We start from the raw sequence: 137,538 nt of genomic DNA, 5'->3' as shown, positions 1-137,538 counted from the left end.
TGCAAAATCTATAATTTTAATTGCTTTCAAAGTTCCTCTGTGAATGCATCAGGTTTTGGTAAAAAAAAATAATTTAACTCATTCTTTGCCCCCTCCCCTAGCTCTTTTACTTTTTGTCATTGATCTCAAGGACCAGGTTTTCAATGAGGTTATATAAATTTTTACATGGGACAATGTCATGACAGTGAGTAAGAAGGAATTGCAAATTCACTTCCTTATTATATTTAATTTTCTAATTTCATGATTTTTTCCTACTTATAACACCAATATCAAATTCTGTGGGATTCTTGCTCTTCCTCCTTGGCCCCCTTCTATGGAAGTTGTTCCTGTCATCTACGGCTCTCTGCGTGTACACTCTCTCCCTCGGTCTACCCTCTCTCACTCTCACCCTGTCTCTATCCCACACTCTCGCTCTGTACCTATCATGAACTCTCTCACTCTCTCCCTCTCTGAATCTCTGTCTCTCACTATCTCTGTATCTCTCTCCCTCTCGTACTCTCTCTCTCACTCTGTTTCTCTCTCTCATTCTCTCACCACAATCTAAATTTAGCATTGTAACTCGAATACTACTTTAAAATAACTAACAGAATGATTAGTATTTATCAATTAGAATAACTGGTAGGAACATCAGGATCTCTTTAGCGATGACAGAGTTCCAATATGTCACATCACAACCTTTTTATCATAGATATCCTTGTTTTATAGATAATGACTTCACAAATTATATTGTCTTGAGCTGGACTATTGCCTTTATTTCCTATTACATTTAATTCTGAAGCTAAAGAGTAGCAAGGATTTTCACGTGGCTCCTTTACTATTTAATTTACTAAATTTGTTAAATATTTCAAACCTGCAGACCAAAACTCACGTTTGGTTTGATTACTAATTATTGTTCTAGAGGAGAACTATTCCTGCTTCTTGATCGGCAACCAACTAAGGTTCTCAAGGAAGATGCCGTGAGGTATATCATCCTACCATTGACAGATCTAGAATTTCTCTTTGATGTTAGAAAAAAATAGTCTAATATTTTATCAGAAGAAAAATAATATAAACTTCATTAAAAGGATATGAGAGAAATTGAAAACAATAAAAATTAAAAGGATAAAAAGATAACATTAGTACTAATTTATTTTCTCTTTCATCTTTTATAATTTTATAATTATCTTATGGTGTAGACATCTATTTTTTTTATGGGGAGAAAAAAATAGTTTAGTATTTTCAAGTATATAATTTTTGCATGTTCAAATTCTTAAAGTTATCTACTCAATAGTAATAAATGTGCAGTGGCTTTAAATAGTTTAGAAAACTTAATGACCTTTGGTTCAAATCCTATTTTGTGTTGTTTTTCTCTATTTTTATATTCACATGTTAACAAACAACAAAAAGTAGCTTAAACCACAAAAAAAGTAATGTACTGGGCTATGTGAGAAAGCAATAAACAAACATTGGGCAGCGTGTGAGAACAGTAGACAGGTGTAGGACTATGTGAAAGTAGATATAATAGACAGACCAAAGTATATTGGAAAGTGAGAGAGTACAACTGGGAAATTGAGTGTATCCGACTAGACCGAGTTTCCCATAGGTCTGTGTGAATGACCACTGGGTAGTGTAACGCGCTGTTCGTCGTTATGTCCATCATCGAGACCGCTACTGCACCGTCGTGGGTCTTCGCTGTTTGGCTGCTTCGCCGTGACCCACTCTCCACTTTCTTTCTCCGCCACGTGGGTTCTTTCCACCATGACCCACTCACCAACTTCTTTCTCCAACACTTGGGTTCTCTCCGCTGTCGGAGATCCCATGAAGCTACCCTCTTCACCACTCTCATCATCCTGGTTGGTCTCACTCCCCCTCGAATGACTTGCCACCCGTTCTACAATGTTTGCCCCTATAGTCTCCTCTGCTTCACTTTTCTGCCAATCCGTTGTTGTCTGCTGGATAATACTATTACCCATTGGTTTTTGTGAATGACCACTGGGTAGTATAGCGCGTTGTTCGTCGTGCTGTCCATCATCAAGACTGCTACTGCACCGCCGTGGGTAGTCGTTGTTTCGCTGCTCCGCTGTGACCCACTCTCCACTTTCTTTCTCCACCGCGTGGATTCTTTCTGCCATGACCCACTCACCAACTGATTTAACTGTTTGTGGATTTATGATTTAACTATTGAATTTGTTGTTTGTTTTGGGTTAGGGGTTTTAAGGTTTTCATGTTTTGTTGAGGTGCAGGGGAATTGATGATGTGGTGGTGAGAATGATGTATGGGGAGTAGAACTACCAGGAGGATTGTTGTTGTTGAAGATGACAAGGGAGCTGAAAGAGGAATGCCGAGCTTCAATTCTGAGTTACCCAATTCCAATTCATGGTAAATTTTGTCTTTGCAATAGTTCCTTGATAGGGTTTGCATATGTGGAGAAATCTTGTTCATTTGTTCAATCATTTTCTTTACTTTCTGCTGAATTTTCGTTGTGAATTCTTTGTTTTACTTATTAGTTGCTCACTCGTGTGGTACATAAGATGTTTGTTGTGGTTTTACATTGAGATGTTTTTATTAGCCCTTTAATGATGTTGGATGATACTTAGAATATTTATAACATTTTGATATTTGTGGTTGCTTGGTTTTCTTTATTTATGAATAAGGAATAAAATACTAAAAGGGTGATACTTAGAATATTTATAACATTGTCGTATTTATGAACAGGGTTGAGGATGTTACAAGAGTTTGGGATCCTTGCTGACCAGTGACTAGGGTTGAGGATTTTACCAAGAGTCGAAGACCGTTGCTGCTAGAATGTATGCAGTTTTTCTTTGTAAATGAATTTGAGCTAGTTGTAAGATTGTCACAATAGTTTTCTTGGCTATAGGAATTTGTTGGTTTTGAGCCAATTGATGACCAATCATAATCTTCCAGGCTGAGAGGTAGTTGATTTGTTGTCTCTTTTGATGTGTAGGTCAAGGTAAAGAGAAACGTTGTTAATTAGTATCCTTTTAAGGTAAAAAAAAGGAAGATTTTACGTATAAGCGGAGCTTCACAAAGGTATGTAGCATTTATGATTTAACTGTTTGTTGGGTTGACTTGGTTTTCTTCAGTTTTGTAGAAGGTACTAAGATGTAGGCATTCTGGTAATACTGATTTCATATGGCTTATACTCATTTCAAGCTTTCTGGTAATACTCATTTCATAACGGCACTTAAACCCCACTAGCAGCGATAGTAGCGTCTCTAACAATTTCGTAAGATTCCTCAAGCTTTTCTTCTGGTCTGCTAGGGTTTTCAAGCGTTAAAGAGAAGAAGGGATTGTAGCCTCAATTTCACTGTCTTTCTACAGACAACACTTATCTTTATCTTTCTACAGGCATTATTTCGCAAATTCCAACATTGGGAATGTGCGAAAATGAGTTTCAAAGGTGGTGTTTGTATTTCACGACGATCCAACAATTAACGAGTCTGAGATCGTAATTTTACTAAGACAAGTTTAGGTGTATTTAGAAAAAAGAGAGGGTTTTAGGAGAAAAAGAAGGAAAAATGAATTTGAAGGGAAGATAGAGCATAGAGACGTATCGTAAATGTAAAAATCGACCTAGTATGTTTTTATTTATAGTTATGATACTCTTAGTCTATTATTTACTCTATTTTTCTTTATTTTATTATTTTATAAAAAGAAACTCTATTTTACTCTTTCATTAAATAAATAAATAATTAAAAAATCTCTTTATTTTTTTAAATATTATTTTACTCATTTATTTTCTAAAACTATGAAACCCTTATTTTAATTAACAAAAACTATTTTCTCATTTATTTAATTTCTAAAAAAACTCTATTAACTTTTATTTATTTGAGAAAAAATGGGGTGTTACAAGATAGAAATAGTGCAAGACCCCAAAGATTAATAAAAATAAAATCAAAAAGATTTTTCATAGACAATGAGAGAACTAGAGGAAGGGAGTCTGTGAGACTTCCTAATACAAGTGATTACAAAATCTGAAGAATATTTATTAATATTGGGAAGATTAGAGAGTCTCAACACAGTTTTCATGGTATCAACACTAGGGTGACCAAGCCTAGAATGCCAAATAGAAAAAGAAACAGAATTACAAGATGTTGTATTAACAACAGATCAACAACAATAGTATTATTTGAAGAAACAACTAGAAACTCAGTACTAAAAGTAGTTGTATTTACAACAAAAGTTTTTACAACAATATTGTTTGAAAGGGATGAATGAAAACTTTTTGAGGAAGGCTTAGACTGAGGCATGGAAGCAAAGAGCTGAGAGAATTGATAGAGACCATCACTTCCCATAAATCTTTCCAGCAGAACCAACTTAGTATCATGTGATTTAACAAAACAAACAGATGAGTGGAACTCAAAATAAACGTTATTGTCTTTACAAAATTGACGGATACTAATAAGATTTTTCATAATGGAGGGAGCAAACAAAAGATTACTCAGAATAAGGGAAAATTGAGGGTTAATAGGAGAGGAAAAGGTGAATAAACCTAAGGAATTGATAAGGCCATGACTATTTCCAATAGATATTTGATCAGGTCCTTCAAAAGGTGTTAGTTGCTGAATGTGACATATTGGTCACATGGTGAGAAGCATCAAAATCAAGATACCAACTCTGAGAAGGTGTGGCAGCAAAACTAGTCAGAAAAATCTGAGAGTTGGTTGGTTATTTTGGAGCTTGAATAGCCTCTGGTGGAGGTTGAATGTAAGCATACCGGGGTTGAGCAGCATAATGAACAGGTTGAGCATAATGAGAGGATGGAACCACGTACTAAACAGATTGTGCATACTGAATCTGCTGTGAGGGAAGAGCAAAAGAAGTCCATGGAACAGTGGACATGGGTGGAGGAAGAGTTGGCACATGGTTCTCATCAAGACGATGATAACAAAACCATGCACCATGTCCAGTCTTGTAACATATTGGGCACTGAACATCGGAGAAACAATCGTTGCCACCACCACTGCGTCTTGAATTGCAACCACCACGGCTATGACGGCCAAAGTTCCAACCACCACGACCACCGAAAATCCATTTCCAGTATAATCGTTGGTGGAATTGTAACTAGAAGTCTGAGAAGTCAAATTGACCTGTACCTCAGAATTAGGATTCATTGTTTGGGCAAAATTAGGAGTAGAGGAATTCTCCAGAGACGAACTGCCAGAGGTACCTTTAGTAAGATTAATGGAACCTAGGGGGGCCACTTGTGAGACCTTTCAATGCGCAATTCATGCTATAGCAAAATAGTTCCGACTTCATCAATTGAGAGACGATCAAATCTTGTACTAATCACCAAGACAGATGAGTCATACTCATTTGGAAGACCGTCAAGAATCAGATTTAGATGAAGAAGACATTGATTCACCAATTAAAGTGAGTTCATTAACATGATTCTGAACATAAAGAAGATAATCAATGATGGAGCGATTACCAAGGGAAAGACATTGGAGTTCGTTGCGAAGCTGGCGAACACGAGGTCGAGTAAGAGATTGAAAATGCGATTGAAGACAATCCCATAACTGCCACGACGATTTGCAACCAATAACACATGGAAGCATATCACCAGAAATGGTCGATTGAAGCCAAGCAATAAGGAGATGGTCTTTTCTTCCCAAACGCGATACGCTTCAGTAGTTGTATCATAATCGTGATCTTCAACAGAGGCATATTTCTGCGGAATCAATGGACTAAATAGAAAGTGATGAAGATGATAACTCTTGATCACAGGCTCAACTTGTTGAAGCCATAGAAGTTAATTTGTCGCATGTAAATTTTGAGAAATCGAATTCGAAAACTGCTTCCAAGAAGTCACCGACGAGGAAGATGACAGAGGGGAGGGAGGGAGAGAAGAAGCGGAAGACATGAATGAAGGCTAGGTTTCGACCTAAACTCTAAATACCATAATGGAGTTGAGAGAAAAGAAGAGAGAAGAGAAAACTGAGATTGAGAAATCTTGTATTATTCAACCCAACTGAAAAGTTGTTACAAGATAGTTTATATAGACAGTTATGCTAATTGTCAAATAACTCTGACAAACTTGAGTTAGGTAACATACAATAGAAAGAGAACTCACCAGTAACTATGGTGAGGATCCATAATACAAAAGAAAGAGTAAAAAACACAAGGAGTAAAGTATACTTTTATAGCCAAAAAATTATCACTGGAGACAGTGGGTCCACTGGGCAGCATTGTTATTGAGGTAACTCTGTCAGGCTCTAAATACCATCTTAAAGAGAAAGAGAAGAAGCATATTGAGACTGAAGCCATGTGTTTGTATACTGCACGGAAATGAGTTTAGGCTTATTGCACTTATTACAAATAAATGGAGAATATTTGATTTCCTCTAGACCAGTGATCATGTGCCTATAAACTGTATTTATTACAATGAATGCAGATTATCAATACCGATTCTCAACAGCATTCAACAAACCTGTCTCTTCAAGAATATCATGTGCATATTTCCTCTGTGAAATTACAAGGCCATCCTTGGAATGGACTACCTACAAACCCAATAAATATCAAAGTTTACCTAGGTCTTTAATTGAAAACTAATGAAAGAGATGTATCAATTGAAGTATGCCATGCTGATCACTATCAATTATAACAATAGTCTATTTGTCCACACAATAAGGAAAATGCATCCTTGGGTTGAATGGCGATGAAAGACTAAGTGGTTTGCTTCACTGCGAATCATACTAAACTGCTGCACTATACTCCCTCTTGGTTCTTATTATAAGGCATAATTTAGAAGGAAATGATATCTTTTTTTATAAGATATTTTAAAATTCCTATGAAACATTTAATTTTTTTTCATTAATTATTCTTATTAAATATTTTAAGTATTTGTATTTTTTATTGATAGTGGGTGCATAATACTCTTGAACTTTATGTTTTCACATCACCCATAACAATAACAAGTTAATGAAATTGGTACATTAGTATTTTTTAAATAAAAAAAATTATATAAAATCATCTGAATTAATACTTCTATTTGTAATAAGCACTAGAGGGAGCAGTATGAAATTTGTTAAACCAAGTTCGAGAAAACTGTTTAAGACCATAAATAGGTATGTGAAGCCGACAAACCACGATTTCACTGTAACTCATACCAAACTGCATAGAGAGAGGAAAGGAGAGAACAAAGATCGAATACCGTAGAATTGATATTGAATCCTAAGATAATGTAAAGTATTCCTGCATATAGTATTGATATTAGGAGATATTCCAACAAAAACATATTGATTGAAAATGAAATAAACTGAACACCACCTTATTTACTCTTTTATCTGCTTGTATTTTCATGCAGGAAAGGTATGTCGCCCATTTTAGGAAACTGCACCTGCTATAAATGCCAGAGTCATACTAAAGCATACATCAATCACCTATTTAATGTTCATGAAATGCTGGCACGGATTCTGCTAGAGATGTATGAATTTATTCACTTCAAATTATAGTAGCAACAATACTATTACAAATAATTAATACTCATTAATAAAACATTTAAGCATTAATTTGCACTGAATTTTGCAGCCATAATACACACCACTATTTGGCGTTCTTTCTTGTAATAAGAGAAGCAATAAAGGATGGAAGGTTTGAGAAATTTCGACAGACGTTCATCCAGAGCAGGCGTGCCCATCACGAAGGGGAAGCTGTTTGTGCTTGTGGTCATATAAGTTTAGGTGTATACATTGGGTTTTACCTAAGATTTCTATGAAACATGAACTACGTATTGTACAAAAAGGCGTCAATTTTAGTAGTGTAAACTGATTCGTTTGGCTGTCAATAGATACAATTTATTTGATTGCAGAGTGTGCTCTTGACTATTACTCTTGTAACTAAAGATGCTAACATTACTCATCATACGGAGAAAAAGTGTCATGGTTGTTGGGGTCGTTGAAAAATTATTAAGTATGGAAGGTTGAGTAAATATTTTCGATTGTAAATGATGTGAAGCATGAGGTAGTATGAAGATGCTCGAGAATAAATTTTTGATTCATTAGAAGTGGTCTTATCGAGTTCTCAATGTGTGAAATCGAGAATATGTATTCGAGTAAATAGAGGATGTTTGCTGATAAGCATCCAAAGATAATCTCTAGCAACAAAGAGATGTCGGCTGATAGATATCCGGTGCAACTTTGAGTAGTACAGAATATGTTTTTGATTCTTGAAAGGATGTAGTAATGGAGATTCAAGAACAAAGTTGAACAAGAATTATCGACTAAATTGAGAAGGCTGTAGCGGAGTTACAACTCTGATGAATTTGAACATCAAAGGAAATGTGTCAAGATCTTGATTAGGCAGTTTCTTCATAGAAGACACGTGCTTCTAGGAAATTTACTTTTCCGTTATTTTGCGTTCTTATAAATAGGCGAATACTTGTGATTTTTACTTGGTTTTTGAACATCATGCAATTTTCTGACCCAATCTTTTCTTTTTATGTTTTATTAGTTTAGATTTACTTTCCTGCATTTATCTCTCTATCTCTCCTTGAATTTAAAATCTATAACAATATATAAAACGATCTTTTCTTGGTATCCACCTTTACTTGCCTGATTTTGTCCCTAAATTAATAAATTACTAGCTAATAACTCAACAATAAAATGTGGAGAGTAGTGCTGATATGATGAGTGAAAATTTTTTTTCACGTTTCAAAAAATCTTTCATTTAATTTTAAATTTAGCAATTGCAAATAATGAGTAATTGCACACTATTAAAGATGTGGGGTAGCCGCACAATCACTCTTTGAATACAGTATTTGTAATCTCACACTCAATTATTTGTATTGTTTCATCTGATTTAACATTAATTTGTCTATCTTTTCATCTCGCTTACTCAATCCTTTTCTTCACTTCATTTTTTTTTTCATTCTATTTTCATAACATGCTGCAGTCATTCTCACTATTTCTTTTTTTTTTTTTTTTCAATTCATATAAAGGCTTTTCATACTGAATTCTGGAATGAAGATCCTATGTAAGTATTATTGTATCCATGTCAACATCTCCGTAATTTTGCTTTTCCTTTTTTTCTATAGTTTTATTGCATGTCATCAATTAAGGTGCTTAACATTATTAAACTTTATATAAAAAAAACCCTAAGGTAATCGCATGAAGTTTATACCTTGACTTTTATATTCTCCTTTGTGTGTACATGGTGGTATTTAAGTATGAAATATGCAAACATAAAGCTTATACTATGACTTTTGTTCTACTATATTAAATATTACAGATCCATGTTCATCCTTGTCAATTGAACTAAAGTTTTAAGATTTTTTATCTGCATTGCGATTCACAAAATTAAATATGATCTTTAGATTTATTGTTTATTCACGCTATTAGGCTTTTTATATCTTATTGTCCGCTAATTTTTTGTTTTGTTTATATGAACTATCAGCTTTTCCAACTCAAAAACTATCAATCAAGGCAAAAGAAGTTTCTTGGGATTCAAACACCATGAAATCATACCTGCAATTCAAAAAAAAATATGTTTATTCTTTCAGAAGACTATGAATGTTGAACATTTAGGCAGAAAAGTATGCACATGAATGTCCTTTCTAAAATTTTATTTTTTTTACCTCTAGTATAATTAATTTCATATGGGTTTTAACTCCTTACTTCTTGGTGATAGATTAATGCAAGAGGAAGCTTGAGACAGAAAGCTTGCTACAATCAAAGAATGTTAATTGGACTTTCATAAGGCTAATCAACCATTATATTTAACAAGAGTATAACATAAATTAAAAGTGATTTACATATTTCTATTTTGAAACCATTGCGTTTGGCTGACAAATTTCCGAATTGTGACTATATAATGATGCTTGATTCTCTTGAATTATAATGTTTGATTTCAATCTCCATCTTTTGAGCCCTTAATAAAATGAACTATAATGTTAAAAAAGTAGTATTTTATTACACACATTCTAATATGGTTATTAATAACCGTCTTAAAAGATGACATTTTTGTAATTAAGTTATAAGATTACAAAATTTAAAATAAAATATTTATTTATTTAACTTTTAATTTGCAATTTTAATTTATATTATACTTTTTCTCTATTGTGTTACACTCATTCACCTTATATTTAACAAGACAATATAATAATGGCAGAAATCAGATTTCATTTTATGTTATACTTTTTCTATTGTTTTTCTAAATTTTATTGTATTAATTTCTCTTCATCTATTTAATTTTATATTTCTTTATTCAATTTATGAGATTGTTATTGCAAATTGTTTGATTGGATAAAGAAGTTTTTTCCCATCGTTTTTCAAGATCAATCACGTAAACTATTGTTTAATAATTTCCATTTTTAATTTTAAAATTTCAATCTAACATGATACTTTCTTCTCGGCTTTTCTAAATAAACCTCTATTATTTAAAAAATTTCATTGTTTTTCTTTTAATTTTAAAATTCTAAACTACCCCCATTATTCTCGTTATTTATTTAAAACACATAAGCGGTTTTATTTGGTTTCTTTCTTCCTTTGAATAATGTTATTTTTCTTTCCATGCGGCCTACAAATTAATGTAAACTACTATATTTCAAGGATCAATCACACTATCACTTTTTAAGGATAAACAACGTAAACCATGATATTTAAAAATATTCCTTTTTCCTAATTTGAAATTCCAAGATACCCCACTCTCTTCTTGACAAACTACTATTTCTTTAATTTTAAATTTTCAAACTACCTTTCTACTCTCTAATTAGCATTTTTAAATAGAGCATAACGTTTTTGTAAAAGTATAACGTTTTTCTTAGTTTTTTTAGGTGTAGTCATCTATGTCATTGAAATGCACATGTACATTTTGTCTTCGCCGAGATATATGCTTCCTCAAAATGGTGCTTGACTGAAATCAGTCACATTGTTAAGTGCAAGAAAAGGTACATGTACGTGTTTTACAACACATCACACGAACCAAAGGAAAGAATGTATTGTTCAAACTTATTTTATGGTTACATGACAAATTTCACTTATTTCCATCCATGAGCTATAACTCATTCTCATTCAAGTATGTGAGATAGCATTAAAACAAGACATTTTAATTATCATCAACCTTCTCTACACAACAGGCAAACCGTTGGAGTTAAACATGGTTAGACAGTGTTGCACATTATTCTAACCTTCTCCCTTTTAATTGGAATACACTATACTTATTGAGGCAAAAAATAGGATGCTCATTGCAACCAAAAAATAAATAATTGGATACTCTGTCATGACAATGTTTTATGTTCATGTTTTAGTGTACACATCTAACAGATATACTCATATACAAGTGTATATATGTACAAAGTGCAAAACAAAATTCCCAATACACCTTCTTTATACGATCCATTCACCATTATTGCAACAATCATGATTAGTTTCTCATTTATTTATTGATTATAATATTTTTTTATGTGAAACCATGCATATATTATTTTGTTGTTAGTGTTGCATTTTCTAAAATTCTCAATCTCGTCAATGGTTTTTTTTTTTTTTTTTTTGCATGCTTTCTTTATGGAATGCTCAATTACCACAACAACCACGTCTTGAAAAGGATGAATACAGATAATAAAATAACTCAAAGTAAAATTACATCAGTTTCACTCCATGCAAAAATTCTAACATGTCCTTCATTTTTTTCTTGAAATTTATTCTAACCAATATGAAATTACAATAAATTTAGTTAACTCAACAATCATGATTTGGAAAGGTTGGAAAATTCTAATATTTCCTTCTTTGTTCGGTTTCTTTTCATCTGTTTAATCATATATTATTTATTCATTTAGAATGTAGAAGAGATTTTTTTTCTTCTTCTTCTTCGAAATTTATGCAAACCAATATGAAATTACAAACAATTTAGTTGTCTCAATAACCATGTTATGGAAAGAATGAACACACGTTATAAGAATGGATTCAAGAGAAGATTAGCAAAGAAAATTGACTCAGTTTTTGCTTTATTTTGGTATTTTGATATTTCCTTCACTTATAATCATTATTTTTATAACTTTTGCTTTATTGTTTTATTCCTCTTCATTTATTTATTTTTAACATTTATTTAGCACCTCTCAATTTCATTTTTTTTTACATAAAATAAAAAAGCTCTCAATTTTTTTAATAATAAAATTCCAAACCAAATAAAACCACTGCACACTATTCTCTTCTATTTATTTTTTATTAAATCACTATTTTTCAAAAAATAAATACTAACAATTTTTTGAATTTTAAAAGTTCAAAATACCTCACTTTTCTCTTTAGTTTTTTAAATGTTCAATATTTTTAATTTTAAAACCTAACAATTAACAATTTTTTAAAATAATTGTTATGAGATTGATATTTGCTAATTTCTTGATCAGATACAGTAATTTTTTCTCCTTTTTAAAGATCAACAACGTAAACTAACAAAAAAACATAATCTAATTTTATTTAAAAAAAACTTTTTTAATTTAAAATTTCAAGCCACTATTCTCATCTTAGCTTTTTTAAAGAAACTGCTTGTTTTCCAAAACTGTCAAATTTTTTAAAATTTTAAAATTAAAACTACAATTTTCTATTGGCTTTTTTTTATACTTCCAATATTTTTTTAATTTAAAAAAACGAACAATTAATTATAAACCAATTTTTTTAAAAAACTGTTATACGATTAGTATTTGTTCATGACTTGATGGGATAAAGTAGATATTAACAACGTAAACCAAAAAAATTTATTTACAAACAACAATATCTTTTTAAATTTAAGATTTCATACTATTACATTATTTTCTTAGGTTTTTTTAAATAAATAAATATTACTTAAATATTATCATTTCTTTTTCACGTATTTCCTTTAATTTTATTTTTATTCTGAAATTTTTGAAATGTACTTTTTTAAAGAAATATAAAAATTATTTTTTCAACAATAAAACAAATATATGATAATGTCTCTATTTTTCTCTTTAATTTATACATTTAATATAATAGAAATGTGAACGCACAAGTGCAACAATAATTGTTTTTCTGCTATGTTTATAATTCATTTTTGCATTTTGAACATATTCGATTTTATTTATAAATGCTTTTGATGCAAATCAAGACGAATTATACTTTTGATGTTTGTCATACAGTTAATAATATTTAAAGTAACTGGAAATATTTTTTATCCTAGGATAATGTTTTTTTTTTGTGTGTGTGTGGAACAGGGGGGATTTAAGTCCCAAACAACACAACTAAAAACTGTGAAGAAACACGGTTGAAGATACATCCGTTCAAACAACCTTTGGTAAGAAAGCCGGAACAAAATCAAAAATCGAAAAACGACCATCTAAAGATCAGTCAAAGCCAAGTTTGTTCGCGACTTGATTGCCCTCTCGTAGCATGTGAGACCAGACAAAGATGCCTCCTTTGAGATCAAATTCCTTGATGTTCTTGATCAACGTGAAACAAAGATGAGTATTGGGATCAATGACACTATTGAAATCAAATCAAATTCCTTGATGTTCTTGATCAACGTGAAACAAAGATGAGGATTGGGATCAATGACACTATTGAAATCAAAATAGACCTAGAGTGTTCGCGGGTTAGTTTTGATCAAATAAAATTTAATTTAATCAAATTTGATTGATTTTGTTTAATTTAGTTTTCACAATTTTTTTTGAAATCCAATTCATTCGCGCATGGTTTGGTTCATTATGACCAACAAGTTAGCTATCTAAATTTGATCTTCTTTTAGAAATATTATTTTATATCATAATTCATCCACATATCTAATACAATTAACGCAATAATATCAAATGTTTGAAAACAGTAAAATTGATTCATTTAATATCATCAATATAATGTTCTAAAATAGGCTAATACAAATTAAAATAAAATATTCTTAAACAAAATTTACTATAATAGTTTGAATCATAATCATTTCTTACAAACTAATTTCTTAAAATAAGTTTTAAGATAATCAGATTTACTAAGATAAATGAACAAAATACGATCCATTAATATTATAAACGTGACTGAAAAAATAAATATGAAAAAAAAGTTGAAACAAATAACAATGTACCTAAAAGTAATACATACCTTAAGAAATTCCCACACTTGCATTGATACAGGTTGATTTTTTATTACCATAAATTGAGAAAACAATAGTCGGTTCAATAATAGCTATAACAAAAATTGAAAAAAATATTTCCTTTAAATTGTCGACTATCAAAAAAATAAAAAAAAGATTACGAGATTTATATTAACTACATTCAGCATAAGTTCAAGACACATAAGGGCTCTAACCATATTCTTACTCGTGATCAACCCGTATATACCTATAGAAAATAAATAGGCACTCAAAACAAGTACATGCTCGAATATCATTGACCAACTCCTTATCAATTTTTATTCATTTCAATATGAACAAGAAGAATCCAATGGATTTGATTGACTAATATTATAAGTTTACAACAAAATAATATATTCGCAATAAAAAAAAGATTTTATACAAAAATATTTATGGAGTCTAAATATTAATAGTATTTAAAGTTTTGATCGAATCTATAAATCTAAACCCGTGACTCATCTCATACATGAGTAATTTTGATTGATTTAATTATTTTGACTCAAATATATAAATGACTCAACTCAAACTATTCGAATCGATTTAAATCAATTCAAGTGTTAAGAGCTATTTTATTATATCTATGATAAAAAAAAATACATAAATGACTCAACTCAAACTATTCAAATCAATCTGAATCAATTCAAGTTTGTGGGTGACCCGTACCATAAACACTCATAATCTGACCCAACTATGAACTCCTTGTAACCACAACTCCAACCAAGTAACAAGCCAAGATAAATTACCCAAAGTTCAGCTGCCAAAACATGTTTGTTTCAAAGAGTTCTGTTTTATGAGCAACAGAGGGATAACGGGAAAAAATGATTCACCCTTGACTTGACTACTTGGGTATTGTAGCTGTTGGAGAGATCCAAAGAGTGGGAGAGAGAGAGTAGGGAGATAGAAGGGCAAAGTAGAAGTAAACGATGAAGGGCAATAATGGGATTTCCAAAATTATAAAAGATGGAGGTGCAGGTTGAAATTTGTGTGGTGTAAGAACTAAAAGCCTTGACAGTGAGGCATTCAAAGTTGAAACCATCTAATCAGCAACTAAGTTAGCTTTCCTATACACATGATTCCGCTTTTTTGACAACTAATGACAAATAAAATATAGATGCATAACATCACCCCTGAATCCTGATTAACCAAAGGAATTTTGAAATGTAATGATATTGATTCATTCAAATACAGAAGAAAGGATTCTCTAATGATTCAAATGCAATCTTGGAATCACTTTCCACTGTTAACTTCGGAATGCCACTGTGCCAAGCCATTTGGAGCGCCGTAGCTACTCCCCAAAACTTAGACATAATCACACTTGCAGATTTTTCATAAACAAACCCAAGTACCCACCTACCATGCATATCTCTGAAAACACCAGCACATGCCGCTTGTTTCCCTTGCTGCCTAACAGATCCGTCAGTATTAGTTTTTACCCAATTGATTTGTGGAACGTGCCGTTTGATAACATACTCTTCTTGTGACCTTTTTTCATTTAAAGTACTTTGATTTGTCATCTTTTCTATAATCAATAATACTATACCAATATCTCCCCGTAAACAAACAGTTTTGAGGTGCAAATGTTTAAAAATTTCCCATCATGCTTTCTCCCGCACCATATAGCATCCAAAGACACTATCTTTTATGAATGACTGAAAATAATACTTCCATGAAAGATCAAGATCAAGTATAATTCAGATGACAAATATCAATCTAAATAACCAATTCCCTCCTAGCCCTGGGGCTTCTTATTAGAACATAAATTCATTTAAGGAAACAGAGAGTTGGAAATAAACGTGAATCACGGGACATACACTAGTTGTATAATGAAAAATAATTGCATAATTGTCTATTGTAATGGGAAATAGAAAATGGGGAAGAAAAAACCCGGAGAACACATAATCTCCAATGTCTATAAATTAGTACTCACAATGTTGAGCAAAAACAAGATTTACTGGGGTTGTCCATTTCATTGTGAACTAAATAACGCTTTGCTAATTATGCCTGTGGCTTCAATATATCGATCTACGCACCTAGAGATGCAACTGCTTTCACTCCCACCGAGGCTTGAACCTGGTTTTGTAACACACTTCTCAAAACACTTTCTTCCCACTGTCTGCAAAATAAAGGTGAGCGGAATTGTAGCAGATGAGACACTGAACAAAATCAGTACTCAATAATTATCCACATTTTTCAAGAATTTACAAGTAGCTGGAGCAAATCAATTGCACCTCGAGACTTTTTCAAATATTAGAACGCACCAGTTATTCACTGCTTGTAATAAAAAAAACGATTCATGTACTGTACAAGAAACATATCAATGACTAAGTTCCATTACATATGACGAGGAAACCATCATCAATCTCATATTGACATACATAAGTTAATCTTCACAATCTACATTAGCAATAGCAACTAGCAAGAGGTAAACTATTACTATTTCATAAAAATAAAAATAAAAAGAAGTTGAGGTAAGTATACCCCATCTTCTGTGCATTTTAAGACAATTTGCTCGTTAGATATTTTCTAGTTGGTATTCCTCTTTGTTCATGAACCAAACTGAGCTGATAAAACCTATAATTAGGTTGTTTGTTCACGTTTAAAGTGATCCCATTACTCACGTTCTAATAGGAACAGGCATCAATACTAAAAAATTGAGAAAGAAATATTCCTTAAAGGGAAAACACTCCTTAACAAACAGAAGAATAAAAGAAAATAATAAACGATTAGGGAGATTGTGCCCTTCAAGGCCTAAATTTCTTATGCCTCTCCTCTACTCCCATGCGAGAAAATTCTCCCCTCTGCCACATCCCATTACTGTTTTCTCCTTCCACCCACCGATGTTTTCTCCTTTCTCCTAGTGCGATTCCTATTCCTCCGTATACTCGAATGACTTTCATCGAAAAAATGAATAGTGCCATTAGCTTATGAGTCAGATTCTTTCTTCCTAGTTCTAGCCCAGGCTGGCTTTCGTTAAAAGGGGAAAGTAGATACCTCAAGAAATTGTTGAGCATACTCAATGGCAAGTTGGTTCTTCAACTGGTTTTTGAGATCCTGAGCAGATAATTGGCTCGACGACCCTCTCGATTGATTTGAGAACGAATCCATTGCTTCCCCGACTGTGTAGTGTAGCTTAGAAACTCTATGTTTGCCGCCTAATAGAAGCAGCCTGGCAATTGTTAAATAACCCCAAAAACCCTAATTCAGCATTTCTTTATGGCGCTGGACTTGTAGTCCAGCCCATTCCCACATTACAACTTACAGGCTCCATTCATTCTACTTCTCCGAGTTAGAATTATTAAAATTTTGATCGAAATAAAAGGTTTAAATATAATTTTAATTTTTCTATTTTATAAAATTTATTAATTTTATATTTTAAAATATAAATATTTAATCTTTTATTTTTTAAAATAAAAATTCATAATTTTAATCTAATTTTAAATTTTTTTACATTTATTTTTTTATTTCATACATTTTAATTAATTATATTATTTCTTGATGATATCTTAAACGAATATGTTAGATTTATGATTCAATTAAACAAAAAAAAACATAGAAAAAATTAAGATTAGATTAAAATTATAGATTTTCTAAAATAGGAAACCTAAGATTGAACAAAAGTTATAACCACTAATGCATGACTTCCTTAGGCTTGTCCTTGTACCTAACATGGTACCAACATCATAGTCATATGTGGTAAGTCAAAAAATATTTGTGTCTTAAAATACGAATCAAGAATCCTAATTATTTTGATTGGATGCAAATAAATACAAATAATAAAAGTTGTGTCTAATGTGTTATTAGATCATGAAATTATTTTTGCGTCTAATGTTTTTAGATGATATCTCATATACATGATTTGGCATAATATTAAGTGCTGCATTTAAGATTCAACCTATAAGCATGGACTTTCCATGAAGGGACATGCATTTAATGCAAGCATTAAATGCCCCAATGACCGTAATTTACTCGACAAAGAAGTAGAGTGAAGACAATGGATATATACTTAAAGATAAAGGTTATAAATAGAAGAAGCTTTGAAGAAACAAGACACGAATCAACTTGAAAAATATTCTTTCATTCTTTCTTGTACAGTTTTTCTATAAATCTTTGTATAGATAAAGGCTCTCAAAACACCTTGTGAACATTAAGAGAAAACACTAAAGTGTTGAGTGTAAAATTCGTCTATAAGACAATCATTTCTTAGTCATTGTGCAAACTTACAACAAATCTTATTGATTTGTTTAGAGCCAACAATACGACAAAGAATATTGGATAGAAGTCAAGTTTGAGATAGAGTTTATCTTTGTAAAAGCCAAAAGTACTTTTAATTTTTGATAAGTTTGTGGAACTTGATAGATTGTTAAGAAGTAAACGTAGTCTTAATTGTTGAAACGAATTAATATAAATTCTTGAATGTTCTTGATTTATTATTTTCCTTAGTGTTTAACAGACAAAGAGTTTGAATTTGTTTTTAGATATGTGTTTCTCATTGTTTGATTAAGTTTTTCACTATATTTGTTGTATGTTTTTATCAAAATTCATATCAAATGATAAATGTGTATCTATTTTAAAGAAAAGCTTACATTTCTAAAAACACAATTGAATCATCTTTATGTTATTTGCCACTATAATAGGTTTAAAAATTAAACATTTATCATGAATCAAGCAAAAATTTAATCTTATTTACCTTCTCGGTGAATAAAAAAATACACAACATGATTTAACTCATCATAAGTTTCGTAAAAAAAAATCACCACAAGTTGGTGAATTAGGTGATTGGATCTTGATTTAACTTAACTAATTAAAAAAATAGTCTAAAATATATTTCTAGTCCTCAAAAATATGAAAATGTTTAGCTTTCGTCTTGCGAAAATTTTTGTTTTTTGTCCTCATATTTTATAAATGTCATTTTTTGGCTTGGAGCCAGGTTTAGTTATATACGATCCTAAGTGACATTATTTTTTATTTTAAAATTTAAAATATGAATTATGGGGATTAAAAGCCGCTACAAATTGTATAAAAAAATAAAAAATACAATTATATAGTTTGTGGCATTTTTAATTGCCACAAATTGTAAATAAATATAAAAAAAAACAAGCCACCACCCTAAACCATCACCATGGCACTTGTACCACCATTACCACCACACCTAAACCAAACAACCACCACCTCCAACTAGAAAGCCCATTATCTCTAAGTAGCCAAGCCAAATCCTAACTCTAAAATAAGAAATCCTCACCCTTGAATTTGAAATACCTAGCCCCCAAATCAGAAATCTCTAATTTTCCAACTTTATAGTCTCTTATTCTCCTCCTGTGGGTACAATCCTAACTTGCATTGGGATGATTCAAAAATGAAATGAATTTCAAAGGCACCAGCAATTAGCGATCAATTTGTGTGGCGGGATCCTTCATGGTGTGGTCGTGCGTGTTGAAACTGAGGCACGAGAAGAAGGGCACAAAGAAAGCCTAGGCGTGGAGAGCGTTAGTGTCGCGAAGGTTGGTGCTAAAATAGTCTTCAAGGACCCTCTCGATGAGGGAATATCGATGTCGATGATGGGGGGAGTAAGCGGGGCAGTGATTACAGTAAGGTGTGGTGGAAGCGCATGAAGAGGAAGGCGGCGATGACAATGACGATGTAGGTGGCTTCGACAACGAGGGACAAGAATGAGTTTAGGGTTTGGAGGAATAAGGGTCGTTTTGGGAGGAGGCTCTGATGCAGGTGATTGAGCACTTGTAGTTTAGTATTTTATATTCTTGTTAGCTCAATTGACATATCTTTGAATCTTATTTTCTCACTTTAAATTAGTTTTGATCTTAAGGAAATGATTGAGCTTAATTGATAATTGTGACTTATTTTTGGATTTTTGTGCTTACTTGACTTATTTTCCTTTTGCAGAGCCTATAGGATATTACAAAACTCCAAATGGAGCATGTGAGTAGTCCTTGGAAAGCTAAGAAAAATATCTTCAATTTTGTTACAAATAAGCTTGGGCCATCTCTGTCATTTTGAGAGTCAAATTCGGCTTGAAAGTCAAAACCTCTACACTTAAATAATTGGGCTGCGAGTTTGGGTTTTGTTTTGTGTAATTAGTTTAATTAGGTAGATTAGTGTTGAACGACACAAGTAGTAAACTTAAAATGGAAGACCCAGTGTCGAATCCATATGGACTTTGTTTGTAATTAGGTAGATGAATATTTAATTAAAAAAAAGATTTGGAAAAATTGATTTTAAAAGATTGTGAGAAAAATAATAAATTAAATTGGCAGAGAATTAAATTAAACAAGGAAATAAATTAAACATCAATTTAAATTAATTAATTAAAAACAGAAAAGATAAGAAAATCCAATATTATAAAAGTTAAATTCAGAATATGAGAATGTTAAGAACTTAGCCTATAGGAGCTACTCTTGATATAATATTAATGATATTTCTCCAATTATGTTTATTCCAATTTTACACTTCAATCTACTCATATACTCTAACTAATATCTCTCAAGTGAAAGACTCTAACTTATCTATCTTCTCTCCCAAATCTCTTTGCAAGGATAAAATAGTTAAATTGCATTAAGAATAAAAATGTATAACAAGCTAAATAAAATCAGCCTATCTGTAGTGATGAAGTTATTTAGATATTCTTTCCCAGTTTTATTAGAAAATAATGTTTCTCAATGCTACCCCTAAAACTTACCATGCAAATGGGCGATCAAGCCATAAACAATAAAATGAAGCACAAGAAAGGATAATCCAAGAGTAATATTCATAATAAATAGGAAGAAAAATTACATAAAGAGCAGTTGACTGCTAAGTTTCCAACAAAAGGGGGTTTAGTCTCTCATTGTCATAGGAGACTTTACAATTGCAAGAGGGGAATATTTAGCAAATGAGGAATTGAGAAAGAGAATGGAGGGAAGGAATGGCTTCTAATGCTTGTTTCTTTTTCTTCTAGCATTTGCCTTCTATAAGGAATTGTATTCTCTTGAATTTTCTATGTGTTTTTTTCTTCTTTTCTCTCCTTCTTTTATACGTGCAGATCAGCTTATTTTTCATGCCACCTTCGCGCTGAGCGCGCTTTGTGATTATGGCGGTAATCCTCGCGGTTAGTGTGTGATTCGTGCTATGCACGCCTCTTTCCTGAATTAATTTTTTTTCCTGAATTAACCTTCACTTTCCTAAATTATCTTCCTGACGCTAAGCGTGCCTTGCCTGCTGAGCTTGTGCATCGCGCTGAGCGCCTGGGATGTGCTAAGTCCGCCTCTTCAGATTTCTAATTTGCTCTTTTGGGACTTTACTCAATAAGCATAATAAATTCATTAGCTTTTAATATTTTCTGCACAAAAACTTAAATGATGTTACCAATTATTTGCACAAAAAGAAAGAAATAGGAAAGAAAAGTTACCAATTATTTGCACAAAAAGAAAGAAATAGGAAAGAAAAGTTACCAATTCTTATATAATTTAATCCCAAAATATACTTATAAATAACAATTATGAATTAGATGAACCTAATCAAGTCTCAACCCTTCCTTTTGAGTAGTCACTATATATTAGTGGAAGTTAGTTAGTTAGTTACTTTATTTTATAAAAAACAGATTCAACCACTTGTTGTGCAAATTTTAGGATCAAACTCTTGTCTCTCTTTTTCTCTCAAGTGTTCTTCATTCTTCTTTCTCTTTTCACTTCTATTCCTTTCTCTTGCACAAAATTCATGGCTTTTCCATTGGTGATGATCATTGAAGGCTAAACACTTAATCAATTCAAAGATCCACTCCAAGCAAGGTTGACTTTGAGTTCAGGTGTGATATTTCTAATCTTTGTGAATGTTCATCTTTTTCTTCAATCCTATTTTTGATTTTCATGATTATGATTATGCTTAAGATTGAAAATGGATTAGGTTATGGACTCATTTCCTAATTTTGAAATTTAATCACAGATTGTTTGGATGATTTTCCAACCTAATTTGCAATCTCAAACAATTTAGGGAGATTCGATCGAATTATCTCTAATGCATTTGACTAAACTTTCATACTTTGAACATCATTCGTAGTAATTGTGATAATTCGATTTACATTGGTTTGATGAATTGGATTAATACTATTAAACTTGATTCGTATTCTTCTTTTTCTTCTTCTTCTTCTTTCTTCGCCATAATGAGCCAATTAAATATTAACATGTGTCAATATTTAATTGGCTCATGGGTCAGTATTAACACGTGTCAATATTTAATTGGCTCATAGGTCAGCTTACCAACACAATGAGTGCACATGTAGGCTTGGAGTTGACCGAGCCTGCCTCCCCCATACCTTCGCATAGCGAAGAGCCTTCTGGCCATGGGGTATGAAGTTTTTTTTTTTTTTTTTATAAAATATGAAGACAAAAAACAGACAAAAAATTTCAGTGACGAAAACTGAACATTTTCATATTTTCGGGGACGAAAATCATATTTTCACCTAAAAATTAAATGGGCTGCAGCTATCATCCGCAACGGGTTCGCTATAGGAGAGGGGAATCTGTGAATTTGGTTTGATAAGTGGAGACCGAATGGACCTCTCGACCAGCTTCTTGACTATGGCTAATTAGTCATAACTCTCTTTCCACTAACGTTTTACGTTATTATAGACATCTGTCTATTGATTCTTCTTGTAATAGGTGCGGAGCTGCTCAGGAAACAATCTTTCACACCTTAAGAGATTGTATCAAGGCTAGAATCATCTAGAACACTATTCAATTCTCTTTACAGGATGATGATCTCAATCAATTCCATATGTGGTCGCACTTCTTAGCGCACTGTTGCTTCTATATTATGGCTTCATAAAGACCAATGCTACTTTGATTATCACCATCAACTGTATTGGATGTGTTATAGAAGTTTCATACCTATCAATGTGCATTATATATGCTCCCAGGAAACAGAAGGTGAAACCAACACGATGATCTTTCCTTCTCAACTCTTTTCCATTTTGCTCTAGAAAACGATATTTAAAGTAACTGCACAAATTTGTTCGATTTGAAACTAGCTTTATAGCTGTTAAGAGAGTTGTAAACTGTAACTTGGTAAGCTTATTACCTTATAAATGTTTGATGGATATTTCAGATATCCACTTTGGTAATGATACTCATTGCCGACATTGGAGGTTTGGCCTTAACCATGTTAATCATCATCACCTTTGCTGTGAAGGCCATCAACCGTGTTCATGCTGTTGGATGGATTTGCGCCATTTCTAGCATCGCAGTGTTCGCTGCTCCCTTAAGCAAAATGGTACATTGTATATTCAATTATTCACATAACATAGATCTTGCATAGATTGAAATGCAATCTGAAAATATGTAAAATCTGTACATTAATTGCAGAGGAGGGTCATAAAAACCAGTAGTGTAGAGTTCATGCCATTTTCACTGTCCTTGTTTCTTACCCTCTGCCCCATCATGTGGTTTTTCTATGGGTTCTTCGACAAGGATGACTTCATTATGGCGAGGAATAACATTTCTATATATATTTCTCATTCTACTAATTTACTCTTGAAAGCAAACTGATTAGTCTTTTGTTTTGTGGCATTATCAGATTCCAAATGTGCTAGGATTTCTGTTTGGCATCTCTCAAATGATCTTATACATGATATACAAGAATGCTAAGAAGAATGGAGAAACCAATTGTACAGAGCCAGCAAGAAAGGGAGGGCACAGTGAACTCCAAACAGCACAGCTGCAATGGCAACAAATTCGATTTCCCATCAGTGGTGGAAATGAAAGAGAATCAACTCAATCAAGTTTGATGTTATGTTGATAAGTATCTAAGTTCTAGCGTTTGATGGAGGACTATATATAGGCTTAGGATGAATGCTGAATAACTAATGTCTCCTGTCTAATTATACTATTCTAACAACAACTGTTGCCACTTGGCATGCATTGACTTTGTAGTAACTAATGTCTCCTGTCTAATCAACTAATGATATGGTTCTGATTAAAATCCCAAAGTTCTTGATGTTTAAAGCAACACTAAAGGCTCAATTGACAATAGTTGTTTGGTGGTATATGGTTTTTTTTTTTCAGTTTTCTTTATCGTTGAAATGTTACTTTGTTAGTTTTTGTTAATAAAGAGATTCGAACCCACGATCTTTTCCTTCTTCCTTCACCACCCTCCCAACCTGATAACCCTCTATATGACTTGATTTAGTACAATACTTTTAACTATATAACATTTTTTTCAGCTATGATTTAATGGCCTGGATTGTGTGGGTGTTAATTAAGATTTTCGTTAAATTAGTTATTATGGTTGACATAAACAACATATTAGCCGTTTTATTAATCATAATCAAAACAGACTAGTGAAGAGGAATATAAATTTGATAATAATGGCAAAAAAGATTCTTAAAGTATATGTAATATATTCTTGATGGGTCAGGTCTATTCATTGTAAATCAATGAGGGCATAACAGTCCTAATGTAGATTCCCGACAGATTTGGTTCATGAAATTATGAAAGTAAGTTATTGGTTACAAACTTCCAGTTTCCACCTTTGACCCGATGTTGAGTATTCCAAGACTCTTATATTATAAAGTAGGATTATACATTGATGAACCACAATAATTGTTCATACGAAAAGAAAATACAAAATAACTGCTAGATAACTTTTTCTCTCTTATGGGAGCTTAATGAATTTCTAACAACACAAACCCTTTAAGATCTAATTAAGTATCAATACCAAGCAACAATGGAGACAATAGCAATAATAGAGGCTTTAATGCACTTGGATGAAACTTTCTTGCAAAAAGGAAGCACATGTTGCTGATATTGCCTACATAAACACATGTTGATCCAAACCGCATGTGGTTCAAAAACGCTTCTGTAATATCATTCGGCCCAAATGTTCGAGGATGAGGGCCACCCCTTGACCAATCCACCCACGTGATGCTACTATTGGAGCTTAATTGAGGGTACATCATATGCACAAAAGTTGGTATAAAATGCTCTTCTGCAAAGCATGGTGAAGTGCAATAGTGTTGAACTATAGGGTAGTATTTGGTGTCAGATACAATGTGAATGGCAAGCTCACGATGCACCTCAAACCATTGAGACCCTTTTCTCCAATCGGTTATGTTAATTATAGGCCACATTTTTGGGCAGTATCTTCCTCTGGCATTGTATCCTGGGTCATCATTAGAGTCTAAGAAGCTCATGGTTGAGTTCATGAGATAGTCATATATGGTTCTGAAGCCAAATAACGGAATGCAGGATTCTGAAAGCAGAACAAAACGTTGATTGGATAAGTCCATCAGTGCATTTGCTAGAAGACGTTTTCCGGCATCCATCAATGATGGTGCACCCCAGACCACTAGCTGCCGTTGACAGGAAACATTGATTCATTCATAATCATTTAATTTCATCCATTGACAATGTTTATGCATAAGCACAATGTCCACAAGCACAAACTATCAAATCTCATGATGCATTGAAGTAATAATAAAGTCTGCTTGTGCTAAAGTTATTTTAATATTAGCTCAAGGTTTTAATCAATAGTTAATTCCAATCTAAAAAAGTTTAACCTATCATCCCACAATTAAAAATCATAATTTTTTAAAATATTTACATTTACAAGTCAACTAACTTAGTGGAACTCTCCCCCATCTTTTGTTAGTCACGAGCTCGTTGGGTATAGGCAAAGACTTCCCTTTTCAGCTTCTCGCCTTGGGTATGGTCTGGTCCTTCCAAGTGTTTTGTATTCCTTTCTTTTTTCAAATCTATATATTTTTAGATGGATCTGTTTGTAGTTGCAGAGATTGAGGTGAAAACATAGTTAGGATGTCAATCACTTTTTCCCTTAGAGTCATTTCTTTTGCTTAAAAAAACTTTTTTTTTATATGAAAGGAAAACATGTAAAATTTTATACTATCTGTGCACAACTTTACTTAATTGCGACTATAGGCACTTTATTCATGTTGCATGAATTACACCGTGCTTATGATGGGTTTGAAGAGAAATGAATATAAGCAATGGCAAGCTAACCTCGCTAGGAATATTTCTTCCATAGAATACTGAATCTTCAGGCATGGTTTCACTGAAACAAGGATGTTGGTGCAGGTAAATGGAGTAAAATCCATCATGGCCTTTGAAGAATTTCTCCCACAAGGGTGCCAGGGGTAGTGGACCTCTTGCCAAGAACATGAAGGCCACTTTTGGAACGGTTTGCTCGGTAAAATCTTGAGTACCTGAAATCATGGATGATGCTTTGAGGAACAACTCTTGGTAGGTCATGTTGTGCATGAGAGATGTTTTTAATTCAATACTAGGAGAGTTGAACATTGTGTTCTGCGATGAAGAAAATGATTTCAATGATGGTGGTGCAGTCACAGATAATAGTCTTGATGATGATAATGGTGATGGAAGAATTGTTGTGATTGGGGTAATCACAGGATACAGAAAGGCCTGTAAACTGAAAGATAGGTTAAGGCATAAGACTGCAGCAATTCCTAGTGATACACCAAATATAAAGAAGACCAAGTTATACCCTTTGTTTATGTTCCTATACAAGGGACCAAAGAATGACAGAGAAACTTTCTGAGATGGTTTATGCCCCATATGCCAATACAAAATGACAGAGCAAGCGATGAACAAGAAGCTTCTTCTTTCTATTTTTCTTATGTCACTTGTGAACGTACTCTTTGAACTTGGTCTACGTACGTAGCTACTACAACTTTCATTCTCAGATACATTGTAATTTTATACTCCCTCTGTCTTAGTTTTGAATGAAATTAACAATATAAATGTGGCTGTTAATATAAATTTTGCAACTACCTCTTTCCTGGCCACCCATTGACTCCTGAATATGTCTATGAACCCTTAGCGCATTACTTGCTATCACACAATTTTCCAGAGGTGGTATTTGATACGTTTTAGGCCGCTCCATCTCCAAATTTTCCTGAAAATTTCCTTGTCTGTGGTGTTTCTAGCATTAGATAGACTGAGGTCAGCCCACTCCACTGACTCCTAAGGAGGCTTCAAATTCGGAATATTTTACATTAATTTATCCACATCCCATGTACCTGTTGCATCAACCAGTAAGCAAACTGGAATTTTCTTCCCAGTATTGGTTAAGCTTACAGCAACCAAGAACTCGATTGTCTTCCCAGAATTTAAATCTTCTACATTTGCATGTGAAACACTTTTTTTATGGATTTACTACTGAAAATCATATAATTTCGTTGATCTCATTTCTTATTTATTTATGTTATTGCAAGGATAATTGTAAAAAAACTTGCGATTCAACTAACCGCTGCACCCTCCCATCCACTTTTTCTCAGATCACATAATTTTTATGCTCAATCCATTGATAATTTGATGTAGATGCACCGCTTCACGCATATTCTGCTGCTGCAGTGTATTTGCCTCCCCCCTTCCATTACCCCCATGCGATCTCAGCGATTTTGATTGTTAGGATGATTCTCGCTGTGAGATTTTCGGTTCATGCAGAGGGTTTATACTCTTATGCTACCTCAAAAGCGATGAATTCATTACATGGAATCCCTCACTAGGTGTCCATAAACGATTACCGGACCATATCTTTGGGTATGACTCATTGACATAATTATTTGCTAATTTTTATTGGATTATCGTGTGAATATTCTTATGAAACCGAAATCGTGAATTTCTCCTTCAAAGCTTATTTGTGGGACATGGACTATGTTGATGTTTCATATAAGGATTTCGGTTATAAATTCAGATCTGAGGCTCTTCATTGGTTGGTTTTATCTGAGGATAAGAAAGTTTCTGTTATTATTGTCTTTGATCTTATACAAAGGAGTTTAGCAGAGATTTTCCTGTCAGATCATTTGACTTTTGGTAAATATGAAGATTATTGTTTAAGAGTGATGGGAGGATGTCTCGGTGTGTCTTGCTTGGTTATTGGATTTGGTTTGGTTTACTTTGAATTAGACCTTTCAAATTTCAAGGGAAATTATATGGGTAGAGACAATTATATGGGTAGAGACCGTGTGTTGTGGTGGGAAAGTGTTTGAGGTACATATCCCTTCTTCAAATTCTTATATATAGCTGGATTGAACTTGAATAATGTCATGACATGCAGGGGAATAAATGTGTACTATGTTGGCTGTCTTCAAAATGTGTGGAATGAATAGTATAGCAACCTTTACAGTGATGTTTGTTTTTGTATATGTTTTGACTGCATGACTGATATATATATATATATATATATATATATATATATATATATATATATATATATATATATATATATATATATATATATATACACATACACACACATATAAGAACCAGTTGAGAGGGAGGTACGAAAATTGATCGCTGTCACTTAAGAGTCCAAAGATAAGAAGGTAAGGTATCTATTAGCAATAAATCAGTTCTAAAATGGCCTATTGAAAGATTTAGAAAAATTATAAGAACCCGTTGAGTAGTTTAATAAGTAACAAAATCAATAAATTGGATGTATAAGATAAAAATAACGACCACATCTAGAGTAAAAAAGTAGAGTATCAAGTGTCCTAAGGAACAAAAATTGTAAGAACAGCATTAGAATTAAGATCACAAGCATTTGTGAAGTATTTTATGTTGCAGGACTAAGTGCACGTTCTATTTCTTCCAACGATCGACCTTTTGTTTCCACAACGTTACGAGCTATGTACACAACAGTGAGAAGACAGACAATTGAGAAGCCCAAGTACACTATGCTGATACCAAACTTGTTAACTACACTCAAGAAATAGAGCCCGATGACAAAGTTGGAGATCTGGTAAGATTAAACAAAGATGAAAAATTAGTGTAACAATAAAAGTTATGCACATCATAAATCATCCCAACAGGTCCAAGAAACTTCATTGCAATATATTCACAAGATAAAGGCAATAATTACAAGTTATATTAGATTCCACAGTGAAGTCACTTACCCAATGTGTGCCTAATGACAAAGAAATTGCTTTTGCTCTGATTCTTGATGCAAATATCTCTGGTAGAAGAAGGGCAGGCACAGGACCAGCACCAAGAGAGAATGATAGGACATAGCTGTTTAAAATTCGTAGACCAGAGTCAAATCAAAAGAGAAATGGAAAACAAATAACACATGGTAACCTTTCAGTGTATGAAAATACTTTTACTGACAAAATTAAATATGACTTACAGGACAGTCCCAAGGACTGCAAGGGTGCCAGAGTATGGAGCAAGGACCTTCCAAGTGAAAGACACGAAAAGAAGCAACATAGAAGCAGCCTGGGAAAGATTGAAAAATACAGGGAGTTAAGAAAATAAGCAGGTTATATTAATATTAGACAAAAAAAATAAGTTAAGCTGTTGAGATGAAAATTTGTTATTAAACCAAGCAGAAAGCAAAATAGAAAGAGATATTGTATAATCCAGAAAGGCTGAGTTTTGAATTAAAGAATTATAACTAGGAATAGGTATAACTATTATCTCTTAATGCACCTCTAACCAGCTTTGGATTCCCTTCATCTCCCCTCAAAGGTATTAGAACCAACAAAAATAAGATTACAAGCTAACAAGAACTGCTATTTACAAAAAATGATCACACAGAAATACAACTTAAAGCTACAATTACAAAAGTATGACGGCAAGCCTATCATTGACACACATGCATGAAAGCTCAAATGTTTTGCTTTCAGCCTTAGAAATATGTGAATTGAAAGTAATTATTACCATCCCACTAAAGCTTGTGATAAGGAGACGTTTCCTTCCTTTTTTGTCCATCAAGGACGAAGCAACAATTGTGCCTGCAACAAAATCAAACATCAGTCAGAAACAATATCATGTTTGCGAGAATTGCATGATATCAAAATTTTAGGATGAAAATTACCAACCAAAAACATTTGATGCACCAACCAGTGCACTTGCTGCAACATCAGAAGCAATTCCAGCACTGCGGAAAACAGAAGTTGAATAATAGACCACTGCATTTATTCCTGCCAATTGCTGGAGCAAGAAAAGTGTTGCCCCTACACTGACCACTGCAACAAGGAATATTTCATTAAGTGCTACACCAATTCACTAAGCATGAATCAACTCTGGAACAAACTAAAAAGTTGGTAGTTTAGCAGCTAAACAACATAAACTGTGATGAAATGATTAAGATATATCTCATCTCTTCATAACATACATCAAGGGAAAAGGGAAAGAAAAAAACAATGCATTAACAAATTGAAAAAGTAAAAGAAAGACCCAGGCTTTAAGGTTGAAACAACAAAATTGACTTCCAAAGTTCCATGAATATTCACAATGATTGGGGCACTACTGTACGTAAGCACTCTCAAATAAGAAAATAAATAACATAATTATGACCAAACCTTCAAAAGCTGCAGGTCAGCACCAATAGTAACAAACATACAATATTAACTGATGAAGGTATAATTAATAGCTGTTCTTCACAACAGAAATTCTGTTATAGTACACTAGAAACCTTAGCACTTGTTAATCAAACATAGAACTAAACTACATTAAAGTTTGGAATACCTTTCCTATACCGACTACTAAACAGATCAAACCATCCTGCTTCAGGTTCAGAAGAACCTTCACTTGCTGCTGTCAAGTCATGCATAACCAAAGCCACTCTTTCTTTTCCATATAGTGTTTTAACAGCCTTTTCAGCTTCAGATATTTTTCCTTGCTATACAATAATAAATGTAATTTTATCAGAAAATATACATGAAAATTATAACAATTGCACTAAACTCTTAATGATATACTATACAAGAAACTAGACATCATACACATATATGTCTACTAAGTAGTATTAAGATTATACATGACTACCATAACTCTGCAATTTAACCCAATTAAAAGCTTTAAGGATGCCAATAGTGTCTTTAGAGATTTTAAACATAGCATAAGCTCTTTTCTTTGAAAAAGTTAAACTTAATAGTTTATTTGCAAAATTGTTACCATAAGAGACTATAATCCAATGAATAGGTTAGCGAAAATAATATTTAACAGAGTTATTGATGTGTCTAAAAGTATTAATCTTTTATAAGAAAGGACACCTAGAGTAGTAATTCACACAGCTTTTTTTGCAAAAGTCAGTTCCCTTGTTATGTATTGTTCCATAATAAAAGACAGCACAGCATTGCAGTAATAATTCACGCTATTTGCTTTGCAAAAGTTGGTGTCCTTGTCATGTATATATATTGTTGCATAATAAAAGACAGCACAGTATTGAAGGACAACCTGAAAGAGCCACCGAGGACTTTCTGGAGAGATAGTCATTCCAAGTGCTAACAGAACAGATGGAACTACAGTAATTCCAAACATTGTCCGCCACCTGATAAAAATAAATGAGGGAGAAGTTGATGCAAGTTAATCAACATACAGTCACAAGGACAATTACAGGAAACCAACTATGTATTCACAACGCAAAACAAATTTCAAGGTTTTTACCACCTCTAGTACAAGTACAACAAATTAACAACTAACCAACCAACAAATATTCCAGGTCCTCCAAGTAAAAAAACAAAACCATGCAGATTCCATCAAAATTCTCTTGGAATACTAGTAACAGAAGGAACTACTTTGCAAAATTATCTTCTAGGATAAAGTTTTCTTATGCCATTTAATTTATTTCTCATTTATGAAAGACATGTATCTCCACTTTCTTTCTCATGGAGTGCTAACAACAGAAGGAGTTTTTTCACTTCTAATATTTTCACACTGAATAGTGTCATTTCCATCACAAATATATAAGCTCTCGAGAAGATATCCTCATAAGAAATAACAGCTGACAACTAACAAGATGGTAAAATGAAAGAACTCAATAGTCAATACCATATAGGATTTCCCACCAGAGGCAAACCAGCCAGTAGTGCTGCAAGAATTCCAATACATATAAAAAGTTGATTAACGGATCCAAGTGCACCCCGAATTTCGGTTGGAGAAATCTGTCCATTAGAAGGAATCACCATGCAATCCATATAAAATATGTAAACATAATCACAAAGGTTAAAATAGTTTATAAAGGATCACCTCAGATATGTAAAGTGGTACAACTGCAGATGTTATGCCAATTCCTATGCCAGCTAGCAAGCGACCGATGATCATTGTCTGAACACTCTGAGCAGTAGCACTGTAAAAGTAATATAATTTAACCCATCAAATTCAAAAATACCTAAAAGATCAAACCTTCTACCCAAGGGAGATTGACTGACCAAAGAAATCCTCCAATTGCTAAAGGGATTGCATCCAACTGAAAAGTCCTAGTCCGGCCAAATTTGTCAGCCAATGCTCCACCGGTAAATGAACCAACAGTAGCACCAGCAAGCAGTGCACTGACAATCCATCCTGTTCATGGATTAGTTCTAATGAGAATTACGAGAAAACAATTGATGGACCATATTCAAGTCAAATTAGAATTTTGAGATACAAATATTTCACAGACAAAAAGACTCTTCACAAACAGCCAAAGTAATAAATAGATTCAATTAAACTTCATGCCATAAAACTGAAGTTTTTTTCCTGGTAAATATAAGAGTAAAATTAACAAGTACAAATCATGTTTGAATATATGCTGAAAATATGAGTTGTACAAAAAAAAATAAAGAGCTAAAGAACAAGAAAGAATTTTTGCATTAGCATCTACAATTTCTTTTTTCTGATAAAATCAATCAAACAATGCAAACTAATTTACAACGACAAATAACAAAAGTAAAAAGATGTACCTTGTATAACAGTGTTTTGGGTGATTCCAAGATCCTTGGCAAGGTACTCAAGAGAACCATTTACCACCCTATACCAAAAAGGGTATTGTCAGAGTTTCCTACCTAAGAATAATAATGGATGAAAATCAGTACTACAAGAAAAATTCAAAACAGGACTCCAGTATGTTTCTTGCCACCAATAACTTAAGACAGTATACAGAATACGATATCTTGCATTATAAGTCCATTGATCTGTATACCAAGTGAAGATGAAATCATACCCAAGATGATAACCAAATAACATGGCTCCAAGGCAAGCAACACCAACATAGGGCAGAACAGTTCCAGAAGGTTTGCCCGAAATATTAGAGGGGACAAGATCCTCAACATCTTCATCTGCAACGCAATTTTACACAGTAACATTTGAGGGGCATAAACACATTCACATTATGATCATTAACGGACAAAATAGAATGCATTTTTTTAAAGGATAATACGATAATTTTAGGTGTTTCTGGTGTTATTCTTTGATTAGAATCAGAATTTCACATCAACTAACAAAGGTTCGTATTAAAGGTCAATGCAGGTTACCGAGGTGAAACTCCAATTCTGAAAGGAAAACAACAACAACAACAACAACAACAAAAGCACCTATGCATCTAAGTTTTGTCCTACAATAAACTCTTAACTGAGGAAATTCCAAAACATTTGGATGAAACTTCATGTTGGTATATGAGCAAACAATTATTAAATAAGCAAAGCAGTCATGGAAAATAGGCCAAACAGGCATCCATCAAACAACAAATCGACCACAACGAAAAACATGTATTTTTAATTGTAAGCATTAAAAAGGCATCATCAACAACAGAAGAGAAACAAACCAGAAGACTGAACCCTGAGTGATCTAGGCTTAGCAGAGGAGCCAAAAATGCCACCAAAACTCTTTCCTCTAATAGTCAACTCAGTTTCCATATTGAAGGAACCAGGCCACAAACCGCACCAGCTGCCTCTGCTTCTACTACTACTCATGATGTTCATGCACACTCTTCTTACTCTCTCTTTTGAATTCACCAACACTTGCAATCACAAACACCCTCTCCCTCTGCTTCTGAATCTGAACCCACCAAGCGGCTCCGTTGAACATTATCTGATTGAAAACTCCAAATCCAGAAAAAGTCAAAACTCGTACAACAGTACGAACCAAACCAAACCAAACCAGGACACGAATCTAGGACACTCCAAATCCAATTGCCGTTGCGTCAGGAAATTATCTAACGATTAACGAAAATAAGATACTCCAGTGGTTGGAAATAATTATCTGTCCAAATATATTATTTATCACTCTTAGTATCTTGTAATATTTAAATATTCCTTTCCAGAAATGTATAATTATAACAAAAATATTTATAAAAAATTCAAGAGTGTACAATTATAATAAATAATTAGAGAAAAAAAATATTTTTAGATATTTTTTATCTTATGGAGTACTTACATATTTTTTAAATGTATTTTAAGCGATAAAAACTACTATAACACATAGTATATTTTTAATATATCATTCTAAAAAATATCTTATTCCCAAAATTCGTTGACTTTTCTTACAAGTGGGGTTTGTGTTACTTTTCTAGTTTTCTATGCTACGTTTTCTTGACCGGGTGAAAGAATTTTATTTTCTTTTCATTTGACATTTTTTAATTTAAAGGAAAGTTTAAATATATTTTATTCTTTCTAAATAAATAAATAAACTGAGCTTAATTTTCTATGTAAAAAAATTTATATGATCAATTGATTAAAATTTATTATGGGTATTTTTTTAAATGATAATTACAGTTACCATATATGTCAATTTCTAATTAGAAAATAATATAAAATAAACAAATCACTAATGTAATCCTTAAAATTATAATTAAAAGTCAAATTATTTTCTAAAAGTAATAAAATGGTCTCCATAATTATACATTACCAATTCATTTAATCCCTAAAGCTGTGATAATTGGTCAAATTAATCTCTGAAATTAAAATTAAAAAACTAAGTAATCCTTAAAATCAAATTCTCAATAAATTTAGTCATTACATTATTAGTTGGTGTGATCTAATAACTTAAAAAGACTCAATTAACAAGTTAAGTGTATGACAACTATACACATATAATTATCACGTCACATATATGAAAACGATCAAAATCTTTTTATGTCTTTATTTTTTATCTGCATGTTAGTTTTGCATTAATCTTTTGACTTAATCATTAATGTTATTAATGTTTTTATTTGTAGGAATCAGACACATATACTAAAAAATTATAATAACTCACTCTGTACAACCATTCGAGTAAGGGGAAGTTGAATTTTTTTTCTATCAAAACACTTATCTTGTTTTCAATATCTATATAAATTCTTACACATATAATTTTAAACCTTTTTTCTAATAGATATTTTCCTTCAAACGCGATTTCATTGAGGTATTTTTAAGTCATAAATATGTGATCACCTTTCCCAGGGAGGTTTTGTCACATGAGGGATAACCCACTTTCGCAAGACTAACTTCCATTAATATTTTAAATGCTAATTTTTTAGATTAACAAAAATTAAAATACCATAGTAATAATAATAATTAAAAAAAACTGAAACATTTATTATATTTACAATGACTTGTTCATTTCGAAAAGATGAATTATCTCATGATATAATATTTTTTATATTAAATTTAGATCAATGTTAATCATAATTGTATACATAGAGTATATATCATAATTGTATATATCATCTATACTTTTTAATCTATTCATTAGTTTTCGAAAAATATATAAACGGGAGAATGCATACAAATGAAATTCCTGTTTGTTTGGAACGAGTAAATATGGTGGGACGTATTACAGAGAAACGGAGGAGAGCATGTGATATCTTTTGTCCCTTCGTTTGGAGCGTTGCATTATAAAAATACTGAGAGAATGTGGGACCTATTAAGATTTATCATCCCTTCAAAACCAAACAGAATAGAGAAAGGAAAAAATGTGTTAAATGAATATTTACAGAGACTTAGTAAGGATCCTTCTCCAGTACTCTGGTAAACCATACAACTACTTGATAAAAGAAAAATTGTTCCCAAGCAACCAAATTTTTTTGTTATAAGCACCATATTATCTCCATAACATGGAAAACAAATTATAGTAGTAAAACAATACAAGAAGAGCAGTATCTAGATTCCTGAGATACTTTCATAGAATGGCATAAATACAAGAAAAATAAATCTAATGCATATCATTATCCAAGCAATCAGCAAGTACTGAATCATACTATCCTGCTTGCTATTGCTCAATGAGAAGCATCACTTGTATGTTTTTCAAAAGCACACAATTTGAAGATGTAAAATAGATCCACATAGAGCAGGGAGGGGGAATAACTGACAATCAAAGAAGGATTAAGGATTAAGGATTAAGATTGATAAAAAAAAAACTCATAAGATTCACAGAACATATGGAGTGCAATTTCTTTTTCTTTTTTGCACATCAAAATATATAGGTAACATCGCTTGTAGTTTTGTAATCTAAATCCAGTAGTCCTTCTTTCTTGTTCACGTATACAAAAAAGCTAGTAATCCGATACTACAATAGTTAACATATGGAGCCCCCAATGCCCCATTGATCATAGACATTTAATTACCAGTAACTGTAGCATCTAATTGAAAAGATAAACTTTAATAGGAGAGCCAATTATAATCAATGTTTCCATAGCACAGCAAATCACAAAATACATTCACCATGTAAGAACCACCATTTGCTAAATCCCAGCACAATCTTCTTAAACACCAAAAAAAAATATCAGAAAAGCAAAGGATACAATGGAATGAAGCTACAATACATTCTACACTAGTAACAAAGTTGTATCCTGCAATGAAAGGAAAAAGGGGATATTCCACGATAACAAACGAGGGAAATCGACAAACAAAAAAGATATATCAAAATACTCTGATAATGTTCTGCCACAACACCCTAAGTATAGCAAAAGCATGCAGTCAGCATATTATAGTGGTTTAGGAATTTAACACACATCACCTAAGTGAAAAATTGAAGAGCCAAAACCTTTCTTTTCTTTTATTCAATTTACAGTGGAAAATGGAAGATCTTACTGGAAAATGGAAGACTTTAAAAGACGCAATACAAACTAAAACTGAAACTACATGATTGAGGAAAAAAATATTGTAAGATATATATATGAACCAACAAGCCCAAAACTGTTCCAACATCCAATATCAAAGGACTTTTTTTGTTATTCTTACTAAATATTTAAGTTTTGTTGATCTTTACAGGCTCCTGAACTCTTTCAGTCTTTTCCAGTAACTGACGTGCTATTTTTATCTTGCCACACTTCTGAAACACCTGTTGAAAAATGTCTCTAGCATAGGCTGATAAAGGAATACCCTTTCCAAGCATTGATTGTGCTTTCTCATAAGCAGCATCTAGTTCATCTCCTTTACACAGATTCTGCAACTTCTGGTTCTCCAATTTTCTTTCCAATTTAACACATTGATCCAACTGATCATGTTCTCTCAAAAGGCTCTATAAATTGTAATTGTGAAAATGTGGAATCCATCCCAAACCCAACATTTCCACTAGCAATTCATAAGCAACTTTCCAGTTCCTAACCTCACCGTGAGCATGGATCAGAGCAGTGTAGGTTAAACCATCAGTAAGTCATCTGTTCTTGTTCACGATTTCAAAGACCCTACTAGCATCCTTCAATTTTCCCAATTTACACAGCATCGATATAACAGAATTATACTCAACCATCTTTGGCTATAAGCCACAGGTCAACATCCTCCCAAACAAATCACAAGCCTCCTCCACTCGGCCACATTCCCACAATGCCGTTATAACAACAGAGTATCCCTCTTGAACACAAGTCAGTTTCCTTTCCTCAACAATCCTCAACACTCGATCAGCTTCTTCCTTATTACCCAAACAAGAAAACTCAGACATAAGTTTGACAACAACAAAAGCACTAGGCAACAAGCCAGAATTACAAACTACCCAAAACACTTGAATTGCAGGCTGAATTGCACCACTATTTCCTCCAATGTTAGGAACTAATATAGTACACGGTCTCCGCGTATTCCTCACTCTCACCTTCCCAACAGACCCTTCTTTTGCACTCATCAAACACAGCTCCCCAATGAGCATGTTAACCGCAGAATGAGTATGAAGCACTCCAATCTCGTTCATTCGGCCAAAATCTCAAGAGATGACTCTAATCTACCAAGCTTACACAAACCAACAATCATGTTACTTCAGGAAAAGGTATCAGGAGCACAATCTTGTGAAAAATTGAAAGTGCAAGCTCAATCATCTCCACTGATGATTCCCTCTTGCAAAGCACATTGAGCATGTTATTACACACAAGGTTATCAGGTTTACACCTAAAGACAGTTTCCATTTCCTCAAATAGTGAGAGTGATTCCTTAATTCTCCCTTGTCTCCCCAAAAACCTGATACAAATGGACAATGCCTTGGACGAAACTCGACCCTTGTGAAACGGCAAGGTATTGAACAAGCACTTGATGTTGTCGAAGAGCTTCCTCCTACCAAAGAAATCAGCCATGTACTCAACGACGGAATCATCAAAGCGAAAACCCACTTGTTTGGTTTTTTTTTCTGGTAAATAGTTGTTTTTTGTCCTGAATGTCTAATTAGGTGACAAATGCATTCATATTGGATAAAAATACAAAATTTAATTCCTAAAGGAATAAAAATTACAACAAATATATTTGGTCGTTGGCCCGTCACCTTTAATAGATAGTCTACATGACACAAATAGACGAATTTGTCACTCAAATAATTGTCAAGATAATCATCTCTAATTGTAAGCATAAAGATATATTTGTCATATAATATTTTTTCTTACTTTTTTCTTTTTACTCTCCTGACAAATGCGTCACTGAAAAATAAAAATACAAAAATATAAAATTTAGTCTCTGAAAGTGTAAATAGTGTGACAAATATATATGAACGTTAATATTAGATTGTGACTAATTATTATAATTTGAAAAAATTTATAATAATTACGATAAAATGATCAAATTAGTAATTTAATATTTTTTTAACTTAACTCATCTCAAATAATAAACAAAAGTCCATGTACATTTAAAATTTTGATTTCGTTATTAACTAAAATTCAGATCATAGAATTAAGGTTAGACAGGTGAAAGTAAAAGAAATAAGAAAATATAATAAATAATTACTTTTTTATTTGTTTTATTAACTTTAAATTAATGATAAAAACTCATAAATTAAATTGAGTCTAAAATAAAAAAGAATATTTGTTTTATAAACTGGTAAATAATTTTTTTACACTCCCATGCTTAATGAAAGGTTCAAGTAAAAAAAATATTCATTGTAAAGCATTATAGTTAAATTAGATATATGAATAATTTTTAGGGAAAATTGAAATTGTAATGACATTTTTAATTTGTAAAAAATACTCACCTCCTTTAGAATGATTTTTTTAAGATTATGATTTTTTAAATGATCAGTTAATAAAAAATAATTATGTATGATTTAAAAAATTAATTTAAAAATCAACAAACTTTTATTATAATTTATAGTTTGATGTCATTGCATATACTAATAGACATTCATATTTTATTATGAAAAATTTATAAAAAAAATTAAATAAATAGTGTTTGATTAAACAAAAATAATAATTTTCTTATCATTTTACAGTTAAAAAAATTAGTGTTGATAACTTAAAAATTATATAACGGAAACAAACAGTTACCTATGTGATATAGTTCTCCCAAATTTTTTTCGCAATCATTATAAATTTTTTCAAATTATAATAATTAGTCACAATCTACTATTAACGTCTGGATATATTTATCACACTTTTTTATATTTTCGGGGACTAAATTTTATATTTTCATCTTTCACGAGTGCATTTGTCAGCGGAATAGGAAGACGAAAAGTCAAAAAATATTATATGACAAATATGCCCATATGCTGGCAATTAGAGATGGTCACTTTGACAATCATTTCAGCGACAAATTCGTTTCTCTGTGCCACGTAGACTGGTTTATTAACAATGATGGACGGAAGTTAGCCGGATATATTTGTCACCTTTTACACTTTCGAGGATTAAATTTTTCATTTTCATCTTTCAAGGACGCATTTGTAAACGAATTACACATTTAGGGATAAAAGTGGTTATTTATCCTTTTTTTCTCACTAAACTCATCCTTGAGTTTTGAAAATTACTAAGTATCGAAAAACAGTTTGCCAAAAGAGCTTGAAATTCTGAGTCTCCTTTTTGTTTTTGTCGTACTCCATCAACAACTTGCTTACAATTTATCTCCAATGCAAAAGTTTGAATTCCCACTTGAATACACCATTGATGTGTCTGTTGAACTTTCAAGTTGTTAATTCATTGGCAAGTGCACCAAATTATCTCAAGTAGTAAAGTAAACAGAAGTTCAAGTGTCGAATCTACGGGGACTTTATTTGTACTTAGATTGATATATACCAAATTTTCAAGCAATTAATGAATTGATTTAAAGATTTGAGAGATGAAAAATTAAAAGTAAATTGACATAAAATGAAACTAATTATCTAAAATAGTCAAGAGTGAGAAAAACAAACACTATGGGGTGATGAAGTGATGGTTGATTCAGAATGCGATTATGTTGAAACCTAGCCTACCAAAATTACTCTCGATGTAATGTTAATGATCTTTCTCTATTTAATATTATTCTAATTATCACCTACATATACTCATATACTCTAACCATGATCCATCAAGTGAAAAAGCCTAATTTACCTAATCTTCCTCCTAATCTCTTGAGAGAATAAACTAGTTAAATTGCATTATACACAAAGATGCATAAAACAGGCTAAACAATGTCACTCTATTCTTAGATATGATCATTTAGATGTTATTTCTCAGTTCTTACAAGATAAACATTTTCCAATGCCTAAATCCTAAAACACATACATGAATATGTGTGATAAAGCCACAATCAATGAAATTAAGCACAAAAAAAGAGACAATGAAATAGGAATAATATTAAATAGATAATAGAAAAAATTACATCAGGGTGTTTGGTTAAGCTCCTAACAATGGCAGTATTTAGCCTCTCATTGTCATGAGAGGCTTTACAATTGCAAAAATGTAATAGGAAGTGAAGAGTATAGAGAAGAATGGAGATAGAAGGAAGAAATGAGTCTTAAAGGTTGATTTTTCCTATTCTTGCACGAACCTTAGTCTTTGCTCTCTGTGAGAAACTTTAATTTCGTGAGTATTCTCTGTGTTGGTTGTGTATCTTTTTTCTTTCACTCCTACTCTTTATATAGGTGAAGTCTACTTAAATTTTACAGAATCTCGTGTTAAACGTGACTATCGCACTTAGCGAGTGAGTTGGTGGTCATGCGTTTAGCGCGCGACTCGCACCAAGCGCACCTTCAGGTATCAAGCTTCTTCATGTGACTTCTTTGTGTTAAGCAAGTGTTGCCCGCTGAGCGACTATGTCGCGCTAAGCATGTATGACGTGCTGAGCGAGAGTCTTTAGATCTTCAACTTTTCTTTCAAGTTTTACTCTATGTTTATGCAACAAATATAACACCAAAGCACTATAAATTTATCCGTTTAAATACCTACTGGTCAAATTTAAATGATGTTAAAATTCTACTTATTCGCATATAAAAAAGCAATAAAAGAGAAAAAATCTAACAATTTTTATATGATTTAATTATAAAATATACATATACACAACAATTATCACAAGCTCACATAAAACTACCATTATGGTCTCAAACTACCCAGCCTGCACTGTATCTTTGAAGTTCTTTGAATATAGCTGCATCAATGTTTATTTTCAGAAATCCCGGTGCTGGTTTTTGCCACGAGATACTGTTGGTTTCATTTGAATGAGCATGTTGTAGCTTGCTGGCAGTGAACTCTCTAGCTTTTTAGTCCATTCGAAAAGGAGTTGTAGGGCTTGAGAATTGTTGATGCATTTGGTGGTGGGTTGTTGCCTTCCCAAACTCGATCATTCCACCGCTTCCAAATACACCAGAGTCATAACAAAGATGTGAGTTTCCTCCATGGGAAGTGATTGAAGCAACTCGAAAATGAGGTCTTTAGCTGAATCTGATGTATGCATTTGGTCACTAATTTTCCTCCAAAGACCTACAGCTTTCCACACTTGCTGAACCTGAAAACAATTAAAAAACGAGTGCCTTTAGTATTCACATAAACTTGTGCATTGGACACCCTTTTGTTGATGTCGTAATCTGGTGGGGAGGCATCCGCGATGAACACCCCAAAGGAAATGCTTCACTTTTGATATCCCAAAGCAATTTCCAGTTACCTTTCACTCTTAGGTCATGGTTACAAATCATTGTCTCCATAAGCATGTGATAGGTTGTTTTAACAGTATAGTTTCCTGAGGCATTATGCTTCCAAATAAGAGCATAATCATTTGCGTGAGGATTCAACAAAGGAATGGTATTGATAGCTTGCGCATCAGCAACATCGAAAAGTTGTGGTCCACCATATTAATTTTCCAGCGCAATTTCTTTCATGATCAATGATGGAGTTTACATTTAAAAAATCTAAATTCAATGGAGAAAGAGATGAGACATAGGACTTATCTGAGTTTTGAAGCATGGTTAAGACCAAATATTGATGGAAGAGTCATTTCCAATTCTCCAACTCTCATTAGTATGGCTTGATATATAGTAACAGGAAATAAGTGCTTAAACTGAATTTTTATCATCTTTTGCTACTCCACTTTTAATTTGCTCTTATTAAATAATTGATGGGAAAATAGACCAACACAATAACAAACTCTATAACAGAATAATAGGTCGTGGAAATAAATTCCTTCAAACTTGCAAGAACTTGTGAGGAGCACCAATAAAGTATAGAGCACAAGATAGGACGTAAAGAAACTGTGCTGGAGTACAAGTATGAAGTGAAATCTCACATCGGGTAAAAGTGAAAAGGTTGAGCATCATATAAATGAGAAAAAGATCCATAAACTTGTCTTAAGGTTTTGGATTAGAGTGTGGTGTCAGATTTCTTTATGTGGTGACTTGTGACCCACATATGCAAATCTTCTCGACGTTTGAATCGTCCACACCAAAGAAATAATTATTTTTATGTTATCACTTTTTTTTTCTATTTGATTTCGATTCATTATTATATTTTATATTCTTCTATTTTTTAATTTCTTTTTTTCTGTTTCTATAGCCAAAGAGTCCGGCCAGTACCTAGTTGGGCTCTTTTTATTCCCATGAATATTGAACAACAATGATTTATTTGAATTGAATGTACTTTATTCGGAAAAAAAATACCTTCAACTAAAATAAAATCCTAATATGTAATTCATCCCCTTTTTCAAATTTCATTAGAAGATACTCTAATGAAAAATTTACTCCACACAGGAAAGGAGTCCCAACAAATTATTGGAGTATAAGTGTGAGATGAGATCTTACATCGAGTAAAAGTAAAAAAGTTGAACACCATATGAGTAAGTAAAAGACCCATAAACATCAGCTTTAAGATTTTTGGTTAAAGTGTGATGTCAAATTTAAAATTCCATTATGTGATTGCTCATGATTGATGTAAATCTCCTTACAAATGTGTTGTTAAAAATTTTGTGATTTAAATTCTCACTACAATTGTGGGTCCATAATACCTAGTTGGGCTCTTTTTAATCCCATGAATATTGAACAACAATAATTTATTTGAATTGAATGTACTTTATTCGGAAAAAAAAATACCTCCAACAAAAATAAAATCCTAATATGTAATTCATCCCCTATTTCAAATTTCATTAGAAGATACTCTAATGAAAAATTTACTTCACACAGGAAGGGAGTCCCAACAAATCATTGGAGTACAAGTAGAAAAGTTTAGCATCATATAAATGAATAAAAGATCCATAAACATCAACTTTAAGATTTTTGGTTAAAGTGTGGTGTCAAATTTAAATTTTTTTTGTTAAAGTGTGGTATCAAATTTAAAATTTCATTATGTGGTCATGGTTGATGTAAATCTCCTTATAAATGTGTTGTAAAAATTTTTGTGTGATTTAAATTCACACTACAATTGCGGGTCCATAGTATTGTGAGAAGTTCAGCAGCAACAATATTGCCGTTAGTCAGTTACAGACTGCAATATCACATCGAACTGCGCAAACATTTTTACTTATCAATTGTTGATTTGAGCGTGGATAGCATGGAAGTAACAACAAGTATAAATTAATAAACAAATTTCAGACTAAAGGGTCAAACAAATCGGTCCGGCCAAATCAAGTTTAATAACTACCCCTTAACTTGTTTCTTATAAAAGGAAAGTAATAATACACTGTATATATATGTATCCAAACCAGAAGAGAGCCCGAACCGAACAGATTCCATGGCGAAAACAACTAATATAGCAGTAGTTTCAATCCCTGCGTTTAGCCACCAAGCCTCCATTGTAGGGTTTTGCAAGAGGCTCGTTCATCTCCATGACCACTTCCACGTGACCTGCATCTTCCCCACCATAGATGCTCCGATCCCCGCCACACTCGCCATGCTTGAATCACTTCCTTCCAATATCGACTACACCTTCCTTCCTCCCGTGCAGAAACAAGACCTACCCCAAAACGCTTCCTCGTTGGTGCTAGTCCAAACCGCAGTATCTTACTCCATGCCATCTTTCCGCGACTTGTTAAGGTCACTCGTATCAACCACGTCATTTGCTGCTTTAGTCGCTGATCCTTTCACGAACGAAGCGGTAGAGATAGCGAAGGGGGAGTTCAACCTCTTGTCTTACATATACTTCCCTATCTCTGCCATGACGATGTCACTATTGTTGCATTTGCCAAAACTGCACCAACAAGTTTTATGTGAATACAAGGATCACAAGGAGGCTATTCAAATTCCTGGTTGCTTGCCTCTTCAGGGCCATGACCTCCCCAGCGATTTTCAAGATCGATCTTGTGTTGATTATGAGTTAATTCTTCAACGGTGCAAGAGGTTACCACTCGCTGATGGCTTCTTGGTAAACAGCTTCTATGAGATGGAGAAAGGTACACTGGAAGCCTTGCAGGAACATTGCAAAGGGAGCAACAACAATAACTCTTGTGTGTATCTGGTGGGACCAATCATACAAACCGAGCAAAGTAGTGAATCAAAGGGGTCAGAGTGTGTGAGGTGGTTGGAGAAGCAGAGGCCAAATTCGGTTTTGTATGTGTCGTTTGGAAGTGGATGTACTCTGTCTCAACAACAGCTCAATGAGTTAGCTTTTGGGTTGGAGTTGAGTGGTCAGAATTTTTTGTGGGTTTTGAAAGCACCTAATGATTCAGCAGATGGTGCTTATGTTGTTGCTTCTAATGATGACCCTTTAAAGTTTTTACCAAATGGGTTCTTAGAGAGAACCAAAGGACATGGTTATGTTGTTACTTCTTGGGCACCACAGACCCAAATTCTTGGACACACTTCAACCGGTGGGTTTCTCACCCATTGTGGTTGGAATTCTGCACTTGAGAGCATTGTGTTGGGAGTGCCTATGGTGGCTTGGCCACTGTTTGCTGAACAGGGAATGAATGTGGTTTTGTTAAATGAGGGCCTCAAAGTGGCGTTGAGGCCCAAAATTAATGAGAATGGGGTAGTGGAGAGGGAAGAAATTGCTAAGGTGATAAAAGGTGTAATGGTGGGTGAGGAAGGAAATGAGATTCGTGGAAGAATTGAAAAGCTCAAAGATGCAGCTGCTGATGCGTTAAAAGAAGATGGATCCTCCAGAATGGCACTTTACCAATTTGGCACTCAGATGGAGAATGTTGGAAAATGCCTTAGTTATTCACTTATGGAGGTTACTAAATAATTAGGTGATATTATAGTGATGCTTTCGGTTATTTTATGCTTTTAAGAGCACTGGCCTGTGGTGTTTTTTTCCCTCTAATTGTCAGTTATGGTTTAGCTCTGTATAATGAGCAATATCATTTCTTTAATCAGGGTTTTTGCTGAAATAAAATACATTAAGTGTTTTTCTGCTTTTTCATATTTTTTCTTAGTTTGTTTTTGCTGTATCCTTTCATGAGAGAAAGGACGGTATTATTGAGAATGCATGCAAGGTGCACATGGGCGGAGCTTAATAGAGACAGGGGGAGGCATGGCCTCCCAAAGCCTTTTTCGAATTATAAACATATATGTATATAATTTATTAATTAGTGCAGGAAACATGAAAGCTAGGAGGTGGGGTGAAGACAGAATTGTATGACAATAATGGGGAATACGTCTAGGAAAGCAGTTACTAATAAGTAGAAGTAAATTCTCATGTGAATGCTTTGAAATAATACTAAGAAAACGGGGTTGGTGTTTTGTTTGATAGAGAAAAAGTAGGGGTCAGTTTTGGCAGGTATCTTCGTATTATGCAATATGCAAAGTTGTATGTACAATGCAAAAATACTTGTTCTTATATTATTTATTTATCAGATTGTATGGCATAGTAGAGGGATCCCAGTCCCAAAGTGGGGAGATGTGTCGTCGGTTAGTTGTTTTATGTAAAAGGTTTTTTTTTTTGTCTAAAAGTTCACAGCAGTAATCTCAACTATTTGGCACAAACTTATGCATATATCTATAGAAATATATCTGTGTTATAAAAAATATATACAATTTTGCTTTGCTGATAGATAAATAAATAATATAATTAATTAAAAATTTAATTATTTCTAATACTTGTTTTTTTCCCTTAATTCATTTTCAATTTACGAATAAGTTCTTTCTTTTCATTAAAAAAAAATCTATCAATTGCTTCTCTTTCTGTCAATTATATTCTAAGTATAAAAAAAAATCTACAAGAGAAAATAAGTATAAATTAAAAACGGTAAAGTTTTAAGTTGCCTAAATTAAGAGAAATAAGAAGGGGAAAAAAGAGAGTGAAACATTAATTGTCTCTTTATTTGTTTTGGTTAACTAAAAAAGGAAATAAGTAAGAATATATAATTATATTTAAAAATTAAATAAAAGTGAGATTACTTTCATAATCACATGTCAAATCTCACTACTTTCTCATTTCTTTGCAAATGGAGAAAAGTAACCATATGCAATCACAAATATGAAATTTTAAGGGGGTGATTTATCAATTTAGACTCTTATATAAAGTACTATAGTATGATATATAGTCCTTTTAAAAAAATAGTATGATATATAAAGTACTACCTTGATCTATTTTATATATACTTAAATTTTTATATCATATTCAAAATTGTCTCTTAAGATATCAAGATTTCTTTATCTGGAAAAATACATGTTAGTTAATTACCATCGATATGCCAAAAAAATTGCCATCATATCGATATTAATCGCTGAATACAAATGAAAAAAGGAATGGACTAAAAAAAGAAATTAAATTGAAATTATATATCATTTATGTGATGTATTTTTTTTTTTCATCTAATAATCTTTATCTTTTATATCCTAGCCTTTTGGCGTTTTTGTTGTGCTGTAAACTTGTGGTACCACAAATTAATGGCATTTTTTTTAGTAACACCATCTTCGTATAGGAGTTTCAAATTACGAAAAATATTACCGTGTATATTGTTAAGATGTTTGCATCATTGAGCGTCGTAAAAACTGCGTCGTGGAAAGCCTTTTTTTAGTAGTGTTAATTAGTGTTTTAAAAAAATAGCAAATTTACTCTTTAAATTAATATATGCTATATATATATGATAAATATTTTCTTAAATTTAATTTACAGAGAAAAGCAGTTATGTGTGATTTAGCCACGCGGGTCTAATTATTGGAGATCCATATATAAATGGCATCTGCCCTTAAGGCCTTAATGAATATCTATTATATGAGTGGCAAATGTACATAAAGAATAATTGTAATCTTTGACCTAAAATGTCCTTGTCATCATAATTCATTTATTTCATGCATTTCAAAGCTTAATAGACGTTGAGCAAGTAATAAAAAAGACATAATGGAAACAGAGATGAAGGAAATTAGTAAATTACTGCAAATGACGTTACAGTTTAGCCTAATAACAAAAGAAAGCAAAGGCTCCTCGAAACTGGTTTCAATCAAATTCCATTGACCCTTGGCACGAAAAAGATTCTCCATCAACTCACTCAAACAATCATAATGAAGACCATCAAAATGAGGGATTTTTAATTTGCTAAAATCTTTTTGTCGCTCATCTTTGTGATTCTCTGATCTCTTAGCTAAGTTGCGACTTAGTTATTATACGTATCAGGCCCAGTGGGGGCTCTGATACCAGTTTATAAAGAATAAAAAATGTATATATACAACTTGCAAAACTGATTGTTGCTTTATTGAATTCAAAGTGGTTGTTATATAGTCTTTACAACTCATAACAGAATGCTAGAAAATAGTTCACGTACAACTACGTGATTCTCAACAATTAAAAATTCACTTGTAACAAGTTAGCCCCCACGTTGTAACAATAAAGATCTCTTTCACCTTAATCATAATCAATATTTAGTGAGAATAATGTATAGTGGGAATAAACAAGTAATTAATATATAAAGAGATAAAAAAAATATATCAAAAAATTATCTAATATTTTTTATAAAATTTAACAAATTAATTATATTTCTTCATTCATGTGTGAAAACTTAAACGTTATATATAATATTAAATACATGAAGTACTGTATAAGGCAAGTTTCGTGTCTTATCCAAAGTGGTTAATTGTTTGCTGAAGTTGTCTTCGTTGCCTGAATTCAATTGAGGCTAACAGGTAATAATGATCTAATCTTGATTCTTGCAATATCTTTAATCATGCCTTATCCACGTCAATTTCCAGTTGAATTGAATGTGATTTTACCTTGTCTATTAAATTTAAATAAGATACTTCCTCACGTTACTTGTCCTTTTACATGCAAGATATCTCCAAAAGCCGTCCATTTGTCATTTGAGTAAAAGCTAGTAATTTGAATATATTATTATGTTCGACGATTTTGACTTGCAGACTTGTCTGAAGTGCCTAACCTACTCAGATAAACCCTCTTTTCAAGATTTTGCTTAACCATGTATGCATCTAAATCTTGACCTTCTAGAGCATGAATAATCTAGGGTTAGCGGCCCACATTATCGTCGTGAGGATATGTGTACATATAAATTAATGGATAAAATATATTTTGGATTCATATAAAATTTTAAAAGTATTAATTTTTTTTAATCAAATTTTTCATATTAATTTTATCCTTGTAAACATAATTACATTATTTAGTTATGTCAAGAAATTTTTTAACAAAGTTATACTATCACTGGAAATGAACAAAAATATGTTTTATTTTTATATAAATGAAATTAATACAAAATATTTTATAATGACAAAAGTATATTATCTTTATTAGGAGAAACTCTGTTTTTATGTCCGTTATTCAATCTTTTTTCTTTATTCATTCTTCTTATTTTATCTCCATCAGTTCCTATAGTGTAAAGTTTCTCATGATAATGAGAGACTAAACCTCATTGTTAGGAGTCTGATCGACCAATACTTGTAATGTAACTCTTTCTTATTATCTATTTAATGCGCTGTGCTTAATTGTTTATTATGGTTTGGTCATCCATATAATGTATAGGGGATAATACATTGAAAAATAGTTATTTTCTAAAGAATTGAGAAATAATATCTAAATGAAATCATTATTATATAGAAATAGATTGATATTCGTATAACCTATTTCATGCCTCTTTAGTCTTAATGCTATTTATTATTTTAATATTTGGAAAGAAATTTGAGAAAAAAGAATAGATAAATTAGACTCTTCACCCTGAAAACCAAAGATAAAGGGTCTTAGTAGATGTGGGTGGAAACATGGATATTATTAGATAGAAAAAATTATTAACATTACATCACAATTAGTTTTGACATGTTAGCTCTAACATATTCAAATTCTGAATTCATCTTTTTATTCTTCATCTTTTATTTTTCTTATCTTTTGCATTAAAATTTCTTATCTATTTTATCTTCTACTTTTTTTATCTTTATCATTTTTTACTTTAAAACTTTGTCTTATATTCTACCTTTCTTTATCTTCAATTCTATTTTAAATTTCTTATCTCTTACTTTCTATAAATTTTACATTTAAATTTCTTATCTCTTGTTTGTAAATTGAGTTTGCATCAATCTAAATACAAATAAAGTTCCTATGTATTCAATACTCGGATTTCTGAGTACTTTACTACTTAAGACAACTTGGTGCACTTGCTAATGAATTAATCGTTTTACTTTATTTTTTATGCGCCAATTATTCACCAAGCATCATAAATTCATCAAATTTTAATATTTTTTATACAAAAACTTAAATGATGTTAAAATTCCAATTATTTACACAAAAAAGAAGAAATAAGAAAGAAAAATTATTAATTCCTATATAATTTAATCCCAAAATATAACTATATTATCAAACCTCAAACATATTTTATCTTAAATTAATTAACTTTATATATGATTTACACAACTCATTTTTTAAAAAAAAAATATAAAGGAAAAACTGGACAAACAATTTTTTTTTTAAAAAAAAGAAGCTTATTTATATAAAAGTAAAAAAAAAAGTAGCTTTTTTAAAATTCAGGTTGCTTTTTTTGTTGGGAAGACCCATTTTGAATCCGATCGATATCCATGTCAAGTAAAATTACGTTAAATTTTTTCTGTTTGAGACATGCTACGGCTATTACAAGACCATCCCTGCAAAAATCAGTATTGTTTTTTAAAGCTCACTACATTTATTATCTTACTCGTGGCTGGGTGATTTTAGAATCCTTCCGCCAGCAGCTCAAGCCCATTTCTGGCAACATCAAGTCAGTGTGGATGGCGATTTGGATAACGTAATGACATTATATATATTTAATGGAGCAACATGTGATGTAGAGACTGTGTTTGATGAGTGTAGATACAAAGCATGGGAATGGAACCGAGCGAGCCAAAATATCAGGATTTGATTTTTCATTATGTGTGGCGGGTGGATGTGGAAAGCTGTATCGGACATAAAAACATTAATACAATTTGATTTTTCACTTCAAAGGAAATATCATTTACTAACACATAAAAACATTGTTTAACGTTAAGTTTGTCTCCATATTATAAAATTTGTTTAATAAAATCAAATTGTTAATATAAACATTGTGAGTTTACATTAATATATTATGATGCATTATATTAATATGTAATATGCTCAATATATAATTTGTCAATTTACTTTACCAACGATTAGTTAATTAGTGTAGATTTACGGTGATTGTATGAATAATTTAATATTTACTAAATAAAAACTATATTATGTATCAAGTTCAACATCAAACAACTAGTATATTTTTCGTAATATAATATTATACTGTTAAATTATATTTATTTATTGACCAAGTAACATGAATCAACTTCAATCATTTAATAAATTAATAGTGTTAACTTTGTAGATTTCATTACCCTGGCAAGGACAAGTCGGCAGGTCAAGTTTTTCCATTTGGACCAGCTACAAAAAGCTCGATCATAAATGACTGGTGTTAACTTTATCCATGATTACTATAATTTGAGAAAATTAAAAACAAGTGACCCCCTTGTAATGAGTTCACTAGGTGGGAACTAGAGAAGATAACAATTATATAACATAATGAATCATTTAGATAGATTGAAAGAGAGAGGGCAGATTTTTCGGGCTCTTCCAAGCTAGTTCCTATTCTTTTCCCTCGAGTTTTCATGCATGAAATGATGTATAACAAACATCATTGCCATGCGGTTTTGAACAGTATACTTTCTCTACCTAACCGTCATTCACATGGAAATTTCAAATTCCGTTAACCACTTTTATCAACTAGTACTATTCGAAACTATTGTATCTAGCTACAATGTACCCTATGCAGCATGCACTTAGGGAGTGCTAGTTTTGTGATTCCATGCATGAGCGAGGGCCAAGTATATATAGGTTCTACGTACCCATCTTTCTTTAATTTATTTAAATATACATAATTTTTTTTTATAAAAGATTGTGATTTTACAATGTACTAATATATATAAACATAGATAGTTTTGCGAGGACTATATTAACATGCATTGCACACTTATATGTTAAGTTGAATTGGTTGGACTAACACAAACATATGTAGCTTGGGAAGAGAGATACGTATATATCATAATGAACCATGAAGGTAGACATTATGATCAACGAAGTTTCAATCATTGTCCGTCCCTAATCGATCCCCAGCTTGCAAATTAATCCATGAAGGGGACTGCATTTTAGGTGGTTGAACAAAGTCTACAGGGAAGGGTAAATTGATCCCTCCAAAATATCCTAAACATTTTGTCAGTAGGTGCATCATTGCCGGTGGCCTCTAAGTTGATTGCTGCACTAACTAATTAATTTGTTGTCAATTGTCATTATGGACAATGAAAGTGGGACAGTCAGAAGTGAGTTGAGTCCGATAAACTACAATAGAATATTTGTACAATAAATATGAGAAATACAGTATTTATATCTATATCAAATATTTTTTTAAAATTAGTAATTAAATTCTCATCAACATAATTAGAGACTAACTAAAGGTGAAATCAAAAAAGAATATTTCAAAAGAAACCATTTAATAAATTATTTTATCAATTAAAAAAAATTACTTTTAATTACTTAATAATCTTATTAACTTCATTATTTTTAGGAGAATAATTAAAAAAATCTAAAAAAAATATTAAAAAATAAGATAAAAAAATGCATACATATAACATTAAACGTTATTGATTTTTATATAAAAATAATAATTTTAATTCCTGTAAGAATAGTATATGTTCTCCCGCCTTTACTTAAAATTAACCCTTAGCCTGATGTTAACAAAATCTGAAATTTAAACAGAGAAATTTTCGGTGCTTGTGTGTTTTATAGCAATATGATTTTTGTGTGGTGTAATAGTGATCACGTGCATCGCCAGTTTCGACACTGTTGTCAACCATTCTATTAAAATTAAACATGTGTAGTGTAGTGTTGCTATCATCATAATACATTGAACCCATAAGTGATGGAAGTTAGTAAGATTCTTGCAGATTTTGTCCCAATAAATTAATGACTAACTCAACGTCAATCACGCAAACATGCTTGAGAACCGAGCATTTACCTTACGTCACTGTGGACCATCAATCCACTTGGATCATTAAATAATCTACTAGTAGTACTTTATATTTCTCAATGTTTGACTTCCTCATCAATTAACTCAGGGTATTCTGGACCGCTGCATGTTTTTCGTCTTGCAAAATGCCTGTTTTCCTTTTTGTATAGTGTTTTCTGAATATGACAAATAACTTTTATAAGAATTAAAATAACGTTTTAATTAAATCGATCTACAAATATCAGCTTAGATTTAATCTACACCAATGATGTCAAGTTGTCCTCTTAATAATATCGAGCTAATCAGCTAATCCTCCTTGTATATATGCAAGCCATGACAAAACTTGTCTGATATATATATATATATAAAGTTAAATCCGATTACTTGCGTAATGTAAACTTATCGTATCATGCGTATACCGTCACCCATTTTGTGTCTAAGAATATGCCCACAACCCAACCCTAGCCTAATGAGCACTACTACAAATTATAAAATACTGAAAATCGTATATGTAAATGCTGCTCTGGTTTTTGTCTCATCCATTGAAACTCTACCTCTTATCTCTTTTTTCTTTCTTCTAACAAATGATTATGCTTTCCTCTTCTATAAAAATCTCTCTTTCTTTGTACTTCACACACACAGTTACTACTTAACCACATATTTCGGTGCATCATCCAACTTCTTAATCACTCACATCCCTCACATAACTCATCATATATGGCTGAAATTGAATACCATGCAAAATCCAATACTAACACTCCACCCCTAAAGCTCTTCGGCATCAACATTAACAAGTCCCCAGAAGATCAAACTCACGAATTAGCAAGTTCGAATTCCGAGACTTTCATGAATTCAAGAAAGTACGAGTGCCAGTACTGCTGCAGAGAATTCGCAAACTCACAGGCACTGGGAGGGCACCAAAACGCGCACAAGAAAGAGAGACAGCTCTTGAAACGTGCCCAAATGCAAGCTGCTCGTGGTTTTGTCGCTTCACAAATTCATAACACAATCATATCAAGTTTATCTCCACAGTCTCAGCCACCTTTGTCGTGGTTATGCACACCACATGGTGGTGCTGCCTTTGTGGCTCCTGGAAGACTAGTGTATGCTGCAGCTGCTGATGGCCGTGCCCGCCACCACCATCCTCTACCACGGTTCGGTGGCTTCAACGGCGGTGATGGTAGTGGTGGTGGTCGTGAACGAGTCTTCGATTTGGATTTGCATCTTAGCCTATGAGTTCTCTGAGTCCGATTTTTCATTTAATTTAGCATCATATGTGTAGCAGCCGCCTTTGTATTTTCTTTTCTTTTCTTTTTATCACCCCATGTTATTGGTGTGCCTCTGTTAAAGATTCAACCTGACTAGTCACTTTAGTGGATCTCTTCTCAGTTATATATTTTTTCATCCACTTGCAATCCAATTTCACTTCCACTTGTTAATAGCAACCTTTGCATTCTAAATTATATGCAAATGTAAATTTTATCTGATAACTAGTTAGAGTTGTTGAGAAATAATTTGTATGCATTTCTCATGCCGATCTTTGAGATTTTTTTTCTGATAAACTTTTAAATTTAATTTGTTTCAAACGAATATCACGGGTCATTGGCATCTAGGACATTATATTATTATTTATAAATTTGACTTCCAGCTTGCCAAATGCATACGGAATTTTATATATCTATATCTATCTATATATATATATATATATATATATATATATAATTAAGCAAGAGAATTATCATAAATATTGATTCAATCCTCAACATTAACAAATCCCCTAACAATATATAATGCGACCTGCATGTATTAATCCCAACATTGTATGAAAGCAGTATACCATTCCTAACCAGATTACGATTACATCTTTCCCCTGTTAGAACTAGAATATGAACAAAATATAAGTCATTTTCAGCCACTATAAAACAATCGAGAATCCATGAGCGTGATAAACCAAAGTAAAAAGAATACAGTCTTGACTCTTGAGCTAAGGACTTGCAACACTTGTAAAACCAAATTGCAATGTAAGACCAAATATAATCATGTCACTGCTAAACCACACAGTCTACCTTAATTAAACAAATTCATATAAACCATTGGATATTTATATGAAGAGGAGAACGGGTGTTGAAATCTATATTTTTAACCTTAATCCAAGACCACAATCTAATTGTAATTAGATCTGTAATTTTAATTATCTTTTTTATGAGTTGAAAAGTAAATGGTTCCTTTTGCCAGCCATATAGACCAAATGATTGTATGCCATATATAGTACCTGTCACACCATCCTTGTTGTCGAATTTAATGAGAGATTTTTGTTTGCGCTACGCATAATGTCATTGAAATTCCTAGCTAGTCACGGTCCCTACATTCAAAGAAACGTGGTTTGCGTGCTTCTCATATCCATCCCACAACCTGTATGTACAAGTACAACATCCACTGTCTATATATAGAACCTCTTCTGTGACGGGGATTCTATTAAGCATCACCTTCTAAGAGCAAGCATTGACTTTCAATGGTACAATCTATTCTACAATAATGACTTGTATTAATGATCTAGCATAATTCTTCTTCCCCTCCATAATTGCGTTGTATGCTGTCGGTACTGAATAGATTCATGTACAATCTACCATCCATCACCATCTGCCCATACAGTAATTCTATCAGCTTCCAACTTCATTTTTTCAATATCTTGATCATCTCCATGATATCCAGGCACAAGAGGCACACCTGCAGCTCCCATTATTCTCTTCGATGCACTGCCACAATCCATACCAATAAAAAAGATTGATAATCTAAAGATGCATTCATAATGAATCATGAAACTTAACTGTACGATACCTCTTGTCACCCATATCTCGAATAGCAGAGACCACTGTCCTCACAAAGTTTGGCGAAGTCAGCACTCTCCGACAACAATCCATATCCAGGGTGAATAGCCTAATAACGCAAACGACATGTGTCAACATTCGATTAATTCAAACGAAAGACGAAAGACAAAAAATGAAAAGCTGAGGGAGAGGAAGTGAAGTGAAGAAGAGTTTAGCTGCACGCTGGTGTCGACGATGGAGGCTCCGTTCAAGTAACTGAGCCGCGCCGGTGGCGGTCCGATTCGGACGGCTTCGTCGGCGGACGCCACGAGGAGCGAGTCCCTGTCGGCGTCGCTGTAAACAGCGACGGTTTGAATGCCGAGCCTCCGCGCGGTCCTTGTGATCCTGCAAGCGATTTCGCCGCAGAATCATGCGACAACTTGCAGGTTACCTCAAAGAAATTAACCTATGACGACGAAGAATCCATAAGCTTAGGGATTGCGATTGGCCGCATAACATTTTAGGGATTTCATGATATAAGGCTTTGAGCTTTTTTTATTAGAATTTAATAAAATTTGCCACAGTTAAAAATAACAATTCATTAATTAAATATAAAAGAAGGATTAAATGCATAAATAATTTTAAAGGAAGAATAAAATCTAAATCGAAGAGAATTAAGAAGATGAAATTTGTAATTTTGTGGGAAAAAACCCCAGTAACGATAATTTCTGTTTATGAATGTTGGGTTCGCTAACAAAACACCTCTTATTCGATACTCATTCATTCTGTATCCTTTTCGTTTTTCGATAGATCAGTGTTGCATGCAGTATCTGCCCCTTTAAGCTAACCCGGGAAACTTCATTATCCTCGTTCTTCACTTCAAAAAACATGTTTTTCTGTCAGTTGATCGGTTTCACAAACAAACAATAGAGCTAAAGTGGAATATACTCCTTGGCTCATTGTTGGCTTGGGTAATCCTGGTTACAAATACCATGGAACCAGGGACAATGTAATTAATTATTCAGTTATTTCTGAAAGTTCTTGAATACACTTCTATTTGTATTTTGTAGTCAACCTTAATCTTTTGGTTTTCTCTCTATTATTAGGTTGGATTTGAAATAATTGATATCCTTTCTCGAGCAGAAGGGATTCAGATAAACACAATACAGTCAAAGGCCCTCATTGGAATAAGTGTATCATCCTCTAAAAATATTGATTTTTTCCCCTCCCAGTTACAGTTTTCATGGTAATTCTAACATTAACTTATATTTTCTTCTGTGGCCTGTACAGGTTCTATTGGAGATCGAAGTACCAATTTTGCTGGCAAAGCCCCAAACATACATGAATTTCAGTGGGGAATCGGTTAGTTAGTTAGTTAGTTTTCACCATACAGTACGCAATGAATAGATTTTTAGACACACACATACTTTAGTTTTCGTCAGAGAGATGCTTACTGAAACTGATTATGGATCTTATTCTTGAAGGTTGGGCCATGCCACTTGCTGCATATTATCAATTACCCTTGCGTCATATTCTGCTAGTATGTATCTCTTACGTTATTTTAAGGCTTCAACCTAAAGGCGGGCATGGACATCACAACGGGTAATGATTGTTGTACTCATTAAGATTTTTTATATATCAGAACAAAACATGATTTCAAATGTTGGAATTGATAGCTTAGCAGAGTTCATTTTGTGAATAGTGAGACAGTAATTAGACGTTTTATAAAACCGTTGACCTAAGACAGATATTAAGATATCAAAAAGTTGAGGTTACAGGTTTAGGATGCATTAATGGCAGCAGCAAATAAGGTGGATAGAAAACCCGTATAAATTTTCTTAACTCTCGATGATGAGTTGGTTTGTGGGAATAGCTTTATAACTAGTAGCTTCAACTCCCAAAAAGTAGAATTCTTATGTTTGAATTTTAACTTGTTAGACTCTTGTTATGTTCTGACATGAATTCACTATCTCCTTTAAACCAAGATAATGATTTGAATCTTTCATTGGTAACATAGTAGCTTTTTTTCTTTTTAATTTTTTAAAGCATTTTTTCTTCAATACAGTTTAATGATTAATGGTGAAGATTTTGTTTTAGGTTGTAGGAATCTTAATAAAATACCAATAATGACCGGAAACACATTACGTTAGTTAGATTATCAAAAGGGGTTGTGAAAAAAATACCTAAATCCATGGTAAGCAGAGGAATTGAATTGATGAGTATGAGAATGTGTTGGTTTTGTGTTCCTCCTCAATCAAATCACCGTTTTTCTTTGGGGACTTTAGATTTCTCGTTAGGTAAGGAGAAGAGAATATAATTTATGATTTGGTACATTGGGGACCACAATCTTGATTTAGGTTTTAACCTAGCAGAGTTTCTATTATTTCCTAACGAGCCAAACTAGTTTTCGAGTTCATATTAATTTTTGTGATGATAATCCAATAGACTTTCCAAATTAAATCACTTTATTGAGCCCATAAATGTAAATAACTAATATAATGATAAATATAATATGTAACCCACACTAATTAATTAATTAAGAATTATAAAATTCCTAACAGATTTGTTATAGATTATCTCATCACATGGATGATTTTATGGACAAGACACTAAAATTTTCATCCCAATATTAAAAATGTTGTTTTTAAAAAACTTATTTGAGAACTGGCACATTTCTCTGTACTGGGAAATCATAAATTCTATATCTGGTGTTACTTTGTTACAGATTAAAAAATGTAATGGGCCATTTGGATGGTTGCAGTGATTTTCCTCGACTTGCAGTCGGTTAGTTCCTTTTCTTCTTTCATATTATAAATTGACACGGTCTATTCAATTGTTTCAACAGTACTATGTTTCAAATTTGTGTTTATAGGAATTGGAAATCCTCCTGGAACTATGGATTTAAGAGCTTATCTTCTACAAAAGTTCAGTGTTGAGGAACGAAAGCAGGTTACAGCTAGTCTTTTACCAAGCGTGAATTGGTTTAGTTCTTCTATAATAGCAAAATACATTACAGTCTTGTGTTATTATGAGTTATGGCTGTGGAACATACTTGTAGTTAATAGATGGATCGAAACAAATTTGACAAAAATTACATAATTGGAGAATACAAGAGCAATTTAGTTCCTTTACTGCACTGCACTTTTATAACAATACTGGTCTGTGAAACAGTGTTATGACTTGTGATAGTCCATTAGATTTCGTTAGGGGTGTAAGAGCAATTTACATTTGATTTTGATTGTGGAAGGAAGTTAGTATATGGACTGTAACTAGTTCAACAGTAATTACATTATCAGAAAAAAATATGAAAGGAATATGCTACTAATATGGACAGTTAGCGTAACCTACAAAAACAATTGGAAGAGTAATGAACTTGATATTTGTGGCACAATTTTATATCACAAATTCTGTGCATTTTTTTTGCCTAATTTGAAATTTGATTGTGATTTCCTTTATTCAATGACAGATTGATGCTTCATTGGAGCAGGCAGTTGGAGCCGTTAGGACCGTAGTGCTCAATGGTTTTGACCAGCATGTCAATAGATTCAATTTAGGGCAAAAATACAAGTATCATAAAGTTTAAAATGAACCGCCAAGATGAAATTCGTGGTTACATTGTTGTACGTGCATGTTAGCAGATAGCAGTTATATATACCTCAAACTTGTCGTGAGTCATACTAGTGCATTTTTTGTAAAGCACTAGTGGTCATGTTCTAGCTCTGGCAGATATTGTTCCATTGTGAGAAATATAAGTTGTTGCTTGGACCAGTTCACGAAAATGGTAGAGCATATGGAGCACCTGATAATATGCTAACTAAATAATAAGTGATGAACAAACTTCACAGCACACAAAACTCAACAATTTTAATACTTGGTCATTTCATTGTCTATGGTACATGCGCCGATGATTCAGAACTAGGCCTTATTTAGATAAAATTCTAAATAAGTATTCATAGGGAAAGAAAATAAATTAAGAAGTAAAATGGATTTTTTTAAAATAAGTTAAAATTAGCTTTTGAACAAGTTAAATAGGAAGTTTTTAGAAAAGTTGAAGTAAATAAGTTAATTTTAATTTATGAAAAAAAATAGCTCATTTTATGTTTTTATTTTCTTATTCTAAGAAATTTATTTTAACAAACCTTTTGTAACTATTTAAATTTAGTTTTCTAAATGATTTTTGGCTGTTAGATTTGAAGGCAATTGACCAACTAGGAGAATAAAGTGCTTACATAAGACCGTCTCTCCTCACTATGATATGACCTTTGTTTTATATAAAAATAAGATTTAATTATCCATTTAATTTATATAATTTTTAAATTTATCTTTTTTAGTCTTTATAGTTAATAAGTATATTTTTTAGTTCTTATAATTTAATTAGTGAAGTTTTTAGTTCATAAAATTTACATTTTAAATAACTATATTATTTAAATAATTTTACAGGAAACTTTTTAGGAATTAAAATATAAATATCATGAATTAAAAAATTTACTATTAACTATAACAACTAAAAAGATAAATTTTGAAATTATAGGACTAAATAAATAACTAAACTTAAAAATAAATAAAATAAAACAAAATGAAATCCATTGCACCGTGAGCTTCTTAGTGTGATGTTATTTAAAAGTAACTTTTATTCATTATTTCATATTTTTTTTAATTAATTTCAACTAACAGCTGTGTGCCAATAAGAATGTACTATTTTTTTTGTGTGAACATAAGAATGTACAGCTAGTAAGTACTTTTAAGACACTGATCAAATGATCTTAAAAAAAAGTAATGAACTAAACAAAAAGTTAGTGTTAAGATAAGCAAAATTATTTTTTACCATCTTTTTTATGATTTTTATAATAAATATTTTTAATTTTTAATTTCTTAACCAATGATGTAAGAGTTTAAGAAATTAGTAGTATGAGAAGTAATACACATACAATAATTTATATAATATTATATTTTATGTTTATCTCTCTTTTTCATCTTATCGTTTATTAATATTATATTTTAAATTCATCTTTATTTTCTCTCTTTTAATTATATGTTTTGTTATACAATTTATTTATTGTAAAGTATAATTTGTCGAGTAGTATAACGTTAACATTCTTCAGCAGCATTAAAAAAAAAAAAAAAACTGTCTAAAGTAGTTGGAGACGCATTAATTTTTGCTGTAATTTATTTTTTCAGCCTCTATTATAGTTTAAATCTTCAATGCAAAGAAAAATCTAAGTAACTTGGCAAATAGTTAAAAATTATTTTGAGTCTTCGTAAAGAAATATTTTAATATTAATTGAGAAGTATTGAATATTTATAATTGTTTAAAAAGGAAATAGTTAATAAATGATTATTTTTAATTTGTTATCTATTACTATAGCTGGCATACAAGATAAAGAAGCAGTTAAATGTAAAATCCAACGTGTATAATAGAACTTGGGATCCTTGAACTCTGTGGGACCCTCCTCATTTAGAACGTTGGACTAGCATTCATTAGACCGTTACAAAAATCAAATATTTTACTCGCCAAAGGCACTGATAAGACCAAAGAAAAAGCAAGCCAACGTCTCTCATGCAATTATGGAGGACTTTGAGAGAGGACCAAGGTACCACGCATACGCTGCGTTGAGGGAAACAAAGCTTCGCATGAGGCAACAAGAAGAAGAAGAGGGTGTTGTTGAAGCAAAGGTTTCAACCCCACCAAGAAAAAAACAAGTCAAGTTTCAAGGTGCTGTGGTTTCAGGGAGAAAAGGGTCATCATCTCTTGTGGCTCAGTCTGTGCCGGATTTTTCTAATGTGTTGAGGAAGGAGAATAGGAAGCCGGTGAATGGTAACATGATGTTACCTCCTTTGATGGAGTTGACGCCACCTCCTTCTTCTTCCAAGAGTGGCTGTGGTGTTTTTTCGAGTGCGAGAGGGAGTAAGTCAGCGAATGCGGGTGAGAAGAGAAGGGGTGGTGTTCTCATGCCCAGGAAGAGCTATGCCAGCATTGATGAACTCAAGGGTGGTTTGTCTTCTGCTACTTCTAATGCCATCAATGCTGACAACAGAGGAGGAAGGAGTAGCAGGCTCATCACAAGAAAGACTGTTTTAGGGTATAGGCATATTTGAGGAGTGTGTACTGTGGAGGCACTCCTATGGTGTTTTCTTAAACCCTTTTGATTTGATTTGTTTATTTTGTATTTGTAGCTTTGCTCATACATGTCTTCGCTGCCCATTTACTTTTACTTTTCATTCTTTCTAGTTTCGATTTGTTTTTTGTTTTATTGGGAGCAACTTACAGTATTGTGCAAGTGTAAAGCTAGTATGATTTGAGCGAGTGAGTATTCATCACCACGACAATGCTATAGAGAGAATAATTTTCATATTCCTCTGTGTGTTGGGGGAAGGACTTTGCTTGTTGTGTTTTGGAATAAAGGAGTACATAATAGGCTACATCTTCCAAATATGTTTAATCAATAGGACTTTGCTTGTTGTGTTTTGGAATAAATGAGTACATAATAGGCTACATCTTCCAAATATGTTTAATCAGCATTATCAAATATGGAGCAAATTTGTCCTTTAGTAAACTGTAATCAATCCTTGTTGAATACTTATATTGTAATTGCTTATGCATATAAATTGTAAATATTTTCAGAAAAACTTGTTGAAATAAGTTTAAAACAACTATATCGTAGCAAATTTCATATTAATGCATCATCAGGTAAACTTAATAACTGTAAGTTCATTCAACACACCCCTTGTCCAAAATCATCTGTTTCCCGAGATTTCAAGATAGAATTCACTTCAATCAACATACGACGACTTTGTGTCTTTGATTTGATTTACGGTTTGGCTAGTCATCAAGGCACATTAATGATGATATTTTCCATGCTATTTTACGCAAATCACAGACACATAAAATTGAAAAAATAGTAAATAAAAACTTGGTCACTGGACTTTATTTTTGTCTACTAATTCAACAAAGAGCTTCAAAAAAGCCTCCATAAGAAATACCATAATCCTATTTGTACAAAAAATACACCTTGTTAGATCACAACATCTCGCCAGAGAAATGACTGGTGAGATGTTGCATGAAACAGCTGAAAGGAATTTTAGAAGGAAATGGTGCCTTGCTTGCAACCTGCAAGATCTTGAACAACTTCATCAACCAAAATTTGAAGTATATCCCCATCTATATCAACACCAGCCTCAAATGCTTCAATATCAAAGTCAGTCCATTTCCCCAAGGAGTGGCTCATTTCCCATTCTATAATTTCATCAGGTACCATCCCAACCATAGATAACCACTCATTGATCTCCCTCTTCACCTCTTGAGCCAACATCTCAGCTTTCATGCATAAGGGCAGCTTTGTCCATGCCTTGGATCCAGAGTTAAAATATTGGCAGCAATTTGATTCTAGATATTCTATAACACAATCAAGGAGAAACCCCTTTAGCTCCTTTCTCTGTTTAGAATCCTCACAACCCACAACAACGCCATTAGCATCAGTCCACATAGCATCACTCGCCATACTGTCAAGATCATCACCAAGAAACCGATAAATTAGAAGTTGTGGCCCTTCATCCTCTCTGCGATCAGTTGCAATTCCAAGCACTAACTCAGCATGCAAGAGAATATCCTTCATATGGCCAAGCTTGCTTCTTGTCAATTCTGTCCCCAAAGTGAGCAAACTTTCTAATGCCCTGGGAATTTGGTTGATAAGATCACTCAGCATCTCACCTGTGCTTCCTTTTTTAAAGGATGTTGCAGAATCTGAAAGTTCAGTATCATGTTCCAGTTGACCATAATATGAGTAATTCATGGAATCAGGGTGAAAACCATGCCCTGGAATAAAATCAAAGACCACAAGCATCAACAAGAGAAAGTTGGCCCATAAAACAGAGGAATTCAATATATTGTTTTTAGAAATTACTTTTACATAAATCACATTTTTTTTTTAAATTCTACTTCACCTGAGCTTTCATCAAGACTACTGGAAGAAAAAGAAGCTTCCAAAACAGATCCAGGACTCAGATGATTACCATTGCAAGAGGTTCCTAATAACCTTTCTTGTTTTGCCCCATACTGATAAGAAAAGGAAGCAAACATAATGTCAGGTATAACTGTCAGAAGAATTGCCAATTTCCACCAATCACAGTACAGTTAACTGAGTTCATGAATTCATACTCAATCTTAAGATAAACGAATCTAAGTGGCTATAATTAAACACAATCGTTTCAGGAAATATTATTGCATAAAAAATGATGATTGTAATGCTCTTGCCAGATCCCTGAGCTTGAGCTCTATCAACATCATTAGACTAAATTATTATAAGCATATTCCATTCCGTACAGTGAGACAATATTGAAAGAGAAGACATACATGGAAACCAACATTTTCATTAAACATGTGATGATCATCATGACAGATCAGATTCTCGGAACTTAGAGCAGATATCAGCTCTTGAAGAATCATGGCACTCGATTTTTTAGGTGGAGCACCTGTAGCCAACTCCTCATCTCTTTGAGAGGTTAATTCCTTCAATTTTTGTTCTAGAAAGGCACCTAAAGCATCAACTCTCAGAGGCGAAGGCCTTCGGAAATACCTCATACTCTCATTATCACTGCTTGTCTCTTCCCTCTTGCCATGGATTCCTATCTTTTGCTTCAAGGGGGGATTAAATGACACTACATTGATCTTATTGTCATTAACCTTAATAAATCTTTCTCCTTGACCAACTTGTTTATTTTTTACAATAGAATTGTTCAGGGAGGAAGCATTGAAGTCCCTTATTTTGCCACCCATTCCACCAGAATGGAGATTTCTCTGTTTTGCATCAACTGAATAAACAGAACCCGCGCCTTCCAGTTGTGTGACATTAGGGATCCTTCTTTTTCTCTCTAATGTCCTTCCATGAGACAAGGAACTCTGCTGTCGATTGTAAGGTTTTTTCTCTAGGTCAAATTTGGAACTATCCGCTTTGGTAGGTGACCTCATCCTTGATCGGCCACTTAGACTTCTATTCATAGCAACAAAGTCTTTAGTTCCATTCACAGCACTCATAGATGACAATACCCTTTTTACTTGCATATCACTTGTTGTAGATCCAGATGAATATCTTTCACTGCTTAACATCTGTTCTTGTGTTTGAGTTTTGTGTTTTAAGGCAAAAGAAGATGCATCATCCTCTAGGGTCCTTGATGATAGGCAAGATGAATTCCATTTAGCTGGACCGTCATGGGGCATTGGCATTCTTCTGGCAGTGGGTTCACTCCATGATTGATGTGCATTATTTTTACCCTTTGCTTCAGTAACAAGAGATATGAGCTTTTCCTGACTTATCGGAAGAACTACATCTCTTTCATGTCCATGAGGAGGGAATGACTTTCCCTTCTTCTCCATAGATGTAGCTGTGATCACATCTGAAACAATGGGCGGAGGAACCAAAGGCTGTCCCCCAACCTCAAGCTTGCAGTCAACAACATCTAGCAAATTACCACAGTTTTTGCAAGAGGTCTGCCCCATCAATTGTTTGCATGGGCTGGTTTTATAACAAGATTGATTTTGCATAATCGCTGACCCATCTTCCACACCATTTGACACAATGCCAGTCTTATGAGGATACAAGGAAGCAGGATATGTGAGAGAATTTTTAGCTCTACTTCTGCTTTGCAGTCCAGGTTCCAAAATTTTTGTAGCTGCTCCTATTAACCTAGCGCTTCGAGAAGCACTTTTTCCAGAAGGAACTCTCGGACTTTTCAAAGAAGAAGCAAGCTTTGGATGATGATGATTATATTTTCTTGCTCGCGACAAAACACTCTTAATTTGCAGTGCCTCAGCTCCAAACCTAGTCACTGCCCTTCTCTCATACACCCCGGTTTTCTGAAGCTTCTGAGGTCTTGAATCATGTTTTACAACTCCCATTTCCAAATCGACACCTTGCCTATCCAACTCACCATGATCAGCCGAAGACTCCTTCTTCCCATCAGCACAAACATCAGCCAACACGGCTTTCTTGGACTTATCTCGCTGAGCAGCCGGAATAGATTCTAGACCCATCAACCTAGCTACCAGACTCGGAACTCGCAAGTCACTCTTTTGCTCTCCATCTACACCATGATTCCCACCTTTTTTAGCACTAGGAAAACCTCCACTATTCTCATTAGCAATCTACAATTGAAACATAGCCACAACAACCAACAAAAAGAGTAAGTACTAAAGTTTAAACAAAATAAAGTAAAAAGAATCAACACAATCAATTGGGCATATAAAGCCTTACCAAGTGAAGCTTGGAATTCGGCATTTTTTCATCTCCCTTAAACTTTTTTGCACGAGCTGACACACACTCAACAACATAGATCAATCAAAACAAACACATCAGTCTTCAAAAATCAGGAACAATCCCTCATGTCTTCGTGTGTGACATTTAAAGCCAAATTTATATTACATTACATACATTTTATTATTATTATATGAGGATAGATTTAGAAACAAACTAACCAGGAGGAAGAAGCTTCTTGGAGAAGAGCTTCTTCTTGGAGAGTTTCCTCTTCCAATCAATGAGCTGAAAGAAAATGCCAACACAACCACCAGGCTTATGCTGCTGCACCTTCTTCTCCGTGATAGCCAAATTCTTCACCGAGGAATCATTCATTTCTGCAACACTCCAAAAACCACCGACACTCCAAAACCAAAAGTACCGAAAGTCAAAACCACCTTCCTCAAACCACAATGGGTTCCTCTCTACATTGTTAAAACCAATAAACACATTCAACTCTCAGCACACATTCTCTTTCTCTTTCACTGCTCAGAAAAATACTTGACATTCCCATGAATATGTTTCCCTCACCAACAAAACACGTAAAGAGGAGGAAGAAAAAAAACAGCTTTCTCTTCCCTTTAGGTACCCATTTGCAAAAGCTCACTCTCACACTTATGGAAACAACGTACAATAATGTTGTCGAGAAAAGACATGGGAACAAGTCTGCAAAACTTCTGTGCCAGGCCAGCCACGACAGCAGGACTGAGGCAGAAAGCAACTCTTGATACAGCAAAACGACACCGTCGAAGAAAAAGCAAAGAACAAAACAATTACATAGCAACGTTTCTAAATCACAAGCATCGTCAACAATGCCGCTAATGCTATGTGCTCTCTACTACTACAAAGTGCAAAGCAAAGCAAAGGTTGTTTCTTGTTGAGGAGGCGCGCGTGCGGATAAGAGAGTGAGAGAAGGGTGCGTAGGATAAGGGGAATGAGACAAATGGGGCACCCCACGCGCAAGAAAGCATTGGTCAAATACATTAATGTTAGTGTTATCGGGACAACAACCGGAAACAGAGGTTCGGTTTGTTGGGTAATGTTGGGTCTACGTCTGTCTGCTATTCTGTGCTGTGGGAGCGTCAATTCGTTGCTTTTCATGCGGTGTAACTCACGCGCCGTCAATGCACTCGCCCCAACCAACCTGTAATTTACATATGCTTTCGTGTTTGTTTCAACTGCTGCTAATGTAATGTGATTTATCTTTTGCATAACTTTTCATTAGAATTCATTTTAAAATAAATTTTTTAATCTAATACATAAATTATTTCAATTCACATCAATCTAGATTCAGAATTAATCTTGATCTTTTTTCTAACTTATATAAATTAATAGTTAAAATATATTTTTTTATGTCTGTAATTTAAATTTTTTTATTTTTATTCTTATAAATTATGTTTTCTGTTTTAATTCTTGTATATTTTATTTATGTTTTTTATCGTTAAGTAACATTTTAAATGATACAATAAAAATAATATTATTTAAAATACTTTAAAGATGAAAAACAAACATTTTATAAAAACTAAAACGAAAAAAATTACAGAAACAAAAATAAAAAATATTAAATAATAAAAACTAAAAATATATTTAAATTTAAATTAATTATAAATTCAAAATCAACGTGAAATCAAAATCAATGTGACTCTCTCTAGTAAGATGTTAGATTTAAATGAAATCTAGTACAGTAAGTAAATAAATTACACAGTTTGAGAACTATCCGAATAAAGCTAGATGTGAATCTTTTTAGTAAGATGTTAGATTTAAATGAAATCTAATACAGTAAATAAAATACTATGAAAAAAATTATAATTAAGAAGAAAGATCTCGTCCGGAGAAATCTGCTAGATTCTGAGACAGAAAATGGTGATTGTGAGTTTCATAAGATAAAAATAAAAGGGGTTAAAGGGATGCATTAAAAAGAGCATTCCTCTTTTGTAACAAAGTTTTTTTTTTTTTTCCGAATCTCTTTTTGTAACAACTGTACTGAAACACCAAAATCACTGGTGCAATTGAACTATAGGCTATGCAATGGCATAAAGCTCGAAAAGGATATCAATAATCATGCTAAACTTTTCCTCTTCTTTCCCGTTATTATTGCCTACTATTACTTACTCCGTTGGCAGCAAGAAAAGGGTAAGAATGCACAGTGCGATATGCCCCAACTTTTGGGGTTAATAATCTTTCTAAACATTTTATAAAAACTTTCATTTGCACATACACTTTATAATGTACTTTTGTTAATGAATTTGATTGAATTTTTATTTTTATTAATATATAAATTTTATACTATGAATTAACTAAAAATTATGATAAGTATAACTTCAAAATAATTATTATATATATATTAATTTATCATTACATAAAAGTATAAAACTTTTTTTATATGGTTGACAGATAAATTATTTTAAAAAATGTTGAAGTTACACGTGAGTTTTGGTGGACCCATCTCCCGAAGATAGGCAAAATAGTAACCAAGGTAAAATAATGAGAATATGAATATCAATGTATAGTAAAAAGAACTGTGGTCACATGAAGCGTTGGGAAGGCGTGTGAAAAAGTGCAGTATTTGAGACTTGACCAATCGATCATCGTTCTTAACACTGTTACATTATACTAATCGGATTTGCACCTTTTTCAGAACTAATTGTTAAAGGATTTGTTGTATTTTGTTTGGAGAAAAGAAAGTGAGAAAGGCCAATCCATCACAGAACAAAAGCCAATAGAAAGAAAGACAAGGCAGACGAAATTTCTCTCAAGTATATGACAAAGAGGAAATATAGTTTATGGCTGGGTTTGAGTGTCATATGCGAAACATCTAAATATAAATTTTTGGGCATGGTTGCATTAAATATATATTTTATATATGCGAAAAATCACGAAACAGACAGTTAGAAAACAAAAGTTCTATTTTTTCATTGGATATTTTTTCTTTTCATTAGATCGTAGCTTAGATTTTTCCACCAAAAAAAATATAGATCGTAGCCTAGATTTGTGCCGAGATTTAGATAAAATAATATCAATTGTTTGTAGAGTGTAACTTTGACGTAACGTCAATATAGAGATTATTACCCAGATCAACGAGAAATTACCTTATGAGTAGTTTTTAAAGTAATTATAAAATTAAAGACACAGTATTATATGTACAAAAAAAGGAAACAGTATTGTCATATTTGTTAAAGTATAAAAAGAGGACAAATTTGTCATAGTATTTTTTTGTATTTATTCTCTTAATAAAAATTTGAAAAATTAGTGGAATCTTCTGGTGGAAAGAATAAGTAAAAGAAACGAACAAGGAAAATAAAAACGAGAACTTGGCCCATATTTAAAGAAGGACGTGTACTATTATCCATATTCCATACTCCATAATACGTTCGTTATACATTAGTGGACATGAAAATAAAATTAAGAATAAGTGGTAATAGAAGTCCTAATTCATTTGAAATGGTATGTATTTAGGGAGAAATAAGCTCACAAAGCAGACATGATTGTAAGAGAAAAGAGCCAAGATGAATGTTGAACGAAGAATAATTGTACCTCTCATAAATTTCGAAAAAATAAAATAAAATTGGGGAGGGTGCACCCCTTAGACTTAAGGTATCGATGGTATTCCATCAATGTTTTATAGAGGTGGATATACCAGTTGAAGCCTGTGAGCTGGGCCATTTAACTTTGCACTAGAACCACATTGTCTATTTTTTTGTGTGCCAAGTGCTCAATGGTTTTCTACTTATATAAAACAAGATGATGCAGAGGAATGACTTCATCAATGTGGGATTTCTCATATGAAATTAACTTAGAGAAAGATTAATTTCAGGTTACTTTTTATCAAGATAAAAGCCAGGTTTGGTTTCCGTGCCAGAACAATGTGTTGTGAATCTTTCTTTAATTTTAACTTCTCAAGGATGTAAAAAACACCTTTTTATTTTTTTTTATCTTGATAAAATTGAATTCTCACACCACTCTATTCCAACTTATGTATAATTATTAAACACAATAAATTTTTTCTTATCAAATTGTAACTCGATTATATTCTTATGATTGAAACTCAAGAGAAGATTCATCAAAATAGAATAATCCGCAGCAACTCTTCTACACTATATATGTAGTCTTCTTTTACTATGATAAAACTTACATGAAATTGTTTAAATTTTTCCATCAAGTTCTCAAATCAAACATTTCTTTTTAAAAAAAATATATTTCCACAACATATTATGAATGGAGGTTATTTAATAGTACCTAAAATAACGTCTATATGTGATCATTTGATATAAGAACTCAATCATGAGGACATAAAAGAACTTTTTCATTATTATTATCGTTAATACTTAGTATAAGTTATATTTACTTTCTTCATTTAAGAAGATCTAGATATATAGTATTAAATATTGAGACAGAACAGCTCTATGTAGTGTGTCTGGTGTACTTGGCATGTGAATAAGGGATCACATGGTGTTGGTCTTGGAGTTGGGTAACAAGAGTGTATGAGCTGTTTGCCTCAAGGAGTTGGATTGAAGATAGAGTGCTGCTGGTTGGCCAACCATGTCTTAATCTTTTACCTTTTTGGTTGCTTTCAACAAATAATTCAAGATTCAGCAACTACCAAAGGGTTTCCATTTCCACCAGTATACGGCATACTATACACTAGAAACCATGTGTGTGACAATTGAACCTTATAATGCGTAGTGACTTGGGATACCAAAGGGGTCACCCCTATATATTTATTGACTGTTATTGAACTTAAGACCAGAGGTTCAATTGTCTTATGTTTGATTGGCCAATTTAGCTTGGACAATCTACAATCCTATGTGTCAAGTTTAGAAGACATTTCTCTCAAAAAAAAAAAAAAAAAAGACATAGACACACCATTGACTTCTATGACCAGACGGATGGTCCAATTTTAAATCACATTAATTAGTATTTTAACGTAATTTTAGATCAATGAACATCAACCAAACATGTACTTATGCATACATCCTTTTTTTTAAGCATACTTATACATACATCCTGTTTCCGCAATATGTTAGTATTTGATTTGATATGAGCTAATGATGCTATATTTGCAAAATGTCAAAGCTAAATACATTGGTATTGTACTAGTCTACTAGAGTAGTAGCGTACGACGACGAAATCTAATTGAGATATGTGCTATAAGTCTGCAACTACCAAAATTCATTAATAAATTATCTATCTTAAATTTTCATGTAATAAGGTCAATTAAAAGCATGTTTGGTAGACGTTTGGTATGTGATATTTACATTAATTAAATGCTTACATATAGCACTCCATTCTTTTTCCTCAAATTCAGATATTTATCCTTTGTTAGTCTCTCAAATTAAAATTTATAAAATATCTTATTTAATTGTTCTTGCACTAAAAAATCACCACAAATTATACATTCAAGTTGTAGAAAACCATTTTTTTTAAAAAAAGTTAAAAGGAAAAATATAAAAGCAACACAAAATTTAAAATTAAAATGATGGAAATATTTTTATTTAAAAAATATTATATTTGAAAATAATTTTAAAAAAATTCTTTAAAAAATATTTCAATTTTTGAGGATAAAAAAGTTTTCAAAAATAACAATCAAACAGGCCTTAATATAAGATGTCAACATTTCCACCGCCCTTTTTTTGTCATTGCATTCTTTCATTTCAACGAGTAACCTCATTGATTAATACCTTCAGTCTTTTGCAAGAAAGTTTGGGCAATTGACATATGCATTTCTTTTGCTTTACATTCCTTTTTTGACAATGGACTGTGATAAAAATCAGATATGACTTGTAGCTTGCACGGTCAGGAAAAGGTTCAGAAGTTAGAAAAACAAATCAATCAGAATAGTTTTATTATACTATTATTACAGTATTTTTTTTACTTTATATAATTATATATTCATAATTTTTTTTCTTAGTTATATATAATAGGTATTTTATAATTTATTAGATTAGAAATTAATCTGATTTACGATATGTAATTATCATTAACTTAAAAGAAAATTTTAGATATGATAAAAATCAAAATCTCACATTCAATAAATTATTTTTATTCATATAAATCTTATACCACATTTTATATATATATTCATATATGTGGGGTTTGCATTGAAAAATATAAATACATAGATGTGTGTTTACTTGAGCATACATATTTCATACAAATTGACATAAGATAGCAATTGGAAATTAGACGCCGGCTAGGGTGCCACAGTTGCAAAACTTTGGCACCGTACCAAAGTTAATATGGATCGTCCAGATATGTTAATTAGATTCGGAGGTTTGTGACTTTTTAAGTTAGTCAAAAAATAGAAAAAGGGATTAGTCATTTTTCAAATTACTGGTCTTATTATATGTGAATAATGGAGAAAGGGTTTTTCATTAAAATAAGACTCAGGTGGATCAATGTGTCTATCACTGTTGCTTTCCTTTTCACCCCCACTGCAATTTCGTTGAATTTCACCTCTCTTTTTCAATTTTTCTGATGTGGATCCTTGAATCTTGATTCTTTTTGCCGTCGATGCTAATTTTGTGACCTCGACGCCCTTCTCTGTTCCCCATCGTGACTGCACATTGTGCTTCACCAGTTTATGCTTTAGACAATTAATGACTTATGTGTGGCTTTGTTGTACTCTAATTGAGTGGTGTTAGACCTACACTTTCTCCGTCATGTGCTACCCACCTTGCCGTCAAAGCCTCCTTTCACGTATTGTCGTACCAGTGATTTAGGGTCGCAACTCCAAAGGCACTTAGTTATCGTAATCATCAGTTTATCACCAAAGAAAAAATTAAAATCCGCAAAAGTTTAAAGCAGAACCAAAAACCCATCAAACAAAAAGCCACAAATTGGATAAAAATGCGTGAATCATTGTGGTGTGTAGACATGTTAGGGATTTTAGTTTTTGTTCCTGATCGGGGATTGAGAGATACGTGATGTTGATGTGGGTAGAAAAACTTAGATCGAATAAAAAATTGTTTTACTTTCGCACCATAAAACCCATCTTATCCATTTTTCTTAGTTGGTTATTCGAATTTTCAGTGCATTCATCTCTCAACCTTTTTAACATGTATGTATGAACGCGTTGTCTTAACAAAATGAATAAGATAGAGACAGAACAGGACGGTAACAAGTTGAGTATGAGTGACAGCGAAATAGATCAAAATTGACTCAACCCTCTAATACAGTAGTGCCCTCCCATCCCATGTACGATTAATAAGTCTAAGCATGCAAATACCCCTCGTATTGGGTTATTAAATGAGTTTAATGGTTCAGTGCAAATATCCTTTATAATAATTTACTATTAAATCATAATTCATCGTTAATAATAACTTTTAAAAATAATTATTATAAAAATTAATAAATTTATCATCATACATAATAGAATAGAATGTAACTGATGAATGAAGTTGTAAAAAAAATTTATACTACCAATATTGTATTACCATTTTTCTCTTTTTTTTTTAGAATAACTATTGTTCTCTTAATATATTATTACTTGAGCTATATTATTTTTACAGCAACTTCTTGCTTAACATTATTTATTGTTGAGTTGTATTATTAATGCAATATTTTATACCATAATATTGTTTGTGTCTATATCTCTAACACATTATTTATTACTATCACTTTCTCATATAGTCATGTTGATTTTTAATATATAAATTTAAAAATATTTAATAGAAATAAAATATTATTAGTCTAAGATTTTATTTCTGTGAACGCCAGCAAGTAGCAATACCCTTTTCAACGTGCCTTTTTTTTTTTATTTCTCCTAATTTTTCCAATAAAAGAAACCAGGAAGAGGAAAGGCCAGAAGCTTCAAAATCCAAAGTTGGAGATTTCTTGCAAGAATGTTTTAGTTTAGTTGGTTGCTTCAAGTTCAAGGTAGGACTTTTTCTAGATTGGTGTAGTCCCTTATTTATTGGGAATCGAAGTTGACAATTGTTACTTAGTCTGATTGTTTTTCAATCTGACTTACTTGAAGCCCACCAAAAAAACCATCCAATAGGGAATTAGTCGTGTTGAACTCTTCAAAAGCTTTAAAGCTTAAGGTTTAATGCTAGTTAGACCAAACCTCGATTTCTTACTAAACTTTGCCACAGATTTGCCAGTTCTACAATGAACAGGAATTCACATACTTAGGTAATTTACCATTCAGCACTTTCTTTTTTATTTTTATATTTTAAATAAATCCCACCATTTTGGTACGGTAATTGTTTGATGTTATTATTAAGTGCTTCAAATATCACAATAATATATTCTTAATTCTTTCAATTAATATATTACGTGACATATAGGATGATGTTATTTAATTATATTTTTATCTCTTTGTCATTGTAATCATAAGATATTAAAAGTGTAATTAAGTAAGGTTAATATATGTTAGACAACATGCCAATTTTCATGTTATTATTTAATGTGACATTAATAAAAAAAATGTTAAAATATTTTTAACAAAAAAAACCAATAAAAAATTAAATTATACAATTATAATATTTAGAGAAATTAATTTGCACAACTAGAACTCAAAACCAAAATCACACTATCTTGATACATTGGAAAAAGAAAGTTTGCTAAAAAAAATTCACAAATAATCCCATATTACTACATAAACATTGATTTTAATTACGTCATAATTAAAGGAAAAAGATCTCCCATAGCAAAAGCTTACCCACTAAGATTGCAAGCGACAAGTTCATTCGGTGTTGGAATCTTCAGAGAGGATATATCGGTCACCGTTTAAGCCAACACTAGAGGACAGTGAGTGCCGCATTGGAACTTAACAAAACCATCGCATCTTGATTAGGCATAATCTAGTGATTTAGAAATGAATTATGGTTTCTACAAATAATCAATGGATACATGCAACAAGAACAACTGAGTGCTGAAGAGAAACGCGTCAAACTCTTACACACAAATGTGTATTTGAGTCAACAATTATAAAATTGATTTTTTTAGTAAAACTGACTTTGATTAAATTAGTTTTGAAGTAAAATAATCTATGTTTGGATATTTTTACCTACAAGTTAATAATAAAACTAAGTATAAATTTCTTTATCCAATCAATAGCTTAGAATTAACTTATAAACATGGAATCAGTTCTTCAAATATGTAAACAATTAACTAAAGTCACCTATTTTAACATGATTTTATAAAATCTAAGGTGAATCAAACAGGCAATGTATAATTAACTTCTCCATTAAGCCAGATATTCATATAGAGCAAGAGAGATCCAGAGTAACCCACAAAGAAGATGCAGCAATCAAAGTCAATGTATTTACACATAGTCCAAAGAACAAAAGCAGAGGAACAAAAAACAGGCAAGGTACAGCCACGAAAACAACAGTTACCAGTCATTTTGTGCCCCAAAACATGTGCTTGCATTGTATCATTCGTGTCCATCACCTTCACATACATCTCTTTGTACCAATTTGTCTTCATGATGCAAACCATTTACCTTTCAAAATTTTACCTATAGGCTATACCTCAATTTTGCTAGTTCACATGGCAATTGTAAACCTAAGAAGTACATGGAAAAAAGAAGATAGACCCCACCGGTTTGCAAGTAAACTAAAACTACTTCTTGCTCTTGTCTCTATTGTTGGAGAAGATTGAAGCCAAACCAAATAGGTTTGCAGGTGGAACATTGAGGACAGGATTGACTCTAACACTGTTACCATAAGATCCATGATGAGTACTCTTGTAATTCAATGGAGGCTTTTGATGATGATGATGATGAAGATAACCGTTTGGCATCAACCTTGTGGAAGAATGTTTCTGTTTAATATTGTTGTTAACAGTACCCTCCTTTGAAAGAGGATGACTCCTCTTAACACTTGGGGTTGATGATCCAGTTGAATTGCTTCTAGATAGAAGTGGCAAAGGACAAAAGCTCCTTCTAGGTCCACTTCCACAACTACTACTTCTCTTGAAGATCCAAAAGGAAGACTTTGAACTTTGCTTCTCATACACTTCATCATTCAAACACTTGCTTTCTTTGGGGTTAATCTCTTTCTTCAAGTTTTTACTAGTGGAGACACCGTTAGGAGCAGCATAAGGAGGAGGCAATGGAGAAGTACTCTTTGGTGCTAATTGCTTCATAGGTGGAACAGCATTATTCTTTCTCTTGACCTCAGTGGGAAGGATCCTCCCATGTGAGAAAAGCTCATCGGCTGAAGATGACTCAAGCTCAAAACTCTCACTGACACAAAAATCAAAATCAATGGTGGGATTCAAGCCAGAAGAGTTTGATCTAAAAGGGAGTTGCTCAACAGGGATGACATCAGATTGGGAGAAGTCATGTGAGAATGAGATTCTTGGACTCACAGAAGAAGAGGAAGAGGAAGCAGCCACACAGTTTTCTGAGCAAAGATCAACTGCCATTTCATTCAACCTCTGAGGAAACTATGGAATTTGGAACCCCCCAGAAGGCAAAAAAAAGAGAAAAGAGAAAATGGGGGTTTGATAAGAGAAACAAGAGGGTACAGCAGAGGGTATAAATGGGGCCAAAAAAAAGTTAGCAGCAGGCCAGTCAATTTGATTGATTCAAACCTAACAAAGAAGCATCTAAGAGTGAAATAAAAAGAATGCCATAAAGAGGGTTTTGTTTTGAATTATTAATAAAGGGTAGCAAGATGTTGAGTTTGCAACTTTATGGAGTGGTCCAAAGTGGACAAAAGGGGATATGCCTTCTGGGTTTTCTTTGAAGCAAAAAAAGGTGACTTTGTTGAGTTAAGGGTGATGAATGGACGTGCAGAGAGTGTTGTGAGCAAAAATTAGCCGGCATGAGTTGAAAATCGTTAACAAGTTTTAAATGTGAAGTTAACTAGGGTCTCCAATTAAAGAGTAAATAAATTATGCATAGCATAATAACATAGCTATTGCCGCACGTACAATTTACAAACAAACAAACAAAACCAGAAAGATGCCAACGCATCAACTTGTACTCAATCATGGATGGACTCACCTATCTTATTATGCAGCCAAATTATACATTTTATTCAATACTACACGATTTTTAGTGTCTCGTCTGTCAGTGTTATCTAAAGCAAATCTATAATTGTTTATTTTTATTAAATAGTGTCGTTGTCACGTGTTAAATCCCACTTCTATCATCAATCATCAACCATCAACCAGAGTTTTATATTTTATCATTTTAAAGATTTTAATTTTTAATTATAATTATAAATATAAATAACTCAACTTCATTTCATTAACTGATAAAATAATTTTATTATTATTATTTTCAAATCTTTTATTTTATATCTTAAAGCATGCTTGTTAGTTGAATGAGAGGTTAATCCCTAGAGATTCGAATAGACGTCGAAGGTAGAGTAGAGATTCCTTTTGTCAATATTTTTTTTCATACTCCTGATACTGATATTTAGAAAGGATACTTAAAAGACAGATACTTTTATAATTGGCTTAATATCTAGTTTCCAGAGTTGATCTTCCTTGAAATAGAAACATACTCCTTTACGTATTTATTTAAATATTTTATGTAAATATAATATTAATATAAGTTTTATATAAAAATAATTCAATTTTTTTAATTTATTATATTTTTATAACCTTATATATTATCTTTTAAAATACAATATATAAGACTAAATTTTATTTTTACATAAATTAGAATATATATATATAAGTTTTATTTTTATATATTCTAATTTATGTAAAAATAAAATTTAATCTTATATGTTATATTTTAAAAGATAATATATAAGATTATAAAAATATAATAAATTAAAAAAAAATAAAATTTAAATTTTGAATTATTTTTATACAAAACTTATATTAATATTATATTTCACATCAAATGTCTAAATGATTAGCAGGTGAAATAACAAAAAGTGTGTCATTCATTTCAAATACCATGGTTCTTCCTCTTTTTTCAAATCATCTCCTGTTTTCCAATTACATCGAAATAAAAGAACATGTTCTTCTTTTTTATTGTTTAATTAGTAATATCAAATTAAAATCTTAGATATTTATCTGTATTAATATTTGGAGAGAAATTTTATTATTATTGTAATCTTATTTGAATTGAATAAATGATTTTCTTACTGGCGAGAATACATGGGATCTATAAAAAAAACACTAACCGTGTGTTTGGATGGAGATATTCAACAAGGTAATTCATTTTTTATGGAATTTAAATTGCTTCATAAAAAAATATCTTGTTTGGATAGAATATTTGAAAAAAAATTAATTCTAATATTTTTACAGATATTTTAAACAATTAAGACGTTAGAATTTTAAATTCTCTCAAAATCTAAGAAATTTGAATTTCTTTTTCGCTAAAGCTCTCGCTCATCACTTTGTCTCACTCGATGTTGCTCTTTAGTCCGATGCTCGCAAGTTGCAATGATGGTTATGCTTTAGCAAGGCTCGCCTTCTCTCTCGCGATTGCTCTCTCTTTCTCTCATGATCGTTTTCTCGATGTCTCTCTCTTGCACGATCACTTTTCTCTCTCCAATTTAGAGCGCCCTCTCTCTCACGGTGGCTTATTTAGGTATGTTTTCTCATCTCTCATTTAGGTAATCAAGGTTTTTCTCTTGATTTTGTTTGTTTGTGTTTCAATTCTATTGTTTGATTTCATTAAGTAATTTGCATTTCATCTCTATTATTTAGGGTTTTTAGTTGTATTTTAATGAAACATCATTGGATTTGCATTTGTTTGTTTGATTTTATTGTTGATTATGAATGCAATCGGTATTTAGTTTGTAATCTTCTCGTTTACATGATTGTTTGGAACCAGCATTCAAAGTTTCAATTTATAGTTGTTATTGTAAAAATATTGAATAGTTAGAAATCATATGCTTTGCTAAAATTATAAGTTGTTATCTCACTTATTTGTATGTACTTTTTTTACTTATTTTTCATGATTTTATTTACTGAATTTATTTTCTCATGATTTGATTCGTATCATGAATATTTTATAAATTTATAAATGAAGGTTCTTATATGGTGGTGCTTGTAATTTCTCTATATTTGTATTTTTGAATTATTATTAATTTTTTTTAATTATGATATAGTTAAAAATTAGTTAATATTTATTTTCAATAAAGTTCAATATTAAAATTTTAATTTTTAAATAAATATTGAAAAACAAAATTTTACATACAAAATAAATTGAATTACTCTATCAAAACAAGTAAATTGAAATACAAGGAATTTGAAACGCTCTATTCAAACATATTATTTACATATTATTTGTAAAATGAAGGGAATTCAATTACAAGTAATTCAAATGCTATGTATTTTAATTTCCTTAAATTACTAGAATTCTTCATTCAAACACATGGTAAAAGTATTTTATCTTTAATATAATAAATAATTTTTTCTACCTTTTAAATTATGAAAAGGCTAATTATTAATAATAAATTAAAAAAATAGACACCTAAACGCACTCATTTATATTTGCCTTTTTCTTGGACTAGGATTGTATTTTGTACCACAATGTTTAATTTATGTCATTGTTTAAAAACTCCTCTATTTATTTATTTTATGAATACCCCCTTTTGCCTTTATGTATTCGGCAACACAAAATGGAATCATAAGGACCTTTACCGTGCTAAGCCTCCCAGAGCATAATGAAAAGAAACTTTAATACGTTCAGATGTTTAGATTTATTAAAATAGAAACGAATTGATTCGCATTTAAAATTCTAATGTGATTTTTTTGAGAGAAAATTCTAATGTGATGAAATCGAATAATAGCATGATTTTTCTCTCCATTTTATTGCATTCACCATTACAATATGTACGGTTAAAGCTACATATACAAGTGATTGACAAGTGTTTTTGGTTAATTAGTTGAAATTGTTATTATTTTTTAATAGGCAAAAAAATCATAGTATTAAAACTAGTTGAAATTGCTGTTGCACTTGAATTACGGTCAGCAATTAGTCACCTATTATGCCTGCTGGCCTGCTGTTAGACATTCTAGAAGTAATGTCTTTTCGTATCTTCTAAGAAATCTCCCTGAAATAAAAAAAAATAAAAATACATTGAAATAGAATAAATTGGTACACTCAATTTTTTTTCGTAAACTTAAGGTATCACTACAAAATGTTAGATGACTAGTTAAGTTTTTTTAAGAATACTTTAGCTTATACATTGTTTTTTTTTTCCTATCAAGACAATTGTTATTAACTGTATAGTTAGTTGTTTGAAAGATAGTCGAGATAAACTAATGTTATTTAAGTATTTTTATAAAATACGAATTTAGTCCTTTTTGCCCTCAAATATATTTCTATTTAATTTAATAGATGAGAGATTAACCGTCAAAATATGATTAGATGATATGTGGTAAAATTTTCGAAACTATGTACTTGAGGAACCAAAGTAATTAAGAGAGAAGATAAAACTTCAAATATGAAATAGGTAATTTTTCAAAGTGGTGTGTAGAATATATAATGATTTTACTGAAAAAATAGTTAAAAGGCCCAAAGTTGTAAATTTAAATTATTTTAAAACCAGATTTTAAAATTAGACATTACATTAATAGATAAAATAAAATTTCTCCGTATACAGATAAAAAAGAAAAAGAGTTGAGTTTTTTTTCCCTCTTTCCTTGGCTACAAATTACTATCATTTACCATCATCCAATTCTTAATGGGATAACAGGTCCCACTATCTATGCTTGGCCTACTCTCATTTTAAGTTGCTAGATTTTTTGGGACGAAATGTTTGGCCATTGCTTCTGTTTATCATGTAGTATACAATATTTTTACTACGCTGATTAATAAAGATTCGCTCATTGATTGACGAAGTATATATATTAATTACCGAGTAATAAATAGTTAATACGAATTGAAATACATTTATAACCCATGCATTAATGAATTTGTGCACATTTGCTAGCTAACTAACTAATATTAAATTATCATTATTAATTGGTATAAATATTCACCCTCTTAATTAAGGGCAAATAATATGGTTATATATAATTATATTTGTTCGATCGTCCGCAAGTTTCCAACTAAAATCCCTGCTTTCTTTACTCTTCTGACTGGGTCGTTGTTGCCCAGAGGTATGAATTGTCACTTTCATCGACTTTAGGTGAGTCTTCTTTTTTGTCTACTTTAGATTATGATTAGGTTCTTTTGTGTATAAGGTGTATTATTCTTATTTGTTTTATCACAAAATCCAAATAAGTTTAAATAATTGGAGTTTACTCCTATTAATGGTTCAGGTAAGCTCATTAATTAGTTTGGTTGTGAAGGCTAGGCTACACTTATAATTGCACGATAGAGATTTCAAATGATTTTGCACCTAATCTACAATAGAAGTTGCAAATTACAATGTTAATCATGTTGAGGTAGTTGATCTAGATGGACTCTGACTATCAGAAAGTTAGATTGGATGGTTGTGTATGATATTTCGTTGGCGTATTCTTTTGGTTGTGTGTGCATGACATTGTAATTTGTGAATAATTAGACAACAGAAACCAACTACATTACACCATGAATAATGGACAATATATGAAACAACTATAATCGACTCACGATATACCAAAATAAAATCCAAGCTGCCATTTGGAGAATCTTCCGTATCAATATATACAACTGCATAGACAAGGTCTAGTAAGATTTGGTGTGCCAATAGAACAAAATGTAAAAGACAAAATAAACTCATACGTTAATTAAATATATATGATTTTTACCCTTGTGTTTAGTTGAATCATTTAGTTTTATTTTATTAATTAAATAATAAATGAAACTCCTACGTTATATATTTATCTTTATCTAATACGCTTAACAAAGATCGAATAATTTCAAGCTATCAATAAACAGCCCAAAATCAACCCCCTCCTCCCTTTGACTCAAACAATTCCAGACATTGCAAAATATAAGTGTATGCTATATTTCTCTATTTCATAATGAGGTGTTATGGTATTTGTTAATTTTTTCCCTTTTCTAGTTAGTTTCTATGACTGAACTATTTTATTTACATATAAAAGTTTAAACAAACTATTTTTTTACTGCAAAAACTATTTTTATTTTGAAATTATAAGAAAATCAAATAGCCAATTTAATTTTTTTATGGTAATATACAAATCTCCCAATCAATAAAAAAATCATAACTTTAAATACACAGATAATGATAATGAGCGCAATATTAAAATTAACCAGGTGAAATGCACGTGTTTTGAATTTTAACTATAGTATTAAATAATTGTCTTTTAATTTATTTTAAATAACTATAATATTTTTTTACTAAAATTAAATAACTAAAATATTAGGCAACTAATACCTTTAAAAAATAAAATCATTGATTACATGATCACATCTTGTGCACATAATTAGTATTATTATATCAACAGCTATTCGTCAATAATTGTAAACTAGATCGACTGAGAATGGTAAGTGAAGATCCCTTCCTTTCCATATTATTATTATTATCACCTTTATTAAAACTACAGTATATATTACTAAAACTATATATTATTAGTAGTGACAACTCCACTTATATATCCTTATTAATATTAGTATTTGTGCCGATCTATTCCTAACTTTTCCCATGTATTTAGTAGCCATACATGCTGCTAAGATGTTTTAATATTACTGAAACTTCATTATAAGTTTTTCAGAAAAATACGTGTCGGTTATAATTTAATTGAGAAAAACCAATGCTTGAAATTGCTCAACTTTAAAAATACAATTTAAATTGATAGTTCAGCAGTGTGAATTTAATTAGTTTCCTGTTTAGAAAATTCTGGTTTACAGTAAAAATTGTTTCTTACAGAATTATATATACGAGCATATTTAAATTTAACTAAGTAACTTTATGTAATAAAATTTTATCGATGAATTATTTTATTTATGTTTTCTCAGCTCCTGCACTCCACCTAATTTGTTTCTTGACGTGTCTAATTCAGATGGACTGATAACACATTGACAGAAGTAGGCACTTTTGTGCAGTTCGATCAGTGTCATGCACAGCACGATCAATATGAAAATGGTTGTACAAGTAGAAACCTCTGAAAGCATGATCATAGATGAGTTATACATGTGGGTCCCTTATGACAATATTATATTACAGATTCATACTATATATTGAGTGCGAAGGATCAGGAAGCTGAATTGCAGAAAGGGTGCGTGTCTGCGAGAATGTTTTAGTTTACACGTAAGCCATGCATGTATTGTCGAATGTCGAGGCCAACAATGGCATGAGTATTGATACTGTAATTGATCGTTGTGACATCACATGACATGCCCATACATACACGGTTAACAAATTAAATATCTTTTCATGTATCAACACAACAGTCTCTATTATGATTGATCCCTTCTCCATTGTAAGTTGGATACACACAGAATGCAGCACAGCACTGACAATCTCTGCCTTTATTTACCAAAAAAAAAGGTAGCAATGTTTCAGTAGAAGAGAAGAGATCAACAGGTCGTAAGCTGTAAATACACTTCTAACATTTTGATTCAGAGCACTTTAATGTTTTAAGTATAATTTTACTTTTCAGGTTTTACTCCTGATTTTTTTAACAAATTTTAATTTCAAGAAATTAATTTATCGCATTTTTCTTCTAACTTTAAAAAAATTTCGTAAATTTTACATCCCATTGTCTGTTTGTCCTTACAAGTTAGAAATAAAATTCGTCATAAAAAATAAAAAAAGTCAAATAGTGAACAGATGACATGTTAACATTTGAATGTTTCTTAAAAATAGAAGGTAAAATACATTAAACTAACTTGTAAAGGGTAAAATTGTTGCCGTAAAAAGTGTAATTAAATCAATGTTTTATTTAAATGCTGAAACCAAAGGAAGCATGAATGTTGATATGCAGATTGAGGCTTATTCAGGAAATTCGCAGATTGCTAAACTTAGGAGGGAGCATCAGAATTTGTCATGTCTACCGTGAAGGAAATGTATGCACATGGCGAATTTATCTTGTGATTTGGAGCAGGATATTGTCATGTATGAGCAACCTCTGACTCAGTTGCTCCTTTTTGGTGTTTCCATCCCTTGCAACATTATGATGTAGTTTCTTTGGGCTCTAGCCCTGTTCTTATAAAAAAAGGTAATTGCTATGTTCACTTTCCATAATTGCTCAGTACACTTCTAAAACAAACCAACAATACTTTTAAAATTATTTTTATTTTTAATTTAAAAGTTAATTCAAAATGTTTCCACTCACCCTAATGTCCGAGAGTTTCAGAAATTGGAGGGTGAGGGTTCTTGGATGATAAAAATTGGCAATTAAGGGGAGTGGAAACATTTTGAAGCTGTTTCAGTTTTTTTACAAGAAAAGGGTATTATGGGAATCAAATATGAACAGGGAAGTGTACTAAGCAATTAGGGGAGTGGATATAACAATTGCCAAAAAAATGCTGAGAACAAAATAAAAACACACTCATATGGCCCAATAATAAAGTCCAACTAAGAATACCGAAGGTCCAACTGAAGAGCTAAAGATATAACAAGTGAAAAACACAAAGAGGACTTTAGAGATTAGAGGTGCATCTACAGCTTGAAGAGATTTGAAAGAAAAAAAAAGGCTAAATATCCTATTTAGTTCCTAAAGTATATATTTGTTGATAATTTATTCTTTATATTTTCAAAATGCTTAATTTAGTTAACAAATATGTAAGTGCCACGATAAATTAAATATATTGACCGATAATTTGGTTTTTAAAGTATGACACTTAATATCAAGATGACCATAAAATAATACTACTTACTAGTTAATTAATTTATGATATACACAACTTATAATAGGCAATTGATCGTAACATTTATATATATTAAAATTACACACAATATATTTTATTCCATTCTTTAAAAAATTAGGATAGTCTTATTAAATATCATAAGATTTATTTTTATGGTCTAAAAGTCTTGAAGGAATATCAAAGACTTTTACAATTCTTGAAATCATAATTGAGTACACTTCTAAAACAAACCAACAATACTTTTAAAATTATTTTTATTTTTAATTTAAAAGTTAAATAGCAAAACTGTTGTTAAATCCAAATGAGTTCTTACAAAAAGAGACAATTATTTTGATCAATTAACTATCCATGAGCATAGATAGGTGAATTGGAGCATACTAATATTATCGTAAAAACCTTTATAAACCTTTGTAGTAGTGAAGAGTGAAGAGCAAAGAACAATGAGTGTTCGGTCCAAAAACTTGAACTCTGTATTTTACGCAGATTCATACCATCCCATACAAGCTGGCAGCATCGACGGCACCGATGTTGTTCCTCACGACAACGCCGTTTATCGCGCTCAACTCTGTTCCTCCATTGGCCTTTGTTTGTTTTTTCTTCATTTTCATTTTCCTTTTTCAAAAATTTCATTTTTGTTCCATTTTATGCTTACAAATTGAATTTTGCAGATGACCCATTTGGTGATCCCAGGGCTGCTGGAGACCCTTATTGCACTCTCTTCGTCGCTCGTCTCTCTCGCCTCACCAACGAAGATAATCTCCGCAAGGTACCATTTTTTTCCATGTAATATCGCCTCGAACATTGATAAATAATATCTAGAAGATTGTTTCCGATATATATTATGTTAGTTAATGTAGATTTATTTTTTCTGAAGAAGGGAGATAAGAAATAAGAAGTTAGGCTACATGGTTAGGATTCAATTATGACCCTTTCTAACCCCATAAACAATGGATCAGCAAAAGTATGGATGGAACATATAGACTATAAGTTTGAAACTCAATTATGCTCCTTGAAGCTTACGAGTTTCTTCCAGGAAGGATGGGAGTTGGTTTTGACGTCGACAATTTCGTCAAACTGGTGGAGGATGTTGACCATTCTCCTGACTCATGTTTATGATAATGTCATTTCTTCTTTTTCTGCCTCATTTTCAGAGCATAATTAACTTCTCTGGTAGCTTAATCTGAGTGCTTATAGAATGTGTGGTTTTTTTTTTTTCTTTCAGGTTATGAGTAAGTATGGTCGAGTGAAGAACTTCCGCTTGGTTAGGGACATTGGTATTATTCTTTGATTTATCTTAACTCTTAACCCTTCTTTGATTGTCAGTTTCTGCCAGTTATTTCCCCTCCCTGCTCTATGTAGACCTATTTTACATCTTCAAATTGTGTACTTTTGTAAAACATATGAGTGACGTTTCTTTCTGAGCATGTAGGTAATTATGATTGAGTACTTGCTCATTCCTCACTTGGATAATGCTTTGCATTGGACTGTACTTTCTTGTATTTAGGCCGTTCTAAGAACTATGGAATATACCAGTTTCTCAGGAATCTAGATACTGCTGCTTTTATACTGTTTTACTACGATGATTTGTTTCCATGTTATGGAGATAATATGCTGCTTGCAAATTTATGCTTGCCTAGGTGAGCACAATGTTTCTTTTATAAGTTGTTTTATGGTTAACCCAAATATTTTAAAAGGATCCTTACAATGTCTCTGTAAATATTCATTTACCTACCGATATAGCATTTCCCATTGGGTATTTGTACCGCTTCTTGTATAGCCATATTTTTATGTCAAACACCTGCCAATGGTTTGGTGATTTTATGCGTTTGTTCCCTTGAATGATATGTAAATTGTTAATCTTTTAGCCATATTGTTGTCAAACTGCATGATTTAAGTTCTTACATTGAATGTACTTATTTTTTGTCACAGTGACCGGAGCTTCTCGTGGTTATGCTTTTGTTGAATATGAAACTGAAAGGGAGATGCGACGAGCATATATGGTGCTGGAACATGTCAAAACTCTTGAATTTCTAGTTTAGAAAAGCAAAGCGTGACTCAACAAAAAATTAACCTATCATACCTATTATGCACGTGTGCACGCACACACACACACACATACACACTCACATCAGTCATGTTTTAATAATTGAATTTTGAGAAAACCTCAGCCACAGGTCAAGTAGCAAATGAAATCATCTGGATATCTGCTGGCTTGAGATATGCCTTTTTATTAAATGTTAATGTTATATAACTTCATTTAATTTTCTCATTTGCAGGATGCTCATCATTTGATTGTTGATGATTCTGAAATCATAGTTGATTACAACAGGCAGCAATTGATGCCTGGATGGATTCCTAGAAGGTTAGGTCAGTTAAAGTGACTCATTCTTAAAGTTGCATTTCTACTCACTGCACTAGAGCCATCTGATTGCTTTCTGTTCTCTCCTACAGGTGGTGGTCTTAGTGGTAAGAAGGAATCGGGACAACTTCGTTTTGGGGGGAAAGAAAAACCATTTCGTGCACCCCTGTAAATTCCAGTCCTCTTATATCTAAGTACTGTATTTTTTCATTATTTCTGATATATCTAATAGCCTATTTTCCAAAGATGTGTGATAATCTTTATTGTGTTAAATCAAAAAAGAATATTGAACCATTATGTCAAGTGATTGAGTATTAGAGTCAAATTATATTAACCTCCCTTGAGATTTGCCTAAATGGCTCTAACTGCTTTTTGTGTCTTTCACTTGTATGGTTGGATGTACAGAGGGGGAATAAATTTATGTTGTGGTTTATGTTTTATTTTGTTCTTGAACTAGTTGGTCTAAAATGAATAAGTTGATAGTGACTTGAAATATAAAACAGAAGATGGATAAGAGGGAGAGTAGGATTGAAATGTGGGCATCCATAATGGAAATGATAATGACTGCATGTGTGTTGAAGTATATATACCTCCCTAAAATGATTTATTGCCTCTATGTGGTGAACTTTGTGATGTACAAGTTGTTTGTATAATTCGTGATTACAGAAGTTTTGTGAAAAGGGATAAATCTTAGTGCAGTGCAGACAAAAACCTGATATTTCCATTGACTATTTGGTTAGATACTAATGCCAAGGCTTAAGAGACCTGCTTGAATTTGATCCACAATTCAATTTTGATAATATAGTTTCTGTTCATTGACTTGTGGCTATATTGATTTTGTATTCTCTCTACTATTTGACCAGGAAACCAATCCCATATGAGGAGTTGAAGAAGCTTGGCATCCCCCCTCCTCCTGAGGGAAGATACATGTCACGCTTTCAGGTGTTATTATTTTACCTTTTGAAGCATATCTCATTTGTAAAAGATGTTTTTTAATTAAAAGATCTGTATTATATATTAAGATATTAAAAGGACAAAGGAATTTGTATTTGGTTTAGGATAAGTCATAGTGTGACATGGCCCATTATATCTATTTGCCTGTTAATTTGTTTTTGATTTTGTCCATACATGTACAGGTGCCATCGCCTCCTAGGAGAGAAAGGAACCTTTCAGACAGGGAAGAAGACTCTCATAGTCACAGGAGGGGATCTAATGACAGGAACAGGACGGAAGATAGCCACAGAAGTTCAGTGGACATTGGTGAAGGGCACTGTAGGAGTTCAAGTCATCGCGATGACCACTCACGTGGAAGGAGCTCTTTAGAGAGGAGTGGCCGTTACCATGATAGGAGTTCATCTGAGAAAGAACATCGATACAGGAGTTCTACTGACAAAGACAAACATTCTCAGAAGAGAAAAGAAAGTGACAGGAGTTCATCTGAGAAAGAACATCAATATAGGAGTTCTACCGACAAAGATAAACATTCTCGGAAGAGAAAAGAAAGTGACAGGAGTTCACCCGAGAAAGAACATGGACTCAGGAGTTCTACTGACAAAGACAAACATCATCGGAAGAGAAAAGAAAGAGATGAACAGTCTTGAAGGCAGGAAATATAGTCGCCATTCCCCTCACGAGGACTAAGCTGTACAACTCATTATTATCACCATTCTGTTGTCGCCATTCCCCTCACGAGGACTAAGCTGTACAACTCATTATTATCACCATTCTGTTGTGCTTTTCTGCTTTGTGTATGGTATATGCATGGGAGGAATGGGAATGCAAAGTGGAAATCCTCAAAGACTTCTCAATGAACATGAGACTGGTGCATGTATGTTCAATGATAGTCATGCTTTTGGTTTATATTTTCATAGGGGGTGTTGTATGCAAAAGCACTCAATCTCATACCAGGCACATCTTGCTGTAGATAAGTCACAGGCAGTATGCTGAGTGAAAGTTGAGCTTTTTTCTTTATAACTAAAGGGAAAGAGTTAAGTTTATTTCAATTCTTATTTGCCAATTAAACTCTTGGCTTTGTTTTAGATTTTTCATAATGGCTTAAGTGAAAGTATAGACTCTGAAAACTTGCATAAACCGAGGGAGATTGAAACAAATGTTTCAAAAATCAAAATGATTAAACAAAACATTGAATAAAATAATGTACAAGTAGTTTCAGTAGTAAGCATGTCTCTGCTCCCTATTTTCGTTGGGGGCACTCATCATCCATCTAGACGCCTGCACAAAGTACTCGTAATTTTTGTTTGGATTTAGATTATATACGTTTCTTATCATCAAACAGTGAAGCAGATAAATTGAATTTGAAAAAAAACAACCAAAAGGTCCCTACCTTATAAATCTACTTGTTAAAGTTGCTTTAAGACAAAGACAGATCTTGAAAGGTGACCGGGTCTAAATCTAGAGAAAAAACGTAAGCAATAAAATTAAAAGTAATATTAAAGATTAGTTCAGTTGATTGATTTAGTAGGATGTGTAAATATTTTAAATTTTATGTTTAATTCCTACGGATAAAATAATTATAATTATTTGTATGTGTAGTTAAGTATAACTTATTTTGAAAGATATAATTATTATTAGAAGTTAAAATAAAATACTATAATAGTTTATAATAATTGAGATTAAAAATATTTAAAAATAGGATACTAAATAAGATTATCCATAGTTATAGATAATAATTATTTTACATTAAGAATATTACTATTAAATAAACATAAAATGTAATAAATCTTAGGTTCGATTATGAATTACTAAAAGTAAAATCTAAAATAAACATGAATAATGAGCAAGTGGACTTACCTCGTACCTAACGTTGTTGAGATAAATTCGAAATTTGAAATGAACAAAAATCTGAAATCTAGGAACGGTTCACCTAAGAAATCACCACAACAAAAAAATAAGACGATTGCTGCATTGACGTGGTTGACTTTATTTACGCGTTGGCCAAAGCCAAAACATCCTATTTGGCAATACAAATACTTTGTCTTCCTTCTTTCTCAAATTAAATAAATACTTTGTTTGAAAAATAAATAAACAAATACAGTAAATTGTGTCTCTTACTCTCTCTCTCTCCCTCTCCCTCTGTCTCCTACACCCACCAAACCAAAACGCTTCCTTAATCATAAGATTCAGAACAAGACCCATCACCACCATTCATTAAAGTTCAATCCTTTTCACTTTAATTCATCATTGCCGTTTCGTTTAAGCACAAAAGCTATGCCGAACTGGGAGCTCAGGAACTGTTGTGACCATGACCAGAAGATCTTCATTGCTTGTGTTGCTGCCTTCACCGTTGTAATCCTCGTGGTACACTATTACTTTTCTCTCTCTCTTTCTCAAACCCAATTTTGTGTTTCTTGTTTTCAGAAAGGAAAAGATACCCTGTTGAGGAATTAGAATTGTATGCTCTTTTGGTTTTTGTGGAAACAAAGAGAGAGATTATTTTAAAATTTAAATTGAAGTAATGATCTCAGAGTTAGAGGCTTTAGATGATAATTAGTTGTTTATGCTAATTAATGATCACTCCTCTTTCTCTCTCTAATGTATAATTACTAATTACACATATTTGTATTTGTAGGTAATTGTGTTATTGTAATTCAACGATATCATTTGCTACTTTATTTGATTTGGATGAGTATATTGTACATTGAGAATGAAAACGACAACAATCCTACTAGATATTGGTAGGAAAGAGATATGGAGAGAAAGCCAATTGCTTTTAAATGTTGCTAAATGATGAATGGGGTTGTAAATTGTAGTATTTGAGAATTTGGAGTGCCACAAATGATTTTTGCCATGTAAAGTTCTTTGATTGAAGTTTTTTTGAGAGAGAATCATATATGGACGGATAGAAAAAGGATTAAAGATTATTTGTCATTTTTGTCTGACTTATTTCCCAAATTAGTTGTGACTTGAGACTGGATCAAAGTTCGGTAGCTCTATTTGAATGAGCTAATCGGTTAAAATAATATGTGGATGTGTAAGCTGAGCAACTTGGTGGACTTGACATTAGACAATGGATCTTTTCAAAAGTAGGTCCATAGTTTATTATAGAATATACACTTATATGCTACACCATATTTGAATTGTTAAAGGTTAATCAGGAGGGAAGTATGCAGGTATTTATTTTGATTAAATAACCACACACATAAATATACTACACAATATGTTAAGTAGATTTTTTTAGGGTATAATGTCATGTATATATTTATTTTCGTCTCAGTGGCTGTTCAACTGATCTTGTATGCAATTACTTTATTGTGGTGGTTATAGCTATGGAGGACCTTTCTACTTACACCTTTTAAGCTCATCACTGTGTTTCTGCATGAAGCGAGTCATGCCATTGCTTGCTGGCTCACTTGTGGCAAGGTAAAACTGTAAAAGTTGTAGCTTAATGCTCTTTGACGATAGAAGTAGACTGATTTTAAAGATTTTTTTTTGTTTCCTTTACAGTGAGTTAGAAGTTTTAGCTTGTATTCTATGCTCTAAATAACACGAATCCAAGAATTTCTGCAGCCAAAAGTAGCTTGTTTATCATAACTTTCGTTGTTTCAAGTTAAGATGTTTCATAACTTATTCATATAAAGTAAATTTCCTGGATCCTGAATTCCTGATGCATCAATGCTGCATTTTTCAATGAATGAAGTTTTATACCATGTTTTTACCAAGATATTGACTATAGATTAGCATTATGCAGTTTTTTACTGCTGGCAGGATCATGTGGGCCTTATTATATTAAGCCTGAGTAATTTCATAAGTTTGATTCTTCTATAAGCTTCTTAATACTTATATCTTCTGCTTGCTGAATCATTGTTATCTGGTGTCAATAGGTGGAGGGAATTCAGGTTCATGCAAATGAGGGTGGGGTAACCCAGACTCGTGGTGGCATATACTGGGTGATCTTGCCTGCTGGATGTAATGCACTACTTTTCTCCCTTAGTTAACACATTAATTTTTAGTTTCATGCTACATGATGTTCTTAATCATATGATATTATGATATATTAAAAAGTTATGCAATGTGGTAAATATTTAAGTTAATTTATAATCAGGGGCTTATGGATAGCAATCTTATAAACTAACATCACCACATGTGCCATGGTTTGAGGTGAAACTGTGACATGCAAAATGGCTGCAAATCATGAGATTCATGAATATGTTGATATTCTATATTTTGAATAGACAGACTCCTTTACCTTTTTATGCATATGTTTTGAATTCAATATGAGCACTTTTCAGTTGCATTTACCATTCTTTGGATTGTTTTCCCCTTTAGATCTTGGTTCATCATTTTGGGGAATGGTTTTGATACTTGCGTCCACAAATCTTCTCACTGCAAAAATTGCTGCTGGTTGCTTCATTGCTGCTCTAATTGTTGTTCTATTTCTTGCAAAAAATGTAAGATTTGTTATAGATGCAGAGGTTTTGTATCAAATATATCAAAGTTATTTTTGTCCTGACTTTTCTCCCTTTTCCTGTCTTGTTACACACTTTTGTTCAAAAAGTGGACCCTCCGAGGACTCTGTATTGGTGAGTGATTTTATGAACTTCATCTCAAATAAAATGGAAAAAATAGAAAGCTATTCACAATTCTCACATTATTCTTCTTGATCAATGAATATCAGGATTTATTGTTTTTATTGCTGTAATTTGGCTTCTGCAAGAGAAAACAACTGTCCATGTTCTTCGCTATGTCATTCTCTTTATTGGTATGCTCCTATTCATCCATTCTTTATAAATTATTTGAATTTGCTTTTGGTAGACAGTTGTGTTATTTCTTGTGAAATATATATGCAACTAATTATTATTTACTTTTCAGGTGTGATGAACAGTTTGTTTTCAGTTTATGGTATACATCCAAGCACCTTTTATATGGTTTATTTTGCTTTGGATAATAAAACATCTGATACCATTTATATCACATTTTAAAAATTTGTATGATGTAGATATTTACGATGATTTAATATCTCGGAGAGTCCACTCTAGTGATGCTGAAAAGTTTGCAGAAGTTTGCCCATGCCCTTGTAATGGTTTTGGATGGGGAGTTATTTGGTGAGTTTTGCTATAGGGAATCATGCTTGAGTGCAAAGATAATTCTTTTATTTTCAACCGAAATTTATTGGTTTTATAGGATTGAAATTTAGAGTATTTTGTCATAGTTTATAATCTAATAAATTATAATTCTTTGCTTATGAAGCTCGTTTTCAATTTGCCCCCCTGTTTAACTTTTTGTTAGATTTAACTGAATAAATTTCTCCAAGCTTTATATAACTTGATGATTAAGATGGTCAAATAATAGCAGTATAGAAATAGGGGAGAAAGTGCATGAATGTGCAGCTAAATGACAAGAATAATATATGCTTTACCACTGGGTGAATAAACTGAATTTATGTCCTATATTTTTATTAATTACTAGTCATTAATATTCCTTTCTGCAATGCATTCCACTTTCAGGGGAATGATATCATTTGCATTTCTTTGCGCATCTTTGTACCTTGGCTTGGTCATATTATCAGGTAAATATAATGGAGTTTAATTTTCATATATTGTCAGTGTTTGTCAGTATAAAGACTTTTACACTATCAACCAACTAGAAATTACTCTAGATATGATTTTCAACTTAATTATTACAAAAGTCAACAATCTTTCTATACATATGATTGATGACAATGTAAAAAACTTTTATACTATCAGAGTGTCAGTACATTTTAATTAAATTCAATATACAATTTCTATTTCAAACATATTAGTTTCATGGAATTAACTAATCTGTTGGATGCATTCCTCCCAAATGAAATTGAACATGGAAAATTAATTTGATCCAGTGTCAACTGAGAAAATACTCTATCATCACTTATGATTGAAAGACTTTTATATAATTTCATTCATCTTCCAAAAATCTATTCATATTTTATAGGTGTTAAGATTTCAAAAGCCTTTATGTAGTTCATTTTTTTATGGGAAAATGGGTGGCAGTTGCTTGGGAAGGCAAGGCCTTTTGATAGGAATTTAAGAAAATGATTTATTTTATGATGACATGTCTCTTATGTTTTTTGTTTACAGGTTGAGAAAGTTGTATTTGGTACTGCAAAGAAATTGACCCTTTCTCTTTTGAGGGTTTGCATTTTTGTTCTAATTTTTTCTTTCTGCTGGGAGTTTGCTCTCTCAATGTTACTCCCATGCCTTCATTCTTTGCAGCCTATTCTGGGTTGCTTGATACATGATTGCTATTGTATAGAAAACTTAGTTCCATGTATTGAATTATTGGGGGCCGATTTACAGTTAGTGAAATACATGTGAGTATTTCAATAGATAGGTTGCCTTTGGCACTTGCAGCTATTATTCTCCCTTTTTTTCCCTCCAAATTTTTCATGTTTATGTAAAAGCATACAACTGGGCTGGTTTAGAGGTATTCGAGACCTTAAGTGCAAAACGTTGTGGCATCTTAATAATATAAAATACATTGTACAAAATATTTAAAATTTGTTTTTTTATGATATTTAATTAATTACTAAATTTGTATAATTAGATTTAAATTTAAATCTTTTTCAATTGATAAAATATAAAAATTATTCAATCTTGAGATATATTTGAGCACGGATAAGATTATAATAGTTAATTTAACAAAACTTGTTTTCACAAATTGCAGTAGCAATAATAATTAATAATATTTCTTAAGTTATCCAGGCAATTTAAAACAAAACAAAACAAAAAAAAAACACTTTTAGATAGCACTGACAAATGTCTTGAGGACATGGTTGAAAATTGAAATGATAAATTATCTTTGTTGGCCTATAACTGATGCCTTGAGTTGTTTGTCAAGTTGTTCTATCACATGTTATTTTCAATTTCATATAACATTGTGTTTTTTATTTATATATATTTTGGTAGGTAAATATTAGATTCTTATTTGAATTAGTTTAATTTAGTTTTAGAAAAAATTAATCAAAATATTGAAGAATAACAATTAATGTAATTTTTAAATATATACATAATAATTTAAGCTTTTATCAAGCATAATATACTTTAGAATTTAATTTGAGTCCCTTATATGTTAAAGGTAAAATTGTCTTGATGGAGTCACGATAGACACCGTTACGTTAGGAATACCATTGTTATTCTAAATATATACCACTTTTTTTGTTTATCATCATTTTGACAAGTAAATATCTTAAAATAAAGTGAGCTACTCAGTTATATCTGTTAGAAATCTGAAAAATAATTAAGAGAACTAAGTGGGATTGCCAAAGGGCTGTATCACTCGTCCATTTGATAATCAATGCAATACACAGGTGTTCCCTCTCTCAATTCGAAATAAAAATCAAGCTAGCAAAAGTGTATAATTAACACATGGTTTTCTCAGCCACATACACCACAATATTGTAACACCAAATTATCCCCTATAGGATTAATCTAACTTAATCAATGGTCTCAGATTTAAGTTCTAGATATATATAATTGTATTAAATAGTTGAAGAAAAAATCTTGATACATGTGAATTAGACAAAAAAAATACACCACAATATTGTCATATCCAAGTAAAAGATGAAACAAGTGAATAGAGTGATATATATATATATATATTATGAGATGCTAGCTTTTGCTTAAAAAATGACATGGAGATAGCTAGGTTTCTTGCTGTTCAACTCCTTAGTCCTTACAAGTAGAAGATCGATCTGGTAAGAAAAAGGGAAATTTGGTTGGAAGTGGAGGATTCGGAGGAATATATATTTATCATTAAGTGTAGATCGAAGTAAGCTTCCAAGTTCCTTCAAAGACATCCAGCATTCAATCAATTCTAGCTAGGTATATATGAATGAATACGGGAATACTGGAAGCCTTTGAGGGAACATGAAGAGTTCTCCTGTTAATTAACCTCACTAGCTATCACTATTAGTATATATATGTTTGATATTAGTGAAAGCTATGGGTTCGTATTTATAGAGAACAAGGTTGGCCCTTGCTCTCAGAAGGAGGTTAACTTGAATCTAGGGTCATATTTTATTCGGTTCTCCATGTTCGAGTTTGATTTTATTTTCCATAATATATATCTTTTTCTGATACGACGACTAATTAGCTTATCTTTATGTCGCTATATGTATGTATTGTAAAGAATATAAAGGGGTGAATCAACACTTATAAGAACAGACAACTTTTGTATTCCAATAAGAAATATTGTCACCTGTACCTATTCATTAAGTTTTAGTTCAATTAGCTTGCATTGCTATCTTTTTGGACAGTGCGCGTGATTTAAGAATTGAAATTTTGCGAGTATAGTTTAAAGAAAATTAAGTTATACATGGATAATATATCCTTTATGAGCGAACATATGGAGTATACGTTTAATTATTTTCCTACTAAGCTATATGATTGAAGAAGAAATTAAAGATAATATTTTCTTTATTTCTTTTGTTTACCCGCATAAATATTAATCAATATCATACATAAATACTCCATTTATGTACATTTTTTTCAAAGATAACTTATTCAGAGAGAACTCATAATTCAGAAAAATAATGAGCTTGGAGGAATATAATATGTGCATCTTGTCACAGACAACTTATTCCGCATTGAGTTGAAAAGAGTCACAACCCCCAAGTAATATTATACGATATCTGTTTTTGGATACTGCCACTGCATATCAGAATGTCAACACACAAATTCTATTTTTCACACTCACATTTTCTTCCATCTCTGCCTTCCAAAATTGAAATTCATGGCCACAAAATACAATTACAAATTTAATTAGACACGGAATGCATGCATCATTTGTGCTCAACTAAATGCCGAATCTTAGTAGTTTCTGTATCATGCATTTTAAAACATTTCGATGTGTAGTAAAACGAAACACTTTTTAATAAAGGGAAATTAAAATATAATTTTTTAAATTGAGTTATATTATTTATATAATATTTTTTACAACACTATATATTTTTTTATGACACCACTCATCAATCTCACACTTTTTTTCTGTGATAATGATAATATTTGGCATATATAGATTTTAATGAAAAAAATAAAAATGTTGGTATCTCTTTCTTATTGACAACAGTATAAAAAAAGAATTAGACTATTCTCAAATCTCACTGCCATGCCCGGCTCAAACAAAGCTGCTATGACCAAGACGACAATAGATTACAAGGCAGGAAATATCAATGATTGCTATAAAGGAAATTAAAATACATAATTAATTAAGGTGATTTAATGAAAATATTGATTTTCAAATTGTTCTGTATGTCTGTCGAGATGTTTTTTATTTGTCAAAAACAATTAAAGCAATCCACAAACAGCCAAAAGTTCACTAGGAACAAATTCTAACCATTCATGATCAATAAAGTAACCTTATCTAATATACGGTACCTGAATCAAAACTCTAAGCAAAGAGAAAACATGTTCATGTTACGTTGTTTTCATTAATTGTGGGATGAGAGAATCAACCTATCATGCATCTGATTATAAATAGGTATTGCTTGTCAGTGGCTTGTGTGTGAAGGATTTGAAAGGAGAAAGCCTTCGGTAACCCTCAAAGGCTTCCTAGACTCCATGTTACGGTCAAATAATCAATTAGTCGTTGATTAGGAATAATTAAGGAGTCTCGGAAGTAACTTTGGGGGTTAACTGCAGGCCTGTGTCTTCTCATCGGTTTAATGAATTAGTGAGTTAATTAAGCACTTTAAGTTGCTCAATTTGAGTTCATCCTCAAATATGTTAAAGTTCTACGTCAGGTAGAAGTATAAGGTTTAATATCATATAAGTAAGGAGAAGATCTTAAGTCTAAATGTTTTGAGTTAGAGTATGGTGTCAGGTCTTCTTATGTGATAATTTGTGATCCACAAATCTATATGGTATTTATTAGTCCAAATTGGTTTGTCAGTTAATTGTAATTTTTTGCATTTTTTCATTTAACTTTTTGTTTACGTGAACCAATTAATCTTTTGCTTTTAGATAGTAAATGGTGTGATTATTAAGCAATAAAGTACAAACTCTACATTATATCACCTTTGAGTAAGACATTTGTCTCAAATGCATCACAGATATTTTTTTAATACTTTTAACTAAATTTTATAATTTAAAATTTTACATTAATATAAATAAATATTAAATGAATAATAATGTTTTATTATATGTAATAACTTACGTTATCTTTTCAAATTAATATTTTAGATTAAAAATTGTATTGTTATGTTAATTAATTTTTCAAATTATATTATAATCGTATTATTTCGATTCTAAAAATTTATCGTATCATTTATGCATAATTGTATCGTGGTCATGCTATTTCTTAGGACAGAATGTAATTGCATTTGAAGAGAAAAATCCAGCACATGGTCTCACACATGGTGAGCAATTTTTTTATTATTTATGAATCAGCACTTAAATGTAATTTTAGTTTTTTATTTTAAAATAAATATTTAGCCTTCATATTTTTAAAAATTCATAATTTTTATTTTTATTTTAAATTTTAAAATAAAAACATTTAATTCTTCGATTTTATTAAATTTGTAGTGTTAGTCCTTCAATAGATAAAAACAACTATAATTTAACCATCAAAATAATTAATAAAACACATGTTAGATTTAAATATAATTTTGATTCTTTTATTTTTTAAATTTTTTATTTTTTATCCCTCTATTTAAAAATAAATATGTTTACTCTTGATATTTTTTAAAATTCATAATTTTTATTTTTATTTAAATAAAATCCTTTTGTCCATTAATTAATTTTATAAAATTTGTGATACTGGTTCTTTCATTAAACTAAAACATCTATTTTTTAAGAAATTAATATTGACTATGATATGAATTAAACAGATAATCTCTTATTTCGATACTAAATTTGGATTAACATTGTTGATCTTTGTACTAAAGTTTTTCTCTTCAATGTGAGACCATTATCTCAGTTTATGGATTTTTCTCGTGCCACGCAATTAAATTTGGACTCACATTAGGTTTATTAATTACTTTGATAGTTAAATTACAGTTGTTTTTACCCATTATTACATGCATCCAAGTCAAACACATGACATGGCCCCGATGTTTTTAGGGTTCAGGGTCCTCTTTGTTAGTTTGTTTATCCCTTGGTCTCACCCTAATGCTGCTGATAACGATCTGATCCATTGTCTAGAGCCATAAGGCTCATCTTTGATTGTTATCCCTATTAATTTGGTCCCTGGTCCCTTGATATCCCATAAAAATATTATACAAATTAACGAGATTTGTGTTTAGAGGATGGGGTTAGTCGTCTCCATCATATGGCAAACCACAGTTCAAATTTTTATTAATAGAAGTATCTATATTTAGTGTTTAATAATATATCAAACAAAATTGTCTCCTAATAAAAATATATGTACGAAAAAATATACCATTTTTTAATTAAATTTTATTTTATTTCACAATGCAAGATGAGAATCTTACGCATTTGGGAATGTGGGAAGCTATTGATTCTTATCTCAAAATTTGAATATCTATTCTCGAATGAAAATGTTTTAAATAAATGTTGTGACTCCATTTAATTTTTGTTAAAATAACTTTGAAAATATTTTTACTATGTTATGCGTTTTGTTTGAGTGGATTGGCATCGACAATATAATAGAATTTTTTGTCATAATTATCATTTATATGTGTCATACGTCAATAAATAGAAATATTATGTTTTAAATTTTTTTTAGAGAATTTAATAAAAAATAATACCCCTTTTATCTTTGAAAAATATAAGGAGAGAAAAAAAAATAAAAATAAAAATAATAAGGAATACATTCTTAGTGGAAAGAGATAAATTTTAAAGAAGTGAATCTATGACAAAAATAATTGTTTTTTTATCAAGAAAAACATAACTAATTAACAACTCGGAATTGGTTAAAAGTGGATAATTAATTATACTCAATAAGTGCAAAGTTGCACATCATAGTTTTTTTTTTCTAATCAGTATTGTAAGAACATTGATTAAAGAATTAAAAATAAAAGTTTTTAATGTGTAAATGATAGGAAAATAAAAAATTATTATCCAATAAATAACAATGCACCTGTTATTATTGAAGCTAAATAAAAAATTTAGAGACCGACTCATAGAAATTGATGACACATGTCTTTGTGACTAGGATATCTGCCACCCACGGTCGTTAAATTAGTGACAAATTTAGTAGCGATCGATAGAGTTATTGTAGCAATCAATATGCTAGGTCGCTAAATTGAGTGTTTTTTTTTTGTAGTTTTGATTATAATTATTATTGTAAATTGCCTTAATTATTATTGGCATAAATCAATCCATTGATTTGCTATTCATTTTTACACGTTATATAAATTTTATTGCAAAAAATAAATTTTATCCATAGTTATGGAAATAATCACTATAATTTCTACAACCTAAAGGAAATGATAAATTTTACTAAGCAAACGCTTATTTTAAAATATCTTTTTTTTTTTTGAGCAACGGTCCAGGAATGATATATATATATATATATATATCCAAATGAAATAGTCTTAGTCTCAGGTAGAGATCGAGAGCATTGAGTTCTGGCTGCGAAGGATTTCCGTATTGGCTCTATCATATTCCCATGGTTAATTTGGAGCTCTACTCTTGGAGTTAAACTTGTTAATATATTCCTTGAAAGACTCATTTAGTTTTTGACGAATAACCGTGAGAGAGGCTTCTGTCTTCGGCAAAGTTTTTCTCATGGAGAAGTGATTTGTAGGTAATTAAATTTTGGCTTGAACTCTTTCCAGGTGTTTATCGATCATGACGGTAGGGCAACTATTAGCACCATGATTCTGATCTGGATGAGTTTTCAGTTGGTTGTGATCGATCATAATAATCTGTTTAATTAACAATATATAACAGATTCTAATGTTATTCTTAAATTAAGATGACAGTTCTATGCATCAGGATTAATTATATAACGATTATAATTTTAAGAACTGGAATAAATATAAGATTGAGAACGCAGAATAATTAAGATCGAGGGTTCCGTGGGTTTAGGAGAATTGTTTGCACAAAATTGAGAGACTGAGATAAAGGATGAGGACATGTGAGGAGAAGCTAGCTCATGGGAATAAATGCAGAAAAAGGCAAAGGAAAATTAAATGAGTACATATATAGTCTTATTCTAAAATAGGAATTGCATGTAAATAATTAGTATGGGAGTATGGGGTAATAGTCTAATTAATATATAATAGAATGAAAGAAGAAAAATAGAAAGAAAACCTGTTGTATTTTGAAGTAAAATCCTACAAGCTAGAAGATAATCACAACTATATATCATTAGGAATGGTCAACCCCAACTTCACGGCAAGGTGTATTTCACTTGGCTTGTGTTTGTGGATTCAAAACCCAACGCTAGCTACCTTCTCTTGATTACCATTTAATTTGAAATTTTCAATTTGCATTATAGCAGCAGTAATAAAGGCTTCAGCAGGCCTCAAAGTTCCACTACTCCTCCATGTTTGTGGACATTCACTAGACTGAAATATGGAGTAGTGGAAGCCTTTGAGGGTTGCTAAAGACTTTCTCCTATCAAAACCCATGTGAAGTTCAACACAATTGAATTCGTACCTATACATAACTATGCACAAATCACCAATATATATAGGGATAGATAATAAACAGTAGTGAACACACAATCTTCTGAAATGGGCAATCGTTTGACAAGACTTAATATTCTCTTCTTTTGTAACTTTTGTTTTATTATAGTTATATTGAATTCTAACTAATTTAAGTCGTGTTAAAGGGGTTATTTAAAATAGTAAAACTCTTTTAATTATTTTTGTTTTATTCATGAGACTTGAAACTGATCGAGACATTATACTAATAGGAGAATCAAGTCCCTTATCATTTAATAAATATTCATTCTCGATCAGTGCAGGGTTTGATTCCATCTTCGTTTAAGATATGATTACTTTTTCTCCTATTGGAAAAGAATAACAATTTTATGCATAATGAGTAGTCTAGAAGGAATTTTTGTAACTGTGCTGCTGCTGGTTTTTTAAAAAAACAAGCTGTTTTTATTTTATACTTCAATTATGAAAGCTTGAAAAAATAGAGGTGGTTAAGATCGATGATATTTTAGCCCTTATTTCATCGGAGCATCATTTAATTTAACACCAAAATGAAATTGATCTAACTTTCATACTATAACTTTAAGCATAATGCATTAGCCAGCTACTACCAAATAACTTAACCCAAATTTCAAATCACACGATCACCTATGTTCGAATGTTTCTCCTCGAAAGACCTATATATATATATATATATATATTTTTCAAGGCATCTGCATATATAAACTCTTTGTTTGAGTTGTAGTTTAATTACATCACTTATTAGATAGTGCTTCAGAACTGTGGCTGCAGTTATATATATGCCCTATGGAGGAGTATCTGCACCATAACCAATTCTCCTTGGAATGCTATATGAAGACTTAATTCTTCTAGCCTTTTGTATATATATTCTGGCTATTATGTTATGTTCTGAAAGTTTTTATTTTTTTTATCCTAAGAATTAAGCATGATATCATAGAATTTATAACATATACACTTTGTTTAATCAATTGAACTAAATACCTTTAATTTTAAAAGGCTTTTTATATATGTGAAATATATATGTCCGGGTTATACTTTTGTATTGGAGGGGGTCTTATGCTTTATTTGTTATAGTTTTACATTACTTTGCCTATGTAAAAAAAAGGGAAAAAACAGCGCTTCAGGAAGCTAGCACAAGATGATCACATACGATGACCTGGATCACTTGCCTTAAAATGCAAAGTGAAGCATACTTTTCTATTAGATTATGACATTATGTATGAAAGATTGATATGAAATCATGTCACATTTCACACTTTTTTAAAAGCTTAATTAGTGATGGATTTGCATTTTTTTAACTTTTCAAAACCAAACCAAAAATTACCCAAAGTTAAGAAATGTAATTTTCCTAGTTTTATTGCGAAGGCCCAAATTTATGTTTCAAAGAATAAGTATTGTTATTTATATAATTTTCTTACAAACTTGCTTAAAAAAATTCTTACAAACTAAAAAATATTCACTAATTATTTGTTGTTTAGCTTCTATTAATAGATTTTTTAATTAAAATTTGAAATATATCAGTATAGTCATTATAAGTTTAAACTAATAATAAAATATAATATTATACTATACTAATATGGTGTGTTATGAATTTCCCAAACTAAGAGATATTATTTTTTAAGAAAATACTTAATTAATCAATTAATAAATAAATAACAATATATGACTTAGTAAAGTTTTTATAATATACTTATTAAAACAATAGGTTTTACATATTTTCTTTTAGACTAAAATTGTTTAATTAGGAGGAGCTGAAAGTACCGTATTTTTTATTAAGAAAAAAAGTACCGTATTAAAACAACTTATTTAGAAGATTGAAAAAGGGAAGTTTGAGAAAATAATTAAAAGGTGATTAATTGTCATTCCAATATTAAGCGTGCCACAAATTAAACTTCATTTGTTATGGTTGTCCACGTTCCTAAATTGAGCATTTCCAGCCAAACCAAATCCAATATCCACGATATTCCCATTGACTTTTACACATCTATAATTATTTTCTATCTTCCAAAGTATCTTGGGCATTAATATTTGGAATCTTGAATATTATAAATTAGTCCTAGACATGTGACAACGCAGACAAAGATACGCTTTATCTATAGTTTTGATTTCAAAGGTGACTTATTCTTCATGTCAAGAGCCAAAGCAAAATTACCAACAAAAAAGTGAGATATATATGATTATATGAACTGACGCCGCATTCCCTCTATAAGACGACCTTTAGTTGATTCTATTTATCCCCTACTGAATTGGAATGTCAAAAGCCTAAGTTATTAGTGCTACCTTTTCCTTTAATATGCATGCATGGAGACATTCCTTTTGCCTTTGCATTATCTTTAATGATTTAATTATTTCTTATCATTTCTAAACTTATTATTATAATTCTTATAGTTAATAATTCTTATAATTAATAAGTTAATTTTTTAATTTCTGAAATTTATAGTTTAATTCCTAAAAGACTTTTGCGGTTAAATTTAAATTTTTTTAACTCTATTAGTTAAAAAATTTTAATGAATTTTTTTTTGAAAATTAAAATATAAATTTTTTATACTAAAAAATCTACTTATTAATTATAAGAATTAAAAGAGATAAATTTAAAAATTATAAGAATTAATCGGATAGTTAAACCATCTTTAATTCTCAAAGTGGAAACCTAATACTTCGTATCTTGCTTGAAATTAATAGCTCAATCTTGGATAACTAAATTCAATATTTTAATGGATTTTTTTTTTGAAAATTAAAACGTAAATTTCATGTACTAAAAATTCTACTTATTAATTATAAGAACTAAAAGAGATAAATTTAAAAATTATAAGGACTAATCAGGTAGTTAAACCATCTTTAATTCTCAAAGTGGAAACCTAATCCTTCGCATCTTGCTTGAAATTAATAGCTCAATCTTGGATAACTAAATTCAATCCTTACACGTGCTGAATATATTTTTTTTATTAACATTTTAAACCAAAAAACTTAATATTAATTGTTCTTTTGCTTCTATAAGACGTTTATTTATTTGGCACCATTGGCTTGGTGATCGGAGATTACTCACAGTCACTTATTCTTCTTTCCTGATTCGTATATATGGTGCATAAAAAAAAGACTCGAAAAAACTTTATTTATAACATAGGCGAGACCTGTTTTTAAAGAAATTATTTTCACATGCATGTCTCGAGTACATACAATGAAAAAATACTATTGTATGCTGATGTAAAATTATATAAATAAATTTTAACAAATTTCTTCTTATTTAATAAAATCGTGTTTAAAGTAACTTTTATTTAATTATGTTATTTTATTTCAATGACTTTTTTCTTATTCTTGATATCAAATTTCAATAAATGATAATTTTAAAAAATGAAAAGAAGATTAGTAACATTAAATAGTGTGGACTAACTTTCTTACAATGTAAATTAAGTATGTTATTAGTATTTTTTTAAAATTTAAATTCGTCTTCAAAATTATGAAATTTATTTTTAAAATTTTAATTTATCAAAATTTTAATCAATTCAGTATCGAACCGATTATGAAGACATTTAGTGGCTGCCCGTGAATCTTATGCTTACTTTTATCGTTGCTTTTGTCGTTGAGTGAACCTTTTCTCCCTGTTTATCATATTTCTTTTAATCTTTTGGTTTAGTTATTATTCTTTTTAATCTTTTGGACATGCACGTGTTATTGGAATCAAGAAAATATTTGATGTTCATTGATCACTATGCATGCGAGTCTGCGACTGTTAATGGACAACACATTTTTGTACAACAGTACTCCTAGGATTTATTTAATTTCTCTTAAAGAAAACATTGAGCAATATAATATATTTTTGTGTGTGTGTGTGTTTGATATAGGAATCAAAGTGAAAGCGAAATTAATGTATTATTGTGAATATGAAACATGTATCGTATATCTTGTTTAAGAATCAATAAAAAGGGTGCATAACTAAAGTGTCTATACTTTTTTTCTCAACAAACCAGTAATAAATGAAATCAACTTTTAATGGTGACAAACTTGACATGTTTACAATATACATTAATATTTTAATAGAAATTAAGATGATTAATTTCCCTTGAAGGAACTAATATAGTTTTAGTAAGAAACATATTTTATGATATATATATATATATATATATATATATATATATATATATATCCTCTCAAGAGATTGATGATATTTTTTATTTTCATTTTGATTTTCATGAGAAAGATGTTGGTTTTCATATATGAATAAATAATATTGCATTTGTATTACATTTAAATCTTGGTTGTGGAACACCAACAAATCTAACTCCTTCTCTTGCTCGTTCTATGAATGTGTTTAAATCTTGGTTATGTTTACAGAGTTTGTAGCTTAGCTGAATGTGTTTAGAGATATTATCTCACGTACCCGACACATGCAGGGTGGCTTTGATGGCAATATGTGTGTGGCTGATTATGATGGCAAAATATTAGTGGGGGACCCAAGTTTCTGATGAGTTATCGGCTGAAAGCATACATGGACATTTACTCCTTTGTAGAAAGTTAGTTTCTTTGCAAAGGGGGTTGGTGGATGAAACATTAAATAGGTCCTCTATATGTTTATGTATATTTACTCATTTGTATTAATCTTCTTGGCGGATTGATTGTATTTTCATAAGAAGACGCACGTGTGATTCATATACACTGTACAGTAATATGAAAGGATAGTCACATTATATTATGATATGTATTTGATTATATGGTCATTGGAGTGAATTAGACGCTGAATATATAATTTAACTTTACTTATATATGGTTGTCAGCAGCCCATGGATATTTTCTTAATAATCATTTTTTTCGTGTGATAAAGATTATTAGGTTTGTTAATGGCTGCAAAGTTATTCAACATTGAGAGACATTTTCAAAATAAATTAAAACCAATCAATATTAATTGTAAGTGAAAAAAATGTTAGTTTTTATGGATTTGAACTTTTATTAATCGGTAGATTTGTTTAACTTTATGCAAAATAACACTACATCCACATTTTTTAAAATGAAAATAAAACAAAACAAAACAAAAATATTGCAAGATTGAAATACTTTTTTTAGACTTTATTTCCATTTTTTAAAAATATTTTAATCTTTCTATAAAAAAATTAAAATTAATTTGTTGTTAATAAATTTTATATTTAACACATAATTTATGGGATTACACTATTATTCGATCGATAAAACATCATAAATATGAATAAAATAGCTAAAAAAATCACCTCCACAAATTTTTTAAAGGAATTAACTAATTGATATAAAAGATCTTTTTTAAAAATATATAAAATTAAAAGAATAATAAAAATATTCTTAAAAAACAAAATAAATAAATATAAAATTAAAAAAATTGATCCATTGAGGGATCAGTTGAAACCAATTTCTCAATGTAAAAAAAACATACGAAAGTGACGGCAAGAAATCGGTTTAAGGGAACCAATTTCTCACCATAAACAGTTATTTGTATCACTTAAATAAATACTTTTCAACATGTATTATTTATGTAATTTTTTTTGTATTTATGGGATTAAAAAGTCAGAACTTTTCTAAGTGAACAACAGCAATATTAGCAAAATAAAAAAAACCCCAAGTAATTGGGTTGTTTATAATTAATTAATTCAACTCCCAGAAAATATTATGTTTATTACTGCATGTGTGATTCTCTTTAAAATAAAACTCTGTCAAACAAGTCTGAGCGAAGTTATAGGTGGTTGAACAAAATTAATAATGAAGATATACAAGTTTATATTTATGCACATTATTGACATGCAGCTAATAACAAATAACATAGCTATTGAATGTGCCAAATAGTAAACACAGGAAAACTTATAACCCATAGCGGTAAACTTAGCAAGGCTGAATTTATGGAGAATGACCTGGGTTCAATTCCCACATAATGCATTTTTGATAGAGATAAAAAATTTTAAGTATTACTAAGTTTCAATCGAGAATTAATCTTAAAATTCGTCCAAAAAATCAAAGCTTATGGAATAGCTTAATCAGGATATTATGGAGGAACCTATAGCCTTAATTTTGATAGTACCAAATAAAATAAAATAAAACAGGAACACTTATATTAACTAAATATATGAATTTTTTGGGGGGATTAATGGAGGAATTAAATATATTAAGATCGATATAATAGAAAATGGTCACGTTAGTTTTTCAATATATATACTCACCCATGCAAGCATCGATCGAAACCTTGTTGCAGTGATGTTTGCATGGTCTCTAGGATTGATAAAACTATATATCCAAATATAAAGAATAAAGCCTTCAGTAACCCTTTCGGGCGACCGCTACTCCATGTTTCTTTGAATTGAATCGATATGAAACATAGTGCGGCGGAAGCCTTTGAGGGTTTCAGAAGACAGTTTCTCTACAACAGCCAATTAAATGTTTCAATGGAGGCCTTGAGAGAAATTGGAAACTTCTCCCTTAGGAACCATTCACATAATTTATTACCACATTACGGAAACTAAGGTTTAGTGGCCTTATATATAGTGAAGGTTTGTCCCTTCGCCTCATGATAAAAAACGACCAAAAAGAATCATATTTTCCCCATGCATTTAGTGGTGTTCCCTGTCCTTTAAAATGGATCGAATTCCATGTCTAAAACTACCATAATAATATTAAAATTCCTATTTTTTCAGATAAGGTTCTTTCTCTAATCCAGAAATAGCAACAACAAAAAATGTACAAATACGAAAACATATGAAAAAGCATAATGATCGAATTACTGTTTTTAATTAGTGAGAGGCAATGCATGCATGTGAAGGATTGTTTGTTTCTCGGAATCGAATTAAGTTCTAGCTTGTTGACATCGTTGGAAACAGAGAATATAGAAAAGATATATGGAATCTATATCAGAGATAGTTGTGTCCAGAATTTCCAAATTATGCTGTGGAAGATTAACTAGCCTCCAGGATTGGATGTGAGCATCGCAATTTAATTAGAATCTCTCAAAGTGTAATAGCCTAATAGGCCACTGTTCACTTTAGAGAAGACTTAAAGAGTCAAATTAAAAAATTGTTAGTTACTTTCACTTTACATTTATTCTGCATAATGTTTCTGGTGTATGTAATTTTTCATATGGCATTCATCATTCCAAATTAAAAGATGCAAACTATTGTTGATTACATTTTCAATTTATTACTTGACTTGTGTTATCGGAACTTTTAAAATTCTTTTACTTAGATTATAAATCGAATAATATATATTAGATAAAATTACTTTATTGTATGAAACTAGGCAACATAAAAAAAATTCAAGTATAATTTTAGTTAGTATTAATTATATTATTGCTTTATATATAACTTTTTTTACAGCATTGCTTTATAAATTTATTATATTCTAGTTTAAATAATTATTTTATGTATATACACAACACTCATTTTCAAATATTTTATTTAATACGAAACAGTTTAAAATTTAGTCTTTCTGGGTGCAATCGTTCCACTATTTGTGCATTTAAACCAGAGTGTTGACATGAGATTTTGGCGTAGGTCCTAATTTTTAATTGTTTGATAGGGTCTTCATATAAATAAGTACTATTAAATAAAAAGAAATACATTTATATATATCTTTAAAATATAAAAGGCATTCAATACCTACATAATTGTGGAAAGCAATAAAGGCACCACAACCTAATACATTTATTACAATTATGACAACTATTATACTACTGTTAGGATAGGGTGCAAGAGGCTAAAATATATCATAAAATTAAAGTGGTTTAAAAATTATATAAATTAGAGTTGATATTTATATTATTATTTTTATTATAAATAATTAGAAATTGATGTATGAATAAATAGTATCCATTGATTAGCATCAATTAGTTTTATATAAATGTATCTTTCTTTTAAGAAATCAATTAATGGAAAATGAATAAAATTTATATTATTTCCTTTTTTATCTTTTTTATTGTTTTTTTATAGTCTTTAATGGTGTTTTTCTTAGGAGTAGAGTAATATAGTTTTCTGCTCACATTGTGAAAGGAATGCAAGAAATTTTAATTGTTAATATGAAATTAATTAACAGTTGATATTAGTTACGCATGCACAACAAATTATAAATGTGTTAAAATATTAATATTTTAGCTGATTTTTTTCATTTAATTATTAATGAAATTGCTTACCTTATTTACTCTTACTCATTTAGATGAGTTAAAACTAAGATCATTTCCATCTTCCAGTAGATGTGAAGATGGTGACCCGTAGTGACAATGGTAGGGATGTGAAACAAATTATTCATTCTTTGGGGTTATAATTAAAATTTTCAAAAGCTTTCTACCTAAATACTTTTAAATGTTCAACTAGTCCATTTTAACCTTCTATTATTTTTTATTTAATATATTAACAATGATCCTTAACTATAATAAACTGTTTAAAATGATAACAAATTTCACCTTTTCTTTAAATTTAATTTTTTTTCCGCCAAACAATAATTCTACCTATTTTGTTTATTGTTTACATTAAAATTAAATTATTCTGACTTACTGCCTCCGGTATTAAATATAAAAAAGATTATTTATTGGTCAAGAAAATTCTAATTAGCTTTACCTTATTTAATGTTACTATTTTATTTGATTGAGATGTTAGTTTCAATGATTATTTTTGTTTCAATGAATGTTAATTAAGTTAAAAAATAATTTTTAATTGAAATTGATACAATTAATTATGATTAACTAATTTTATTAATTAGTGGAAGATAATTTTCTTATATTTAAAACAGGAGAAAATATGCTTTACTGTTTTAGTAAAACTTAAATTCAATATCTTTAAAACTATACTTTTTGCAAATCAAAATTGACATTTCATCTTTTTAGGAGACATATTTCATCTTAATAACTATTAATTTTTTAATCACTATTTAAATTCAGCTGTAATAAATTAACAAGATTAACCATACTAATTTTAATTTTAAAAAGTTAGAATTTATTTATTTTGAAGTTTTTTTCGTAATTTTTTAAGTTAGAAAGATTTTTTTTTTGTATAATTATTTTATACAATTGAATATACTTGAAATTTGAGATTCAAGTTGATCTAATTACGTATTTTATATTATAAATTTATAGCAACTTTTTTAGTATAGACACACACACGAAAGATTTGATTTTGTGAGAATAACATATACATTTAAATACCCATGGAACTGTATAAAAAATACATGGAAAAAATGAATTCCACCTAAAATGTAAGACTGGCTGACTAGTTGCTTGTTTGAGTGTTTCCTATCCAATGCTAAGGAACTCCGATGACACTAATAAAGATTTACACAGGCACATTACGTAGTAACATACCCATTCAGGTAAAGCTGATCTCACCCGTATCTTTGACCTCGTATAGTTAATACATGTTGTGCTGATCGAGTTGAAAGTTGAAATTGGAACCAGAACAGGCAAGATACTCTTATACATGGACGCCGAATAAAGAAAGGAAACATGTCAAAGAAGAGTGATTCACTAAGCTTTGACTGCAACTTGTTACTCATCCATTACCAAAAAAAATAAGTTCGGCATCTAATTATAACTTTCCAAAGGCTAGCTTATATCCTGTCTATAAAATTGTATTGCATTAATAACAAGTCAAAACATTACATTACATGTTTCTGATGAGAGGTCCAAAGAGATGTTATAAGGGTACATTCTTAATTTGAAGTTGGTGGCTGGTGCCGTTGGTATCTTTCTTATATAATCCTAGAACAATAATCTTTCAAATTCGATCAGAAGGAAAATTTATGAATATTGACCTTAATCCTAACCAGAAATGTCACTCAGCAAACAATGAAGCGTGATGAGAGTTGAGAATGCTGTCTTTTTGTCTTGTTTCTAGAATAAAAGCAACAGACTTCAAAATTGGTAGCAAAAAAATCCCCAGTAATTATATATAGAGCTGGAAACTGAACTCTGGAGTTTACATTTAGCTGCAAGAATGAAGTTGAGCAGGAACTCCAATATAACTGCAACAGAACAAAATGATAAAAATTGATTCAAATTAAATAGTCATGTATACAGTCACAATTATATTTTGTTCAAAAATATTGTAGAAATTTCAGATGATAAAAACATGAGCAGTACTTGCCTTTAATGGACCTCCAGGCATCCACTACTACTTGTTTCAGGATATATTAAACCGACAGAAACATGCAGTAGTGGAAGCCTTTGAGGCCACTAAAAAGCATGCTCTATGTACAACTTCATGCATAGACCTATAAGAAACTTGTTTATTTCTCGGCCAATTACACCTTATACCTTAATCTGAAAGGCTGCATGTGTAGTAGTCCATATTTATAGTGTGATAAGGCACGTGATGAAAATGAATCACAATTTGCCAAAGAAAATTCTCTTACTCTCTTTGCTGATCAGGTTTGATTCGCCAAATTTAAGATATGATTACTTTTTGGATAGCGAATAATGAACTTCAATGTCTCCAGAAACCCTCATTGTTTAAAATGACAGCTCAACTAAATTCCACAAAGATAGAGATATATAGTGCTCGTTTACTTCTAATTGAATGTTGCCACAAAAGGGAAAATGGCATCTTCTGCATGAAATTTTCTCTCCATTGTACACAACTCGTGGAGAATAGATTAAAAAAATGACTTCAACGAGAAAAGGAATATTACAAATAGAAGCCGTTCATCCAAAATGCCCACATAAGTCAAAACAGATTGAAGATAATTACAAAATGCCACCAATTGTATAACTTTGCAGATCCGATTCATGAAATGATTTGATAATGGACCATTTAGCAGACCACAGTGACAAGCCATGAGTCAACATTAAAGAGAATCAAATAAGCAGGTATCAATAGTCAGTACCAGCAATATTAGGGTTTTCCAAACCAAATTTAGTTAAATAATATATATATATATATATATATATATATATATATATATATATATATATATAAAGGTAAACGTGATACATATTATAAGATAGTTCACCAAGAAAATTATAAACAAACTCTATAAGCAGGGTTTTGATTTTGAAGCTCTTAAGATAAAGTTTACCTAAATTACCCTATGTGAGATAATATATCATTGTCCGACCAGCATGGTCCATGTAAGCATGTGATAGTTTTGGGTTCCTTTATTTTTCTTAATTTTGGTATGCATCAACACCATATCTTTTTGCATCTCTCTATATTGTAGTGGCTGACTTTTTGGTACACCTTCTGGCTTTTGCTGAATTAAGTGTAAAAAGAATATAAGTCTGACCAACGCATGAAAATTAAATAGAGATCGAGTGATAGATTTATGAGCAACTTGTTTTTTTGGTATCTACTTTAATTAGGTTTTATATCCTTAATTTGGTGATATCTTGAGGTGTCCTTTGAAGATTAATCATCAATCCAAAATTTTGTCACACTTAAAATTTATTAACGTTTTATAATACATTATCTGAATTCAGATATATCTTCCCCCAACCTAATATATGTGTTGCTAATAAGTCACCCATTCAATCAAAAATAGCTACTTCGCTGTCATTTGTTTACCATGTTTTATTCGTTTGAAAAATTAGAATATGTTAAAATATGTATTTTTTATTTTTATTATTTAATTAAAAAGGTGATATGAAAATAGTGTATTGCATTTTATATATTTTATTTATATAAATGATTTCCATTTTAAATTCTTTTCATGTTATTTTTTCTTTTGAAATTTTTATTTAGATCACAATTAAAATTAGATTAATTTTTTTTAATAAAGTCTTTGAACTATTAGTTTTTATTTATAGAAAATGAAAATAAAATCTTATTTAGATAGAGTAAATTAAAAATCGAAATCTCTACTACTTGAAGTCTTAAATAAACCAACAAATGTCGGTTCTTTTCCTATGCTTTGATTTGCTACGACCATCTTGGCCCCGTTTCAACTTTTTATGAAGCCAAAGGTCAGATGCTGTAGGATTCTCTTAATCCACACCATTCTTTGAGTTTGAGGCAACATATTTAATTAAAAAAAAGAATTGATCTAGCTTCTTCAAGTTCAAGCGTAAAACTTGATATATATTTATATTAATTTAATAATTTCTGTACAAACGTAAAAAATTCATTCTAATTATTTATATTATTTAATAATCTCTTATAAGTTTTCAATTTCAAAATGTTTTAATATAAATTAATAATTTTTCAAACTGTGAAAAATATGTTTTGCAGTGCAATTAGCTAGCTATACAAGTTTGTAGATAGTTCAAAAATATAGAGATTGATCTGGATCACGCATGATTTAATTTAGACCATATAATATATATTTTTCATGTGAAGACTATAGACACATGGTATTCCCAAAAGTCTAATAATATTAGTCGGATCAATAAATGGTAAAATGAACTCTGGAGTTTAATCATGTAATTAATTTGTTGCAAGTGTAATATCGCAGTTGAGATTTGAACTGCAATGCAATAACACATCACCAATTCAAACACTCACACTCACATTATCACTCACAAGGATGACAAAAATACATGAGGAGTTCCTTTGGTGAACCCCAACAGCTTTCACGCACGCCTTCATGTTTATCGATAATGAATCGATAAAAAATGAAATATTGAAAGTATTTGAGGGTCACTAGCTAAAAGCATCCTCTATTCAAACTTGTGATATTCTTAGCCATGCACTTCATTACTAAGATAGATATAGATAGATAGTGATTATGAAAATAAAGCACTATTTACTGAAGAATAGTTAATTGTGTTTCCTAGCTAAATTCTCTTACTTTCTCTGTTTGTGATTCTGATTCGCCACATTTAGATGTGTTTACTTTTCTATATCACGAATCATATATGGCCCCAGAACCTACTTTGTTCAGAATTACAGTTCAGCCCAGTTCCACCAATGCAAAGATGGTGCTTGTTTGTTTCTAACAGAATGTTACCAAAGTGGCAACATGACATCTTTTGCATGAATTATTATTCTTATCTGCAGTTGACAATCAATAGCTGAGAAAATGTGCATTTGACTTAATATATATTAATTTGCAACTTGATGATTCGATTTGGTTATGCAGAAAGCTAGTTTTCCACGAATTTATAAAGTATAGATTAAAAAGTAACTTTATATATATAAAGGAATATTATACGCAGAAGGGCTTCAAAAAGAAATTCAAGAAAAGTCAAAACTAATTAAAAATATTTACATTATGCCACTAAAACAGTAGTTCCATTTCTTGCAAGGATTAATCATTATTGTACGGATTATGTATCCCCACCCCTCCCCGATTAGTTGGACTGATTTCAATTCAATTTACACAAGAAATTCCCATCCCATGACCATGATTCCACTTTAATGAAGTCCTAAAACATCTAGCTTTCATTCATCTCTTTTATGGATATATAACATAAAATCGTTTATACATCTTTAATTTACTTAAGAACTTAAATTTCTGAGATTGTTAATTGGTCACATATATCTATTAACCGACTTCGGTCTCACAAGTCTAGTTTAGAAATATTGTTGCTTTCGAAGGCTCGTGTTTTTTTTAACAAGAGAAATCATACATTGAGATTTTGTTCTTTCGTCACATAAATTTTTTTTTTATGTTACTTTATAACAATATTACTTCTATGCCTAAATATTTATCCCTCACATCTACTGTTTATGGGGGGAATATCAAAATCAATTTCAATTCTTTATCTTTCTTATCCAAAAATTATAGCTACAAAGAGAAGAGATTAAAATCTATAGTAAAACTAGTATATGTTCCTCTATGCACGCATTATTATTGATATTTATATTATACATGTATAAAAATAGTTTGTATATATAATATATATTCCAATTATAACTTGATAATTAAATTATTTAAATTTATTGTAATAAAATTTTATAAATGTATAAATGTTTTAGCGTGATAAAATAAGTTATATACTATTCTTTTATCAATATTATTTTTTAATCAATGAATACTGATATAATGTAATTATTCTTAAATCATTTTAAATTCCTCATCAATTTTAAGATTTGTGGAACCATATAACAAAAATTGAGCACATAAATTTTCATGTAATTTGCAAAGAAGTTTTTAATTTTTGTAATTTTAAACATCATTTAAGCAGCAAAAAACTATTTCCTTCATTTCATTACAATTGTCGTCCTAAGTTATTTTGACAAATATCAAGAAAAATCAATAATAGAAAAAAGAGAATAACAATTTTATAAAATTAACATTATTATCATTATTTTATTTTTTTTGTTGTTTTAACTCATATAATTAATATTATATGGGATATAAGTGAGAAAAAAGTAATTAGTATTATATTAAAAAATTTAAATGATAATTATCTTGAAATATTTTTTTCTTATATGATCATTATTATGAGATGAAAGAAGTATCACTTTATTAATTACACATGTGAAAATGTGCTCGAATGCAACAACAAAAGCACAAAACTATTACAAATATCATCACATGCATTAGGTGTGAGGATAATCATCAAAACCACAAAGCTATCAAAACTTCATATATCATCCTTGCTTCTTCTCTTTTTCTTTACAAAGTCACAATGGCTAAGCATTTGAGGTAAGAAGGGACCTTAATCTTTGCACCCAAAGCAACATCATATCCTTTCTTTAATTTCCCTCTCATTCTTTTGAAGACAAGGATCATTTTTTATTGATTTAATTCTCATCGCTACTGACATGATATCCAATGGTAATGGCGGCAACAACGGTGGATATCATATTAGTAACGACGACGATAATCATAACGACGATCACGATATTGGTGGTGAAAGTAATGATGACAATAGTGATGGTTGACGGTGGTTGCGGACAACCATGATAGCTATGACGAAAACAATCATGATTATGATAGTGGTGGGTCATGATGGTGATATGTTTGAGATATTTTAGAATAATATAAATTAAATCCTTAAGATATTTGATATTTGATTTCCGATCTAGTAAAAGATTTTACCGTTAAATAAAGTTTTAATTTGAACTTAAAATGTTTTAATTTTGATCTTTCGTTTTAATCAAATAGTTAAGATTGATCACTCTCATTCTCCCATAAAATAATCATTCTTAAATGATAGCTATATATATTAATTCCTTCAATGAACCATCATGTTACTAGAATCAACCCACAAAGTGCCTTCTCACATTTCTTTGAGCAAGCCCTTGTGATTAGATCAAGTAAGTGATACCCAAGTTATTCTTTCTCGTATTAGATATGTTCCCCCATTATACAAGGAAATAACATGAGTCATGTGTTCCCTTTAGAATATCCTAGAACGGCAGAACACACATTTCAAATGAATTGATAATAAATTATCTTCAAGCTAATCTCTGAAGGTTATCTGTGACCAGAACAAAGATGATTCACCTAATTTTATATATATGCCAATTAATTTTAGTATGTAAAATAGAAAGAAAAAAAATGTGCTAATAACACACTCTTTAATACATTATCTCTTATTAGTTAAAATTTATTAAAAATTATAAAAACATATGTTAGGTTCATTATATAAGGATGAACTTACGAAATTTTATAATTTACAATAAATTTTAATTAATAATAAATAGACTGTGTTGTGTTGCTAACATTTCTCAGTAGAAAATTAGATACTATCTAAGTTTTTTTTTATTTATATAATCTTTCTTATTTCTGGAATAAAAGCAGCGGACTTCAAAAGTAGTTGCAATTTGCAAACAAACTAAAACCGAAGTAGAGATTGGAACTCCAATATATAACTGCAAATGCAATGACATATGACGAATTCAAACAGTCACAGTATTTGGCCCACAAGGATGATCAAAATATATATGAGTAGTTCCTTTAGTTAACCTTCATAGGCTCCCGCACCTTCATGTTTCTCGATATTGAATCGATCGTAAAATGAAGTAGTGGAAGCCTTTGAGGGTCACCAAAAGACTATCCAAACTAGCTTGTTATATTCTCAGCCATGCACTTCCTATAATTTATAATATGAATGGCTATAGGCTATATATAGAGAGTAGAGTGATCATGAAAATAAACCACTATTAACTGAAGAATGATAGCTAATTGAGTTCCATGGTTAAATTCTCTTACTTTCTCTGTTTATGGTTCTGATTCGTCAAATTTAGATATGATCACTTTTTTTATCACGAATCACGAATAATAAATTTGTATGGCCCAATATTCTTCTTTCTTCAGAACTACAGTTCTGCCCAGTTCCACTAATGCAGAGAAGGTGCTTGTTTACTTCTAATTACATAATGTTACCAAAATGGCAGTATGCAGAAAGCTAGTTTTCCACAAATTTATATAAAAGAGTCACTTTATATAGAAAAGGAATATTATAAACAAAAGAAATTGATACCGCAAAGAAAAGTCAAAACCAATTAAAAGTAATTTCAATATGCCACTAAAAGAGTAGTTCCATTTCCATTTCGCGCAAAAAAATTGAAAATGTGACGTATTCCATTAGAACAAACAATGGTTAAGGCATGTTACTTATGCTAGCTAGAGGGAATGTATCTATTTTTCTTGGTAAACCATTGCCTAAGACTCCAACTCAATCTTCTTTGTAGCTTCCACCATCATTTAGAATGTGTTTGGATGACGAAATTTAAAATTCTGAAAAATTTTAAATTTTAAGAATTTGAAATATTTCAATTGAAATTCTTTTATTTTCAAAATTTTGTGTTTGGATAAAAAAAATTAAAATTGTGAGAGTGAAAGAAAATGAATGCAAATAGAAGAGAAGATATGTTTGATGTGCTTCCAAAGAGAAGAATACTGATACGACAGGGAAAGTCACACGAAAACCAAGATACAGCGGCGTACATCACCACATCCGACCACAACATTCAGTCAACGATGTAAGGTTTGACCCAAGCCTTCCGCACCGGCAAGCACCTCCGTCACGTGATGGATAGCGACGATTGCTCCCCTGACTGACGAATGCAGTTCTACATGTCCCCTATGCCCACACCTGATCGATGTTTCACGAGCTTAGACGCTATTTCTTGAAGAAGAGGATCATCAGCGTGAGGGAAGAATTGCGAGTTCGAGAACAGAATTTCAAAAACTTTCAGTTGAAGAGAGGATGGAGGTTACAAAGGAAATAGACAAACATTTTAGAAGATTCTTCTATCAAGAAGAAAATTTCAATTTTTTACCTTTTAGAAGGAAATTGAAATTTCACATTTTTAGTTGCTTAAAATTTTGTTTTAAAATTCCAAATATTTAAATTCTTCATAAAAAACATTCAAACAATGAATTTTAGATTAAAGAAAATTAAATTCTCTGATAAATTACTTTCCTCAGTTAGAATTCTCTATCCAAATGCATTCTTAGGGTATTATTTCCTACGCTCTCACTTTTGTTTGCTGCACTTATCTTTCTATTTTAAAAAGTCCATTATAAAATATAAATTTTCATTTTAGAATAGATTTTCTGAAATGCAATAAGAAGTGCAGCAAACAATTAAAGGAATGTAAGAAATAAATGTCCATCTTTCATTGAACCAAACACCCATACAGCTAACAGGCCTTTTTTTTCCTTTTTCGGTCTACCAAAGCCCAATATTAAACCATCTAAGATCTAATAAAGGACATGGAGCCTATTTATATTTCACTATTGCAGCAGGGTGTAGCCCACAACTTACTGGAGTTCTCTGCATTCAAAGTCCATGTATATTTATCGACTTATATTTTTTTCTCTTTTTACTATGGTCGCATTGATGTTTAAATTTATGACTTCATGCATATTAATTAATAAAGGATTTGGTGGAATTGAATGAAAGTGATTTGGGATGAAAGTTTTGAATTAAATTAAAGTGTAAATGTGAGTTTCACTTCATTTTATATTTATTTTTAGTCCATTTTCGCTGCAAACAAATGGGGACTAAATCTCTCACCATTAGGCCGACTCACGGGTCCAAAAATTCAAATATCTAAGAGAGTTTTTTGCCTTACTAAAATATCTAAGACTATTTTATTGTTTATTTCATTCATTTTCAATCTATTTTCGCTGCAAACAAATGGGGACTAAATCTCTCCCCATTAGGCCAGCTCATGGGTCCAAAAATTCAAATACTAAGAGAGTGTTTTGCCTTACCAAATTATCTAAGACTAAGGCTAGGTTTTGCAAAATTAGCTTAAAAATTAGCTGGAAGCTGGAAAACTAACCTATTAAATTAGAAGTGTTCAGTAAAACTAACTAGTTAAGTAGGTAAAAAGTGTAAAATAAAAAAATTTAATAAAATCATGATTTATTTTAAAAAGTAACAAAAAATGAATAAATATATCAATGATAAAAAGTGAAGAAAATATAAAAAGTTAGAAATTAGAAGCTAGTGTTTTAAAAAATGTTTTTTTAAGTAACATTTCGAAAAATGCCAGAAGCTACTGAAAATATACTAAAATAAAATTTACTTACCGAACCGCCAAATGAGTTTTCTAATTAGTAAAAAAAGTTAAAATCTAATTGAAATATCTCATAAAAATAATATAAAGATTTAATGAGTTAAGTAGGTGAGAAAATTATTTTATGGCTTGAAAGTCTAATAGTGACTGGTGAGTGTCTGAAGGGGTATAACATGGGTTATTTAAAACGACTCCTTAAAGCTAGAACTTAATTTGTAACATGATGGTGAAACAAAAGGGTGTACCTTATTGATGAACAAGATGTCACATTCACTATAGAAGTGTATTACATCATCCGATCCACAAGTTGCAGAAAATCCCCTTCATGCTGGGTGGGTTCTATAAAAGGATTAGTTTTCTAAATCCCTATATATAATTTTTATTGTATATATACCCTCTTACGCGTGGCCCCGTGATGGCAACAACATGGTGCCTGAAGCACAACAACAATTGTGTTATTACAAATTATTCCTTTACTTTGTCCACCAATTCAGTTATCACTAAAATATCTATTATGTTATAACCAAATCGTGCGAATTCTGCTATCTATTATGTTATAACCAAATATAAATGTAGAAATTGGCAATGGAAATAGAGCAAGAGAAAGTTTATCATTTACCTTTACTTCCTTCTCGCATTCCTCTCCTTCTTTAGACTTTAGTAGTCTATCACCCCTTCACTACACCTCACATCGATATTATCCAATGCCTTATCTCAGCAGAATAATATCCCATGAATTCCTCCCCTAGCTATCCTCTTAACAAGGGAATTTAATTTCAGTAGTTTTGGAAGCCTTTGATATACGATATACTTATGGGAGTGGGATGGTTTAAATTTCTTGAAAACCGGGTTATTAAACTTAATTTGGCTTCAATTATATTTGAGTCTAATCAAATTGAGTCAAGTTTGTTTCAATTATATTTCATAAAAATTAATTTGGCTTCAAACTCCTCTTAAGTTTGAAACAAACTTTTTTTTCGTCTCAAACTTTATTGGTTTTAAGTAGACTGGATTCATATAGTTAGTTCAATTTTATTTAAAATTGTGATAATTATATTACAAAAAAAAAAATGCTAATACAATGAGTCAATGAGGATTGAGGAGGAACCTAAAAAATCTGAAAAAGTGAATAAAAGCAGTAATAGCTTGTTTAGCCAAAGCATCGGCGACTATCGGTCCATTACAACAAAATCTCTCTCTCTCTTCTCCAAGTGAATATAAGTGTCTATTGTGAAAGCAATAAAAAAGTCGTTATAATATCATATTATAATTTCTTATACATATTTCTTTATTAAAATTTATAAATTTATACGTACAATTAACAATTGATAGACTTTGGGAAACAAAATTGAATATGAAAATTAAGCCCCATATTTCTTCTTTTGGGTGTCCATAGTAACAAATGAATTATGAATTATTAAGAGTAGCTCTTGAATCCTTTTCTCCATTCCATATTGTTCTCCTAGGGCAATTAACTATAACTAGTGTGTTTATTTTCATACATAAATTGCTGGAAATACTAATTATATTTATCAAGAATTGTTTTGTGTATGGAAGATGGGCTGGTTTTGTCGGCCAGAAAAAGGACTGACTGGGACCCACTTGATGGTGATATTTACAAACACACCGCACCGACCCATGCAACGCCGTCGTTTCTGCGTTACTTGGGGGTGCTTTTGTCATTTTCTATTTATGTTGCTCATTCACGTGCGTCTTCGTCTTATTTAATTGCTTGCTTCCTCGTCAATAAAGCATGCATCTTTCTTTCACCTACGAAACCTTTTTCGGACACACACCATCACAATATTCATTTGTCATCTCGTAAAATATTTACAAGCTAAATTGCATTAACACTTTTTATAGCGTTAGAATATTTTTTTAAATCCATCAAATGACAACAAATTTAATTTTACTCTTAAGTCGGACGGCTCTTAAATTTTCACAATAACAACTTTCTTACTTTTGAATAAATCCATGTCAGTCAATTTGGATTAATCAAGATTTACTTTAACTTTTTTAATACAGAGACCTTAAAATTAAAAGAAAAATATCAAAGCTATTAATTAGCTATAGAATATTTGCAACCGACCAGAATGTAGAGTAAAATAACATTATATTTATGAAGCAGATCAGATATGCAACCAAATAATGCATGCCTAAATTCTCTTTATTTATTTATCTAAGTTAAAATAATCGTAACTTAATTATTAGCACCTTAATTTAAGAGATTTTATTTCTTTACGAATTAGATAGAAGGTTGGTCTAAAAACACTATTAAAAGCAGCACCAATTCTTAATTCAGTTTTAAAATTTATATATTAAAAATATTCTATTATAAAGGCTACAACTTATATATATATATATATATATATATATATATATATATATATATATATATATATATATATATTATATTTCATCAAACGAGATTAGTTTTCCACACACGGCCGGAAATAGACGTTAAAAAAATGTTATTTGAAGAAGTAATCAATTTTCCTATTCACCATACGAAAAAGAGAGGGAGGGGAAACTAGTAAAATGAACAAAGTTTAATTGCTGTGCTATAATTTTTCTAGCATTTTTTTAATTAAAATTGGGATCTAATTTTAATGGCTTGTATCAATCTTCAATATCATTTTTAATGAATGAGCGAGTATTTTTTTTCACCATTAGGACGTTTAATACGGAAAAAGTTTTTAGTTTATCTAAAAAAAGGAAAAGTTTGTAGTATTATGAAGATTTTAAATTGAGAATCTTTTTTTCTACAGTTTAGTATGTATTTTAACAAATAACATTTCCATTAAAAAAAATATTTTTTAGGAATTTTTAAGCCAAGTTGCCATGAAATTGTTACTAATGAAGGTGCAAATTTAACTTTCTCAAGTTAAAATATTTCCTTTTGAAAGATATAAATATCACATAGTATTCTTATTTATTTAATTATTTAATGTGAAAAATAATTAAAGTAACCTATAAAAATAATACATTATCTTTTATTCTCAATAAACTTATATAAAAGTTCACGATTTTTTTATTATTAATCAAACAATTTATTCATCACAAGATTCATGATTTCTTTCCTTGTAAAAAATAATCTTATAACACAAAACATGCATCTATTAATTTTGTTGGTGTCTAATTTGAAATAAGATAATTATTTGATTTTATCCATAAAACTTGTTTGTAATATCATTAAAATATGGATTATAACTAACTCAGTCCTAAAAATTTGACTTGTAAGGAAAAAATTATTATTTAATTATATATATTATCTTTTTTTATAATATTAATTAATGTGAGATTTTCAATATATCTTTCACAAAGATTATCTTTTTATCATGAAATATGAAGTTTGTAAAATTAAACATAAGTAATTTGATGATAACTCAACAAGATAATACGATAAGTTCAACAATAATCATTAAAATAAATTTTTATGTCATCTTGAAATTTTGATTTATATCAAACTTAACTCTAAAAAAAATCAACTTATAAAATAAAATTTAAGCCCAATTATATACACATTATTTTAGTCATATCATTCAATCCCCAACCATTAGAAGTTTTATTTTCATTTATTTATATTGAAAAGTATTTGGCAGTAGAAGTTAATTTTTTAAATAAATATTAATATATTGATGGATTAATCTTTAACTGTGGATTATGATGTATCTTCATCCAAACATTAATAGTCAATATATTTTCAAAATATATTTAACATGATAATTTTTTATTAGGCTTTTTTTGTTGACAGAATATTATTTTATTAGGCTAAAGCAGTTTCTATTTAGACAAAAGTGAAAGTGAATTACAGTTGCAGAAACGTGATACAACTGGGGAAGAAAGTTCATAAATTGTTTGGAGACTGACGTTGTTGGTGTATGAAATTTCGTGCTCAAGGACGCATCTGAGGAAGCTGAAGAAGGAAAAAGGAAGATAAGATCACACACATCACAATTCACAACACAACACAACACTTGACAAAGAAGGAAGAAAGGGAGGTTTGCATCAGAAAAAGACACGCCCCACCCCTTCCCTTTCCTCCGCTTGCGCCATCTTTCTCTCTCTGTGACGCTTCAAATACTCGCCAATGCCTCAATCTCAATTCCCATTCTCTTCTCCTCTCTGAGACTCTCGCTATCGTCACAGCCATGGAGGACGCCAATCTTCAGAGGCTCCATTGCTCCGTCAAGAACTACGATTGGGGTCTGCCAGGTCACGTCTCCGAGGTTGCCAGACTCCACGCGCTCAATTCCGCGTCTCAATTACACGCGGAGGACCCTTTCGCCGAGCTTTGGATGGGTACCCACGATTCAGGCCCTTCCTTTTTGGCCTCCTCCAACAGGAATGGGAATGGGGTCTCCCTTAAGGCTTGGATTTCGGAGAACCCTGATGTGCTCGGCGACAAGGTTCTTCACAAATGGGGTTCTGATCTCCCTTTCTTGTTCAAGGTGTGTGCTTTGGATCCCCTTTTGTTTTTGTGTAAATGGGTGTCTCGGTTATGGCACAAGATTGTTTTTTTTTTTTTTTTTTGCATGCATTAGGTGCTGTCTGTGGGGAAGGCCTTGTCTATTCAGGCTCACCCGGATAAAGAGTTGGCAAGGACTCTGCATAAGTTGCACCCTGATTTGTATAAAGATGCCAATCACAAACCTGAGATGGCTCTTGCCATCACTAGTTTTGAGGCTCTCTGTGGATTCATCACTCTCAAGGTACTACTCCTTTCTCTGGATTATTATTTTAAGTTGAATAATTCCAAATCCTCCTCTTCAACATTCTCCTGCTAATCTGTATGCTAAATATTCAATGTGTTTTAGATTTTCAAAACATTATTTACTTTTTCATTTAATACTCTCTTTACAAGATAGTAGGAAAATTTATTGGAGGATATAACATTACTTTTTTTATTAAGTTTTAGTCCTCTACAAGAAAACTGTAAGTTTTAATCCCTATGAATGAATATAAGCTAATTTTGGCTCCTGTTGAGAAAACTTCGGACAACTTTTTGACAGTATAAAACTGCTACAAAATCTTATCCCCGCCAAAAAAAAAAAAACTGTGTAAAGACTAAAACTTACATTTTTTTATACAGGGACTAAAACTTAAAACTTAAAATGATAAGAATTAAATGAATATTTAACCTTATTATTATATTATTATATTTTTAGTTCTTCGAGTGCTTAAGAGTTTTATGAGAAAAACTGGTCTGGTTTTTCATTGACTGTGTCGAGAACAATTAATTTTTTATGTCTGTGTTGTCTTTTCCAATTTTAAATGGATATTTTGAGTTTGAGCCTTATTTTATGCAAGAAAATTGGATAGGCTTTATGTGAATTTTCGCTCTTAAATTTGTTGTTCATGGCAATTACATTAGAATTTTTTTTATGCGTTCGTTGATAGTTTGATGTGTTAAAGGTCACTTTTTTAAAGTTAAAAATATTCAGTACTCATGGACTTTGAGTGATTGGATAAGAACTGCCCACCTGTTAGGTACAATCCCTGTGATGTGACTTAGTGGTCCTTTTTTCTCCTCACTTTACTTTCGTTATTATGTCAAACACGTTTCCCCTCGTTCACGGGCTCCTTTTTGATGCAATGCAATCTGTGATAGCCGACCAAACAATTAATTGAGAGCAACATGTGAAAAAAATCAATTGATAACCATGTGAATGAATAAAATATGAAAGTGTTAGTTATAGAGCAGATAGTGGAAGTTTGATTTGTTTTTACTATGAATCTGCTAGTGTGGAACTGCCAAACTACACCTATGTTAGTTTTACATGAGTAATTGATGACTCATTGGTGTAACAACAGTGAGCTGCTTGGATTGAGGGAACCCATGTAATTAATTCTTTAGCTTATATAATGGTGCTGGCATGGTTTATTTCTGTAATTCTCTAAAATGAGAATTTAAATCTGTATTTTATCAATTGCATTAACTCAAGCATTAGAAAGTTTATTTATGGTAGATGCAACGACAGTTTTTTAAATGCACTGTTAGCAAATGAGCAATCTGCCCTGTTTCTGTTCAGGAGCTCAAGGGTGTACTTCATACTGTTCCTGAAATTGTGGAACTGGTTGGTGCTACGAATACAAACTTGGTCTTACAAACTAATGATCAGGATGGTGAGGAGAAGGTGAAACCTGTTCTGCAGGCAGTGTTCACCGACCTCATGTCAGCTTGTAAAGACAGGGTAACGGATGCAGTAAACAGATTAAAAAGCCGTCTACTCAAGGAGAGTGAGGTTAGTTGATTGCTTGCACTAATATATAATCTGTGTGAATGTGAGAGATGCGCGACATATTTTTGTAAAGGATTAGAAATATGTGGTGGATTTAGTTTGTTCTTAGGGTCACATAATCTCTATGGTCAAGAGTAATGAATACAACTACTTATACTGGATAGAGGATACTGGCAGTTTTACTATTCAGATGATTTCACCTTTTTGTTGCATTATTAATCTCTTTATGCTGTTCTTAGTTTGTTTATTACTTTATTATTTTTTTTGTTGAATTATGCCAGCATTATTAATTAATACCGTATTATTTTCATTTTGCATCAGGTGAGGCAGTTGACAGATAAAGAGCAGCTGGTGCTGCAGTTGGAAAAACAATACCCAGCTGATGTTGGTGTCATAGCAGCCTTCTTTCTTAACCATGTAAAACTCAATCCTGGTGAAGCTTTGTTCCTAGGGGCAAATGAACCGCATGCATATTTATCGGGGGAGTGTGTTGAATGCATGGCAACTTCTGACAATGTTGTGCGAGCTGGCCTAACTCCCAAACATAGAGATGTCCAGACCCTTTGTTCTATGCTCACATACAAACAGGTAAAATGATACATCAAGGCTGTTGCTGCATCTTTTCAATCAGATGTTCAGCTTACTTTAAGGAATTTACTTTTTCCTTTGGTCATTATTTTATAGGAATGCCAACAATGACATGTTAAACCTTTTACTTCAGCCTTACACCTGATCACTAAGCTTAGGCACCAGTCGATTGTCTTTCTTTTTTGAATTTCATTTTGGCCATGGATTGATCCATATTGGTGACTTCTCTTCTGTTACTTGCATACTTGGACTTCATAATGCCACATGGATTGCTTGGTTGGCTATTTGTTTGAGTAATATTTACTCAACTGTTGGCATGTGCATGCATACTAGTAGGCATGCATATATAGGTGAAGACTGCATACACATTTTGAGGGAAGACTACCCTTGCTTGAAATAGTCACTCCATTTATGCCATGAATACGAGATTGGGTGTTTGAGGACATTTTTTTCTTTTCTCTATTTTCTTACAGGGTTCTCCTGAGATCTTGCATGGAGTTTCTGTTAATCCATATGTAAATAAATATACTCCACCATTTGAGGAATTTGAGATTGATCGTTGCATTCTTCCTCAAGGGGAAACAGTGGTGTTCCCAGCAGTTCCAGGTCCTTCCATCTTTTTGGTCACAGTTGGTGAAGGAACAATGAACACAGGATCACCCAAAGGTCATGTGGTCACCGAAGGTGATGTTCTTTTTGCAGCTGCTAACACTGAGATTAGGGTTACTAGTGCATCCGAGTTGCATCTGTACAGAACAGGGGTAAATAGCAAGTTTTTTCAAGCTTCCTAAGTTTCAACAGGGGATCACCCAATTTTATTTTTTTTGTCATATGCTTTTGGGAGTCGAATAATGCAACTATGTGTTGCGTGTAATAGAAGCAGTTTAGTGTACATGCAAGAGTAAAAAAACTAAAATCACGTAGTATATTGAGTCATAGAGAAAAAAGTTCATTATAGCGAGGTGGGTTGTCAATTGTCATTCGTTTGTTGTTCATAATAATGTTCGTTAAAAGCCTTTTCGGATGACATTCCTATTTATCTATTTATTATATCAATAAATGAAGGGCCTACAGATATTTTTTATATAAGCATATGCTTACATTGAATTTTGTTTAACTGGTGTAGTTAAACAAAAAAATTAATAAACATGAGACATGAAGCCTGATGATATAAGACCGATCAAAGAATGGGGTCCTGTGCAATGATATTGTGAGAGTTGACCATTTGTTTTTTTAATCACTTAGAGAGAATCCTTTCTCGACTGATCAATATTTAAATCATTGCCTACAACTTGCAGCATGCTTGCTTTAATCAATTCCTTATATGGTTACATATGTTAATTTATGGCTGAAATTAATTGGTCACACGTCTTAAGGATGTTTGGTGATTCACAATAAACTCTATAATAATCTTTTAAAATAATGGAAATAATAATTAAATGCGGCATCATACAAAAGAAGCTGAAACTTTCTATTGTTGACTGGAACCAGTTTTGCAACTTGCAAACTAAAGTATGAAGTCAAACAGCTAGAAATCCCAAAAGTAGAACTTGAGATTCAAGTGAAAAGTTTAGAAATAATTAACAAGCTCATTGTCAGACTAATTATTAACCAGCTAATGCAGAAGTCTGCAGAAAGAAATTAACTTTCTGCATACTGCATTTGGGTTTAGAAATAGAACAAAGATTGAAGTCTGTTCTGTGGTGAAGTGGCACATCCAATAGCAAGGTTTACCAAACCTCAGATTCAGCTAAAACACCTACTGGTAATTTGTTTCCAAGTGGTTCACCGACATCATCGAGTATTAAGAAAAACATTTACCAGACCTGACCTGACCCATTCATCATCAAGCTCTTTAAATATGGCATTATAAAATCAAATAAACAAATGTGCCAAACAGTTAGATCACATGCCTTACTTAAATCTTTAAAGCTGAAGACCAAACATTCAAAAAACGCATCTAGTTTTCAATTGGCATCTCAAATGGAACCTCCAGAAAAAAATGCGCATAATATTTGTATATTAAATCAAGGACAACTACCCGATATCTTTCGACCCTAGAAGCGTATAGCCCTTGGATAATCATATTAGTGCCTTTTATTTTCTTAGCGTTCTTTTCTTTTTTCTTCATGTGATGTTAAGGAATGATGGAACTCCTAGAAGCGTAAGGATTATTAGTGCTTTGAATGTGCGGACTATGTTTTCTTAGAATGGATGATCTTTGCATATTCAGACTCTTTTTTTTCAATGAGAGGAATTCAATTAAGACAGAGGAGAAATCACAATAAGGAAGCTTCCTCAATGCAAGAGCAACAAAACAGGAAAAAATAAAGGGTTAATGGAGTTTTTTTGTGTCAGAAAAATTAGTCATTTATGTTTTAGTCTCCAACTTTTAAAATCATAAGCTTTCACTCGTGTATTTTTTAAATATCCAAACTTTAATCTCTAAAGCTAACACTATACGGAATAAAAACTTATGATTTTAGGGATTAAAGTTTGGGTATTTTTAAACTTCTTGTATTAAAAGTAAAGGACTAAAACAAAAATGACTCATTCATCTGAAACTAAAAGCACCAATAATTCAAAAAGAAAGCATCAGCTTAGCAAACAACTATCCAATTCCTTAACATACCTGTTAAGGAATTTTTGTTGTTTTGGGTTGAAAAGGAAACGCGTTCAACATCAAATAGAAGCCAAACCACCAGGAATAGCACCAAATCCAACACAAACCTATTTTGTGTTTCAAGATCATCACTAGGTTATTTGAGTTGACCCTATTAAACTTCTTTGACCTAAGCCATCTCAAGGAACTGAAGGAAACTTTCATCTGGCTATCTACGATGTGCTTCATTCACTTTTGAATACAAAGCAGGTTAGTCAGAGCCTATACTTAAAAACAAGTACAATAGGATGCTCAAAGAAGTGCAAATATTTATATGAATGGAGGAGATTGGATATTTGGATCAATTTATTACAATTCAATCATATTTCTGCTTGGACCTACCTTTATTGCCTACCTTGAAGCTTAGAACACCTTCAACATCCATCACATAATTTGTAATTATTTGAAGCAAGACAAATATTTTCATGTTCTCTGAGCAAAATGAGAAAATGAACCAGAAAGGTTTCCTTTGCTATCTCTTGCTTCTTACTTTTCTAGACCCTTTAGCCATGAAAGAATAACTTTTGCACCTTTCTCCCACGAAACATCCAACATCATGTCATGAGCAACTGCTTCAACACTTACTGGTGACACATCATAAAACTTTGCTGTTTCTACGAGTCCCTCTGTATCCTATAATATAACCAACAAACGGGGGATACCACCCAATGAACAAATTGTGCACTGACAAAAATGTAGCGGAAATTTATGTAGAGGGCAATAATGATTCAATGAATTAGACAATATCATTGGACAAGAAAAAGCACTTGGTTACTTAAAACCAATTTGTAGACATAAAATTACCACAATGAAGTCATCCTTTGCATCCATCACAAGAATTTCAAAAGGGCAGTTTGTCACTGAAGGAACTGGAAGTGATGCATTCAGCTTTCTTAAATCAAATAATGACATCCTCGAACTTTCTTTCATTAGCTCTTGATATCTGAAATATGAGAACAAGCCAAAAAGGCTTAAGGACTTTGAATAAGCTTGATAACCGACAAAAATAATTCAGGATAAAAAGATATCACAGACATGTTATTGACTATCACCATTTCATGAATTAAATCCAAATAGTCAGAGTCACAGTAAATCAGTCATCAATATGTTTTACTACTAAAAAAAATGCACATAATCATAGTTTTGAGGTTCAATGTGTTGCATTGTCAAGGTTTCATGGTAGGCGCATTTTTTAAAGAAATTTCTTGCTTTATTCCCCCACCCATTAATGAGCTCCAGTTAGAATTGATGTTTTGGCGCATGACGGTACATGGCATAGTTCATTTCTACAATCTTGTAATTAGTAACAAGTCATAAATATATTACTAAGAATCATTTTACCATTTCAAAATGCAATGGAAATGCTAATGGGGAATGGTTCCAGGAAATAGAACCTTTTAACAACATGATCCTCCATAGTGGCTGAGAAAAATGTCTCCTTACAAAGAGAAAGAGAGGTCTGAAAAGATTTTGCTGCCTAGCTGTGTGTCACCTGCCAGGTGGTGGATACATGCATATCAGAAGACAAACACAGGAGAAGTAACATTCTTAAGAAAATTCAGTCCAAATACCTTGAAAGCAACAATTGGCTTGGAAAAGATATAACGCCTGACTATCCCACTAATAAAAGTAAAGAATAAATATCAACCAGTGCAATCACAGTTAAAGGTTCATCTTTCTCTCTTAAATAATATCAATAACATACTTGAGAGTTTAGTTAGTTACCTATTACCAGAAGGAGGTACAGAGCAAACAAGGACAGCTCCTTTAAGCTTTGGGTATAAATCTTCTATTTACAGAATCAAGCTCAAATAGAATTAGCATAATCAACTAAAAATGAAAATCTATCAAAAGAGAATAGTAGGTTTTTGACAAAAACACACCAGAGGAAAATAAAAGACAAAATGATACCATAAAAGACACCTAATGCACACACCAGAGGCCTATACTGTGCACATTGCACAAGTTATGTTCGCCTTTAGAACCATGTTGTTAGGAATTTATTTATTTCTAATTAATTAATATGGACTAAATATTAATTTGTAACATTTATATTAGTTATTTACATTTAGAGGGACTCAATTTAAGTGATCTAATTTAGAGAGCCCCTAGGCTGCCAACAGAAAATAATATGAAATTAATTAGTGGATTATCAATTTTTTTTTCCCATTAGGGCATAATGGAAACTCTAAAGGGTTAAAAAAGTAAGGCACGATTATAGTCCCCAATATATCAAATCAAAAACGGTTTTCTCTTTTCCCCATCTAAAGAGAAAACGAAGATCCCATAAGGAGCAAGGAGATTTGGTTGAGGAAGATCATTGAACCAACAGTTCTTGATCACTACAGCTTATGCTGCGCCTCAATCAAAATTATTTTATGGATCTAGGTATTCTTAAGAACTCCTTTTTCCAATAATATGGCGTAATGTGTTCCTATCTATTCCTTTAGTTATTTTATTTGGTTACTTAAAATAACCAACACGTAACATATTGTTATCAACTATATATGAATAGCCACTCATAGGAGTTTATAGATTGAAATGAAATGCTTGAAGGACAAAATCATCTTATTCAATCCCATCAATTAGTTTGATTCCAAATTTAAGTCTAATGCAATCTAATCCGATTATTTTGTTAGAGGATAGTAAATAAATTTTATTTCATCTCTTCTACACATTTTTTTTAATTAAAATTTACTTTTTTTTAATATAAAACACAAAAAATATATATAATAAAGAAAACATAAGCACTATAACAAATTTCAAATCAATCCAAACTTAAATACATTAAAATGATAAGATGCAATTCAGGGTACAAGACCATGAAGCAAACTAGTGTTGTAATATACTAAGCAATTAACCATAGTAAGAGCCTAAAATCCAGAATCATCTAATTTGACCATTTTTTAACAAGCAAGTGAACGAATAAGCCGGAGTGAGAAAGCACCTTTGAGTTTGTCACTTCCTAAATTGGAAATATATTATCGAATAATAAGTCCTCCAAATGAATGCCCGACCAAGACAGGTGGTGATCTAATATTTCGACAGATAAAATCAGCAACATCTCTTGCATGTGTCTACTGCAAAACACGGTCCAAACTGGAAACTATAAGAGTAAATTACCATAATCTATGATAAAATCTGTCCAAATTATCAAACAAAAATTGAAAGTTAATATATAAACAAAGAGCAAATCACCAGTTTCAGTCAAGAACTATTATCCTCTCTCCTAAAAAAAACTATTTTGTCTTGAAAGTATATAAAATCAACTAAGTAGTCTCCCAAATATTAAAAAATTCTTCACATTAATTATTGAACTTTAATGAAATACATCAACTTAAGGACTAAAGTGATAGATATTCAATACTTTGAAAATTACTTAAATAGTTCTTTTATGCTAAGGACTACATAGGAGAAAAAGTAATATTTAAGAGACAAAATTGGTGGTTTATTCTATAAACAAATCCGAACTAGTAAATGAAGAGGTACCACACCTGAAGTGCGCCGGCAACAGAATCAGCAGGTGAATCACTTTCACCCTGCCCAAAGAGAAATCACCACAAAAAAATCACATATTTGAAAGTGCATATAGTGTAGATAACACCCATTGAGCATAACCTCCTCAATATCTTGACACTGAAACTGTTGGTTTTGAGGAGGAAATTATAAAAAACAGAGAAGAGAAGAGAGATAATACGTATGCAGAGGAAATAGAATTATTCTATTCTAATTCAAATTGTTCTCAGCAGTGATACAATAAATAGCAAAAGATAAACTAATTAGATAACAAGATATTAGCAAAACAGAATATTAAAACTAATTTGCTCCTTAAAGATAAGAATCACTTATTTGACTAGGCTAATCCATTAAAACTGTCTTACTCCTAAAAGATAGGGAATCAACTTATTTACTAAATCCTATTTTAAAAATTGAAAAATAAAATATTATGCAGTTACAAAAGTATATCTTCAACACTCCTCCTTGCTTTTGGAACTGCAAACTTCAATTCTTTGAGTTCAAGTTTGTTGATAGGTAGTAACTTTGTAAACATGTCAGCCAATTGATCTTTAGACTTGCAGTAAATTAAGTTCACTTCTCCACTTTGTTGCATCTTTATCAAATAATAGAACTTGATGTTGAAATGTTTAGTCTTCCCATGACACACGGGATTGTTTGCAATAGCAGTGGCTACTTGATTGTCAACAAAAATTTCAGTTTTGTTCTTTTGAGCAAATAGAATGTTTGGCCTTGTTGTAGTGAGATACATTAGACATCCAATCAAGCTCTCATAATATCCTTCATCAATGTTATCAACACCTTCTTCTTTTCTGAACTTCTCCTTTTGATTCATTAGTGTGCTAGCAGATTTGCATTCCTCCATTTGAAACTTCTTCAAATTTTCTTTTGCATATTTCCTTTTTTTCATGTTTAGCATTCTTTCAAGATGGCAATGATCAAGTCTCTTGTGCTTGAATTTCATGGGTGTGACTTGAGTGGAATAGGTTGTATGCTCCTCCTCTGCTGGATCAAATGAGAAGCTTTTACCTTTCATTTTAACCCTTAGAACTTTCCGGCCAAAATTGTCATAGATAAAGCAATGTTGATGTTCAAAGGACACTTTAAATCTCTTTTTAATCAACTGACCTACGCTTAGCAAGTTTTGGTCAATGTTAGGTACATAAAGAACATCTGATATTAATTTGATACCTGAACACGTTGAAATTGCAACAGATCCTTTTCCTTTTACAGGAATATAGCCACCATTCCTAATTCTGACCTTTGAGACATTAGTTGGCTTCAAATCTTTGAATAAGGTCTTATCATATGTCATGTGGTTCGTACAACCACTATCAATCAACCAACTTTCCCTTGATTCACTACTCAAGAAGCATGTGGCCACAACCAGTTGGTCATCTTCTTCTTGATTAGCAATCTGAGCTCCCTCATCATGGTGATTTTTGTTGGGGCAGATCACCGCTTCATGTCCTATCTGGTTGCACTTGTTACATTTTGCATCTGGTCTCCTCCAACATCTGAAAGGTGCATGACCTTTTTTGCCACAATGATGACAAGGTGGATAATTTTTCTTTTTATCCTTACCTTTGTTTTGGTTGTTTGCATTATTTTCGCTGCTTGTTGGCTGATTCTTCTTGAAAAAATCCTTTTTGCTTTCATCAACTTCATGATGTTTGGCGGGCAAAGCACCTTCGACAACACGATCTTGCCTCATCAACCTTCGCTGCTCTTGAGCTTGCAGGGCATGTAGCACTTCTGCCAATGTGATTTTCGACAGATCCTTTGTGTTCTCCAATGAAGCTATAGATGCTTCATACCTCTCCGGCACCGTTACCAAAATTTTCTCTACAATTCTCGAATCAGTAAAATCACTTCGCAACAACTTTATCTTGTTGGCAATACCCAACAATTTGTTTGAGTATTCTTTGATTGTATCTGACTCTTTCATCCTTTGAAGCTCAAATTTCCTCCTTAAATTTAACACTTGCATGCTTCGTATTCTATCATCTCCAGCGTATTCCTCTTTCAGATAATTCCAAATTGCTTTGGGTGATTTAAGAGTCATGATTCTGATGAATATCATTTGTGAAACACCAGTGAACAAACATGATCTCGCCTTTGCCTTCTTCATCTTTCTTTCCTTGTGATTTTTAATTTGGGCCATGGTGGGATTTTCAGGCAGCGGAAATATTTCATAATCCTCTTCCACAACATCCCATAAATCCAAAGACTCCATGTAGGATTGCATTTTCACTTCCCAAAGATCATAATTCTCTCCATCAAAGATTGGAAGAGTTATGTGGGAAAAACTTGCTTCACCTTCCATGGTAGAAGTCCCGTAAGAATAAGGCTCTGATACCAATTGTTGGTTTTGAGGAGGAAATTATAAAAAACAGAGGAGAGAAGAGAGACAATACGTATGCAGAGGAAATAGAATTATTCTATTCTAATTCAAATTGTTCTCAGCAGTGATACAATAAATAGCAAAAGATAAACTAATTAGATAACAAGATATTAACAAAACAGAATATTAAAACTAACTTGCTCCTTAAAGATAAGAATCACTTATTTGACTAGGCTAATCCATTAAAACTGTCTTATTCCTAAAAGATAGGGAATCAACTTATTTACTAAATCCTATTTTAAAAATTGAAAAATAAAATATTATGCAGTTACAAAAGTATATCTTCAACAGAAACTACCAACATACATGACATACTTTTATAACTAAATTTTGGTTTTTCAGTTGAAATGCTAGTTATCTTTTTGAGAATGTACCTGTCCTAACAAGCTAATAGCATAGCCATCGTGGCCAGAAGATGAAAAGAAGGGCAACCAGTGTTCAGCCCAGCACCGAGCAGCGTAGTAGCTTACATGAACAAAAACCATAGGAGGGTATTCGACATTTGTGTTCTTTTCAGCACCCTTTTGCACAATCACCTCCATGCTTAGACCACTGGGGAGCTCGTGGAAATTACGACTCTTCCCTTGCTTCAGATCGTACTGGGCACGCATCTTCTTCTCTCTGCTCATAACCGCCGCAGTCTTCAAATTGGAACGGTTCACAAAAAGTGTGTGCGACCCAGAAACACATATAGCCATTGCCTCTCTTCTTCTTCTTCTTCTTCTTCTTCTTCTTCTTCTTCTTCTTCTTCTTCTTCTTCTTCTTCTTCTTCTTCTTCTTCTTCTTCTTCTTCTTCAAAGTATCGGTCTTTGGCGCCAACGAGATAAGGGTCACGCAACAGCAACGGTAACACCAAGCTCTTCTTCTCTCTGGTTGGATTGAGTGTAATAGAATAAAATGGAAAATTAAATTTATTATTTTAAATGTTATTGAAATTTCTTCAATATTTTTAATTTATTAAAATGAATAGGCTCAGAATCATATTCTGTTCAGGCAAACAAAGGTTCCTTATCAGAGCAATTGGTTTCACTGAAAGAGGAGAGCATGACCACATTGAAGGATTTCATAACAAAGCATAATGTTCCTCATGATGTCCCAGATGAGTCATTAGAAGCTTCTTCAGATGATGATGATGCTGATGATATTCCTGAGAAGCCTCAAGCGAAGTCAAAGAAAACCAAGTTGACTTAGCTTTTGACATGTGGTTTGATCGGTCTGAATCATTTGATGTATATACTGTATGATTTAACTTTTAGTTAATTTATTGAAAAATTTACGAAGTAGTTTTTGGGGACAGACTACAAAACGTACCAACTTATAGCGTTATGGAAGCAAGGTTATGTTTCACTGTTCATAAGTTTTCAGTTGTTTTTTTCTGTCTGTCTGTATGTATTTTTTTATTTTTCAGCCGAAGTATTGTTTGGAACCTTCAACGGTTATAACTAGTGTCCAGAGAGATGCATTTACATTTGTTATGCTGCTCAGGGTAACAAAATAACAACTTGAGCATTTTGTCCACATAAACTAATGTTAAATAATGGGGGGAAATGATATCAGCTGAAAATTCAAGATACAAATGCTGGGTACAATGGTGTTTGATTTGAGTGTTTTCTATTTTCACTTTCAAATAAAACAGAAAATAAGAATGAAAATGTTTGGTGAAAATGTGGAAACACCTTATAATATTTTCTTCTCACACTTAAATCAAATTTCAAGTTGTTTTTATAGTGACAGTTACACAAGAATTTATCAGGTTTATTAAGTGTTACAAATATAACAAATTTGGCATTAAAAAAAGGAGTTGTGTAACAATCCTTCCCAAAAAGTAAATTGTTTTTCAAAATTTTCATGACCTTGATTTTGCCAAGATTCCCTAGCACCGTAGGCTAGCTTGGATAGATGAGACCGATGTTGATTAAAAGAGAAGATTGATTCAAAGTTTATTTCGCAGCTTAAAACATTGAATAGATGCTCAGATTGATGGTTTGATTAAAAGAGTTTGATTGAAAGTTTATTTTGCAGCTTAAAGGAAGCAGTGTGGCACACAGCTAAGATAATAGGCACACTAATTTATGTGTTATTTGAATAGAAGACCAAACTTACTGCGAACATTACATTTTTCCCCAACTCGTTTTGAATTCTTCTTTATATTTCAAAAAGAAAATCAAAATCTTGCCTATGCCCAGTCATTAAAATGGTACTAAAAATATGTGGTATATGACTAGTG

At 31.5% G+C, this 137,538-nt stretch overlaps 14 protein-coding genes, 1 long non-coding RNA gene, 4 other non-coding genes and 3 pseudogenes across 20 annotated transcripts; 9 read left to right on the top strand and 13 right to left on the bottom strand.

The window, feature by feature from the left end:
* Positions 1–403: 403 nt before the first annotated feature.
* On the top strand, positions 404–7,946 carry LOC100819381 (uncharacterized). Its single transcript, XR_001389667.3, has 6 exons — positions 404–961; positions 2,223–2,358; positions 2,695–2,786; positions 2,945–3,030; positions 7,307–7,426; positions 7,531–7,946. It is a non-coding gene; the product is annotated as an uncharacterized lncRNA (long non-coding RNA).
* A 7,942-nt stretch (positions 7,947–15,888) lies between these two features.
* Positions 15,889–17,315, bottom strand: LOC100818844 (mitochondrial import inner membrane translocase subunit Tim13). Its single transcript, XM_003532300.5, has 2 exons — positions 17,059–17,315; positions 15,889–16,180 (listed from the first exon to the last, which is right to left on the bottom strand). The coding sequence occupies exons 1-2, from the start codon at positions 17,170–17,172 to the stop codon at positions 16,034–16,036; spliced, it is 261 nt and encodes an 86-aa protein (XP_003532348.1). The 5' UTR covers positions 17,173–17,315; the 3' UTR covers positions 15,889–16,033.
* Positions 17,316–19,733: 2,418 nt separating this feature from the next.
* On the top strand, positions 19,734–23,839 carry LOC100811194 (bidirectional sugar transporter SWEET9-like; annotated as a pseudogene).
* A 792-nt stretch (positions 23,840–24,631) lies between these two features.
* LOC100810653 (glycosyltransferase BC10) lies at positions 24,632–25,423 on the bottom strand (the record flags this gene model as incomplete). The annotated part of the gene is made up of 1 exon (XM_014778541.3): positions 24,632–25,423. A coding segment is annotated over one exon (669 nt), but the record flags the coding sequence as incomplete, so codon positions are not given.
* A 304-nt stretch (positions 25,424–25,727) lies between these two features.
* On the bottom strand, positions 25,728–26,712 carry LOC106799682 (uncharacterized). Its single transcript, XM_014778592.3, has one exon. The coding sequence runs from the start codon at positions 26,640–26,642 to the stop codon at positions 25,998–26,000; it is 645 nt and encodes a 214-aa protein (XP_014634078.1). The 5' UTR covers positions 26,643–26,712; the 3' UTR covers positions 25,728–25,997.
* A 1,790-nt stretch (positions 26,713–28,502) lies between these two features.
* Positions 28,503–34,055, bottom strand: LOC100818304 (plastidic glucose transporter 4). The gene is made up of 13 exons (XM_003532299.4): positions 33,613–34,055; positions 33,013–33,127; positions 32,753–32,820; positions 32,243–32,375; positions 32,061–32,160; positions 31,863–31,975; positions 31,269–31,362; positions 30,558–30,711; positions 29,909–30,055; positions 29,748–29,821; positions 29,215–29,303; positions 28,985–29,099; positions 28,503–28,827 (listed from the first exon to the last, which is right to left on the bottom strand). Exons 1-13 carry the CDS (start codon positions 33,767–33,769, stop codon positions 28,645–28,647), a joined length of 1,542 nt encoding a protein of 513 aa, XP_003532347.1. The 5' UTR covers positions 33,770–34,055; the 3' UTR covers positions 28,503–28,644.
* Positions 34,056–37,013: 2,958 nt separating this feature from the next.
* LOC100817771 (pentatricopeptide repeat-containing protein At5g65560-like) lies at positions 37,014–38,358 on the bottom strand (annotated as a pseudogene).
* A 5,634-nt stretch (positions 38,359–43,992) lies between these two features.
* Positions 43,993–45,832, top strand: LOC100810124 (hydroquinone glucosyltransferase). Its single transcript, XM_003530872.5, has one exon. It carries the CDS (start codon positions 44,140–44,142, stop codon positions 45,589–45,591), a length of 1,452 nt encoding a protein of 483 aa, XP_003530920.1. The 5' UTR covers positions 43,993–44,139; the 3' UTR covers positions 45,592–45,832.
* A 7,406-nt stretch (positions 45,833–53,238) lies between these two features.
* LOC100500337 (unknown) lies at positions 53,239–54,267 on the top strand. Its single transcript, NM_001369204.1, has one exon. The coding sequence runs from the start codon at positions 53,546–53,548 to the stop codon at positions 54,062–54,064; it is 519 nt and encodes a 172-aa protein (NP_001356133.1). The 5' UTR covers positions 53,239–53,545; the 3' UTR covers positions 54,065–54,267.
* Positions 54,268–55,373: 1,106 nt separating this feature from the next.
* On the bottom strand, positions 55,374–55,825 carry LOC106799681 (methylcrotonoyl-CoA carboxylase subunit alpha, mitochondrial-like). The gene is made up of 2 exons (XM_014778591.3): positions 55,667–55,825; positions 55,374–55,584 (listed from the first exon to the last, which is right to left on the bottom strand). The coding sequence occupies exons 1-2, from the start codon at positions 55,792–55,794 to the stop codon at positions 55,452–55,454; spliced, it is 261 nt and encodes an 86-aa protein (XP_014634077.1). The 5' UTR covers positions 55,795–55,825; the 3' UTR covers positions 55,374–55,451.
* A 738-nt stretch (positions 55,826–56,563) lies between these two features.
* On the top strand, positions 56,564–59,307 carry LOC100816701 (chloroplastic group IIB intron splicing facilitator CRS2-B, chloroplastic; the record flags this gene model as incomplete). Its single annotated transcript, XM_041017845.1, has 7 exons — positions 56,564–56,644; positions 56,742–56,828; positions 56,926–57,001; positions 57,120–57,237; positions 58,361–58,419; positions 58,508–58,584; positions 59,102–59,307. Coding segments are annotated over 7 exons (615 nt in total), but the record flags the coding sequence as incomplete, so codon positions are not given.
* A 1,850-nt stretch (positions 59,308–61,157) lies between these two features.
* Positions 61,158–62,104, top strand: LOC100527707 (uncharacterized). The gene has a single exon (NM_001249330.2). It carries the CDS (start codon positions 61,201–61,203, stop codon positions 61,729–61,731), a length of 531 nt encoding a protein of 176 aa, NP_001236259.2. The 5' UTR covers positions 61,158–61,200; the 3' UTR covers positions 61,732–62,104.
* A 428-nt stretch (positions 62,105–62,532) lies between these two features.
* On the bottom strand, positions 62,533–66,987 carry LOC100809045 (uncharacterized). 2 transcript variants are annotated; one of them, XM_006586229.4, is made up of 5 exons: positions 66,104–66,987; positions 65,883–65,938; positions 63,998–65,773; positions 63,577–63,688; positions 62,533–63,448 (listed from the first exon to the last, which is right to left on the bottom strand). In XM_006586229.4, exons 1-5 carry the CDS (start codon positions 66,255–66,257, stop codon positions 62,715–62,717), a joined length of 2,832 nt encoding a protein of 943 aa, XP_006586292.1. In that variant the 5' UTR covers positions 66,258–66,987; the 3' UTR covers positions 62,533–62,714. The 2 variants fall into 2 exon arrangements, with proteins under 2 accessions (XP_006586292.1, XP_006586291.1); XM_006586228.4 differs by having other exon boundaries at positions 63,986–65,773; positions 66,104–66,985.
* Positions 66,988–75,166: 8,179 nt separating this feature from the next.
* On the bottom strand, positions 75,167–76,771 carry LOC100808505 (uncharacterized). Its single transcript, XM_003530869.5, has one exon. The coding sequence runs from the start codon at positions 76,293–76,295 to the stop codon at positions 75,489–75,491; it is 807 nt and encodes a 268-aa protein (XP_003530917.1). The 5' UTR covers positions 76,296–76,771; the 3' UTR covers positions 75,167–75,488.
* Positions 76,772–84,952: 8,181 nt separating this feature from the next.
* On the top strand, positions 84,953–88,944 carry LOC100807978 (U11/U12 small nuclear ribonucleoprotein 35 kDa protein). Its single transcript, XM_003530868.5, has 9 exons — positions 84,953–85,191; positions 85,275–85,372; positions 85,829–85,880; positions 86,536–86,606; positions 86,883–86,973; positions 87,058–87,133; positions 87,829–87,907; positions 88,102–88,600; positions 88,659–88,944. Exons 1-8 carry the CDS (start codon positions 85,047–85,049, stop codon positions 88,564–88,566), a joined length of 1,077 nt encoding a protein of 358 aa, XP_003530916.3. The 5' UTR covers positions 84,953–85,046; the 3' UTR covers positions 88,567–88,600; positions 88,659–88,944.
* A 1,041-nt stretch (positions 88,945–89,985) lies between these two features.
* On the top strand, positions 89,986–94,286 carry LOC100816181 (uncharacterized). Its single transcript, XM_003532296.5, has 10 exons — positions 89,986–90,283; positions 91,250–91,345; positions 91,807–91,891; positions 92,252–92,373; positions 92,481–92,505; positions 92,601–92,684; positions 92,795–92,824; positions 92,922–93,027; positions 93,430–93,491; positions 94,039–94,286. The coding sequence occupies exons 1-10, from the start codon at positions 90,194–90,196 to the stop codon at positions 94,041–94,043; spliced, it is 705 nt and encodes a 234-aa protein (XP_003532344.1). The 5' UTR covers positions 89,986–90,193; the 3' UTR covers positions 94,044–94,286.
* A 1,454-nt stretch (positions 94,287–95,740) lies between these two features.
* On the bottom strand, positions 95,741–95,826 carry MIR862B (microRNA MIR862b). Its single transcript, NR_048839.1, has one exon. It is a non-coding gene; the product is annotated as a microRNA MIR862b (primary transcript).
* Positions 95,827–101,377: 5,551 nt separating this feature from the next.
* Positions 101,378–101,473, bottom strand: MIR5037C (microRNA MIR5037c). Its single transcript, NR_048841.1, has one exon. It is a non-coding gene; the product is annotated as a microRNA MIR5037c (primary transcript).
* A 10,148-nt stretch (positions 101,474–111,621) lies between these two features.
* Positions 111,622–111,772, bottom strand: MIR5037A (microRNA MIR5037a). The gene has a single exon (NR_048821.1). It is a non-coding gene; the product is annotated as a microRNA MIR5037a (primary transcript).
* Positions 111,773–117,316: 5,544 nt separating this feature from the next.
* On the bottom strand, positions 117,317–117,422 carry MIR5037D (microRNA MIR5037d). The gene has a single exon (NR_048909.1). It is a non-coding gene; the product is annotated as a microRNA MIR5037d (primary transcript).
* Positions 117,423–123,704: 6,282 nt separating this feature from the next.
* On the top strand, positions 123,705–127,813 carry LOC100815644 (mannose-6-phosphate isomerase 1). The gene is made up of 5 exons (XM_003532295.4): positions 123,705–124,350; positions 124,444–124,611; positions 125,932–126,144; positions 126,463–126,729; positions 127,203–127,813. The coding sequence occupies exons 1-5, from the start codon at positions 124,051–124,053 to the stop codon at positions 127,518–127,520; spliced, it is 1,266 nt and encodes a 421-aa protein (XP_003532343.1). The 5' UTR covers positions 123,705–124,050; the 3' UTR covers positions 127,521–127,813.
* Positions 127,814–129,676: 1,863 nt separating this feature from the next.
* On the bottom strand, positions 129,677–136,150 carry LOC100815113 (uncharacterized; annotated as a pseudogene).
* Between the last annotated feature and the right edge of the window lie 1,388 nt (positions 136,151–137,538).

The sequence above is a fragment of the Glycine max genome, chromosome 8, assembly GCF_000004515.6.
Source record: "Glycine max cultivar Williams 82 chromosome 8, Glycine_max_v4.0, whole genome shotgun sequence".
Lineage (NCBI taxonomy): Eukaryota > Viridiplantae > Streptophyta > Magnoliopsida > Fabales > Fabaceae > Glycine > Glycine max.
The sequence above is the reverse complement of the archived record's forward strand: the minus strand, read 5'-3'. Positions and strand labels throughout refer to the sequence as shown.

Coding starts and splice junctions, on each gene's coding strand:
- LOC100818844 (XM_003532300.5), bottom strand. CDS start 17,172: ATGGATTCGTTCTCAAATCAATCGAGAGGGTCGTCGAGCCAATTATCT. Junction 16,181..17,058: donor ATGCTCAACAATTTCTTGAG/GTATCTACTTTC, acceptor TTTATTTTGCAG/ACAGTGGGAAGAAAGTGTTT.
- LOC106799682 (XM_014778592.3), bottom strand. CDS start 26,642: ATGGGGCATAAACCATCTCAGAAAGTTTCTCTGTCATTCTTTGGTCCC.
- LOC100818304 (XM_003532299.4), bottom strand. CDS start 33,769: ATGAACATCATGAGTAGTAGTAGAAGCAGAGGCAGCTGGTGCGGTTTG. Junction 33,128..33,612: donor ACTCAGGGTTCAGTCTTCTG/GTTTGTTTCTCT, acceptor ATTGCGTTGCAG/ATGAAGATGTTGAGGATCTT. Junction 31,363..31,862: donor CTGGTGGGAAATCCTATATG/GTATTGACTATT, acceptor TATTTTTATCAG/GTGGCGGACAATGTTTGGAA.
- LOC100810124 (XM_003530872.5), top strand. CDS start 44,140: ATGGCGAAAACAACTAATATAGCAGTAGTTTCAATCCCTGCGTTTAGC.
- LOC100500337 (NM_001369204.1), top strand. CDS start 53,546: ATGGCTGAAATTGAATACCATGCAAAATCCAATACTAACACTCCACCC.
- LOC106799681 (XM_014778591.3), bottom strand. CDS start 55,794: ATGTTGACACATGTCGTTTGCGTTATTAGGCTATTCACCCTGGATATG. Junction 55,585..55,666: donor CGAGATATGGGTGACAAGAG/GTATCGTACAGT, acceptor GGATTGTGGCAG/TGCATCGAAGAGAATAATGG.
- LOC100527707 (NM_001249330.2), top strand. CDS start 61,201: ATGGAGGACTTTGAGAGAGGACCAAGGTACCACGCATACGCTGCGTTG.
- LOC100809045 (XM_006586228.4), bottom strand. CDS start 66,257: ATGAATGATTCCTCGGTGAAGAATTTGGCTATCACGGAGAAGAAGGTG. Junction 65,774..65,882: donor CGAATTCCAAGCTTCACTTG/GTAAGGCTTTAT, acceptor TTTCAATTGTAG/ATTGCTAATGAGAATAGTGG. Junction 63,449..63,576: donor TAGTCTTGATGAAAGCTCAG/GTGAAGTAGAAT, acceptor ATTTTATTCCAG/GGCATGGTTTTCACCCTGAT.
- LOC100808505 (XM_003530869.5), bottom strand. CDS start 76,295: ATGGCAGTTGATCTTTGCTCAGAAAACTGTGTGGCTGCTTCCTCTTCC.
- LOC100807978 (XM_003530868.5), top strand. CDS start 85,047: ATGAGTGTTCGGTCCAAAAACTTGAACTCTGTATTTTACGCAGATTCA. Junction 85,373..85,828: donor ACGAAGATAATCTCCGCAAG/GTACCATTTTTT, acceptor TTTTTCTTTCAG/GTTATGAGTAAGTATGGTCG. Junction 86,974..87,057: donor ATGGATTCCTAGAAGGTTAG/GTCAGTTAAAGT, acceptor TCTCTCCTACAG/GTGGTGGTCTTAGTGGTAAG.
- LOC100816181 (XM_003532296.5), top strand. CDS start 90,194: ATGCCGAACTGGGAGCTCAGGAACTGTTGTGACCATGACCAGAAGATC. Junction 92,506..92,600: donor CCTCCGAGGACTCTGTATTG/GTGAGTGATTTT, acceptor AATGAATATCAG/GATTTATTGTTTTTATTGCT. Junction 92,825..92,921: donor CAGTTTGTTTTCAGTTTATG/GTATACATCCAA, acceptor TGTATGATGTAG/ATATTTACGATGATTTAATA.
- LOC100815644 (XM_003532295.4), top strand. CDS start 124,051: ATGGAGGACGCCAATCTTCAGAGGCTCCATTGCTCCGTCAAGAACTAC. Junction 124,351..124,443: donor ATCTCCCTTTCTTGTTCAAG/GTGTGTGCTTTG, acceptor TGCATGCATTAG/GTGCTGTCTGTGGGGAAGGC. Junction 124,612..125,931: donor GTGGATTCATCACTCTCAAG/GTACTACTCCTT, acceptor GTTTCTGTTCAG/GAGCTCAAGGGTGTACTTCA.